General features: G+C 41.1%; 1 protein-coding gene and 3 long non-coding RNA genes across 4 annotated transcripts; 2 read left to right on the forward strand and 2 right to left on the reverse strand.

Moving 5' to 3' along the window:
• Positions 1-31660: 31660 nt before the first annotated feature.
• LOC122659821 lies at positions 31661-56420 on the reverse strand. Its single transcript, XR_006332557.1, has 3 exons — positions 56410-56420; positions 54592-54602; positions 31661-31762 (listed from the first exon to the last, which is right to left on the reverse strand). It is a non-coding gene; the product is annotated as an uncharacterized LOC122659821 (long non-coding RNA).
• LOC122659822 lies at positions 44464-56506 on the forward strand. The gene is made up of 3 exons (XR_006332558.1): positions 44464-44710; positions 46948-46957; positions 56496-56506. It is a non-coding gene; the product is annotated as an uncharacterized LOC122659822 (long non-coding RNA).
• A 2233-nt stretch (positions 56507-58739) lies between these two features.
• Positions 58740-83814, reverse strand: LOC122657654. The gene is made up of 3 exons (XR_006332333.1): positions 83651-83814; positions 60971-60975; positions 58740-58754 (listed from the first exon to the last, which is right to left on the reverse strand). It is a non-coding gene; the product is annotated as an uncharacterized LOC122657654 (long non-coding RNA).
• A 32722-nt stretch (positions 83815-116536) lies between these two features.
• Positions 116537-117710, forward strand: LOC122660425 (F-box protein AFR). The gene has a single exon (XM_043855730.1). The coding sequence runs from the start codon at positions 116590-116592 to the stop codon at positions 117703-117705; it is 1116 nt and encodes a 371-aa protein (XP_043711665.1). The 5' UTR covers positions 116537-116589; the 3' UTR covers positions 117706-117710.
• Positions 117711-144179: the final 26469 nt, after the last annotated feature.

Genomic DNA, 144179 nt, shown 5'->3' on the forward strand with positions numbered 1-144179 from the left:
CCCTCCTCAACATGAGAGTGTATTTATAGTTGTAGGTGATGTCTCAAATTCATCCATGACCAAAGAATCGATCCCTATCATTGGTGGAATATCTTGTGGTGTGATTTTGCATCAATGGTAGGTATTTTTCCCACAAACTTAGCCAATGGGGTGTGAGCATGTGTTTTGTTGCAAAAAGGAAAGTTTTTTGGGGTCTATGGAAGCCAAAATACGGATCCAAGTTGCCAAAATGGAGCTTGGTCACATAAGAAACCAAAATCTCAACCATTCATGATCAATTTTGGATGTCTTGGCTTACAATAAAATCGACTTTGATATGGGGGGACATCAACATGATATTGATGAACAAGCCCCGATGTCTGCTCAGGCTTGTTCACTATCGGTGAATGATTTTATAATGTTAGATCAATGTCGGCATTCAGAAAGCACTTAGATAGTATCAAAAGGGATAATTGATGTCGACTCCGATTCAACTTAATGTCGGTTTGGGCCTTTTAATTGTCGACCACAGTTTGGGTATCGATGGTGCATTTTGAGTTGCTTGGGCCAGTTCTGTGTTGGACCAGGCTGGTTCCAAATTGAACTAGGTTGGGTATAGACCTTCCAAGGGTGGTTTGGAATGTCTAGACTCATATTTCGTATTCAAGTGAAGGGTCATGTGAAGGGGTTTCAGGATTTTTTCCTCTTAGGGGTATTTTTGGGTGAACAATTTGTGGACGAATTCAGGGAAGTGGACACTTGCTCTACATCTGCAGATACCTAGACTTTACACCTTGAAGGATGCTCATCATTATCATCACGGGGGCCTCCGGTGGGTGATAAGATGAGGTGTCTACAAATACCAGGCCATAGATTTTGGTTAGTCATAGCTAGACAACTCACTATCTTGAGTGTTCTTCTAACAGGGCAATGGAAACCATATTGAGCATCACCCCCATTCACATTCACACTCTACATTCTGAGCAAATCGATATATAGTCAGTCCTTTCAGTAGACATCAACCATTGACACACAATAGACACACAATGCATTAATACAACAATAAGTGTCTCTTAGGTTAGGGAAAAGACAACTACCAAAGATTCATATTGCCAAACACAACTGGTGCTAAACTATTTAAGAATCTCAACAGTATCAATGTTCAAGACACATATGTGCCCACCTCTATATTTCCATATAATCCTTATTGGGGAAATATACAATGCAACAACCATAGAATAGACTGCCCAAATCTATCCATTTAAGAATCGCAACAGAATGCCCAACTGGTGCTAAAGCATTTAAGAATCTCAATAGATCAATGTTCAACACACATGTGCGCCCACATCTATATTTCCATACAAATCCTTATTGGCTAAATATACAATGCGGTAACCATAGAATAGACTGCTCAAATTTGTCCATAGTTGTAAATCAATTAATAGTAATTTTTTGACTGTTGCACATAAGATGATAATAAACTATAATTAATTAATTTAACTAAATTCAATTGGGTTTGATAAACATACATCATATGTCATAAAATCCAATAATCTCTCACTTGTATATTAAAACTAACATCCATGTTCTCAATATGCTTATTAAATAGAACCGTTGTGAGTCCCTTCATCATAGGGTCAAACAAATTATTTGTAGAATCAATTTTGGCAATGATGACATCATTTTTGTTGTATGATCTCATGAATGAGATGATATTTGCACTCCACGTGCTTATTCCTTTGATGAGCTCTAGGCTCCGAGCTCTAGGTTCCTTAGCTTAAGCAATTATTCCTCTGTTATCACATAATAGGGATATGTGGTGTTCTACGAGGTTAGATAAAAACATTATCAACCACATCCCCTCCTTGGTTGCTTCACAATTATGGCTTCAACCTTTATTGGATAAAGCTATTCATGTCATGTTCAATCTCCTGAGTTTTCTATTTTATTGAATGACTCTCCTCTCACTTTTTTCACTCCTTCCCGTGGACTCTGTCAAGGAGATCACCTTTCATCCTACCTTTTCATCCTATGTGATGAAGTTCTATCTTCTCATCTATCCATTACTAATTCAAAAAGGTATTCATGAGATCAAAATCTCTCAGAATTGCAAAGCTATTTCCAGTATGGCTTTCGTTGATGATTTATTCATTTTCGAAGAGCATCCATTTGTAGAAACCTATGTTTTTCAAGCTATTCTAGAAAAATATTATCACTTTTTTGGTCAATCCATCAATGCTGCTAAATCTAGTGTCTATTTTTTCTCCAAATGTCCCGTCCGATCTTAAAAATTATATCAAAACTCGTTTTGTGCTCTCTCCCATTAACTCACTAGATTCTTACTTGGGAATTCTTTTAGTATCTGGTCATTTGAATAAGATTCAATCTAGAGTTAATTCTAAATTGAGTGGTTGAAAATCTAAGTTATTGAGCATAACCAGTAAACACCCTCTTATTCAATCCACTTTGGCTACTTTACCTCAATACTTTATGTCATGTTTCTAATAGCTCCACTCTATTCTCAAGGATCTTGATTCCTACATTAGAAAAGGTTTTGGAGTAATGGTAATAAATCTTTAGTCCCTATAGTGAAGTGGTCAATCATCTATCTTTCTGTTGAGGGTGAAAACCTTTGATGCTCGGTTCGTCCACGGATGAGCCTGCAAAAATCAAGCGATGAGCACAAGAGAGCCGGTGTGGCTCCGGCCAAGGACTCTCCGACGCTCAAGTCAGGTCTCCAATGCAACAGCGTAACTGCGTAGTGAAAGCGAGATGGGGAATGATACTCCATACCTGGGTATTTATAGAGTGAGGATGAGATGAGGCGGTTGGGAGAACCCTAGTATGGTAGGAGTCCTTCTTTCGGAAGATTTTCTCATGTAGGGCAGAGTGGAGAGCTATTTTCGGGGCCGGGCTCTTATTAAGGTAAGAGTCCATGTAGAGTGTGACTTCGTATCGCGCTCGGATCGTGACTCGATTCTTATCCCGTGATTCTCGAGATGCGCTGATGTGGCCCCGCGATCCCCGGTGGGGCGCTATGGTAGCTTCCGTGTAGGAGGGCTAGGCCTGGGAGGTCGGCCTTGGCAGTCACCTCAGCCTGGGAGGTCGGCCCGAGAGGTTGGTCTCAGCAGTCAGCTTGGCCAGGAGTTTATGGCTGACCTGTGTGAGCTCGGCCTCAGCCACCGGCTAACTTGTGTGAGTTCGGCTTTGTTAGGTGACTTATCAGAGATAGGGTCGGCCCGGTCTCCACCTCAGCTCAATTCAGTTCTCGAACTGAGGTCAGGTCGGCCACGTGGTAGCCTCTGATTGGTGGGGTGTTTTACGCCTCATCATAGGCCCCCCACTCATCAGGGGTCGGCTTGGCACTGATGAGTGAAGTTTCTAGGTCTGCTTGTCTGAAAGATTTTTACGATCGAGCCGAGCTTATTTTTGTCATGGATTTGACGTTGCACGGTCTGACGGTTGGGCGTCAGTGCCACATCAGCAGAGTCATTATGGCAGGCTCGGGAATTCGAAACGTCCTTTGATCTGGGCCATTGAATTATACTGAGCTCTGCTCGGCCGTTGGATCAGTTCAACCCAAGAGTTATAAATAGGCGACTCCTAACTATTCATTCTTCACTGCTCCAAGTTATTGACTTCTCGGCAAGCTCGGATTCTTCAGCTCTGTAGTGCTCGGTGCTTTCTGGTTCGTGATCAGCTCAGCCTTTGCTTTGTTCGCGCTCAGCTCATCCTTAGCTCTTCTTCAACCAGTAAGTCTTCTCCTCCCAGTATGTCAGTTGGTAGTAGTCCCATGGGTGAGCTATTCGTCGGGGCGACAGAGGGCGCGAGTCCAAGCCGAGAGCTCCCCGCTCGTTCTCCCACCATAGACTTGTTGGGCTTGACTTTGGATGAGCCCGATGTAGTGGAGCCTCGTCAGGCCAAGGTGGCCGAGCCTCCGTTGCTCCTGGAGTTTGACCATGCGGTCCAACCAATTGCCACGGACAGGGCCGAGAACTCTGGGTCATCCTCATCCGATGAGGAGTCAAGTGAGGGAGATTCTTCCAAAGTGGGGGTTGGTTCGGTCAGCTCGTCCGCTGACGCCCCTGAGCTCAAAGAAGGGAGTATCGGCACCTTTTCAAGCACGATCATGGATGCCGACCTCGACTATCTGAGGATGACTTTTGCCATCCCCGAGGACATTCAGCTCCGAGCTCCTAACCCCGGGGAGATGGCCTACTTCATCAGGCCCGGTGAGGTGGCTTTGTACGAGACGCCTTTGAAGTACGCGTTCAGGCTCCTCGTCCTCGGGTTGGTCGACCAGATCTTGGACCACTTCCACCTATCCCTTGGTCAGCTGGTGCCGAACTCTTGGCTGGACGTGTATGGCTTCTACGCCTTATTTTGTGAGATGGGCCGAGGTGCAAGTGTGGCCCTTTTCTCTCGGCCCTTTTTCTTGAAGAAGTCTCCAGAGAAGGGGTGGTACTATTTCAATCGTCGATCTGGGAAGAGTGCGACCCTGGGCAGCCACAAATTTTTGGTCGGCACGCCGACCTTCAATAAGTATTGGAAGCCTCATTTTTTCTTTGCTTCCATTCCAAATAGCCCTCTCTGAACCGAGTGGAAGGAGATGAACTTGAACTACGTCAATAGGATACTGCCCCTAACCGAGAATGAGCTGACCTCGCTTGACTTAATCCCCCAGCGTCCGCCCTTTGACGTCGTTCGGCTTCAGGACGAGGGGTTTCTTCAAAGGTGGTACATGACCCCTGGTAGGAGCCCGAGCCGAGCCCGTTTCTGTTCTCGAGCTGACCTCTTTATTTAGGCTTCGTTTCTTTTTTAATTTGTTTTTGACGTTTGGTTTCTCTTGCAGTGGTCGGCCATATTCCCCCTATGGATACAGCTCTGCTAAGGGCCGAGACCCTTACGGACCGAAGCAAGAAAAATTCTAAGAAGAAGTCCCGGGGCGAGTCCTCCAAGGCCCCCAAGGGCAAGGCCGTGTTGCCGAGCCCACCAGACGCTGTGGTCGGCCTTGAAGTCGAGAAGAGTACGGGCCCAATGGGGTCTCCGAGGAAAGGGAAGGGCCGAAAAGGCGAGAGGAGCCTGCCGAAAGATACCAAGCGTCAGAAGCTCTCGGTCAATCTGACGAGTGGTGGCCTTCCGCCCGTGGCTTCTCCCCCCAACATTTCTCGATATGTCTTGGGGAGGGCCTCGGCCAGCAACGTTTCGGTGAGGCAGACCTGGCGCCTCTTCCCAGGGGACTCGATATTGATGCCAACTGCGCATGCCAATGAATGGCTGGATGCAGGTCGGCTCCCGGTCGACAGGGAGAAACTCGAGGCGCTGTCTGACCCCGAGCTCCTCTCCACCCTGTTTCAGGATTTCAACATGGTAAGTTTTATGCTTGGGTCTTATGCTTAGGTCTGACCTATGTAATCCGTCTTGACTTTTGTTCTCATGCTTTTTTGCAGGGCTTCGCCAAGGCAGTGGAGACTATGCTTCGCTTTGAGCGGCTCTTGACCGAGAACCACTCCTTGGGCGTCCAGTGCAAGAAAGCCTACCAAGATGCCCAGGATGCCGTTCAGAGGCGTCGGGAGACCCAAGAGAAGCTTACTGCGGCCGAGGCCGAAGTGGAGAGCTCTAATGCCGAGGTGATTAGGCAGAAAGAGAAGGTCCGGGCTCTGCAGGCTCAGCTCGCCGAGGCGAGGGAGAAGGCCAAGGAAGATCTGGCCCTGGCTAGGGATGAGGCGATCAGCGACTATCTCCAATCGAAGGAGTACGCTGATGTGTGCCATGAGATCAGGAAGCCTCCCTATGCCAAAGGTTTTGAGGCAGGCCGGGCTGATCTCTTGGCCGAGATCAAGGCGGTCTATCCTGATCTCAATCTCTCTCGTTTTGACGACGACGTGACTACTTTTACCGGGGAGTTGGGAGATGAGGAGGGAGCCGAGGTCACCCAGGCTCTGCCCATTGAGGAACCTACGCAGGCCGACCTCTTCACCCTTGACGCTGAACCCCAAGACCCCCTTGCCGAGCCTACCACCGCGGATGTTGCCGAGGTCGCCTCCAAGTCCACCATTGAGGAGATTAAGATGTAAACATTTCTTTATTTGTTTTTTTTGTTTTTTTGTTTTTTGGGGTCGAACGGCCCTCATTGTAACCATGCCGAGCGGTCGGCCTGTACTGAATAAAAAATCTATTTTTGCCAGAATTTGTCCAAGTGTTTTAGCTTGGCATTCTTAGCCTTCTTTTCCTTGTGTATGTTGTTCCATTTGAGGTTGTGGCCGAACTAACGAACCATTCCGCCAGCCGAGCTTAGGGACTTGTCTGTTTTTTACCCATGCTTCACGTGGTCGTCGGTTCGGCCATGCCATGCCCGAGGTTAAGGTGACTTTTGCTTTGGTTAGTTACTTCGCCATTCCCATCTGTCTGATCGGATCGGCTATCATATAAGCGGACACATGGCCGAGCAGCCTTCCTGGCCGAGCGTAATGCCTTAACTTAGTTTCAAACTTTGTTAGGCTCGGCCAAGGGGGGAGTTTGCTCTTGAGAGGTCAGCCAGGTCTATGAGGACCGGTGTTACAATTTGGTTGTCGACCTATGAGGGTTGGTCTTCGAGGCCAGCCAGGTCTATGAGGACTGGTCTTATAACTTGGTTGCCGACCTATGAGGGTCGATTTTTGAGGTCGGCCAGGTCTATGAGGACCAGTCTTACTACTTGGTTGCTGACCTATGAGGGTCGGTCTTCGAGGTCGGCCAGGTCTATGAGGACCGGTCTTACGACTTGGTTGCCGACCTATGAGGGCCGGTCTTTGAGGTCGGCTAGGTCTATGAGGACCGGTCTTACGACTTGGTTATCGACCTATGAGGATCGGTCTTCAAGGTCGGCCAGGTCTATGAGGACCGGTCTTACGACTTTGATTTAGGAGCTTGCCAATACGTTAAGAGGTGGAGAAAGACTTTATTTAATTGAATCAAACGTCGGGGCTGAAGCCGAATACAAGCATGCTCAGTTATTGAAAAAATTTCTTCAAATTTTTTGAGTTCCAAGGTCTCGATACCTTTTTGCCCCCGGAGTCTGCAAGCGATACGTCCCGGGGGGAATTTGCTTGGAGACTATGTACGAGCCTTCCCAGTTTGGTACTAACTTTCCTTGCTGCCTTGGCTGGGATGCACTAAGCTTTCTGAGGACAAGGTCCCCTTGACGGAAGTGCCGCTCTTTTACTCTTGAGTTATAGTACTTTGCCGTCCTCTGTTGGTATGCCGTGTTTCGGAGTAGGGCATTTTCTCGAACTTCGTCGAGGAATTCAAGGTTGGCTCTCAGCCCATCTTCATAGGTCTTCTCATTGAAGTTGAGCACTCGGTACGACAATGCCATAATTTCAACCGGGGCGAGGGCTTCGATCCCATAAGCGAGGCGAAAAGGGCTCTCCCCGGTTGGTGTTCTTACTGTTGTCCTATATGCCCATAGGACACTTGGGAGCTCTTCCACCCATCTTCCTTTGGCCTCATCTAACCTTCTCTTAATGCCGGCGAGTAATGTTCGGTTGGACACTTCTACTTGTCCATTTGCTTGTGGATGAGCTACTAAGATGGGTCGAAAGTCAATTTAGAAGTGTTCGCAGAACTCTCGGAAGGCCGGGTTGTTGAATTGCGTGCCATTATCTGTGATGAGCACTTTCGGTAGCCCGAACCGGTAGATGACCTTATCTCGAAAGAATTTATCCATGTTCTTCTTGGTGATGGTTGCAAGGGGCTCGACCTCGACCCATTTGGTGAAGTAATCAATCGCCACTACCACGTACTTCCTGTTTCCCAATGCCGGGGTGAAATCTTCGAGAATATCCATTCCCCACATAGCGAAAGGGATTGGGCTCAGCATTGAGGTCAGCTTTGTTGCTGGTCGGCTCGGGATTGGTGCAAACAGCTAGCACTTCTCGCACAACTTCACATACCTCATGGCCTCTTCTTACATTCTTGGCCAATAGAATCCTTGTCGAAGTATCTTGTATGCAAGAGCTCGGCCACCCATGTGACTCCCGCATATTCCCTCATGCACCTCGGCCAAGGCATACTCGGCTCCCTTCGGTCCAAGGCATCGGAGAAGAGGAGTCGAGATTCCTCTTTTGTAGAGCACTCCGTCTATCATGGTGTACTTGGTAGCTCAGATCTTGACCTTTCTTGCTTCATCTCGGTTCTCCGGGAGCAGGTTATTCTCCAAGTAGTTGACAATGGGGTCCAACCAGGTCGGCCCGTCCTCTTCAATGTGTTTTACGCTTTCTTCTTGTAAGGAGGGCTTCTCCAAGATTTCTATGTACACTGATCGGCTCAGATATTGGAGGTCGGCCATGGCCAACTTTGACAAGGAGTCAGCCACGGCATTCTCTTTTCTCGATATTCAAGTCATCTCAAAGTGCTTGAGTTCAAAAATCAGATCTCGTGCTTGGCTCAGGTAAGCTATCATCCTTTCGTCTTTCGCCTCATAGTCTCCATTGACCTGGTCGACCATGAGTTGGGAGTCTCCTCGCACCTTCAACCGCTTTACGCCCATTACCTTGCTGACTCGAAGTCCGGCTAGGAGGGCTTCATACTTGGCCTCATTGTTCGAGGCGGGAAACTTGAACCTCAGGGCATATTGGATCAGAAACCCCTCAGGGCTCACCAAGATTAGGCCGGCCCCGCTTCCTCCAGAGTTGCTTGAGCCATCGACATTCATGGTCCAAGTAGGGTCGGCCGTAGCCCCAACCTCTTCTACTGTCTTTTCTTCCTCGACTTCAAGGTCGGGCCCTGTGCATTCGGCGATGAAGTCGGCAAGGGCTTGTCCTTTTATCGCCATCCTCGGACGATAGCTTATATCGTATTCACTCAGCTCAACCGCCCAGGTGATCAGCCGTCCTGAAACGTCGGGTTTGTGCAATATCTTCTTGAGTGGCTTGGAAGTACCGCCTTAGTTTCCTTGCAGCCTTAACAAGAGCGAATGCTACTTTCTTGAACCCAGAATATCTTATCTCGGCATCGACAAGAACGTGGCTGATGTAGTATATGGGTCTTTGAGTTCGACTTTCTTCCCTAATCAACACCGGGCTGACCGCTACAGGGGTAGCGGCTAAGTAAACTTGAAGCTCCTCTTTTGGCTCGGGTCGGCTGAGAAGAGGCGGGTTCTCCAAATATTTCTTTAGCTTTTCAAAAGCTTGCTGGCATTCGTCCGACCAGATAAAGTCCTTCGGGTTCTGGATATTCTTGAGGGCCTTAAAGAATGGTAGGCACTTGTCGCCCGATCTCGACATGAATCGTGCCAACGCCGCCTCTAGTCCGTTTAGCCTCTATACTTCTCGGATCGTCCTTGGAGGGCTCATCTCTTGGATGGCCCTGATTTTTACCGGATTGGCTTTGATGCCTCTGACAGAGACCATGAAGCCGGGGAACTTTCCCGAGGGCACGCCGAATGCACACTTGGCGGGGTTCACCTTCATTTGATTCTTCCTCAATACGCCAAAGGCTTCTTCCAGGTCGGCCAAGTGGTGTTTGGTTTTTAAGCTCTTCACTAACATGTCATCCACGTAGACTTCCATGTTTCTTCCGATCTGCTCACGAAACATATAGTTCACGAGCCACTGGTACGTCGCTCCGACGTTTTTCAATCTGAACGGCATGACCTTGTAGCAAAAGTTTTCTTGGTCAGTTCAGAATGCCGTGTATGGCTCGTCCTCCTCATGCATCATGATTTGGTTGTAACCAGAATATACGTCCATGAAACTCAGCATCTCGTGACCTACCGTGGCGTCGATCAAGAGGTCGATCCGAGGTAGCGGGTACTCATCTTTTGGACAAGCCTTGTTGAGGTCGGTGTAGTCGACACACATTCTCCACTTCCTGTTCGGCTTGGGGACCATGACAACGTTAGCCAACCAGGTCAGGAATTTTTCTTCTCGGATGAACCCTGATCGGAGGAGCTTCTCTACCTCTTCTTTGATCGCAGTTTGTCGATCAAGTACGTAGTTCCTTCTCTTTTGCCGAATTGGTTTTTGACCTGGATCTACGTGGAGCTGGTGTTCAGCTATATGCCTGGGTATGCCCATCATGTCGGTAGCCGACCAGGCAAAGACATCGGCGTTCGCCCTTAAGAAAATTCTGAGCTGATTCCTCTGATCTTCATTCAGCAATGATCTGAGCTGGACCACCTTTGCTGGGTCCTCATCGCTGAGGGGGAACGGGGTCAGGTCTTCCACAGGTCGTCCTCTCCTCTCGATGAGCTCATCCCGCTGATCCTCGGGGAGGTGTTTGACGCACATTGCCATTCCTCAGACATTGCCTTTGTTTTGCTTGACAAAAGTAGCATAGCACTCCTGTGCCTTCTTCTGGTCGCCTCGGACTTCGTCAATTCCGTTCTCGGTAGGGAACTTCATCTTCATGTGCATTGGGGAGATGAGGGCTTGGAGAGCGGTCAGTGAAGGGCGGCCTAGTATGGCGTTGAAAGCCACTATCGATCGTACTACCATGAATTTGACCTGGATTATCGCCTGGCATGGAGCTTGCCCGATCGTGACCAGCAGGTCGATTGAACCCTTAATGGTCGCGGCAGCTCCCGAGAACCCATGAAGTGAGGTGCCCTCCGGCTTGCGGGTGAAAACCTCTGATGCTCGGTTCGCCCACAGATGAGCCTGCAAAAACCAAGCGATGAGCACAAGAGAGCCGGTGTGGCTCTGGCCAAGGACTCTCCGACGCTCAAGTCAGGTCTCCAATGCAATAGCGTAACTGCGTAGTGAAAGCGAGATGGGGAATGATACTCCATACCTGGGTATTTATAGAGTGAGGATGAGATGAGGCGGTTGGGAGAGCCCTAGTATGGTAGGAGTCCTTCTTTCGAAAGATTTTCTCGTGTAGGGCGGAGTGGAGAGCTATTTTTGGGGCCGAGCTCTTATTAAGGTAAGAGTCCATGTAGAGTGTGACTTCGTATCGTGCTGGGATCGTGACTTGATTCTTATCCTGTGATTCTCGAGATGCGCTGACGTGGCCCCGAGATCCCCGGTGGGGCTCTATGGTAGCTTCCGTGTAGGAGGGCTCATCCTGGGAGGTCGGCCTAGTCGGTGGGCCTTGGCAGTCACCTCGGCCTGGGAGGTTGGCCCGAGAGGTTGGTCTCGGCAGTCAGCTCGGCCAGGAGTTTACGGCTGACCTGTGTGAGCTCGGCCTCAGCCACCGGCTAACTTGTGTGAGTCCGGCTCTGTTAGGTGACTTATCGGAGATAGGGTCGGCCCGGTCTCCAGCTCGGCTCAATTCGGTTCTCGGACTGTGGTCAGGTCAGCCACGTGGCAACCTCTGATTGGTGGGGTGTTTTATGCCTCATCACGTTCCAAAAAATCTAGTTGACTCAATATCAAATTACTTACTCCTATGAATGAAGCTTTACTATGTAAGAAGGCGTGAGAACTCCTCTCTCCTAAAAATATCTCTATGGAGCAGGTTAACGAAATCTAAGTACTTCCCCAACACTGACTTTCTTCATACCCCTTGCCCATCTTCTATTTCATGGGGGTTGGAAATTCATCTTCAATTCAAGAAACATTCTCTTAAAGGGCTTGTTTATTCATGTTGGCCATGGTCGAAGTATCAATCCGTGGATCGACCCATGGATCCCCCATTTCTCTCCTTTAGAAGCCGCTTTCTCTTTTTCTATTGATGCTCCACATACAATAGTTGAGTTAATTAATGCTAATCCTCAATGCTGGAAAGCTGATCTAGTGCATCTCTGGCAGCCTCAAGAAGTAGCTAAGGCTATATTATTAATTCTAATTCTTTTGTATCCCCTCTAATGACAAATATATATGGGCTCCTATCGCCAATGGCCTCTTCACTGTCTCATTAGCATATCACCTTGCTCTCCCGAATTACCCTACTACCATAAATCCATTATGGCAATGTATTGGCATATAAAGACAACACCAAAAGTTAGATTCTTTCTATGGCAACTGATGTGGGACAAAGTTCTTCATGTTGGGCTTCTAATCAGCATGAGTTTTAATCTTAATAGCTTATGCCCTTTGTGCTCTTCCTCTAATCATCACTTCCTATACTGTGCTCTGGCTCGAGCTTTATGGATGACCAAAGGATTAAATCCTAATGCAACAAGCAATATCTTTATCAGGATTGGGTGGAAAATGTATATGGTGTTCAAGGTAATCTCATATTTAAAGACAAAATCATCAGTCTTATGGCTAGCACTCTTTAGCATATTTGGCTCGCATATATTGATGCATCTTTTCATCAGGATTCCCCTAATGCATTGTCGTTGTTGAGATGTCTCTCCTCATTTGTAGATTCATATTTACTTGTACAGACTCAATTTGGTTCATCTTGCACCGATATTCACATTTCTTGGCAACCTCCTCCACATAATTATCTTAAAGTCAATGGGGATGGCTCATGACTTGGAGCTCTTGGGCCTGTAAGTATTGGTGGCACTTTCAGGGATCACTAAGAGTGATTCATCTCAGCTTTTGTGGAACATGTTGGCATCACCTTTGCATATGTAGTTAAAGCTTTAGCGATTAGACAAGCTCATTTTTTGGCGGTTTCTCACAACTATCAAAATCTTATTATAGAAGTGATAACCTAAGAGTTATTTTTCACTTGAAATCTTATTCTTATTCCCCCTTTGGCGAATAGTTCATATCATCACTGACTGCCATAAATTGGTCTCTCAATTGTCTGTAGTTAGTTTTAAACATGTCTATTGACAAGGGAATGGTGTAGCGGATGCTCTTGCCTCCTTTGGTTAGAGACTTTTTTTTTATTTGTGATCACATCTCACCCCCTTCTTTGTCTCTTTTATTATATACTGATGCTAGCGGAACTTCTATTCCACATTTTGTATCTAATCTTTCTTTAATACAAGTATATATCTTATACAAAAAAAAGACCGAGTTTCCCTCCACCCACGGTGAATGGGATCCCATTCACCGAGGGGTGGGAGAGGGCGGGAATGGGTATTGGGAGGGTATTTTGGAACATACTGAAACCCTAGAAGGGGTTTGTGAACCCTAGGATGGTGGATGAACCATCCTCTATGGATAGAGGAAAACTTTGTCAAAAAAAATTGAATATACAACATTATCACATATTTCAAATGATTACCACTTAATGCCCCACATGTCATGAGGTCAATGTTAGACATTTTCCAATGACGATGTGTGGACTTGATTAATTATCGGGTCGATCATTGATGGGAATCAAGAAATACAAGGGCTGACGTGGCTTGCTACTTATTTTATTGAGATGGACTGGACCGGCCTGATCCATTATGGAAGTGGGTTAGGGTTTGGGGAGTATTATAAATACTAATGATGAGGGATCCCTGTAGTTACTATTCACTTTTCTCTTTTCTCCACAAGAAAGATAGCTCTGTGGGAGTCTAGGAGACTGTGGAAGATTCCCATCACGGTTATCCAGGATTATTCGAGGATTCGCAACCACTCTTCATCGGATCATTATTGTTCTTCGAGGTATTCTTATCTATTCTTCGCCAACATACGTGGGTGCCAGGTACAATTTATTTCTCTGTTCTTTTATTCAATCGTGTTCTAGATCTCTGTATGGGGATGGATTCGGGTTTGAAAAAATCCAAGGATTTTCTAACAAGTGGTATCAGAGACATCCATACAGACCTAGAATCGATTGGTTACTTGTTTAAGAGCTTGAATCGATTTTTCAAAGGAGAAGAACGGATTTTTGGTTGGATTTATGGTGAACCCGTACTGTTTTTGGCCACTGCCGGATTTTTTCATTGGAGAAAAGTTAATATTTTTATACTGGGTTGAAGTGCTCCAAGAGATAAGCGTTTCGGTGGGTGGATCGCCACCGTCGACGGCCGGACGCGCCACCACACGCCTGCCAAAGTGGCAAGTGAAATCCACTCGCCGATAAGGTTTTAAAAAAAAAAAAAATGAAACAATTATGACATCATAGGGCTGACATCATCATGACGTCAGCGGACTTACTTGTGGGTCATGTTTGACCCTGTCAGAGATGGACCCGACCCAGTCAAATGGGACCAGTCAAAGATTCTTGACCCGGCCAACTAACCCGACTTGAGACCCTTTTTTTTGACCCGAGAGCCTGATTGGGGTGGACCGGAGGTTTGGTTCGGGTGAACCGGATCAAGTCGGTTTGGTTTGTTCACTCCGGTTCGGCTTGAATTGGTTCGGTTCTTTCTTAAACAAAAAACAAGGGGACAAAAGACTAGAAACTTCCAATGGCCCGTGTGGGTTCGTTTGGATGAATTTTGAGGTGCGGTTTTTTCTGGTGTGTCTGTTTTTTCGTGCTCTTCGATTTGATATGCAATTCAACATATCTTGGGTAAACAGAGACCATGGTTTTGGTGGTTTTTAAGTTTTCTAATAATCTTGGGAACTGAATCAACTATTTCCGTTCCGGAACTGTTCTGGGATTGTGGTTTTTGTTCCCAAAATTGTTTTGGAATGCTTTTATTGTTCCAGAAGCTGTTTTTCTTGTTCTTGAATGCTGTTTTAGTTCAGATTTTGCTCTAGAATGCTATTTTTTTTATTGGATTTTGTCCTGGGATGCCCCATTTTGCTTGTATTTTTCAAAGCCGACGTTTTGGGTACCATATTTGAATAATTTTGATGAACTTGTGGAACCCATTAATGACGATTATGTCACCTTCGGGTGGTGCGTGGGGCGCATGGAGCATCAGATTGGGCTCTGGTTGGTATTGTTTTATTCGTAATTTCAAGATCTATCTGTTGGTACTTGGTTTTAGCGCGTCTAATACTTCTAGGGACCTGTTTTTGGACGATTATACAACTTTGAGCATATTTGGACTATTTTGAGTTGACCACTGCCACTTTTGATGATGAATGTGCATGTCCCAACACATTATGGATGTTTAATGTGTTTATTTCCACTTATATTGCTGCAAATCAGGTTGAGGAATTATGAGAGGGTAAAATGGTGATCCACCAAAGTGGCCCATTGAATCCTTTTATGATTCTATCAAAGCAGCAGAATAGGTAACATTAGCCCAAAGGCAATGTTGCCAAAGATTGACGAGGTGATATGCACATAGATTAGAAAGGATAGTAATCTAAGGGTTCCAGATGCCCAAAGGTGATGGAATTTTTGAAAACTACTGATCTTTTCACGAAAAGGCATACTCAAAGAATTTGGGATGCATGACCTAGGGGTTTTTCTTATCACCCAAAGGTGGAGAAAAATTTTTGAAATTCATCGACATCTCGTGGTATTTGTAGTGCGATAAAATTATTATAATTGAGGTGCACAACCTTGGAGTTTTCTTATCACCCAAAGGTGGAGGGAAATTTTTGAAAGTTGTTATCATCTCGCGGTACTTATAGTGCGATAAAGATGTGTGCATTTGACCCAAAAGGACAAGAATGTAATATTGTAAAGAAGTATTGTTGATTGTTTTTTATCATCTGGAATGCGTACATATATGTATCTGGTGTGTTGTTGATGATAAAAGGTATGGAACAACTAATTTTATGGTAATGTGTTGATACATGCTTAAATGATAAATGGATATGCAATGGTGAAAGAACATGTTGATTATATTGTATGATATAGAAACCTTGATATTATGATGTTGTGTTTCTATATGTTGAGGGAGAATTATGGTAATTAACGGTTAACTAACGTAGATAATAAGCCATGAACAAGATGTTCCATCAATAAGGACTGAAATGATGAAAAATTATATTAAAAATCAATATGTGAATCTGTGGCGTATAATACGTCTTGAGCCATTTAACGGAAGCCACTTTGGAGGTATGGGCTGAAAGTATACCGATTGTATGGAATGATGAGGCTAAACACTGAAATAAAATAAGAAATAATAAAGAGGAACGAATGAGAGGATGAACATATTAAAGAAAAATTGATGTACTTAACAAACTATGATTATATCCTTAAAGGAGTTGATATCTATTTATACACAAGAAGGAAAAGAAGAACATTGAGAGTGATGATTTAACTGGGAACAAGGAAGTAATCAGTTCGAGTAGTTTGATGGTTTAGATTACTTTATGCATAATTTATGGTTTGAATCTTTACCTTCAAACTTAGTTGATTTGGTTCATTCGTTTATTTTGATCAGTAGGAGTTCTTCTTTACATGATTGATATGTTTGTTGAATGGGAGTTCTTCTTTACTTGATTGATATGCTTGTTAAGTGGGAGAACTTAGAAGATATATGTTTCATTTTAATCATTACGCTTTTTCTTGATGTGATGAATAGCATTTGTATGCATGTATATGTTGTTTGATGTGTTGAAGGTTATTTTAGCTAAGGATGTTCGATTGGTGATGAGCCAAGTCGTTCGACTATTTCTAGCCATGGATGTTCGATTACCTGTGAATATGATGATGTTCAAAGGTAATCTATGAGTATGATGATGCTCATGGTACATTCGAGGACCCACAAGGAATGATGACGATATTTATGTGATCACAGGCGTGTGCGACATTCCTTGTACAAAATTATCTCAAGGCGATTTATGTTAGTAAGTAAATCTTTGTTTGTAGTTGACAGAAAATGGTATGGCGTATGTTGAGGTGTATTTTTTTTGTTGCTCGACATTGATATATTTGCTAACTGGATCAAGGTTTAATAGCATTATAGTTGTATTGAGATTCCATGGCCACATTTGATAATGATGACTTTATAATTAATCTAGCCCAAGTGGGAGATTGTTAGACATTTTTCAATGACGATGTGTGGGCTTGATTAATTATCGGGTCGATCATTAATGAGAATCAAGAAATACAAGGGCTGACGTGGCTTGCTACTTATTTTATTGAGATGGACTGGACCGGCCTGGCCCATTGTGGAAGTGGGTTAGGGTTTGGAGAATATTATAAATACTAATGATGAGGGGTCCCTGCTTGTTATTCTCTTTTCTCTTTTTTCCACAAGAAAGGGAGCTCTGTGGGAGTCTAGGAGACTGTGGAAGATCCCCATCGCGGTTATCCAAGATTATTCGAGGATTCGCAACCATTCTTCATCGGATCATTATTGTTCTTCAAGGTATTCTTATTTGTTCTTCGCCAACATACGTGGGTGCCAGGTATACTTTATTTCCCTGTTCTTTAATTTATTCAATCGTGTTCTAGATCTCTGTATGGGGATGGATTCGGGTTTGACAAAACCCAAGGATTTTCTAACAGTCAAATGTAGCCTGGTGAGAGTCTTTGACCTTGATGCATTGGGGGGGGGGGAGCGGCTTTGGTGTGGTGGAGGTAGCTAGACACAATAGAGCACTGGCCTAAGTCTTACAGAGGTCGCTAGTTTAGCTCTTGACCACACTACTCGGTTGTCACCTAGATATTCCCCCTATCCCACCCCTATCTATGGGATCCCACTAATAGTGGTGGTTAGTCGTGATTAAAAAATAATAATTCAAAAAAGTGCACCCCTGGTGTTTGAAACAGTAATAGAACCCCCCCAGTTTCAACATTTACGTATTTCCCCTGATGGCTGACGGTGTTAGTGAGGTGTTAGTTTTGAAAGGTAAAAGACAGTTTTACCCTTTTTACATCAGTGACTAAAATGAAATACCATTTTTACCCTTATTACATCTTCTCCAAACCCAAAATTCCCAAATCTATTTTCAAGTAGGGTTTGCTACATACCATCTCCGGTTAGGTGAAGAAAATAGAAATTTTCGGGTGACTTCCCCTTGCCCAGCAACCCTCCGACAAAGATTAATCTCTCCACCGCCCCTCTTTCCCAATTGTTTTTTGTGAAATAAAATCACAAATTTCAAACACCCCCACCTACGATTCCAGCGACTCATGGTTGGCTACACTGTTGAGCTTCTTAGCTTTGCAATCTTTGTGAAATCAAACTTGGCATTTGCCGCATATAAAATAAAGTATTGGAATTCTGGCCACATGCGTTTCTGAAACTGTAGATTATGTTTACACCCCATTTTCGGTCATTAATCGAAGGACCACGCATACTTCAAGGCCGTGCATTGCACGTGCCATGAAATGAGTTCCTTTTTGAAACTTGAACAACAAAGTGGGAGGGTGGTGAAGGAGGTTATGGCAGTTACGTAACCACCTAAAGATGTTCAAATTCAAATTCAAATTCAAAATGAGAAGGCAACAACTATATAAGCCTGGAACTATATCTTTAATAGTTTCCTCATCCAACAATGGTCATTAGACCGAAGAAGAAATTTTGAGGGAAACAGATTTTTGGTTAGTGGCCTGTTTATTTTTGCTCATTCCTTCACTACTTTTTTTTTTTTATAAGGCTCATTCCTTCACTACGTCTTCACCTTCTTAGGAACAAAGTAGTGGCCGGAGAAAGAATTTTCATTGCTTTTAAAATTTTTGGGAAAACAAGAGCATTGTTGCAGACCTGATTTCCTGTGTGTGCATGAGTTTTTTACACCTGTGTAATGGCTTGTTATTTAGCCATTAGAAACTGTTTGACTTGGCTGTACTAGCTAGTATCTGCATCTGTATTTGAATACTCTTCTTTTCCATTGCAGATCAAACTTTAATCGTCTAAAAAGAGCATTTGACTTTGAGATTCTTGGGAGACAGGAATTGAAATTTTGTGAATCTCTAAACCTTCAAAGATGGAATAGACCAGAACTGCTGAGGATGTACTCTTAAAAACTGGGCAGTCATTGGGTTGAAGACGATGTCTGTTGACTCTGTTCCCAATTTGGATAGGCGAACCATGGTGGCTTCTTGATCGTCATTTTTTGTCTCTTGAATGTTGGAGTTGAGAGTGGAGCTCCTCCCTCGCAGATCGTCGAAGAGGACAATGGAGGTTTGTAGATCACCGGCAATGAAAGAGGTGATAGAGGGAGATGGAGGTTGGAACGATGGTTGAGGAGATGGGTTTGGGTTATGTAACATAAGGGTAAAAGGGTCAACGTACATTATTAAAGGGTAATATGGCCATTTATGAATGTTTAGTATCAACTAATGGTTTCAACTTAACGGACATGGCTTACTTGTAAGCTTCATAATAGCGTAAAATGTAAATGTTCAAACAACGGGGGACGTTCTGTTATTGTTTCAAACACTAAGGGGATGCATGTAATTTGCTCTAAAAAAAAACTTGATGCATGGTAGATTGAATTTTATTCCTCTCCTATCCGCCGCCCGGATAGGACCGTGCTGTCCCCTCACATGGGGGCATAAAATGACGACTTAACCTCGCCCGAGCAGTGTGTTTGGGCAGGGGGCTAGGTCATCATTTCGCGGCCCAATGTGAGGGGACAACACGGTCTTGTCTGGGCAGTGGACAGGAGAGGATAATGATTCTGGTAGACTTGGTAGTCCCGGAGTCCAGATCTACATCCCATGGATGGTGTGAGATCGACTCTGGTGATTAACATCATTGGAGAAGAACTATTTTCGGTAATCCTTTTTTTTTTCATTCATTTTTCTAACCACATGTTAATAGATCAAACCTGGTCGGGCCCTTTTTTCAGTTTTACATGGTCCAGTGTTTTTTAGAACTACAATACTCACTCACGAGTCACGACTCACGAGGGACCAGATCCAGATCCTCTACTGCTGAGCTGCCCGGCAGGACCGTTCTGCCTAGACACGACGAGGCGTGCAATGACCGCCTCACCCCTGCCCGAACGCCTTGCCCGAGTGGGGGTAAGGCAGTCATTGCATGCCCCACCATATCTAGGCAGCACGGTCCTGCCGGGCAGCTAGGATCCAAATTGCTCACGAGGACCATTCGTGTTAGAAAACTTTTTCTTACAGCCCGTAACTATGGACTACAATACTCGGACAGTATATCATGCAAAATATGAATCCAGGGCCGTCTCTCTAGAGGGTTGGTTACTTTGGTTACAACCTCATGTCCTCATCATTGTAAGAGCCAAGACCGAAATATCATTGTATCACAGACACAGGTAAGTCTGTAATTACAGTTGTGTTACTTTTCTCATTCGATCTATTTGATTCTGATCATGCTCATCATGGTTCTGTGATCTCTCTTCGATCTCCTCATTTTTGTTATTCTATCCTTTGTAACCTTTTCTTCATTTCTTTCTTCCTTTGCTTCTCTTTTGTGGTGGTGTCTGCAGAGCAGTTAGGGTTTCAGTTTCGTGTATTCATTCGGTAAGACGTTGAGATTTTATACACTAATTCCATCATTAGTTCATGTTTCGATTAATTTGTAGAGTTAGGGATGGGAAGTACTGGTGTTTGGGAAGCCTGCATCAATGGCCTCTTCCTTCCCCCTGTATGTATGTTGGATTTTATAAAAATTTAGAACTATAATTATGAACAACATGGAAGAGGTTTACAGTTACCCATTTTGTTCTCTACTGAATGGAACAACCCGTTACAGCTGAAAGGGAGGGGAGAGAGGGAAAAAATTTATATTTTTTTATTTTCTATTATTATTATTATTATATAATTTTTTTTTAAATTTTGAGCAAGTGCTACCTTTTATATTAACTACGGCAATACTATCTCAGAATATCATATCCTCAATCAATTTGCTTATTTAAGGGGTTGAGGTCAGGGGAGGAAGAGTGTGGTCGACTGTGTAGGTCTTAACTATACCTTTTAATCTTTTTTATGGTTTTGGTGTGTAATTGGTACTGTTAAGATTGATGATAGGTAGATACCCAAACACCCAAGGTGATACTTTTCAATATTTAATTTCTATCATAAATAAAGAAGGGGAAATCAGCAAAGATGTTGCTTATAGAATTAAAGCACAGTGGATGAAATAGATAGATAGATAGATATAGTTTTAGTTATGCTTTTTCTCCCATTTTTTTTTTTTCAATTTTGAAACCATGAATTTTAATTAAAAACAAACATAAAAATGAACATTTTTAAATTTAAATAATAATAAATATTATTAATTAAAAATAATTATTAATACTAAGGGTACCCAAGATTAAGAAATTATAAAAAGGAATGACCTATAGATTAAGAATAGAAATTGGAATTTTAGATAAGAATGAAGGATAAAAGTGGTAATTGAAAGATTTGCTTTAAATAATAATAAATATTATTAATATTAATTAAAAACAGTAATTAATACTAAGGGTACCTAAGATTATGAAATTATAAGAAAGAATGACATAAAGATTAAGATTTGAAGAATGGAATTTTAGATAAGAATGAAGGGTAGAATAGGTAACTGAAAGATTTGCCACCAATTAAAAATAATAATTAATACTAAGGGTACCTAAGATTATGAAATTATAAGAAAGAATGACAAAGATTAAGATTTGAATAATGGAATTTTAGATAAAAATGAAGGATAAAAGAGATAATTGAAAGATTTGCTTTAAATAATAATTATTAATATTAATATTAATTAAAAACCAGAGTTTGAGGTTGAAAGTGAAGGCTAGGAGAGAAATTACCACCAGCCTTGGGAGACTGTAGCACCAATAGGGAAGAACCAGGAAAAAAGATGAAACCGAAAAACAAAGACGGCGGTGGAGATGGCGGTCTTCCGAATCTATATGCAAACAATGATTAATACTAAGGGTACCTAAGATTATGAAATTGTAAGAAAGAATGACATAAAGATTAAGATTTGAAGGATGGAATTTTAGATAAGAATGAAGGGTAGAATAGGTAACCGAAAGATTTACCACTAATTAAAAACAATAATTAATACTAAGGGTACCTAAGATTATGAAATTATAAGAAAGAATGATATAAAGATTAAGATTTGAAGAATGGAATTTTAGATAAGAATGAAGGATAAAAGAGGTAATTGAAAGATTTGCTTTAAATACTAATAAGTATTATTAATATTAATATTAATTAAAAACCAAAGTTTGAGGCTGAAAGTGAAGGCTAGGAGAGAAATTAGCACCAGCCTTGGGAGACTGTAGCACCAATAGGGAAGAACCAGGGAAGAAGATGAAACAGAAAAACAAAGACGGCGGAGGAGATGGCGGTCTTCCTAATCTATATGCAAACAATAATTAATACTATGGGTACCTAAGATTATGAAATTATAAGAAAAAATGACAAAAAGATTAAGATTTGAAAAATGGAATTTTAGATAAGAATGAAGGGTAGAATAGATAACTGAAAGATTTGCCACTAATTAAAAATAATAATTAATACTAAGGGTACCTCAGATTATGAAATTATAAGAAAGAATGGCATAAAGATTAAGATTTGAAGAATGGAATTTTATGTAAGAATGAAGGATAAAAGAGGTAATTGAAAGATTTGCTTTAAATAATAATAAATATTATTAATATTAATATTAATTAAAAACATTAATTAATACTAAGGGTACCTAAGATTATGAAATTATAAGAAAGAATGACATAAAGATTAAGATTTGAAGAATGGATTTTTAGATAAGAATGAAGGGTAGAATAGGTAACTGAAAGATTTGCCACAACGTGCTTTTATGTAATAGTATGATATGATATATATATATATATATATATTTGGAAGATCAACAATGTTGTACAGAACCGAATATTGGGAAACAAAGAAACAACATATTATTTATAAAGGAAAAAGAAAAGCATGCTTAAATGTGTTGCTGGGATGGAGATGTTGAGGTGGCTGAGTTGCAAACCAGAGGTAAGATAAGAAACAAATGCACTAGAAGTGATTTAGAAGTTGTTTGAAGTGGTTAGGGCATGTACAGTTGGGGCCATTGAATGCACTGGTAAGGAGAGATAGTTTGCAGATTAGAGGAGTTAAAAGAACCAGGGCTAGGCCAAAGGTTAATAGGATGTAGTGAGGAAAAAATGGGTTGCTTAGGTTTTAACAATAAATATAACTTTAAACAGGGTCAATTGGAAAAATAGGATTCATTTTTTTTTGTATGGATAAATAGAATTCATGTTGCTGGTCCATTTAGTTGGTTGAGTTGAGTTGTATAGTTTTAAGATACATTTTCAATATTGAAATAGTTTTCTAGTGATGAATTTTTAGGTATTTAGCTTCTATCTTGATCTGATTATATATGTCATTATCAAGATGTTCTAGGTTGCTTCATTTCTTTAGTTCAGTGTAAGCTCTCTTAACTATACCTTTTATTTTTCTTAATTCTTTTTATTTTTAGAGGTATGCTTTTGGAAATTTGAGACACCTATTTTATGTTAGATGGCGCACATTTTTGTGTTTATGTTAAAATGCATAGTGAACTCCATATATTTTTTGCACAATAACAATTTTGTTTTTGAATCCAAAGTCTAATCCAATAACAAATTTGTAATGTATTTCAAATTATCTTTGACAATGCTTCTGATACAGAATCAGGGTAGCTGATTCTCTCCTTTGTCCAGGCGATACTAATATAGGGTTCAATTTGTAGAAACCTTAATAACTGGGAAATAGTTAAGTTCACTTCTTTTTTTGGGTCTTCTTGAGATAGTTCAGTGTTCTTAAATTAGGGTAGGATAATCTTGTAATGGGAAAGCTTGGGATCTTAGACGACTAAGTCTCAGCTCTATGCATCATTGATTGATACTGGTTATCTCCCAAGGTGCCTTTTTTTTGTTGTTGTTTGTGTAGGAGGATGGTGTCCCGACTATTGATCACCTGATCTCCAGTGACCATGTGCTTCCGAATGTGTATATGCCATGTTGACGACGCTGCTGCAACTATATCTCACTTGTTATATACTCTTGAACTTTTTTTCTGAGATCTGGACAGTGTTGTTGAAAGCTACAGGGGTTTTGGTGGAGCAGCTGGAGCTGGGTAGCAAATTCAGATTTTTTGTTTTCATTCAAACCTCAGTATTCGACTATTCTCAATCTTTGCAGAGAAGAGGTAAAAGGCTGTGGCTCTTGATTCAGGCATATTATTGGGAGCAGTTGAAAGGCTAGAAATAAGGGATTGTTTGAAAGCTATTCTGCCTTGTTGCAAATGGTCATGAGAAGGCAAAGGAGAAACCTTTCTCGTGACTCCTACTTTTGAATTCTGAGATCTTCAGATATCTGATATCAAGGATCAAATTTGATGGAGATTGAAAGTTTTGGAAAAAGCAAGGAAAAAGAATTGGAGTTAAATTCATAAGCCCCGCATAAAATATTGCAGGCCAAATTTTTTTTTTTGGGTTGGTTTGGTCCTTAGGATGATGTATGTATCACTAAGTAGGGTTCATAGAGTAGGTTGGCTCGTTTGGAGGTTATTTCCTTTAGTAGTATAGAAGTTACATCAGGTCGAAGTTTGTTTCTTTGTATAAAGAGTATTATATAATTATCCTCTAGGAAGGATAAAGTGAGGAATGAACGCATTAGAGCTGATGTGGGAGTTGCTCCGATCAGCGACAAGCTCTGAGAATGTGCAATGGAGGCCTGGTGATGTCCCAGTAAGGAGGAGTGATCTGATCCCAATTGAAGGAGCTAAAAGAGTTAGAGGCAGGCCTAAAATGACCACAGGTGAGGTTGTGAAGAATGACATGCATTACCTGGGGCTTGTGCCAAGTATGACCTCAGATAAAGCCTATTGGTGGGCAAGGATCCACGTTGTCGACACCATGTAGCTAAGATTTTCCTAATTTCTTATGCTATCCTTTTTTCTCCTACTTTCATTTTTCATTTTCTATTTCTCACTTTACTTATCTCATTTCTTCATTTTTATTCGTCATTTCTCTTACTTCCCTTTCCCTTTGTGAGGATCTCAATTTTCCATACTTTGTCTTGAAAGGATACATGTAGCCGACCCCATTTAGTTGGGATAAGCCTGAGTTGTTGTTGGTGGTGGTTTCATAAAAAAAAAAAAAATAGTGGGTTTATTGGCCCTGTGCTCAATAGATTTTTGGGTTCTACGAGCTTAATATTTTATAGGCTTTTAGTTGGCTGAATAGAGTTATGTTGTAGCTTTTAATCTTTCTACAAGTGCTATAGATATTCTTGGTTAGTGTCTTTAGTAAGTTCTTTCTATTTTGTGACTTTGCTAACGAGTTGATGCAGATACATCACCAAAAGACGCTTATTTTGATGGGAATAAGTTTAGGGTTAGGTTATATACATGTTGGGCCTTTTGGTCCCATGGGTTTTCAATATAATAGGTCACTTTTATGGACCTAAAGTAGGGGTAAATAGGTTGTATACGGGAGGCCCCTATAAATAAAGGATTCGGTGGGGGGGGGGGTTATTCTCACCTTTGAATTTTTGAAAATCTGGTATTGTTGCTCGGCAACTATGTTTCTTCTTTGAAGAGTTGCTTTGTGTTTGATCAAATCCGGTGGGATTGGTGTTTGATCCGATCGGCACCTTACGGTGTGAAGCCTCGGTGGTTTTATTGAAGCTTTATTCAAGTTTTCTGTCCAAGATCTGGTTTTTGTTCATGTTTCAGTTCTAGATTCAATTTTTTTTCAAGTTTTTCTAGCCAACAAGTTGCTGCCTAGACAATTCTGCAACTACAAGTAAGTTGGAAGCATCCCTAGGACCCCATCCCCATCCTTCTTCTCCTAATCCTCTACAACCTCAACCTAGCTATCCCACTTTTTAATTTTTCACTTTTACTACACCAACCATCGAACCAGACCTATCTACTAATCCACGAAACCCCAAATTCAGACCACATACTCCTCCACCAACAAGCTCCACTCGATCCTAAGCCTACCCACCATCTCCGATTAAAACCTTAACATCCCACCTTCAATTCTCAAATCAAAACCCAAAACCCTAATTTTTGCCCAGCCCAAATCAACCGTCAGAACAGTCTACAAATCTGATCGATTATCCCTCATACCTTCCTAAGAAAACCATTCAAGTTTAGTTAACTTCTGTCCATCCAAACCCTAGGAATCCATCTTTTCCTTTTTTCCAAAACCCGAAACCCTAACGCTAACTGGTTGCCCATTCAAGTTTACACACTTCCATCCATATTTACATCTCAGGACTTCACTGTTAGACTCCCCTACCTCAACTTGACATAACCCATACATCAAACCCTAACCTTAACCAAACCCTAACCTAATTTCACCAAAAAAAAACCTTATTTTGACCTAGCCGATTCACCTGTTCATAACATATCCTGGTTGATTGGCTCTTAGTTGGTCCTTTGCCAATCTAGGGCTACATTATGAGTATATACATTAGTACTGTATTTGAATAATCAAAACAGTACCAAAATAGGACCTTTTCTCAGAGAATAGAATCTAGATTAGGAGAATAATAAATAGAAGCAAATCAGATGGTCAGATGATCACCAATCTCAAATCGAGTTCAACAAGTATAGGAACTCAACGAACACTTACTGCAAATCTTAGGTCGATCCAAGGGCTGGATCAAAAGATATGAAGCAATCCTATTTGGACTAGGGGAGGGGTAGAACAGTAATTTCACCACTCAAACAGAATTTCAGAAGAGAGGAATATGTAGAGTAAACAATTCTGATTATATACTATAAATCTAGAGAATCCAGTAAATCGAATCAGTACTTAAAGGACAGAGTTCCAGTCAGAGTATCAGTTTTTAAAAAATGGAAGTAGCTTATCACCTTTCCATTGTGAACACCTTCTTCAAAAATAGAGAAGAACATATAGTTACCTACAAAAGCGGGTATCATACCAGCCAAATAGATTTCTTCTTAACAAGAAGACACGATAGGCTGATCTGTAAAGACTATTATTCCTGGAGAGCCTAGTCACTCAACATAGAATGGTGGTCTTGGACATGTGCCTCACCTCTTAGAAAAGTAGAAAAGGTGAGCATATTTGCCCTAAGATAAAGTGGGGGAGATTAAAAGGAGAGTCCTTGATTACATTTTCGGATAAAGTGGTCAAACAAGAAAAGTGGGACCTTGAGGGAGACCGCAATACCATGTGAGACAAGATGACGACCTGTATAAAGAAGGTTGCTAAAGAGGTTCTAGGGGAAATAAAAGGTATACAACATGCCCCAAGAGAGACCTAGTGGTGGGATGTTGAAGTCCAAACAACCATTTTGACCAAGAAAGCTTGTTTTAAAACATGGCAAAGGTCTAAAGAGGTAGAACATCTAACAAGATACAAGCTTGCCAGAAATGAAGCGAAGATGATTGTGGGGAAAGCAAGGGCGAAGAAATATGATGACCTCTATAATAACTTGAATTCAAAAGATGGAGAAACATCTATTTATAAGATAGCTAAAGTGAGAGAAAGGATGAGCAGAGATTTAAACCATGTTCGATGTATCAAAACTCAAAAGTATGGATGGCTGAGTATTTATAAAGGACGAGGACATTTAAGAGAGATGGAAGGATTACTTTTACGGGCTTTTTAATGAAGACTCCACTAGCGGCAGAAGGCGACATTATTCAGAGGGACAGCTCTTTGCATAGATATATACGTAAAATTAGGACTCCAAAAGTGAAAGAAGTGATAAGAAAGATGACAATAGGCAAAACTCCAAGCCTAGATGACATCCCAATTGAGGTGTGGAAGAACGTAGGTTTTGTGGTCTATCTTGGCTAACCAAGTTGTTTGACAAGATTATGACCACTAGGAAAATGCCTAATGAATGAAGAAGAAGCATTGTGGTGCCGATTTATAAAAAAGGAGTGAGAGAAGAAGGTCTCCACCTCTATTTGAGCGAGCCTTGAGCTCACATCTCTTCCCCAACCATCCCTTCACTCACCAATGGAGTAGGAGTCCATGGAAAGGTTGTCTTGGGGCCCAAGCTCAGCTTAGGAACTCCTTCTCTTGCTACTCTTGGCTGGAACTCATTGTAAGCCATCACTCCCACCTAGGTCTTATGCTAATTTATGTAGATTTCATGTATTGATGTCCAATCTATACTCCAACCAAGGGGCTTTTCATTTCTAAGGACCTAGCCCACTGATTAAGGCTTGATTGCACCAATTAATGCCTAAGACGGGACCAATCCCTCAGTTCTTAGCTTAGATAGCTTGGAAACCCCAAATGGAACACCATTTCCAGGGTTGTTGGGTGCTTGGGTCAAGTTCCAGCCCATTGGGTACTAATTGGAGTCATATCCGGTGACCTAATGGCTCCATTAGGGACCCTTGACACCCCCCATGCTGTCCCTGAAGAACCCTTGGCCATTGGCCTCAGCTTGGATGCCATCCGAGTTGAATACAACTCTCTCGGAGTCTGGCGGACGATTTAATTGACAAACGATGCATGATCCGCCAGGTTATACAGGGCATCGTCCGCCAAGGCAAAATTGCTCTGTTTTGGTGGTTCTAGCCTTGGGGCTTCAGTTGAGCCACCTCCCACTTGTTGCACACTCATTTTATGACATGTTAGGCTGACATGCGCGTGTGGGAGGGACGTACATTGCACATAACCCTTATCACCTAAGCATGGACTTCTGTGAGTGGATCGAACACTTGAACTATTTTACGGCATGTTTCTCATTAGGCATTAAGCTAGACGTGAAGGAGATATTTAGAACTGTAATAACTATTGGGGAATAAAGTTAAATGAGTTATACGATGAAGCTATGGGAGAGGGTTATTGAAACTCGCTTGAGAAAGGAAACTATTTTGGAAAACCAATTCGGATTTATGCCAAGAAGATCCTCGATGGAGGCAATTTACTTACTGAGGAGACTAATGGAAAGATTTAGAGTGGCCAAGAAAGAACTATATATGGTCTTTATAGATAAAAAAAAAGCCTACGATAGAGTCCTAAGATGAAATCACCATACATAGAAGGAAAGCAAGTGATCTTGGGAGAAAATCATAAAAAATGAATTTTATGGTTTTCATGCTACTAACAAACTTGCAGAAGATAGCAGTTCTAATTTAACTAAAATTAAGCTTAACAATCTCCTCTAGTTTGAAGCTTTTGCAAAAAAATATATGAGCCTTTACCACATGTTAGATTCCTCAAAATCTGCATATTGGAAAGATCAGTTTTTTCCTAAGTTACCACCACCATGGGACGAACTATGCCATACTACTTATCCAGCTTTTATCAACGACTCCAAAAGTGCTGATACACTTGGAAACAGAATCAATTTTGTTTTTCAACATATTCTGGACCATTGCCTTAAAGCCCGAGCAGCCAAAGCTCTTAAACACAAGATCTCCCCTGGTTTGTGTAAAGATCTGCTCAACAACGAATTTGAATTTGGTACAAAGCCAATTCATCATCGTTCTAGGCACTCTAAACCTAAGCCTAAACATACCAAACGGTATCGATGGAAATCTTACAATCCCAAAGATTTTCCCTCTAAACCTAGAAAGTCATTTACCCACAAACGATTTATCAGGAAAAAACCCTCTTACACAAAACAAAAACAGAATAAGGCTGATTGCACTTGTTATTTGTGTAATGGGAAAGGACATTTTGCCAATGAATGTCCAAACAAAACCAAGAATGCCGGTAAAATGATTCAATTCTTAGACGAATTTAATTATGAAGTATTATTATTTTCTGAAGTTTCGGACCCAACTGAACTTCTTTATGAGTTAGTCTCTGAATCTGACGACCAAACGTTCGATGACGACTCAGAATTTGTTTTCATGGAAAATGAGACAACGGAACCCCCTCCTTCAGCCTCATCTACCCATATCGAGATTATGCCCATTTCGGCCTCTGAACTCGACTCTGTCGCTTTCAATGATCTTGTGAGAGAAGACGTCTCTTTTGACCCTAATCTCTTTAACAAACTTAAAGAGGTTACTCATGACAAGGTTTACATGCTATCCAAGCTTAGTAATCTCTGGTCTCGACGTTATTTTGACCAAGCTTGTGGTAATACCACCGCCCAGTTTACAGATAACGCTAGTCTTGAAATTTATTTGTTTAACCCTGACCAAATCAAGCGATTGGTTAAGAAACACCCCAAGTTGAGATACATACACATTGGTCTCATCCAGGTTGAACTTACTACTATTTTTCGACAAGGTATTGACACCCTTGTTGTCGTTGTAATTTTCGATAAGAGATTCCTTCAAGAGCCACTCAACGCTCTTATTGGTGGAATCGAATCCAACCTAGTTAATGGTTGGGTTTGGTTCAAGCTCAAACCCAATTTCTTTATCTCTATTCATGACCCTAATCTTTGTGATTCAGTGATTTTAAAGATAAAAACCCAATGGACCGGCATGAAAGCTGACTGTCATAATCTCGTAATTAGTTAGAAATGTTTACATGAGTTAACCAACGTTACCTCTACTAAACTTTTGCCACCTCCTGATAAAAAATTCGTGAAACTTTTTGAATTGCGACCCTATGAGCACGAGATACAACCTCGAGTGCTTAACTGGCATGACATTAAGTTACCTAATGAATGGTTAATTACTGACACTACAAAAAAAAAGGGTATTAGCGACGCTTTTTAGAGACGGAAAAATATTTTTGTTATTATGCGAGATTTTGTTGAGATTTGCATATATAATTTTCTCAAACTATGACTAAGACTTGTATGTGTTTGTTTCAAATATGTTAGGCCATGTGTACGCGTAATAAAGATAATAGGTCCAAACTTAAAATGGGCCACACTGCAGGAAAGAGGAGTTTTGCACAAATACGAGAGAGGAAGTTAATATAGAAGAGGGTTATTCACAAGTATATAATATATTTAGTCAAATATCAAACTTTTAATGTTGAATATATATACCTTTTGTTCAGCGTAAAGAGAACCCAGATGGTGTGCCTCCCTCTCGGTTGGAGCTTTTCATGGAGACACATACTAGAAAGGATGGATCTCCTGTAGACAGCGCATCACAGGAGAAAATGGTATGATTATTCAACCCGCATTTCAGTTATGATGTGCTAAGTTCATATTTGTCATATTTGTAGGATCACAACTGCTTTCATTTCATATTTGTAGGGTCTTTGTTTAGGGGGGGTTTGAAATTGTCTCAGTCCTAGCCTTTAACATTTTTGCATGAAGTGGCTGCTCCTCAAACTTGAACCTGCATCTTCATGCTAGGCTGAAATTCTTTGTGGTACAGGGTAGGGCAGGGGATAAACACAAAGAAAAATTAAAGGGTGGAGGTGGGGGGAAGGATGGTTTTGTAGAGGAGGAAGCAAGGAAGGTTTTGCAAAGTGGGAGAAGGGGTTGGGGCAGGGATTGAGTGGCAATCTGAAGGTACATATGGTCATGTACCCCTTACATTATGAGATCGGTTACTTTAACACCCTATTATATATATATTTTTTAATGTAATAACCAAGTCTACAAAAGCACATATGTGCTAATTCAGTAAAAAAGGGGGATGCAAACTATTTTTTATTTGTTATGTTGTGTGCTCCCAATTCTTAACCCACCGAAGCCCAAAATATAGCCTTATGTCTGAGAGAGAGAGAGAGAGAGAGACAGCTACCGGGTTGTATCGAGATACAAAGAGAAGTTTAAGAAATATCCTTGCCCTACTTAATTTGAATATCTTGTTTACTTTGAATGTGTCATTGAAGTTGACATATTTTGATATATGGTGCTTGAATTTTGAAATTTGATATGGGTTGTGGAATTTGGAATAACATGTGGAATTTGAAATAGATGCTTGATAATATAGTTGCTTTGAACTTTGGATACGAGCATTTAGATAATAAATCCTCCATTTATGGGTCTATATTGCCTAATATAGTTGCTTTGAACTTTGGATACGGGCATTTAGATAATAAATCCTCCATTTATGGGTCTACATTGCCTTTTTTTTGTCTCCCGTACTTGAAAAATCTTAACCTTAAAAGTAACTTTTTTAAGGCTTTGATTTTATTAGTAGATGGGATAATAGTAGAGATAACAAAATTACATATAGTTAGTCAGTTTATGATGCTCTATTCGATGCCTATCTTAAAACCTCTATGGCTGGAAACACATTTGCAGCCATTTGCTGTAAAAATTCTCTCGTTGCTAGCTTAGATGGACTCCTCAAGGGTTAGTTGACTTGAATAAACCTTGGCTCCATCTAATGGTTCAACTGGAATGTAAGGAGAGTTCCAATCTGCATCAAAGATTTCTGAAGCGTGAGACTATGGCAAGATTGTATGTCCCAAAGCTCACACCTGCTGTCGTATAGAAGTAATCCCAAACAAGATTGCTGGTTCCAATGTGTATTAGGAATGTAAGTTAGTACAGTAAGTTAAGGGATACAATTGATAACAAATTTAAGATAAAAAGTAACATTCAAGTAGGACTATGTTGAGCTAGCTTATAGGCAAAAGACACACAGCAGCATAAAAAAGAGTGTCTAGCTCTGTCCATACATGAATTGTTTTTTAAATTAGTAGAATGGAATGTTTCTTGAATTAGTAGAATGGACCTCAAAATAAGCTTAAAAAAATGAATGAATGGAGCCTATTCCACATGTTTACTTGGATCACAAGGCTGTTATAGGGAGTAGCATGATGGAATCCATCGAGCCTTAACCCAACTATATGGGGTTGGTTTCACAAATCCTACCCTGCCACCACTCTATTTGAAGCATTATGGTATATTCGTATTGTCAAAACACACAACTTTCTATATTGTTACTATAGGTTTCAAAAGTCATAACACAGAGCAAACCTAGACTATCACATTGATAAGGGAACCTCTAGATTTACCTGAGCAAAATGGAGATTCGTTCTCCTCATAAAGATACTCAACCAAAATTTCAGGCCAATAAGACAACTCTTGCCCCATGCAATTTCACAGCCTTACTTCTTTGTGATTTGGGTATTTTCTGCTTCAATCTGTGATTTGTGTGGTTTGTTCTTCTACCCTGCAGCTTCTGGTTATGGCTTGTGTTGACTCTAAGTTGATTTTCAATATAGCTGCTACCTCTGGCTGGTTATTGTTGCTGTTTATGGTCACAGATATGGTCATGTCTGTTTACAATCTGCGAATGGGATCTATCTGCTATTTTCTTGGTCTGCCTTGTGGTTTGACCTTATTCTGATCTATGCTTGATGCTAAACCTACTTTGCTTTGCTATAATGGATGATTCTAAACCCCCTATAGAGTCTATTAATGCCTGAATTACTGCTCTATCTCCCTTGCTTTCTCTCTTTCTCTCTTCCTTTCTTTCCCTTTTTCCTCTCCCTTCATGGTTTCGCACCTTATTATTTACCGGGGTGTTCAAGTAATTGTTTCAAACTTTGGGGAGTCTAAGCAAAATGGCTATAGTATAGGGGGTGTCCAAGTAATTTTCCCTTTTATTTTCAGTTATCACCATCAACTAGGTCTTGTCGCTTCCATAATGAATTTTGTATGCATGCTTGAGATGTATTGGTAATTGTATGCTATTTTTTCTTTGAGACAATTGAAGAAATTATATTTTGTTTTCCACAAAAGCATGGGGAGATCAAGAACGCAGCACTTTCCATTCATATCTTGGTCTACATGCAATTTTAGTGGTGGCAGTCCAATTCATGAATGAAGTTATTTCTCTTCTTTATCGAAAATCAGCTGATTTTGATTTAATATGTTCAGAAAAATATATTTGAATGGCAATTTGCCATTAGGGGCCCTTGTGACACTGAATTTGAATGAGGAATTTATCATGGACGGATCTAGTTAATGTATTGTATTGAACTTGTGAGATTTAGTCTTGATTGCTAACAAAAAATTTCTTAGGGATAAATTTCTCATGGTTGCTTTCTGAAATACAAGCTAGAAAATTGCTTATGTTACCTCTCAAATGATTCTCTCATTTATGTCTCATTCACTTTTTATTACTTAATATGATTTACAGAAACGGATGTCAGACAAACTCAAGGAGAAACCTGAGGAAGAACAAAGGGATATGGCAGTGCATGAGGAGATCTTCAGCGATGAAATGGGAGATGATATACATGGTCGAGAGCGCTTAGCTGGAGTTGTAATTCGTCCAAAAGGGACATCAAATAAAAACATTGCTGCCTTTATGCAGGAAAATGCCGAGTTGCGGAGTGAGGTGAGAGATTTGAAAGAGAGGCTTGCAAAACAAGGTGAAGAAATCTCTTCGATGCGGTCCGATTTTAATGAGTTAATGCAATTTGTGAGAGGAAACACTTCAGCAAGCATGCAGTCCACAGAGGTTTGTGTTTTCATACTGATTCTCTACATCTTATGAAATCTTTAATAGAATCAATTTATAAATAAAATCTTGATAGAATTTTATTTTTTTAGGCTTCAAATCATGGAGATGGTCCATCACAGTTGTAGTAATCATGCGATCATGTTGATCCAAAGCTTAAGGTGTGTGCATTTTATTTATTTACTTAAGAGTATTTAATTATAATTACTTAAGTCCCAAATATTTATAGTATATTGTACTAATGTTTATCCCATATAACTTGTTCAGGTTCATATTGCTACTGAATGTCAAGGAAAGAAGTCAGTTTGTCTTTGTAGAAGGAAAGAAGCCGGTTTGTTTTGGTAAAAGGAAAGAAGAACCCAGTTTGTTTTGGTAGAAGGAAAGAAACAAGTTTTTTTTGGTAGAATGAAAGAAGCTAGTAGGGTGGGATGGGGTAGAGAAGAACAATATATAGTTGGACAAAATGCTACACTTTTTGGGATGTAAATATAAAAATTGGATAGAATCATCTTTTGTTCAGAATAGTTTATGTTAATATTAATTTTGTGTATTTTTATTTAATTTTATTTCTATTTATCTTTCTTAAATAGATAAATATTAATGTACAATATATATAAAAGTGTGTTTTAGGGATGGATATTTTTGTCCCTACCAAAAGGTAAATAGATTTTGTACCTGTAATCAACATAGAGACAGTAAATAATTGTCCCAATCATGGATCTTTAGAGACAGAGAAAAACCGTCTCTAAGTTTTAACGACAGAAAATATCCATCCCTAAAATTGTATTATTGTCCCAACATATAACCTTAGTGACGGAGGGAATTGTCCCATAATGTAATATAGAGATAGAAATGTTCCGTCTCTAAAAAGTACAAGAATACTGAGCGATAATAATTGTTCCTAAATTGTTATTTTTTGAGACGGCAAAACCGTCCCCACATACAAGGGTAGAGACGGATCGTATTCGTCTCTAAAAACTTTTACGCGACAGAAACTTACCGTCCCAATAGAAAATATATTTAGGGACAGTAGATTTCCGTCTCTAAAATCATTATATTGGAGACAGAAACAATCCGTCCCAATTGAGTTTTATTTAGCGATGGAAAGATTACTGTCGCTAATAAGGTAATATAGAGACGGATATTTATTGCCGTCGCTAGCATATGCGATGCCTCTTATAGCGACGGGATAGGGACGGATATTTGTTTTGTCCCAAGATGGTTTTAGCGACGGAAAATACATTTTTGGGACAGTATTTTTCCGTCTCTAAAAACCCAGTTTGTTGTAGTGTGATATTTTGGATACCCCTCAAAATATTAGAGAAGTGCAAACACAAACGTTTGAACTCCAATCTTCAGATAACAATCTTTACTTTAAAAGACCGATAGATCTCTCTTCCCCGCTCCCCTCTCCCTTATCTTCTCCCTTGTCTTTCTAGTCTTTCTATCTCTTTAAGAAGTTGCTTTTAATTTTGTCTATCTCTTTAAGAAGTTGCTTTTAATTTTGTTTAATTTTGTCTATCTCTTTAAGAAGTTGCTTTTAATTTTGGTATCAGAGCTTTAGTACGCTCTTGATCATTTGTAATCTTACTCTAACCCAGAGTAATAGAATTTGCTAATGAACATTGAATACCACCGAAGATCTGCCCCTGATCGTCGTTTATATTCTCCGGTCTACAGCAGAGTGAAAGAGGAGAACTCATCTCCGACTGCTTGTACTTCAAGGTATTCATGGTTATATGAATTTTCTTTTTATTATGTTCTTTTCCTGATTTAGACCTTATCGTTAGCGGCAACTACATATCTCACAGCAGAAGACTACCTGCAAATTGGTAGATCACTGAGGATTACCCCCTCTGAGTGTGAAAACGGATCCTTTTCGAATCAACAACACCTGCTCTGCATACACATCTTCTGGTACTATCCCTCAAGGACGGATTATCCGCTAACGAGTGGTAAAGTACGAAGTTTTAATTTTAAGATTGTTCATATCAATTGTGATTTCCAAGGCCATATATTCTGTAGTGGCGGTGATGTCTTGAGAAGCATTGGTTTGAAGAACCGAGAGTGTTTGGACCCTTGTCCCCACGATACTATAGAACGGGTTTAGCCCCCGAAAAGTATCTTTTTTATTAACAATCACTATTATGACTTACCCTCCCCCTTGTTATGGTGATCCATCTCTTCCATATCTACATGGCACACACACATTACCAAACGATATTAGTGGTGCTTTAAATTATTTAATTGATATGTCTTTAGATAATCAAGAAAAACTCTCAAAAAAATTAGATGATACTATCACTCTTCTATCTGATCTTGTTGATGATCGACCGATCACACCTCCTGACCTCCCTCCCCGGGCGATGTTCTTATGTATTAGCACCCTTACTGAAAACCTAGTTTCAGATGATAATTTTCTTTACCTCAAAGAAATTATGGACCATTGGAAGGACCGTTATAAAACTACTACGGACCCAAAGGACCAAGACCGACTCTTGGGTATGATGCAACAATTCTATGTTGACAACCAACAGAGTTTTGTAGCACATAACTTTGTTCTCTTTTCTGATGACGAAGATGTGATTCACAAAGAATCATCTTCCTCTTCTGACTCTTCCACAGACTCAGAATTAGAAGCCCTTCCCCACAGTACCCCCACTGTCGGTGAAAGTTCCAAGCGTAAGATGGACACAGATGACCATCTGGATACTGATGAGGATTTCCAACCTCAGATAGGCCAACACGAATCTTTTGGTCACGACACTGTTTTTTCCACAGAAACAGAGGGTTTCTATACCCGCAAAGATGACCTTCACAAGTATGGGTTAGCATCTGGCGGAACATACCTCGATCTTACCCATATACCTATAAAGGACTATGATAAGGCCATTAATGAATGGGCACAAACCTTTATCAAACTGGCATGACATTAAGTTACCTAGTGAATGGTTAATTACTGATATTTTGGATACCCCTCAAAATATTAGAGAAGTGCAAACACAACCTCGAGTGCTTAACTGGCATGACATTAAGTTACCTAGTGAATGGTTAATTACTGATATTTTGGATACCCCTCAAAATATTAGAGAAGTGCAAACACCAACGTTTGAACTCCAATCTTCAGGTAACAATCTTTACTTTAAAAGACGAACACCTGCTCCTAGCATGCTATCGGCTAATAGACATTCCACGTCTAGCCAAGGTTCAACATCATCTCGAACCTCAGTAGCTACTTACCCTTCATACTCCTCAAACCCTAGGCCCCCTTTGCCTAATTATTTTCCTGCCTATATTCCTCCACGGTTTTTTAAAGGACCTCAAAATCAGGATTACCCTCCTTCTGATAGAGACACTGATTCAGTTGGTGTCGTAACTATCTTCCACCATTACATTTCTGATGGTTCTGATATAATTTTTGCGACTAATCAAAGTCCAAAAAATGATACTTATGTCCAAGGACATTTTTCTTTTCCTGGATTCAAGCCATATACCCTTGATATCCTTATGGATACAGGCACCACTGGCTGTAGTTACAAACACAATGCAATACCTGGCCATTACTGGCAAAAGATGGATGCTCCCATCTTTGTTAGTGGCATCTCTGGACCCTCCACTACTTTAGAGTATAAAGCTCTAAATGTCCCTATTATCTTAGGAAGCAAAGAATTTCTTATTCCCAAGATCACTTGCTTTCCTTCTATGCATGGTGATTTCATCTTAGGCACTAATTTTCTTTTTAATTACATTCCAATCACCATTCTCCCTCGTATCTTTCAGATCCAGCGCCCTACTGGCCCTGTTGAGTTAAAATTACTCACCTCTCATTCTTCTCAATGTGATAAAGGTTTGTGCCCATTCATTAATGGTCTTATCATAGTCCTTTATAGGTATATGGGTAAGATTGAGGTATGTTCCGCCAGAAGCGTCTCGGTTCTTCAAACTAGTGCTTCTCAGGACATCACAGCCACTACAGAATATATGGCCTTCGAAATCACAACTGATATGAACAATCTTAAAATTAAAACTTCGTACTTCACCACTCGTTAGTGGATAATCTGTCCTTGAGGGATAGTACCAGAAGATGTGTGTGCAAAGCAGATGTTGTGCTTCCATCATACGTTTCCATGTTATCAGTATTTCTTTTCGAGGCCGGATGGTTAATTAATGTTTATTTTATTCTTTCAATCATATTTGTTTGGTGTAAAATATTTTTACATTATATATGTACCATACTAAACTGGGGTTTTGATTTTCTGGCCGTTGTGTTTGGTAGGTTTGCTTATCAATTTCTGCTGGTGAAGCATTCAAAAATGAGGCAATCAATTGGGCATTATGGCGATTCTGGGGTCAATGCATATGTTTTTGCACAGATGCATCACATGGCTGCACAGAGAATATTGCAGCACAACATACTCTACAATGAACCATTTTCCTGGACGTCCGGACGCTTTACCTTCTGATCGAAGAAGAGCATAATTATATGTCTTCGAAAACAGAGGGACAATGGCAGTGGGATAGAGATAGATGAACCAAAAACATCAAATTCAATGTCATCTAATGTATACAGTGAAGGCAATTAAGTGCAGAAATTTTCATCATGGCACTTTGACAGTCCACTTCTCTGTTGTGTGAGCTGGAGAATGTTAAGTTGCATTGTAGTTGAGATACATCAATTAATTAGGTGAACAGATTTTCAAATTTGTCTAGTAATCCACCAATCCTCCTTCACCAAAAATGATGGTATCATCCTCAATGCAGTTGAGATACCTCAATTAGGTCTCTACGATCCTACCAACCAATGAATCCTCTGTCAAATTGCGATCCAAAGCTTTAGAAAATAATCTACCTAAAACATTCATAACTACCCAGTCATGAATCTGTGGCTAATCTCCAGCTTTCCTCCTCTGAAATTCAATTTTACCTCTGATTTTCATATCCTACGCTATCAACCTGTACCTTAATCTCTATCAGATACCTTCCTTATGTTCACACTGATGCTCCCATTTATCCCCTCCCTTCCTGGCCTGATTTCCTTGAAAATGCACCTCCCAAGTGTTCGATGAAATCATGAAATTACTTGCCACCTTCCCCTTGACCCTTCTTGTGTTTTTAACATGTATTATCACGAATTCATGATGAAGACTAAGAAAATCGAGGTCTTATGATGTGACTGAATGCTAATGATGCAAATGTCATATTGAAATTTTAGTGTTGCGATGAAATGTGAACGAGGCAAGGGTTAAAATTGACAATGATCATGATTATTAACCTAACCTGTTGTAGTCAAATTTTTCTTAACCAGTATTGGATTGTGAATTTGATATTAATGCCTTAAGCTTTGAGATTACAATAGTTGTACATATATATAGGAGAGGTGAGAGGAATCCACAAGATTGGAAACTCAATCACCTTTACCATATAGAGAGAGATGTGATTGAAAGAATAATGGGATTGAGAGAGATTACATACAATAATAGAAAGGTAAATAATGGTAAGATAGGATTGCATGGGATTGCATGTAAAGATAGTAAGTGTAGGATTGCATGTAATAATGGTAGGTGCAAGAGAGGAAAGTTGTTATGACTGATACACCCCCTCAAGATGAAGATTTGAGAGATCTAATCTTTAGCTTGTCCTGAAGGAAAGAAAACCGTGTCATACCGAGCCCTTTGGTCATAATGTCCCCAATCTGGTCTTTTGTGGAAATAAATTGGACTTGGAGTTCCTTTTTGACAACCTTATCACGCACAAAATGGAAGTCGATCTCTATGTGCTTGGTGCGGGCATGAAAGATCGGATTGGCGGAGAGATAAGTGGCCCCAATGTTGTTGCACCATAACACTGGGGCCTAGGTCGTGGACAGACCGAGCTCGCCAAACAGAGACTGGAGCCAGGTCAACTTGGCACAGGCATCGGCAAGAGCCTTATATTCTGATTCAGTGGAGGATCGGGCAACTGTCTTCTGTTTCTTCGAAGCCTAAGAGATCAAATTCGGGCCCATATAGATTGCATATCCACAGTAGATTTCCGATCATCACCATCACCCACCCAGTCAGCATTAGTGAATGCCTGAAGATCCTGAGAAGAGGATTTTGTGATGCGTAGACTATATTTAATAGTGTGCTTAAGATACTGTAGAATCCTTTTCACCATGGACCAATGGTCTTTAGTTGGGTTGTGCATAAACTGGCACACCCAGTTCACTGAGAAGGCTACATCAGGATGTGTGAGGGTAATATACTGAAGTGCACCAACGATAGACCTGTACTAAGTTGCATCTGAGAGTGCAACACCCCCTGCAGAGGAGGCTTTAATGGTGGTGGCCATCGGTGTGAGAACTGGTTTGCAATCAGTTATGCCAGCTCGGTGTAGGAGATCGATAATGTAACAACTTTGAGACAGAATAACCCCATCTGGCTGATATGTGGCCTCAATACCCAGAAAGAAATTCAAGCGACCAAGATCCTTGATGGAGAACTCCGAAGCAAGCTGTTGGAGTAAAGTAGTGATGTGGGTAGGCTGGTTCCCTATAACTAATATGTCATCTACATAGACCAGAACATAAGTTACCATGTGGCCCTGTTTATATATGAACAAAGATGGATCAGTCTGTGATGCCCGAAAATCAGTCCCAAGTAAAAATTGTGAGAGATGGCTAAACCAAGCCGGGGGGGCCTGTTTGAGCCCATATAAGGACTTGTGCAATTTACAGACATGGCTAGGCCGATTGGGATCTTCAAAACCTTGAGGCTGGGTCATGTATACTTCTTCATTAAGAATGCCACATAGGAAGGCATTTTGAACATCAAGCTGACTAACGGCCCAACCATTGGATATGGCCATGGTGAGTACAGTCCAAATTGTCGTGGGCTTTATAACCAGGCAAAAAGTTTCATCATAATCAAGGCCTTGCTGCTAGTGAAACCCTTTAGCAATAAGGCGGGCCTTATAATGCTTGATCGTGCCATCTGCTTTCCGCTTAATCCTGTACACCCATTTACAATCAACCACATTGACATTAGTAGGATGAGGTACTAAAGACCAAGTGCTATTCCGTAATAGGGCTGCAAATTCTTCAGACATGGCCAATCTTCACCCAGGGTCCTTAGCAGCCTGAGTGTAACAAGTGGCATCTATTGGGTGAGGTGATGTGGTTGGGGAAGGGGAAATAAGGGTATGTAAGGCAGTGGAGGGGTCATCATAAAGATCACTTAGAAGGCGTGTACGGAGTGGGGGGTGGTTGGAGGGGTTGAAGATGGTGTGGGGGACGGCCTAGGTAAGGGAGATGTGGAGTCCACGTTGGATGGGGGGGGAGGGGTAAGAGGAGGTGGTGGCGTGGGTGTGGGAGGGGGTGGGTCTGGATAAATGGTGAGGGGTAGGGAAAGCCAAGATGGGGGTGAATATGGGGAGGGGGGCGGTGTGTTGGCTGCTTCCCAAAAAGGAAAGTACGATTCATCAAACCTAACATGGCGAGCTATGTAAATTCGCCTAGACTCAAGATGCATACAATGGTAACCATGGTGATGGTAACTATACCCTAAGAAGAAGGAGGAGACCTTGGATCCATTTTATGACTGTTGTAGGGTCTAAGAAAGGGAAAACAAAGACACCCAAAAACTTTAAGAAAATTGTAATCAGGTGCATAATTTGTGACTAGTTGAAAAGGAAAAACATTGCCAATGGTAGGAGAGGGCATCCGATTGATGAGGTACACTGCCGTTTCAAAGGCATAATCCCAATAAGCCTGTGGGACAGAACTATGGGCCAAGAGAGTGAGCCCAGTTTCAGCAATGTGGTGATTATGTCTTTCGACAGTGCCCTGTTGTTCATGGGTATGAGGGCATGATATACGATGATGGATGCCAAGAGTGGCAAACTAGGAGGTGAGGGAGCGGTACTCCCCTCCCCAATCGGTTTGGACATTTTTTATTTTTCTAAAAAATTGCTTTTCAACAAGGGCTTGGAATTGCTTGAAATTGCTTGAAAGTGGTAAATGCATTAGATTTAACTTTTAATGGATAAAACCAAATAAACCTTGTAAAATCATCTATAAAAATAATAAAATAGCGATGTCCAAGAGAGGAAACAGTAGGGGCTGGTCCCCAAATGTCACTAAATATCAAATCAAGAGGAAAATTGCTATGATTATTGGTTTCACAAAGACTTAAACGGCAAGATTTGCCAATCTGGCAGGCGGAGCACAAGTGAGGCAATGAAGGAGGCTTGATGTCACGAAGCATGAGTCGAAGAGAACAATCATTGGGATGGCCAAGCCGTTGATGCCAATGATCATAAGATGTGAGATGTGCAAGGTGGGTTGATGGAGAAGATGGCTGGATCGACGGCAGGTAGTAGAGACCATTGTGACTAGGCCTCGTAAGAAAATTTTGATTGGAAGTCGGATCCTTCACATGGAAATGAGAGGCATGAAATATAAAGAACACGTTATTGTCAGAAGCAAATTTATTGACAGAAAGAAAGAAATGGTGAGAGATGGAACATGCAATATATTAAAAAGAACTAAAGGACGAGAGGGGGAAGGGAGAGAAGAAGACCCAACATGTGAAATAGGGACATAATAACCATCACCAACCATAAGACTGTTCTTACCATTGTACGGAGCATAAGAGGACAAAGATTGCAGATCAGGCATTGCATGATGTGTAACGCCAGTATCGAGAAGCCAATGGTGAAGGGTGGATGGTGTAGGTGGTAGTGGGGGTTGGGTGTAATGGGGCTGATTCGGTGGAGGGTAATGGGGCTGATTCGGTTGGTGAGGGTATTGCATGGGTGGATTGGGCAGCAATGGTGGTTGATTCGCAGTTAGATAGGTGGAAGGTTGTGTATATGATGGATTGGTAGAGGGAAACGCAGGTTGGGTGGGTTGGCCAAGTTGTTTGTTGTGATAATAGCACGTTGGGGCTTGGTGGTTGGTCCGACCACAGATTGTACAAGGACTGTGAGCATAAGCATTAGAACGCCCAAAACCACTAGGGCCATTTGGAGCACCACGGCCTCCCCTACCACGACCACGACCAGTGGAAGAGCCACGGCCGTAAGGGTGAGAGGGAGGGCCACAAGACTGTTGAGATGCAATGTTGGCAGTAGCAGTAGTAGTCGGATCGGGCACGGCTTGGCGAGATGCAATCAGATACTCACGGCTAAGGAGCAGCCCATTAAGTTCAGTGTAGGAGATTGGTTCTCTGCGATCCATCACTGCAGAGACCACAGATTCGAACTCAGGATGTGGGGAGGGGTTTTCCTGCTGCACTGAGCTCATCAAAAAGGGCCTTGGTCCGATGGAGAAATTGAGTGATATTCTCCTTGGGTTTTTGTACAAGGTTCTGGAGGGCCACATTGAGGGAGAGCATGCGTGTGGTAGAGGCAAAATCGAAGGCTGCATGAAGGGCATCCCATATTTATTTGCTTGTGTCACGCCCAACGGCGAAAGGCATTGCATCATCGGAGAGGGAGGAGATGATAATACTCATGATTGAGGCACCCTTTTTATGCCAGGCATCAACTTTGGTTGCATCAGTAGGGCATGGGTTAGAGCCATCAACATGGCCATAGAGCCTTTGGCCTTTGAGGTATGGAACTATTTGAGTCTTCCAATAGACATAATTTTTAGGTGTTAACTTATGAGATAGGATTTGACTCAGGGAGGGCTTATGAGATGGAGAGGAGGGAGGAGAGGCCATGGCCAAAGAAATTCGTTGGGGAGGGAGGGAGGATCGAATTTTGCTCTTTGGAGCTTAGGTGCTCATGATACCATATTGGATTGTGAATTTGATATTATTGCCTTAAGCTTTGAGATTACAATAGTTGTACATATATATAGGAGAGGTGAGAGGAATCCACAAGATTGGAAACTCAATCACCTTTACCATATAGAGAGAGATGTGATTGAAAAAATAATGGGATTGAGAGAGATTACATACAATAATAGAAAGGTATATAATGGTAAGATAGGATTGCATGGGATTGCATGTAAAGATGGTAAGTGTAGGATTGCATGTAATAATGGTAGGTGCAAGAGAGGAAGGTTGTTATGACTTATGACTGACAACCAGGAACATTTTTTGCAGCTCAATCTGTAGTTCAAGGAAGAAGAAATGGTTAGGAAGTGAGATGTAGCAGCCAGTAAATCTTGGTTGCTGTGAGGCAGGGAATGACAAATTATGTTCTATGCCCCCGCAACCATGGTCCATTTTTTTTGGGTAATGAGTTTATTGTTGAAATCAAAAGAAAAGAAGCAAAGAATGGTTAATAAAACAAAAAGCCTGTAGGAAGGCATTGACACCATGACAACTCCCTATTAGCCTATAGGCTCTTGTACATTGGCATTAAGTAGGCATTTTACTGTAAGAACTATCATTCTTTTTTTCCTAAATTAGTGAAATGTTATTTGCCATGGAAACTATCCTATAATCACGAGGAAAACATGACTTGATTTCCACTAACTTTTTCATTTTATATTTTGATAAAAGTCAAATTTTGCGATAACATTGATATTTCTTGAATCTCTTGGACCTTTTGTTCTTAAGTGGACCACACATGTTATGTAGGTCAAGGAGGTGATCCGTCTAGATCTTATTACCAGGGTGAGAGATCAGATGCTAAACTAGGTTTAGAGAAACAATCCAACAAGGATCCTAGAAGCCAAGACCATGAGGAAGATATGGAAATTGGGTACGAGGACACCACTTTGCCACAAGCATTTGAAGGTCTTGAGCAGAAATTCCTAGATGAGATCATGAAACTGACCAAGGAATAGAATGATGCTGAAAATGCAGAAAATTCTAGGCATAGGGAGGTGAGTTTAATATGGGATTATATCATCTTCGACTCTTCGGTTGTTCACATTTTCATTTCAATGGTTGCTTGATGAGAGAAACTCTAGCAACATGAAATGTTAGAAAAGTGTTTCGCTTGAGTTGTAACTTGAGTTACTTGAGGAGAAGAGGATTAACTTGTGGTATTGTCTATCTATCCTCTATTTGGAGATGTAAGTCAGCTATTGCATAAAATGAGCTTATTGCTGCTATAATTTTCTATAGTGATTTTGGTTTCTTGAGTGCAAAAGAATGTTAACTTTTCATGTTTCTATTTTTTTCTAGATCTTCTACAGACATTCAGCAGTGTGGGAAGTATTAACTGTAGCATGAAATGATTTGGATCAGGATCTTTCCATGCAATCCTAATTCGGACTTGGTTTTGCATTAGCATATGTTAGCCAGACAATTCATGTAATGTCAGAGAACCATGTCAACATGACATGACATGGAGTTAGGGATTTATGTCTCGCATACACTCAGCAGTCGGTCATGTGCAACAGATGCAGTGACGGTGGAGCTAAATGTTGGACAATGAAGAAACAACATATAAACAAACTGAGTGTAGCTGAATTGAGGATGTTGAGATGGATGAGTGGTAAAACTAGAAAGATAAATTAATGAATGAACAAATTAGAGCTAATTGAGGAGTAGCTCCATTGCATGATAAGTTGAGAAAATTGTTTGAGGTTGTACGGACAAGTGCGACGGAGGCCTTTGAATGGTCCAATAAAGAAGGGTGAAATGATTCAAATTGGAGGAACTAAAAAAAGGCAGGATCAAGCCTTAAATAGCTCTAGGAAAAGTTGTGAGGAAGGACGTACTTAGGATTAATAACAAGTTTGGCTTTGAATAGAGATGATTGGAGAAAGAAGATCCATGTATGGATCATCAGAGTTGGATAGCAGCGTCTGGAGGCGACAATCTAGATAGAGGTAGGTGATCATCCTCTAGTTGATTCCGCCGCAATGAATGATTGAATGTTATCATGTGGTATCAGAGCCAACTTTGGATGTTTTGTTCATTCTAGTTAAATTTTCTGGCCTCAAATTTTGTTAAAAAAAAAAAAAATGGAGATCATGTTGTTGTATTGATGGCCTTAAAAATAAAATAAATAACAAAAAACATTTCAAATCGAGAATCTAAAAAACAATGTCTTTGTGGGTCGCTGGAGTAAGGAACTTCGACATTTGGACCCAAGATCAAGATCTTCGGGTGGTTTTGCCGGCAGCGGTCATCACTGGGAGCCAACGCCGCCGAACAAAGGCTACACTATAATTGAGAATGGTTTTTGTACTGTAGGGTCACTAGTGTTCGTCCTTGTGTCTCCGGCCTTAGTACCCACACCTAAGGGTCGCTGGAGGTTGTATAGACAATGGAAGTCTTCGACGGTCTATGGTTTGGCCAGTGGCTGGCAACTGCTGAAATGATTGCCAAGGGCGGTTTTATATTAATAGATCAGGGTCTCTATAGATAAGCATACATATCCTTTTTCGACTAATTGATGCTCCACTACCCATCTCTCATTACTAGATACCACATCCCAAAGCCTTTTAACCCTAGGCTAGACAGAAGAGGATTTATAGCAGATCTTTAACGATCCGTCATTATTCAAGAATCTAGCTTTTATGAAACGGCCTAAGCTTGATTGCCCATGCTTAATTTTCCAAACAAGCTTGCAAAGAAGGGCCTTATTCACATCTCTCATACGTTGAATTTTCAAGCCTCCCTCCGATTTGGGTTTACACACCAATTCCCATTTAACCATAATTTTTTTCATGGAGTCTGCATCCCCTGCCCAAATAAAATTCCACATCCACCTCCCAAGGGTCTTCACTAAAGATTCAGGCCACCAATAGATGGAGAAATTATGAACTGGGATACTTGAAATCACTGATTTGACAAGCTACACATGCCCAACCATAGAAAGTAATATTCTTTTCCAACCCGATAGCCGCGCCTTGATCTTGTCCATAAGAGGTAAAATATGCTCACGCTTGACACGACCTTTGAAATTTCCACACCCAAGTACCTTGTAGACAGCGAAAAAATAGGGATGCCAAGATCATTGGAAATCCTATTACGCCTTTGAATAGGGACTTTACCAAAGAACAACTTGTTTTTTTCCAAGTTCACCCTCTGCTCCAAAAACTCCCTGTACTTTACAAGGAAAGCCTTCAGGTTATGAATACTAGAAGCATTCATAAAATATGACCAGCAAATAAAAGGTGGGTAGGAGTGAGCACCCCTCTTGGACCCGGAAGAGCCTTTATCTTTTTGGAAGATAATAAAGATTGTAGCCCTCTACAAAGCACTTCTTCCGCCAAAATAAAGAGCATAGGAGAAATAGGGTCACCCTAACGAAGATCCTTTTCGACTCCAAAGATGCCAATCGGACCACCATTCAATAAAATAGAGATTCTAGAGGAAAGAAGAAGCTGATGGATCCACCCCACCCAAACCTCAGGGAACCCCATTTTTCTGAGAACACCAAACAAAAAATCCCAAGACAAGATGTCATACGCCTTCTAGATGTCCACTTTAATATCCATTCCACCTCTTTAGTAGTAGAAAACAAGGTTCACCAACTCCGAAGCCAAGATGATATTATCAGAAGTAATCTTCTCCTTTTGAAAAGCTCCTTGTTCTTCAGACACCAACTTGGGGAGTTTCACCGCCAGTCTCATGGCCATGACTTTAGAGATCGTTTTATTGAGAAAGTTACCCATACAAATAGGCCTCAACTTAACCAAGGATTGAGCCCCTTCAATTTTTGGAATCAGAGTAATAAAGCAATTATTGACACCCTTTGGCATCCTGCTAGAAGAGAAAAAGAATTTTATAGCAGCACAAAAATCATCAGCCACCACCTCCCAACACTTCCTAAAAAGGTCCCTAGAAAACCATCTGGACCTGGGGAGCTATCCGGGTCAAGGTGCCATGCCACATTTTTTATTTCCTCCGAAGAGGGAACCATCTCCAAACACATTATCCACATCATCGACCTCACATGGTATATAATGAAGGAGATCATAGTGAGCAATGAGGGGATTTTTTTTTATGAAAAGACTCATAAAAACTACCACATAATCAACAATAGCAGCCTGGTTAGAAACTACCTCACCATTCTCCTTTTTTAGAGACCGAATGAGACTTTTTTCTCTACAGATTTGGGTCGAAAGGTGGAAAAACTTTGAATTTCTGTCCCCTTCTTTAAGCCACCGAATTCTCGACTTCTCCGCCCATAATTTCTCATGCAGCTCCGTGGCTTTAATCAACGCCGTGTTTGCATCAACTTCTTGATTAAAAAGACTGTCGGTCATGCCATGAACCTCAATGCTCGCCTGCACTTCCTTCAACTTTGCTTCAACAGCATCAAGAGCGAGGATAATATTAGGAAAAACAAACCTGGATCAGGAAAGAAGAGCTTGCTTGAGCCCTTTAAGATTTTTGCAAAAGCCAAGCATGGGATTTCCAACAACAGCTCCATACCAGTACTCAGACACCACCCTCAAAAAATCTTCATGCTCTGACCAGAACTTGTGAGATCTAAACGGGAAATTCAGAGGGCAAGGATTACACTCAGAAAAAATCAAAATAGGGGAAACATCCAAAGCAATCCGAGGCAACATCCTCTGGGCACAATCTTGGAATAACGCTAGCTATCTTTGAGAGTAGAACCCTCTATCCAGGACCGCTGCAACATTACCCCTCCTCTTATTGTTCGACCAAAACAAAAAATTACCCTGAGATGGAGCTTTGATAAAAGAACAATAGTCAATCATGGCTTGGAACTCAGCCGCCGACCCCTGATTAAAGCGACTTGGGCCTCTCTTTTCATTAGAAAACAAAGTTGCATTAAAGTCCCCCACCACACACGAAGGAATTGGAACAGAAGTGAGGTTCACAAGATCTAACCAAAGCTCCCTCTAATTGGCCGGAAAGCAATTTGCATGGATAAAAGAAATGAGAACCCTCTGCCCCAACCTATCCAACTCAACAGAGAGTTGTTGATCAGAAGAGGAAAAAACTGAGGGGCATTGAAAATGAGCTTTCCAAATGATCCATAGATTAGGACAACCTGCACTTCTAGGATTAGCAATAACATCTACTGCACAGAGAGGGGAATTTACCCACATTAATCTTCGGCTCCGCCAAACAGACCAAATCCGGAGAAGAATGCTTCAACAATTTACTTAAGGCCCTTCTACCAACAACCTTCTTAACCCCCTGATGTTTCAGAAGAGAATCTTCATCAACACCTAGAAGAGGTAGCTTTGTCAGTCCTTTTATACTGACCTTTGTTCTTAGATTTCTTAGGCATGGCCTCCCCACCTTCCTTTGCATTAGGAATACCCCTTGCCGGAGCATCAATAGCTTGAATTTCATAGTACGAACTTTGGGTTCTAACCGTATGCGCATACTCAACGGCCATAGCCAAACCACCACGCGACACTGCACCTCTACCACCACGGCTAGGGGCAGCCATAGCCCTACCCCCACCATGCCCTCTAAAATCATTCACCTCATCTGAATCACCAAGGAAAGACCAAGTCCTCATCACCAGACACCAACGGATCATCCATAGCCTGGTCGCACCTCTGGTCCCTGCCCACCAACGAGCCAGCTTTCGAATCTAAGCCGTCCTCCTCATCACCACACACACCCAGATTCTCACCTGCCCCAGATCCACTCAAATTACCATCCAGAACAAAAGAGTCGGGTCACCCAGATGCACAACCAGATTAAACCGCCCCAGATCCTTAGAAGATTCAAGATTTGAATTTTGGATATTTGAAGATTTAGAATTACCCACATCCTCCACGTGATTGAGAGCAACATGGGAAATTTCCTACCCGAGAGGGAATTCAGTTGTCATATTCCTGAGATCGCAATCTCCATTGGGCAGATTTGATGCATGATCTCTCTCCAAAACAACATGAAGAGGATTTTCCAAACCTTCCTGTTTATACCCTATTTTTCGGTCTATTTCGGTCAATAAAAATAGACCGAAATCTATTTCAATCAATAGTGAGTTGTTAGTCAGTGACCGAATATGATTAGTGACAAAAAAGGGTCAACGATTGATAGATTGGCAATGACCGGTAAACAGTCACCAGGGTGGTTAAACCTAATTTCAAATAAGTGGGAGTTGTGATAGCTATAGAAACCACCAAAACTGTCAAGGATGTCTATAAATAGAGAAATTCAAATCAAAGGAGGGGATCCAACAAATCAATCAAACAAGTCTTTATCTTTTTTAGGAGTAGTGTAATGCAGATTTTCATCCATCTATATATCTTTTGGCTTGCTTCAAAAGACATTCATTATCATCAAGTTGCAAGCTTCAACAGTTCGTGGCTAGGAGAGTTGTGAAGACTTCAACAAATTCGTTTCTATATTGTTAGTAATTTGGTCGTAAGGCAGTGGTAGTGTAAATACCAAGTTGTAAGCCTCATCAGTTTCGGATTTGTCAAGTTGTAATGACTTCAACAAATATGTCATGTTAAAGTAAGTAATTTGATTTGTTCTTCACCTTCTTGGCATTGCAATCTTTGCATTTTTTAAAAGTCCTTGGATTACCAAGGCACTAGTAGAATCCATCTTCGCCTGGAACACGATCTTTATTATTTTCCTCAGTCTGTAACGGTCTCTAGACCGGAAGGAATTTTGAGGGAAATATTTCCAAAATAGAAACTTCACCACGTGGGGCATTTCCACCATGAGGGACCAGAACTGGCGGAGCACCACCCAGAACTGCCTGAGCACCACCACGGGATCCAGCACCTCGACGAGCACCTCCTCCCCTCGCTGCCTGAGAACCACCGGTCTGAGGAGCTTGAGCACCACCATGATAACCACCATTATGAGAGCCACTCCCACGAGGAACACCATCCTCTTAGGCCACAGCTGGACGTCATCTCTCCTCCTCCATAAGCACTTCCACTGCTTGTTTTGGGGCTGAAACTTGACCAGCAGCCATCCACATTCATCCAAATCTGTCATGTGGCAATAAGAAATGATCTTATTGCAAAGTCAATTCATGGTTCACTCCAAAGAATGTGGACTAATGATCCAAATCAATGGCCCATAACTTTTCTAAGAATGTGGACTAAGTTGGCATCTTTTCTTTTCTTGTCCATGCTCTAAAAGGATTTGGGCAGCAGGTTCTCTTGGTCTGCGAACTGAATTCCTTCAAGGGAATGATTAGGTTGATGCTATAGTCAAACTCATTTCAGATCCTAGTCTTTCTAAATCTGATGGAAATAGAATCCTTTGTTCCATGGCTATAACCATGTACTTCATCTGGTTGAACAAGAATAAAGCTGTTTTCCTAAAAGACAGTTTGAAACCTTTTGCAATTCTGCAAATTATCCTTCAATGGGAAAAGGATCTTTCAATCCATGATCCGATTTCTCCCTCCCATTCACCCCCTACTCTACACAAATCCAACCCTTACCCTCTTATTTTTTCTTGAACTTGGACTCAAAAGAAGTTGCAATATTCATTTCTGAGGGTATCTGTGATTCAGGAACAAAGAGTGGAGGTTGGGGTTCAATTATAATTTCTAATAATACTTTTATTGCAGCCTCAAAGAACTTTGGCCCTGCAGGAACAGCGCAGGAAACAGAACTCTGGGGACTCTTTCTTATAAGGAATCAAAGAAGCACTCCTTGTGGGATGCCGAATATTAGAAATTTGGACTGATTCGTTGGAGATTTCATAGTGGTTATCGGATCCGGATGAACACCCTTGGCCATGGACACTTTTTCATTTTTTGTTTGATGTAAAATCTAATTTAACTCTGTTCTCTTTTGTGGCTGTTCTTAAACAACCGAGGTTCCATATCCAGCCAGCCCATAATCTCTCTTATTATGCTAAACTTAGGAGTTTATTATCCTCAGAACTATCTGGTACTATTCCTATTATTTTTAATTAATAGAGGTTTTTTATCATCCAAAAAAAAAAAAAAAAAAAAAAAGGCCCATGTCTTTGGTGGTGGTGGTGGGTTTCCTATATAGTCATTGTGGTCTAGTTATGCATCAAATAGCAATCCATTCTCCGAATGGATTGGAGGCCTTACTCCTTGGCAATTCTCCTTGTAAAAACCGTTTGTTTTGGTGTAAAATTTTACGCGACAAATTTTGCTTCGTAAATATAAAATTTTCATGATGAAAAATTTTCTAATGTTTTTTTTCATAAAAAAACACACATTGGAACACTTTTCAACATTTGAAATTTTAGATCTAAAATTTGTTGAAGTGAATTTTCTAAGGAAACAAATAGAGCCTTTTAATAGCAAATGAATAAGAATATAAGATCGGAAAGAAGAAAAGTAAAAAATCCCAATAAAGTCAGAGAAGGTGGGCTTAATCGCTAACAGATATATAAGAAAAAGAAAAAGAAAAAAAGTAAGGGGAAAGGTTGGGAAACGGATTAGTCTCTGTTTTGTTGGACCCATCTTAGCAAATGCTCACTACTCAGCCAGTCCTTATCAATTGCATGTGGTCTTTCAGAAAAAATAGAATTTATTCTAACATTTTTTCTGTCCAATGTACAAAAAAAAAGGGCAAAAGGGACCATGCATGGTGCACAACCGTTAGATAGGAATGAGAGGCCGTGTATTATACACAATCATGTCTATCCAGTAATTGTAAACACGATCATGCATCATGCACAGCCATGTATAAAACCTTTTTCTTTAAAATTTTATTTTTATTATTTTTCACTGTAACCTTCGCACCAACAACTTATTTTGGTATAGAAACATGACATCAAATTAATGTTGGATTTAGGAGTTCGGTTGCATATGTAAGTGTTAGATCATACACATAATCTGTAATTCTTGACTTACTTTTCCTACACTCTAGAATCCATCCAGTAGGAATACTTTCATTTTGACTATGAAATGCCATCTGGCAGTTCAATTAAGACTTAAATTCTGTAAAAATGTTGTCCACCCTATTTTATCATTCAGAAAAAATTTGACAATTCAAAGCTATCCACATGATCGATCACTATAGTGTTTGAATCATGCAAATTGGAAAAGTTGAATTTATGTTTGAAGGGTTTGAAGGACAAAAGCCCTACAAATGGGTGGGTCATATAGTTAGTTATTACCCTCCACCAAATTTTGTAGGTGGGGCTATCTAACAAACAGACTAAGATATACATAAGCTATAGTATATCTTACATGTTTTGCATACTCCAGTCTAAAACTTTGACCATTGCCATGCCTTATAACATGTGATATGACTAGCCACCACCCGCCCCGGCATCACCCACTAGCAATATGGACAACCTTGGCAAATAAAGTAGCTGGGGAACTTGACTCAATTATTGTAAGTCACTATCTTTGTCACATTTGATAAGATATCTTCTTATTATTTTTTGGCAAAAGGTTTCATACACGATGCACGATGCACGATGCACGATCATATCAGTAACCGTCAGATGAGGATGAGGAATCGTATATTATTTACGATCATACTCATTTAGTAGTTGAAAGCACAATCATACACAACGTGCACGGTCATGTACAAAAATATATCTTCTCTTTATTTGGAACTTCCTCGATCATATACTTTCATTCGTTGTTGATAAGGTGTCTCTGAAATCTTGTTGGTTTGTATTCTACAGTTGATGGTTTAAATTAGCCTGCTTTATCATATGTTAAATAGTTTCTATACTAGGAAACTTTACCCATCTATTTCGGAAAAAATAAGACCCAAAAGTTTTCCACTTGAAAACACATTCCGTGGAGCACACCAAGTGTGAGAGAGAGTCTAGCAGCCTATGTTTGGCTCAAGATTGACAAATTGTCTTGGTAGCAATATTTCGGGTGCAATTAAATATTAATAAAGGAGACTTTAGAAAGTCATGATGTTCCCACAGCTGATGGAAAAGGAATTTTACCTTGTTTGCTTTCAATCTTGTTTTTAAGGGGAAGGGCAAAAGGATCCTCTGCTCAAACCCATTACTGCTCATGCCTTCAGAAGGCCTGAATAATATATGCAAGGGTAGGCTTGAATCCATCAAGGGGGGGGGGGGGGGGGAGGAAACATCTAATTAATGTAAATAACAGTAAATTATAGAATGCTTTTTTTAAACTCTCTTTGTTTGGATTTCTGTTTAAATTTTAGATTGATTTCTTACAATAAGTCACCATAAAAAAGTTTTTGGTCAAGAAATTTAAATTGTTTGGTTGCATCAATTTAAAATATTTCAAGAATAAGAAATCCCTTTGGTAGTTCAATTCTAAGAATAGGACAAAGTTTTTCTCCTCCCATACAGGATGATTCACCTACCATCATAGGGTTCACAAACCCCTCCTAGGGTTTTAGTGAGATCCAGACAAGGTTCAAAATCTAGGAATCAGACTCGAAATCGATCATGGCCGAAACCTTTCCGGATCGGGATTGGATCGGTCCAAATCGGTCAAGATCAGTCAAAAAACCCCCGAAAATCATTTTTTTATGGATTGGGTCGTGTATCGGCCAGAGTTGGTGGGTGTTGTGATCTCGAGATCAGATCGGCCGATATTATCTGGATCGGATCGGTCAAAATTGGTTGGTATCGGTCGGTATCGGTCTAGATAATATAAAAAACTAAAAAAAAAACTTAAAAACTTTGAAAAAATATTCAATTGGATTGGTCAAGGATCGGATCGGATCGGTCTGTCATGCCCCAAACCACCCCTTGGGAGGATTTAGGCAAGTGACCCGGATACCCTACGACATCCGTCAATCCCCAAAGCAGTTAATATAACTCACAAACACACACACCCATAACAATCGATAAAAGAGATACAGAGTGTTGCGGAAGCTAAAGCTTATCATTAATCATTCAAAATAAATAGTACATTGTTTATTGCTCTATTTCACCAATTGATTATGCAGTCAATACTTTTCTAACCAATAGCTTTATAAAATACAAAAGAGGGCTACACATCAAGTGCCCAAGCAAGCTATACAAGATAAAGGGGGGGGTTAGTATATCCTATCTACCCAAAGAGAGTCCCCAAAAGGTTAGATTAGTATGCTGCCCATCCCTTAAGGGTTGTCCTCAAGTGCCACCCTAGTCATCCGCACAAGAGGGATAACCTCCCTCGAGGTCCAAACCCAAAAGGTCATAATTACCATCATCCTCGTCAGCGAAATGAGTCTCCCAGCTATCGATAAGTCCACCTGCAATATTATTTAAAAAGAAATATACAAGAGTGTGAGCTCCACCGAGCCCCTGAATGAAACATAACCATGCATGCACATGCAAACACAACCAAATGAATCCTTTATGAAATGAGGTTCTTTATTATTATTAAGCCACCTAGCATGCAAAACTAAGCCACCTAGCATGCAAAACTAAGGCAGGTAAAAGTGCTACTACAATCCCCAATACATGTATCCCTGGTGCAGGCTTTTAACCCCTTCCCGCGATATACCCATTGAGTTGTCTAAGAAAACCAGTCGGCTCCAGCATCCCTTCCCAAGGTCAGCCCGACCAGCCCTCTAGGTTACCACTGTGCTACCACTAGCCCTATTGACTGGTGGGCCTACTGACCGAGCAATGTCTCCTTGAGACATTGGCCTCACACATTTCTGTACTACCACCACGTCCTAATGATCATGATGGGTCAACTGACCGAGCAATGCCTTTCAGGACATTGGCCTCACACTTTTGTGGTATCCAACACCTAAACCCCTGTTGGCAAGGGTTCGTAGCACGGGTGATGATTTCCTAGTCATATGCATTCTATATGACATAGTATGAGTCGGGTGGTGTCAATCGTATCCCATTCTACGGGCTACCATAGACCTCATTTCCAAGCCGGTTAGGGCATCTAATCTAGCATTTTCACATATAAGCATTATCATCCACTTCCAATGTCCATCAGACAAGATTCAAAATTTAAATAAGAATATAAAGCAATTTAAAGTAATTAAAGATAATAAATATTGTTGTTGTTGTTGTCATGACCCATCGGTCATGTTACACCCACACTCATGGTGTAATTCCACTTACCTTGTAGTGCTCTTGCTCGCTCTTCTGTCGGCTCGGTCCTCGTCGGTATCTAACACTACGTCACGTGCTCGAGGTTATAACCTATGTTAACCGGGCCATTAAAATATATCAAACATGGTTTAGAATAGGTTAATGTCCTAGGGTTGGTCTAGGTTTGATTGGATTCAGATTTGAGTACTTAAACATTAAGTTATAATTCCCTGGGACTTGCACTGGGCCTTTAGGTCAAATTCCCAGGGCAACACCCATAGATACAGAACCCATGTTCTAATAAATTTTAGGGAAAGATTAACTTAATCACAGCCCCACCAAGCATGCAAAATAGGGCCAAAGGTTTCAGCTCATGTTTGGCTCAGTCTGGGTGTGTGTACCTAGCTCTATGGGGCCCACTTATACACCAAAAGTGTGGATGACAGCAAGGGCAGTGGGGGTAGGGTATTTAGGTTATTTATGGGTTGTACACACTGTTCTAGGCTTAAGAGTGATGGTCCCAAAAGGCTGATTTCAATTCTAGCCAAAACAGCATCACTGGGCCTTGCACTGGGCATTTGGGTCAATCGCCCAGTGCCTGTAGAACACAGGTTTTCAGGCTCTAAATCTGATTTTGGGTGCTAGGTTGGCCCCAAATCGATCAGGGATGATCTCAAGGGGTTGTAACACTTGAATAAAACTGAATGGGATGGAATTAAAGGATTCAAGGTTTGGTTAACCATTTAGGTGTTGGTTTAGGTTCAGACATCATAGAGATCAATCAAGCATGGCTGAAATTAAGCATGCAACTACTCGGATTGCTATAATTCATATGGGAACAGATCATAATACCTATTACAGTAGCTACCCTAAGCTATTACATCCTAAATTTAGCATGCATGTAAGGATCCAAGTCTCTAGCTCACCATTTACATGGTATACATACATATTGAGTATGAAACATCTATCTAACATGACTGAAAGATAAAATAATGGTCTAACCGATTTATATTTAGCCTAGATAATGAACAAAACATGAATTATAGAACATGCATGGATGATCCATGGCTATACAAAGCTTCTACATGCTAAATCCTAAGCAAACACACAGAGACAAGGCCACAGAGATCAAGTTTCAGAGGTAAAACACAAAATACAGAAGTGAAATAGGCTGAGAGGACTGTTCAAACCCAGATACCTAAGTTGTGGAGAATTCAATCCCAAGCTCCAAGCTCACGATCCCTTCTTCTTTCCTCTTCCTTCTCTTCCTTCTCCTTCTTCTTCTCCTTCCTTCTCGCTCTCTGTCTTTCTTTCTCTTTTTCCTCTCTAATGCTAGGAACAGTAGGGAAAATGAAATTAGGGCTGGGCCCTCCTATTTATAGGCTAGGCTTCACTAAGGCCTATTTGGCCCTGCTGTCCCAAGCTCAAAATACATTTTTAAGCTAATTCTCCTTCATTCTAGCTATCTAGGTGGGGTCCACATGATTCCAAAGGTAGGGAATGGTTCCTAAAATCCCAAGGCACATGTATGAGGTGGTTACATACTAAGGAACTGGTTCCCAAAGTCCCAGAATGAAAAACACATGCTTTAGCAACTCTAGGCTTTACACTGGGCGTTTGGGTGCATCGCCCAGAGAATTCATTTGCAGAAATGAAGCTCTATGAATCTAGTTTCTAGAAAAATTGGAATCAAAGAAAATTAAGATTGGATTATGAAGTTATGTTATTTTTATTATACAAAGGTCAATCTGTCAAAACAGCAGGATCCGATTTTGACAGCAACTTGAAATGAACTTTTAACTAACTTAGAGACATAATTAGGTAATGGTGTCTTCTAACAAAATGCAGCCCTATAAGTCTAGTTTCTAACAAAATTGGAACCAAGACAAATGGATTCGGGTGGTGGAGTTATGTCATTTTAACTGAGAGAAGGTCAATCTGCAAAGTAGCAGAATTTGGTATTTATGTTGGGATTTAATATGTATGTATGGAATTGGGTTCTCATCATCAAATCAATCATGAAAATTGATGTTTGGGTCTAAAAATGATTTATCTAAAACATTCAAGGTGATGAGGGTCATCATTAGTTTAACCCAGAACTAGGATTAAGTCTAAGGGCCCTAGAATCAAGGGATGGTACCTTCCTTAGGCTGTACATTTGGTGGTGAGCTGTACAGTTGGAAGGAGTTGGCGTTTGCCTTCTTAAGGGTATGTAGGTCCTCACCAACGGGGCTATCTCATTAAGTTCAACCACGGGTTCAATACACCACAGTGTACTGGTAGCTTTGACCTCGGGTTCCAGACTTTCAACAAAAATTCAAATTAGCCCGTATTTTTGGGCACAAGTTTAACACAGCCAATCCAACCAAGTTGGGCGATCCAATAAACTAACACAGTCAAACCTTATTGTATCGGTCAAATCTCGGGATCGGCCTTGATCGATACCGATCCAATCCGGCCAATATCAGCCGATCTGATCTGATACCTCAAACCATGGTTCCAGAATACTCTAATAATTATTGGACCTAAAAGGTTGCATTTATATGTTATGAGTTTTGGATATAAAATCCTTGTGTGATGTGTGTTGCATGTACTTGTGTGTGTGTCAATGTGATAAATATTTGATGTAACCCAAGCTGATGAAAAGATACCATTGATGAAAGAAGAAGGCATGTTGAGTGAATGAAGAACTGTTGAAGACAATCTTCTACATACAAGGGATGGTCTTTCGTGTCTTGAAAAATCAAGGAGTTGAAAGCTACATCAAGTTATAGGATTCTATTAAGGGACATTATTAGGATTGGATTATAGTTGGAATATCTTTGTAATCCTAATGTAATTGATCAACAAGATGTAAAAAGCCCAATGAATAGCATTAAAACGAACCTAAATGAAAAAGCCAAAAAATTAGGTGGTTTGACTTAGAAAGATGTCTAATTTTGTTATCCATAGTCTTCTGTGAGCAAAGACGGACAATCAACCTTAATTGGCACACCAAAAATATTCTATATTTGAACTCATAGACAACTGAAGCTTAAAGGTTAATGTCCGCAGATGACCATTGCAATCTTCCATGCGATTTTTCGTGAATGTCCGAGAGTTATGAGATTAAGTCTTCTCAAACAAATGATGCCACGATCTTTCGTACATGTTCGACAGTGACTATCTCGAGTCCCTACAGCCACAGTCTTCTATGATTGTCATATAGTCTTCCGTGCGATAGTGTTTAGTGTTGCGTGGTTAAGAAGTTAAAAAGTCTTTGACTGATTATTAAAAACCATTTGGACTCTAACAACTTAGTGGAACTCTTAAATATTTTCACTGATGTTGAGGAGCACCAACAACTAATTTTTCTTGAAAATTATAAGCTCAATATTGGAAACTAAATGATTTAATGGTTTCAACTATTTTGAAGTTTAAGTAGTTCTTCTACGTGTAGTTTCCTTTGGAATGAAAGTGGGATTCAAATGTTCAAAGGAGAAGAGCTTGGTTCTAATGGCTAGTTCATTTTACCTATAAAAAGGTGCAGTTACTTGATGTCATGAATCAATAAAAAAATTAATAAAAAATAGCATGTGCAAAACTTCATTCGAGAATCATTTTGAGAAAGTGCTATTGTGCTTTATCGTGTATATGTTCTTCAGAAAGTAGTTCTTGTGACTGTTCCCAAGTGTTATATCATCGTGAGAAGGGCTGAAGAACAAATGCTTGAACATGCAAAATGTAAAATACGAAAATCATATTGTGCTGATAAAAAAATGTGCTTAAAAGTGTTACAATATCAGGCTTGAAAAAGAAGCCATCTTTACTGTTAAAGTAAGAATGTGTAGCTTTGAAAAGAAAATCCTTGGCTTAGGTGGCCTAGGTGGAAATCCTTTACTAAGGTAGTCCGGGTGCTCAATTTGAAATAATGATTGAGCTGGTGTAAGGGTTTGATTATTGCCTGGAAAAAGAATCAGATAGTGTAAAAATCCTCAATCAGTGATCAAGTTAGTGGACGTAGGACAATTGGGTCCAAACCACTCTAAATCCTTGTGTGCATTGTTGTTTCATTCTCTATTAGTCTCCCTCTTGCACTTAGTCTACATCCAGCTACTGATAATATCTTTCATGGCACTTTCCTTGTTTGTTTCTTATTTGTTTTCTATGATTTGTTATTTTGTGATGTTGATAGGATTAGTTTTGAGTTTAAGTTTTATTTGTTATATTTTGTTTAATTTGATTACAACCCAATTCACCCCCTCTTGGATTGCATTTGATCCTGCAAGTGGTATCAAAGTAACGTTTTTTCATAAAGTATTTAACAACTCGAAAGAGTAGATTGCAACCATCTGTTGGATAATAGACCAATTTGTAATGAAATGATACATGTTGTTGATTTTTTAGTAAACAATACATCAATGCCTATTTTAGATGAATCCTTGTTTGATTTTGCAAATGATGACATTCCCTCTGATGTTTTAAATAATGATGTTGATTTAATTCATGAAGACTTAGAAAATGAAAGTCTCTCTGTGTTTGGTGTTAATGTTGCTATTGAAGTAGATAAAATGTTTAAATTTGTATTTCTATTTAGATTTAAGTAATGCTTATTATAATGATTGTTGTGTTAAATCACATACTGCATCTGGTTTGAATGATGAATGTTGTCATGATTGTGATTATGAGATAAATAGATTATTAGATGATAATGATAGTTTGTCATATAATGAGTTATATATGTTTAACAAATTTTTTTATATAAAATCTTTAAGAATGTGCATTTAAGAATATGATTCAAATGCATACTTTGAATGATTTGTTTAAAACTATTTGCACTCTTAAAGAATCAATGTAAGTTAAATATTTATCTTGATAGTATGACCATGAGTACCATGTTTGATGACGGAATACTTGAGGAGTTGAACACAATCATGTATTCTAGTATTAGACTTAGAATATTTTTGGTCTGTCAATTAAGCTTGGTTGTCCGTCCTTGTTCACGGAAGACCGTGGATAGTAGACTTAGACATCTTTCTAAATCAAACTACCTAATTTCTTTGTTTTTCCCATTTACGTCTTTTTTTATATAACTCTATGGGCTTTTTACATCTTGTTGATCATTTACATTAGGATTATAAAGATATGATAATAATAATCTAATCCTAATCTTGTTCTTTGAAAGATGCTTTCAACTTGATGTAACTTTCATCTCATTGATCTTTCAAATCACAAAACATCGTTCCCTGTACATCAAAGACCGTCTTAACAAGTTCTTCATTCAATCAACATGTCGTGTTCTTCCTTCAACTATACCTCTTTAGCAGCTTGGGTAACATCAAATACTTAATCACATCAGTACACATGTTAGTACACCTAAATATAACTCACACAATGGTTTTCATAACCAAAACACATAATATATGAATAGAATCTTCCAACCATATTACATCATGCAAGAAAAAGCATTGGTTAGGGTAAAAAACAAAAAACCCTAACCCGGGTATGCAATTAGACACAAATGATTACATATCCTTGATCTAAACAAAAAATGAGTAAATGCATGTAAAAATGAAGGAGAGAAAATACATTATTGGCCCAAAATGGGCTTACTAGGTGATTTCTGGAGAATTCTTGAACTTTTCTAGCAATTAGGAGTGTCAACCGATCAGGCTTGATTGGACTTGATCGGGCCTAACCGGGCTTAACCAAGTTCAAGCCTTGCACCGTGACCACTCGTTTAGCTAATTGGCTCGGGCTTAGACGGGTTCAGTTGGGCTCAGTCGGTCTTGAACTATAATTGGGTGCTATTTAACTCTAAAAGGTCTTTAAACAAGCTCTAAACAGTGAAGCCTTGAAGTCTTGGGCTAGCCCCAGAAAAAAAATTATTGGAAAATTAGGAAAAAAAAAAGAAGATAAGTTCATTCTTCCATAATTTTTTCCTTTCTTTCTATCCATTAATCCATTTCTCAAACAAAAAAAAAAAAAAAAAACAACTTTATGGGGTTGGGCTAGCCCCAGAAAAATTGACATAGCCACACAAGAGAGAGGGAAGGGAAGGGGGAAGAGAAGTTTAAAAGAGGAATAACGTTTTGTTGTTTTGAAACTTGAAAGGTAGTGGGCCCTACTATATGAAGATTAAAGAGGAAGAAATCACGGTAGAAAATGTCAAACCTGTCCCTAACTGGCTGGGAATTTTGAATGAAGGACAGGGACCTCTGGTCAATCATCCAAACACCCTGTGGAGCATCACCCCAGTAGCTAAACCATTGAGGATGACCTCCTACATACCTGCCAGAAGGTGGATTGCAGCTCCATGCTGCTGTACTGCACACTGCATAATGTACAGCTTGGATCCCAAATATTCTCTCTCCTCTCCATAAATGTGGGGCCCACACCTGGAAAGATGTGTATTGGACCCTGGATGAGATATAGGTGCAAAGCCTAAGCCCTGGGCTAAGCCCTTGTGCAAGCACAGTGAGATTACAACCTTGTTGTATTCTCTGGGTGATGCACTGGGCGATCCACCTATCACCTAGTGAATCGCGCAGAGTGGTTAAATTGATTATTTTAAACTCCAGATAAGTGGGGACCACCCATACAGACCATGGACATCCTCTAGGGGTACATGGGAGTCTTGGGAACCATTACCTACCCTTAGACCCCTGTGGACCCCACCTGAGTGGCCAGAATCTGATTTGAGAATGCACTCTGAGGGGGGGGGGGTTGGCTGCCAAATAGGCCCTAAGTTGGGCTAGTTTATAAATAGGCAAACCCAGCCCAACATAAGATCCTTACACTGTTTAAACTATGGAGGGGGAGAAAAGAGAGAAAAGAGAAGGAAAGGAGAGAGAAAGGAAGGAGAAGGAAGGGAGAAGAAGAGAAAGGAAGGAGGATCAGCTAGGCAGCCTTGCATCCAGCATACCTAGACCATCTCAGGTATAAATCCATGCCCGTATATGCTGCTACTACTGTTCTCTGTTCTCTCCTATGGATCTCTGCCTTTTGGAATGAAACTGGTCAAGGATAGCCCAGAACACCTGGGGGCTGCCTTGCAGTGCCTCAGATCTAACATGCAAACCTATTGCATGGAAGATCTAAGTATTTTTCATGTATTTAATATGCTGTTTCATACCTGAGACTGAGATCAGTCTCTGTGCCAGACTGCATTGCCTTATTGCACACAGAACAGGTAGTCTGGGCTTGGATCTGTGCACACATGCTGCTCTTGCCTAGCCCTGTGTTGTAATAGCTTCCCACCACCATATTTCATGTGGAATCATCCTTGCATATAGCCCAAACCGTGGCCTTAAGCTGGAACACAGCTGGGCTGCTGTTCTCTGAGCTGGCTGGACAACTCCTAGGTGCTAAATGGTGGGCCCAGGCCATGATCCATGTGGACCACTGAAATCCACTCCTCATGGGGTCCACAACAACCCTACATGTATTGTGGATCGACCTAGGCACTGCCCATGCAGAAAAATCCCAGTTTTGGAGCCTGTTCACGCTTCAAACAGGCTCTGGGCGATGGCCCTATCGCCCAGAGAATTGCCCAGGGAATGGAAATGGGCTGATTTGGTGTCCTGACTCTGTGGGCCTTCATTAGTGGGCCATGAACAGTGTAAGGAGGTGGTAAATGACCAAAATACCCCTCCTCACATCTGTCCATTAATATTTATACCTTGGGTACCCAAGTAGGCCCCACAGAGCCGGGCAACCCTACCAGTAATGGTCCAGCTACGCTGCTGACCTGAGGACTGATTTGTGAGACTATCGGGACCATGTATAATTTATTACACTGGTAAAATACCAGACTTGACCCTGATCCACATCTTCAGATGATGCACTGGGACATGGGACCCAAAGGCCTAGTGTAAGACCCGGAGAATTCTAAGTGATACTAGGCTAAGCACCGAGTCAGACCAGTGAGCCTAGATCAGTACTAGGACCTCCAAAACAGTTTGATTAGTTAAATAATACGTTTCTGATTTATTACTTTAGGGTTTGATCCCGCGCTCGAGGTGCACTGCCAGGCTCCGATCGGAACTGAACCAGCAACAGAACCTATAGGACAAGACCAAGGTGAGTGGAATGTCATCGTGTGTGTAGATGTAACATAATTAATATGCTGAATTGAATATTATCTTAATTATACTGTGTTACATATTTAATTCATGAATCTTGAAAACTCAAAACAACATTGTGTTGACTGCTAGAAATTATGGTTGAACACTGTATGCTGAATGTGAACGCTAGATTAGATGCCATCGTCGGCTTGGAAATGAGGCCTGTGGTAGCCTGTAGAATGGGATATGGTTGACACTGCCCGACTCATATGATGCCATATAGACATGGGGTTAGAGTTTCATCACCCGTGCTACGCGCCCTTGCCAGCACGGGTTAAGGTGTTAGATGCCTGTGGGAGTGACCATATATATGAGAAAAGAAAATAAACGAAAAGAAATATGATTGCACCGGAAAGGTGAATATGGGCTATATGCCAGGCTATAAGCCAGAAAATAAAAGAAAAGAAAAGAAAAAGGGATGGATGCCTCACAGGTTAATCACAGAGGGTTGGTCGGGCTGACCTTGGTGACCAAATGCAGAATTTACTTGTCCTCTCTGACAACTCAATGGGTGTATCGCTGGAAGAGGTTAAAGCCCGTACCAGGGATACATGTATTGGGGATTGTAGTAGCACTAACCTGCCTTAGTTGTGATGTTTGGTGGCTAATAAATAATTAGACTGCACTTAATGTAGGATCCATATAGTTGTGATTGCATATGCATGCATGATGATATGTTTCATTCACGGGCTCGGTGGAGCTCACACTCTATTATACATGTTTTCTGTTAAATGATTCTGCAGGTAGATGTCACTGTGGCGGGGAGGCTTATTACACGGAGGAGAGCCATGGTGGTTATGACCATATTGGTGTGGACCCCAACGGAGGTCGTACCGATGATACGAGTGTTCTCCGTGACTACTGATGATGACCCGTGAAGGGTGTTGCTATTGATGCTTTTTATCTTGGGGACTCCTTTTTGTTTTTGACAGGAGTTTATCCCCGTTTCTGCTTTTAGTTTTCTTTTCTTCTTTTTGGGGCTCAAGTTATCTTGCCCTGTATATATATTTTCTTTTATTTTAGAAGTTGTATATGGTAGTTTCTACTATTCTTTCTGTGGCAGGGAGCGAGGGAATGATCAGACACATTAATGTATATGTATTACCATTTCCTGTACTACTACGCTTCTTTTATATTTTAATGTAAATATAGATTTCTGCAGCACTTTGAGTTTTACATGTTGTATTACGGTGGATGTGTGTTTGTGAATGGATTAACTGCTTCTAAATCTGTGGGATTTGGCGGATTGCTGGCATGCAATTCGGATCACCTACCTAATCCTCCCAGGGGGTGGTTTGGGGTGTGACAGAAAAGACAATGGATTCCATGAGTGGGTTCCACCTGTGAATTCACCTAGGGGGTGAATAGGTAAATGTAGTGGAATATAACAAAAAATGCGAAATTAAAAAGTTATCAATGAGAGACAAGCAAATGATAAAGATAGCACACAAAATTTATAGTGGTTCTGCCAAAACTTGCCTACGTCCACTCCTCTCATCTTAGAGAGAATTATACTAAAACGAATCTTGAGTATGGGTAAGAGAACTCGTACAAATCTTGATTAAGAGCAAGAGAACTCAACTAACCAGCTAATCTTGATTTTTGAGCAAGAGGACTCAAACTACTCTTGATTTCGAGCAGGAGGACTCAAACAACCATATAGAATAAAGAGTACTAAAGATTAGAGTTGCCTTAACTTTAGTAGTATTTGCTATCTTTCAACTTTGAAGCTTAATGCTAAGTGTAATGAAGGAGCTTGAGTGAGATTGTGCTTTGAATAAATGCTTGAATTCTCACTTGAAGCTATTGCAATGATCTTGTATTGAAGGCTTTTAATTGTGATTAGTAATGGTGATTAGAGCCTTAAACAATAGTCTATTTATAGGCTAGGTGGCTTAATCTAATTAGGAATCTATTTTAAGATCGGATTTCAGAAGATAGAGCTAATCCGATATGATGGATCCCAATCCGGTATGCCAGATTACCAAATTACCTAATTAAAGCCTTTGCCTCAACGGTCAAAACAAATGGTTATAATTGGATTCGGTATGCTGGATTCAATCTGGAGCATGTCGTTTGCTCTCTGTGACCTTACATCTGAAAGTTAATATGATCCGGTATGCCGGATTCGGATTCGGTATATCGAATCAGCAGATTTGTGTGATTTCTGTAGGTCCTTTAAAGAATTAATATGGGATGATGTCCAATTGGCATGGGCACATAGGATTGGATTATTTTTCACCTCCTAAGGTCCTTCTTCATGCATGCATGTGTGCGTGTGCGTGCGATTCATTGATTTAAACCTTAATACATCTTTTTACAATATGAATACAATTTCAACACTTCTTCAAGTCTTAAAGTCTTGAGTGCTTCATGTCTTGAATATGTCATATCTTAGTTTGAATTCCTTCCAAGCATGAATTGAAGTGCTTGTGTTGCTTGTAAGTACGTACTCTCGAGCTTAGTCTCTCCCCCTCACTTGTTGCCATGCTCATGTAGAGGGCTTCTTAATCATCTAGACTTATTAAGCATCTAAAGCAAGAGTTAGTACATAAGGTTTTATTTGTTATCATCAAAACCACAAAGGAGTGTGTGAGGTCCTTTCCTCAACAATCTCCCCCTTTTTGATGATGACAAATACCATATCAAAGTAAGGAAAATATAAAATAATCCTGCACACAATCACAATTTTAAATCCAAAATGCATATCTTGATTGAAATTCATAAATAAGAGATGATTGCATAGATAGTAAAAACTTTCAAGATTACATTTACATTACTACAATTATTTTCCACTTTTTCTCCCCCTTTTGACATTATCAAAAGTGTTAACAAAAGAAAACTATTAGTTAAAGGGATTACAAAGCCCTAGTTCTCTTCTTAGCATACAAAATCTCTCCTCACTTAGGGGTTTTGTAAAAATATCTGCGAGTTGCTTCTCGGTCTCAATAAAGTCAAGTCTGATGTCACCTCTTTGAGCAGTATCGCGCAAAAAGTGGTGGCGAATATCAATATGTGTTGCTCTTGAATGTAAAATCGGGTTTTTACTTAAGTTAATTGCACTGGTATTATCACACTGGATTGAGGAAGTGTCAAACGTAACTTCGTAATCTTGGAGAGTTTGCCTCATCTATAATACTTGTGCACAACACCGTCCAGTTGCAATATATTCGGCCTCGGTGGTAGACAAAGCAATTGGGTTTTACTTTTTACTAAACCATGAAACCAAATATGATCCTAGGAAGTGACAAGTTCCACTTGTACTCTTTCGATCAACATGACACCCGGCATAGTCGGCATCGGAGAAGCTAATAAGGTCAAAGTCATTGTCTATAGGGTACCAGAGGCCAATGCTTGGAGTTCCTTTTAAGTACTTAAAGATTCTCTTTAGAGTACTCAAATGGGATTGCATAGGTTAGGTTTGAAACCTAGCACAAGCACAGACACTAAACATTATGTCAGGTCTACTAGTTGTTAGGTAAAGTAAACTATCTATCATGCCTCTATATTTGGTAGGATCAACAGGAGTTCCATCTTCATCTTTGGACAAGGTTACTGATGTACTCATTAGAGTACTAGAAGATTTTTGTCCATTGATGTCAAACTTCTTTAAAAGTTCCTTAAGGTACTTAGTTTAACTGATGAAAATCCCATTAGGGGTCTATTTTATTTGAAGTCTTAGAAAGAAATTTAATTCTCCCATTAGACTCATTTCAAATTCATTACTCCTGGATTTACTAAAATCATGACAAAAAGATTCATTGGTAGAACAAAAAATTATATCATCAACATAAATTTGAACTATAATTAAATCATTTTTCTTATGCTTAACAGACAAAGTAGTATCTTACCCATTGACAAGCCATTATCAACAAGAAACTTACTTAACCTGTCGTACCAAGCTCTTGGGGCTTGTTTCAAGCCATATAGGGCCTTCTTCAGCTTGTAGACATGGTTAGGGTACTTTGAGTCTTTAAATCCAGGGGGTTGAATGACATACACTTCTTCATTGATGAAACCATTTAAGAATGCATTTTTCAAGTCCATTTGATATAGCCTGAAATTCTTATGACAAGCAAAAACAAGCAACATTCTAATAGATTCAAGTCTAGCTACAGGTGCATATGATTCATCAAAGTCTATGCCTTCCTGTTGGTTGTAGCCTTGAGCAACCAATCTAGCCTTGTTGCTAGTTATGTTACCATCTTCATCAAGTTTATTCCTAAATACCCATCTAATCCCAATAATTTTGATGTTCGAGGGTTTTGGCACTAAGTCCCAAATTTGGTTTCTTTCAAACTGATTAAGCTCTTCTTGCATAACAATTATCCAATTACTATCTAAAAGGGCTTCCTTTATGTTCTTGGGTTCAATTGTAGAGATGAAGGCTATATTAGAACAAACATTTTGAACTTTAGTTCTAGTTTATATGCCTTTCTCTATGTTACCAATGACAAGGTCAAGAGGGTGATCTTTAACCATCCTTATCTCTTTTGGAAGTTGATGTACTTGATCATTAGGTTCTTCTAAAGAAACATTTTCAACTCTTTTCCTAATCTCAAGTACTTCATCTTCATCATCTTCTTCTAAGTCTTTGTACTTATCATTGGCCATAGATTCATCAAACTTAACGTTCATAGACTCTTCCACAACTGGAGTTCTTTTATTGAATACTCTATAAGTTCTACTATTTGTAGAGTAGCCTAAAAATATACCATCATCGACCTTTTCTTCAAACTTTCCTAGGTTGTCCTTAGTATTAAGAATAAAGCATGCACAATCAAAAACTTTAAAATAATCAACTTTAGGAAGCTTATTATGAAAGAATTCACAAGGAGTTTTCAAAAGTATAGGTTTTATCAAAACTCGGTTTAACACATAACATGTCGTATGAACAGCTTCGACTCAAAAGTACTTTGACAAAGAATACTCATTGAGCATTGTCCTTACAGTTTATTGGATGGTTCTATTTTTCCTTTCAACCACACCATTTGATTGTGGTGTTCTAGGAACCGAAAAGTTATGGGTAATACCTTATTTTTTACAAAGATCTTCAAATTCTTCTATTTTATCAAATTCACCACCATTGTCACTTTTGATAGAAGTGATCAAGTAACTCTTTTGATTTTGTATTCTCTTACAAAAAGTCACAAATTCCTCAGATGCATCATTTTTATGCTTGAGAAAGAGAGTCCAAGTGAATCGGGAGTAGTCATGAAGGTATACTTCTTTCCTCCTAGGCTTGTGGTTTGGATAAGTCCAAACAAGTCAAGATGGAGTAGTTACAAGGGTCTAGAAGTAGCAACAGAATTAATGGCCTTGTGAGAAGCCTTAGTAAGTTTGCTTCTTTGACATGCTCCACAAGTGTGTTGCTTATCAAATTTCAACTTAGGTAGATTTCTCACCAAATTCTTTGAGGATAGAGATCTAATTGTTTTAGAATTAATATGTCCCAATTTTCTATGCCACAAGATAGCATCATCAAATTTTAAAATAAGGCATGCATCATATGAGTTTACACTAAATATGAGTATAAACATTATTTCTTCTACATCTTTCAAGAATCATATTATCATTAGAATCTTTAATTACACACTTCGAGGCATTGAAGTAAACAAAGTATCCATTATTGCATAATTGACTTACGCTAAGTAGATTATACTTAAGGTTATCAACTAGGCTAATGTTGAAAATTACTGTACCTCTAAATTTTATAGATCCGTTTTCAATGATTCTTCCTTTGCTGTTGTCTCCAAAGGATACCCATCCTCCTTTTTGCTTCTTGAGTTCTGAAAACAACTTTGGATTGGATGTCATGTGCTTTGAGCAGCCACTATCGATGAACCATTCCATGTTGCTCATGTGCACCTACAAAACAAAGATACTTAATAAAATTTTGGTCCCCATTGTATGTTGGGTCCGTCATTGTTAGTATCATACCTTTCTTTTGGTCTCCAAACCATTTGGTTACCATTTGTCTTTTGATTTTCATACCAATTTGGGTATGATTGGGGCTTCCAAGGTCTTTGGTTTTGGGATACTCTATATGATCCTTGGTTTTTTGGTGGTCTTTGCACCTTAGGTGGAGTTCTAGTTGGTCTTTGCATCTTTGGATGACTCCTCCTATTTTGACCATTGTAAGGTCTTCTAAGATGATGGAAAGATAGGTTCATGTGATAACATTCTTAAATTGTATGTCCCTTTTTATTGCAATTATTGCATACAACAATTTGAGGGGCATAAGGAATCTTCCCTTTGGAATTGGGTTTATGAACTTGAGAACTTTTCTTCTTGGAATAGCATTCCTCAATAGAATGTCCTTTCTTTCTACATTAGTTACAGTACTTGTTCTTCTTTACTTTATTACTTGTCATTTTACTTGTACTTGGCTCTTTGGTTTGATTTAAACTTTTGTTCACATCATAGCCTACTCCTTCCTTGTTGAAAGGTGCTTTGGATGCAGTTCCAAGTAAAATGTCAAGAGTTTTTTTTACCATTAGTAAAAGATTCTAAAGCTTTATACAACTTCTCTTTTTCTTCTTCCAAGTTATTAACTTGAGAAGTTAAAGTCATGTTTTGGTCTTTGAGGGTATTTATCTCCTTTAAGAGATTCTTTTTTGGTAGTAGCTAATTCCATGTTACTTTGATAAAGGTCTTCAAAGGCTTCTTCTATTTCTAGAAAATCCTTATCCTTATGAGATGGAGATGTGGGGGTTACCTCATTTTGACTTTCTTCATCTCCAAGAGCCATAAGTGCGAGGTTAGTTTGCTCTTCTTCTTGAGATTCTTCGTCTTCCTCTTCTTCATCACTTGAGTCAAAAGAGTGTTTGACTTTGTATGCCTTTTTGTATTTCTTTATCTTCGGACAGTCTCACCTGTAGTGTCCTGGTTTCCTGTACTCATAGCACACAATGTCTTTTGAAGAAGAGTCATTATTTTCTTTAAGAGCATTCTTACATTTTTGGTCTCTTGAAAATCTCTTCTTGTTGAATAAGGTTTTGCCTTTGTTTTTCAAGAATTTTGAAAACTTCTTGGAGAGATAAGCGATCTCGTCATCAGAAAGTTCTTCTTCATCATCACTGATTTCATATGATTTGAACGCTACGACCTTCTTCTTAGGTTCTTTTGATTCATCTTCCTTGATGTCCAGTTTGAGTTCTATCTCGTGGGTTTGGAGTGATCCCAACAGCTCATCTAGGCTTAACTTGTCAATATCTTTGGATTCTTTGATTGCTATAGTTTTGGGTCTCAATTCTTTTGAAAGTGATCTCAAGATCTTTCGAATATTTTCTCCGTTCGAATATATCTTACCTAAGCCTTTCAACTTGTTTACAATGTTAGTGAAACGTGTAAACATAGAATATATATCCTCATCATTTTTCATCTTAAATAATTCATATTCATTAACAAGCATGTCTATCTTAGATTGTTTGATCTCCAAAGTACCTTCATAAGTTACAACAAGTTTATCAAACATCTCCTTAATGGAGTCACACATATAAGTTGTATTGTACTCCTTTTCTCCCAAGGCACATTGAATGTAATTTATTACTACATAATAGAGTTGGACTTTTGCTTTATCAGCTGGAGTCCATTCTTCTTTGGGTTTATCTATTGTGTTTGGTCCATTTTCAATAACTTCCCACGGATCAATGTTATTTGCACAAACAAAGTTCTTGAAGCGATTTTTACAATAGAAAAATCCTTCACCTTCAAAGAAGGGTGGTCGAGTAATGTTGTATCCTTCAATCATACGATTGGCAGAGGATCCCATGGTCTTTAATTGTTAATTAGATTGAAAACAATCAAGGTCTTAAGCTCCCGCTCTGATACCAAATGTGAATTCACCTAGAGGGGGGGGTGAATAGGTGAATGTAGTGGAATATAACAAAAAATGCGAAATTAAAAAATTATCAATGAGAGACAAGCAAATGATAAAGGTAATACACAAAATTTATAGTGGTTCGACCAAAACTTGCCTACGTCCACTCCTCTCATCTTAGAGAGAATTCCACTAAAATGAATCTTAAGTATGAGTAAGAGAACTCGTACAAATCTTGGTTAAGAGCAAGAGGACTCAACCAACCAGCTAATCTTGATTTTTGAGCAAGAGGACTCAAACTACTCTTGATTCTGAGTAAGAGGACTCAAACTACCATATAAAATAAAGAGTACTAAAGATTAGAGTTACCTCAACTTTAGTAGTGTTTGCTACCTTTCAACTTTGAAGCTTAATGCTAAGTGTAATGAAGGAGCTTGTGCGAGATTGTGCTTTGAATGAATGCTTGAATTCTCACTTGAAGCTATTGCAATGATCTTGTATTGAAGGCTCTTAATTGTGATTAGTAATAGTGATTAGAGCCTTAAACAATAGTCTATTTATAGGCTAGGTGGCTTAATCTAATTAGGAATCTATTTTAAGATCGGATTTCAGAAGATAGAGCTAATCCGGTATGCCGGATTACCAAATTACCTAATTAAAGACTTTGCCTCAATGGTCATAATTGGATTCGGTATGCTGGATCATGATTCGGTATGCCGGATCATGATTCAGTATGCTAGATTCAATCCAGAGCATGCCGTTTGCTCTCTGTGACCTTACATCTGAAAGTTAATATGATCCGGTATGCCCGATTCAGATTCGGTATACTAAATCAGCAGATTTGTGTGATTTATGCAAGTCCTTTAAAGGACTAATATGGGGTGATGTCCAATTGGCATGGGCACATAGGATTGGGTTATTTTTCACCTCCTAAGGTCCTTCTTCATACATGCATGTGTGTGTGTGTGTTCGATTCATTGATTTAAACCTTAATACATCTTTTTACAATATGAATACAATTTCAACACTTCTTCAAGTCTTAAAGTCTTGAGTGCTTCATCTCTTGAATATGTCATATCTTAGTTTGAATTCCTTCCAAGCATGAATTGAAGTGCTTGTGTTGCTTATAAGTACGTACTCTCGAGCTTAGTCTCTCCCCCTCGCTTGTTGTCATGCTCTTGTAGAGGACTTCTTAATCATCTAGACTTATTAAGCATCTAGAGCAAGAGTTAGTACACAAGGTTTTATTTGTTATCATCAAAACCACAAAGGAGTGCGTGAGGTCCTTTCCTCAACACCACCTATTTCACTACTTTACCGATTTTTTATTTTTTATGCATTATACACTTCTTTATCGATTTTTTTCAAGTGTTGCTGATTTTGGGTGTGAAAGTAGTGGTCCCAACATTAGTGTATTTCCATTTGTACCCTTACTAAAGCAATTACCTTAAACATGGGTAGGCCCCACAATATTAAAGGGTCAGACTAGGTCGGTTTATAACTGGGCGGGCTAGGTCAGGCCTGGAGTCAGTTAGTCTGATTGGGCGCCCAATGAGCTAGGACCCCACACCGGGAACGACCGATTATAAATTTTTTCAACCCCCAATAATAATGACAACATGAAACGGACAAATGGCATCTCTCTCGAGTTACCATAAACCCATAAAATACACCCAAAAATGAGAAAAAAATACTAGTTTTGCCAAACGGAGCCACGGGGGGTCAGTGGCACCACCAAATGCTTGGTATCGCTACCCATCTACTCGGTAGCACCGCCCAACCCCTTGGCGGTGCCGCCGAGATGGGGAAGTTTTTCAACGGAATCCTACAGCTGAATTTTATCAAATGTAGGTCTAGAAAGGAGGAGAAATCCTACAGTTGGCTTTTCCCAACTGGAATGATACAAAGGAAAGGATCCTCAGTTGGATTTTACCAAATGTAGGTCTGTAAAGGAGGAATCCTACACTTGATTTTTCCCAACTGGATGGATTTAAAGGAAATGATCCTACAGTTAAATTTTACCAAACGTACATCTATATAGGAAAAGAATGATCCTACAGTTGGATTTTAGTAAATGTAGGTCTGCAAAAGAGGAATTGATCCCACAATTGTGTTCTACCAAAAGTAGGTCTATAAAAGAAGAATGAATCCTACAGTTCGATTTTACCAAACGTAGGTCTACAAAAGAGGATTGAATCCTACAGTTAGATGTCTTCAATCGAAGGTCTAATGAAAGGATTCTACGAATGGATTGCTCCATTGAAAATTTATTGAGAGGGGATCCTACGGCTGGATTTCTTCAATCGGAGGCCTAATGAAATGGTGAATCCCATAGTTGAACTTAGCCAAATGTAGGTCTATAATGGGAATATACACTTTTTTTTAACCCGAATATTCTCTAGGACCTGGATTGGCACTTAGGAATTTATCAAAAACATAATCAATCAAAAAGAACAAATACAACAGGGGGGGGGGGGGGAGGACATTCCGGCCTTACCCCAATCCGAATAGGGAAACAATCACAATCACACACTTGAATAAGGACCTCTCTCCCATACAAATCCCTAAAAGGCACCTACTGCTTTCTCAAAATTGGAATACCAGCCACATCCTTACACATTATCCACCCGAGATCCAAAAGAATATTTAAATCAGAACAAAATAAAGTGTTAGCTGCCGAATCACATGCATAATTTGCCAACTAGTCCGCCGCCCTGCTGCCTTGTCTAAAAGAAAAAGAAATTGTCAGACGAAGTGCATCAATCAAGACCAAAATTTTCGTGGAACCAATACCAAACTTTCCAAATATTGCACCATTTCTTGGGAATACAATGAACAACCATGGAAGAGTCTGAATTCATATGAAAAACTGAGAATCCCATCTCCGCACAAAGTTTGAGACCATCCCTCATCGCTCTAAACTCCACTATAGAGTTAGTACACTCCCCATAGAAGTTGGCAAATGCAGCCAAGACTTGCCCATCCTTATCTGTTATAATGCCCCCTCCTCCTCCCATTCCAGGATTCCCCTTCCACGCCCCATCCACATTGAGCTTAACCGCATTAAAGGGAGGGCACCAATACAGTAGAATAGGCAGCTTGTGAATAATTGGTGGATGAGAAAGGTTAAGAACTTGAAGGATAAGAGCCTCCTTCAACGATGAGGGTTTTGAGAAAGAGGTAAAGTAGGGGAGCTCCTTAACCCAATTTTTAATAGCCTCTACAATGAAACTAGCTGAACGGGCCCTCTCATCATGTCTCCTATTGTTTCTCTCCCTATGAAGCTCCCATATGATAAGCAAAGGAATAAACCCTGTAATCAGCCCACATAGGTTCCTTCCATTAGCGTGAATTTTCCAGAACAAAATTCTGTTTTTGACACCTTGTGAAGGAACCACTTCCATCTCAAAAAGTCTAGAAAAGAAGCCCCACACCTTTGAAGTTGTACTACCCTCCACCAAACAATGGGATGCCGACTCACCTCTAGGGTCAGCACAACAGTAGCATTTGGATGCAAGAGGCACACCCAAATCCTTCAAGGCATCGTCGGTGGGAATGTCTCCACACATTACTTGCCATGAGAAGAAGCCAATTTTTGAAGGAATCGTCCGGTCCCAAAACCATTTTGAAAAAGTTTTTTCTCCTTTGCAAATCTGATTTCATTCCAGAGAGATTTGGTAGAGAGTTTCCCATCATTCGCAGGCGTCCAAATTAATCTATCTTCTTTATTGGTTAAACAATAATTGATACCAAGGATGCTGTCGTGCACTTCCCGAGAGTCAATTTGCATAAGAAAGTCCTGGTTCTGAATCCCTTCTACATTAAGAACACTTCGTTAATGCAATCTTAGATCAAGACAGAGTTCTCCATCAACATGATCCATAAGAGGACCCCAACCCGACCAATTATCAAGCCAAAAATTGACCTCCCTCGATCCAACTACTTGATCTTGAAAGTAGTACATCTCTAGGTATTAAAAATCTTCTCCATGAAATCAAGCCTACAACCCTCAAATCAGCCAAAGTGATGTGCTCGTTTTTAATATGGATTGACATATATGCAAGGATGTACTTGGGAGAATGACTCTTCTGCCTGTAGATAATAATTTTCCTTTCCATAGAGCCACTTTCTTTTGCATTTTAGCCAAAAACTCATCAAAGAAGCTGATTCGGAGGTGCCCTGCATAAAGATGAGCACCAAGATATGTAATCGGCAGATTTTTCCTGGTAAAACCTATAACAATCTCAACCATATGACGTTTTTTGTCATCAGCTTTATTCCCCAAAACAAAGCATCTTTTTTGCTTGTTTACTAGCTTCCCTGAGAAGCCTTCATACCTATTAATAAGCCCAATAATTTGTTTAAGGGAATATTTTAGGCACTTTGAAAAAATTATTGTGTCATCCGCAAAGAGGCTATGGGATATTCCTAGACAACCCCACGACAGCTGATAATATTCCACCCTTCCACAAAAAGAGTTCTTAATCCTCTACTAAGGACTTCTTCCGCTATAATAAAGAGAGAAGATGAGAGGGGATCTCCCTGGTTCACTCCCCTTGATGACTTGAAGAAACCAGTAGGAGCCCCGTTCTACACAATCGAGAACCAACAATTTTCCACCATTTTTTTGATCAAATTAATCCACCCCTCAGCAAAACAAATCTGGCCAAAACTTGATACAAAATTTCCCATTCTAGACAATCATATATTGTAGCCATGTCCAACTTTAGGACCACATTATCATCACGAGATTTCCTATTTTGAACTAAGGCGATGTTATAATGAATTCAACGACCTTGAACAAAACTACCCATCTCCTCCAATATAATGGATGGAAGAATTGAAGCCAGTTTAGATTATATAAATTTTGCAATAATTTATAAGAAAAATTATACAAGCTAATAGGGCGAGACATTACCTCAGTGCTTTCTTTTTTGGGTATTAGCACCAGGTGAGCTGACGTGTAACTCCTTGGCATGAAACTACTTGCAAAAAAAATCCTTGACCACCTCTCGTACATCATTGCCAACAATCTCCCAGCATGCCATGAAGAAATAGCATGAGAAGCCATCAGGATTAGGAGCACTATCCATGGATAACTCAAAAACCGCTTTCTTGACCTCCTCTAATGACGGTGAAGTCAAGAAAAGTATTAGCTTCTTCTGTAATCAAACAAGGTATCATTTGTAACAAATCATTGTCTCTTTGAATGCTTTGAGAAGAGAACATATCAGAGAAATATCTATTTGTCTCTACCGACACCCTTGCTTCACCCGAAATCTAATCACCATTGCTATCTTTTATTTTTTCCGGGCCTTTTTTTCTTCTTCGAACATCAATCATAGCATGGAAAAATTTAGTGTTTCTTTCCTCCTCTTTGAGCCACCGGACTCTAGATTTTTGCTTCCAAAAAATTTCTTCTTGCAGAAGAATATCGTGAAGACCTTTTCTCGCCTCCGCTAGCGCATCACGAATCACATCACAGGGGTTTTGATCAAACTCAATCTTTGCACTACTCACCCTATCTTCTGCATTCCTGGAATTTTGTTGAACATTACCAAAGACTGATTTATTCCATGATTGAAGGTGAGTTCGAAGCAACTTCAACTTCAATGAAACAGTATAAAGTGGCGATCCAAGCACAGGCGTAGACCAACACTACCTAATACAATCCATAAAACCAGGATGTCCACATTTGTTGAAATTTGAACGAAAAAAATTTTGAAGCAGCGTGTAACATGCACTCTAGCTGAATGGGAGCATGATCAGAACAAATTCTATTTAGGTGCAACACCTATTCAAAGCAAAGGTGTTTGCCCAAAGCCCATTAAACAAGAACTGATGCAAATGAGCTAAATTTTCCCACCTCCCTCTTTGTTGTTAGACCAAGTAAAAGAATTTCCTTCAAAACCTCCATCAATCAAAGCAACATCATTCACAAACTTACCAAAATCCTCCAAAGAAGTGGAATAAGCTGGCCTTCCTCCAGCCTTCTCGTCTAGATTCAAAATGGCATTAAAATCTCCCCCAGTAGACCAAGGTAGCAAGGTTGAGATGGCTTCTTCCCGCAGCTTTGCCTAAAGATCCCTACGCTCACCGTTCGAATATAAAGCATGAACAAAGGTAATAATAATTTTGGTTGAAGAATGAGTGAGGCATTCCAAAGAGATAAACTGCATGTGCTCTTTGACCACTGTAACTTGGATCTTGCTTTTCCAGAAAACCCAAATCCTCTCTCCATTATTCACTCCATTAGAACAAACAACATCCATCCCAATTTTCCTCAAAATGCGTAACGCATTCACAAATTGGATTTTAGGTTCTGTTAATACTACTGTGAGGATCCGTTCTAGGAACCGCGCAGTGAGGGGGTTTTGGCTTTCCCCTGCACTTGGCTCGATGGGTTTGGGGTTATGCTCCTTGGTTGGAGAGAGAGAAGAAATGTGTCTTCTCAAATGGTTATGATTTATCAAGGGATGGGGGTCATACAATTAAATGAAATGGAATTGCCACCTAGGATTAGGGCTAGGACCCATTGGTGTAGCCTTGTGAATGGTTATGGGACTTCGTTTGGTCTGGTCAGAGATTCGGGATAAGTGGTCAGGTTACGAGAGTGGGAAGGTGTTAGGTATCCACTTCGCCCAGTAAAACCGGTCTTTCTACTAGATGTTGGTTTTTGAATATTGTTCCTTCATAATGTCCTATTTCCACATGTACAGCTAAAATGATGTGCAAACTGCTTAATTAAATTAACTACTGTACACTATACGGTCATAATTTAAAAGTCTACATTGCTACAAAATTAAAGTGCGATGAAAGAATTAAATACATGTATACATTTAAACTAATGCAGTTATATGGGACGAATAGCGTCCCCTAGCTCAGGTGGAGGCAAAAGACTGGTTTTTTCCTTCATCAGACAGAGTAACGGCATTGGAAAGTAATTACCTAGATATCAGGCAAAATAACGGCATCGAAAAAATATTTGGGGAGTACTTACCCGGATGTCGGGCAGCGTAACAGCGTACGGGTGTCGGGTGCTGAGACCTCCAACCGAACAATGGCGTCTGAGAGCTTCGAAAACTAGGCTTCTTCAAATATCGGGCAGAGTAACGACGCACGGGTGTCAGATACTAGGACCTCGGATAGAATAACGGCATTGAAAAACGCTTTAGAAACTAGGGATTAGGACATTGAGCAAGGTGACTAGGCCATGGGAGGCTTCAGGGTTTTGGACAGAACCGGGTTAAGAAAGGCGGGTCCAGAGGACTCGGACTCCAGACAGAGGGACTAGGCTCGAAGGCTCGAAATCGGACAGGGGCAAGACCTTGAAACTAGGAAAAAATGAAAAAACTAAAAAACTGGACCTTTGGGGTCCCCCCTCTCCTCAACTTGAGACTTATTGAAATGAGAGGTGGGGGGCTATTTATAGGTAAAAATCCATCTGGCGGCTCCGCTGGATAAAAAAAATTACACTTGGGGTACCCGGCGGTGCCGCTGAGGGGGAAAATTTCTTGGCTGCGTCGGTGCCGCGGTCGAGCGCGGTGCTGCCGGGTGGTGTCGCTATCAGGCTCCACGGTGCCGTAGCCGGGCGCGGTGCTAGTGGGTAGTGCTGAGCGCGATGCCACTGAGTCAGGGCTTCAAGCGAGGGCATCGTGGGGGGTCATTCCGGGGATGCGGGGGACCATGGGTGGAAACAAGATGGAACAGGGGGTGTTCGAGTCACCCTGAAGGAAAGGATTTAAAGGGCATTGCCAGTCTTTCGCGTCTAGTTGTCGTCATCGCTGGGGGGTGGCAAAATCCAACGTCTACAACCACCATATCCACCTGAGAGGTTTTAATAATTGATTTCAAATGCCTAATAGATGGCTTATTTCCCAATTCACGAATGTTCCAAAAAAGAACAATCATCAAAACTATAAAGTAATGGGGAAAATGGGTCCCACGGACCTAGTGACCATATGTTGCACCATTGTCTCTTGAGCATCAGACTACTTAGCCTTTTTACCAATATTATAACCAGGAAGAGGGAGAGAAAGATCTTTGGAGACATGCAATTCCCTTTCTTCCTTTAATCGAGCCATGAAAGCGCTAAAGCATCTGTTAAGTTCAGAACTCAATTGACGAAGATCCTACAAAGCTAACTTCCAATCAAGAATCCATTTCACACTGCTAACATTAGAATCATCTTTCATAAATAGATTTCTGCACGTAGAAGTTTGAGGATCCTTATCGTCACCATAAGACTAGAATCCCTTCTCTGTCATTCTAAATACTTTTATTCAACAAGCACATGTTTCTCTAGTGTTATTGATAGGTAAGAATGTTGGAAATAAACAATCGGGTTACCCACATGCACAACGGAATCGGATCAGGTATAAACCTTTGCATCCAAGTTTGAGATCTCTTCTTATAACAACAACAAATAAATGGGAAACATAGGTTACCTTCAAACTACAAGTGTAGTTCCTCCTCTAGATAATAATTCTTCCACACTTAAGTAACGAAGGGGATTGGTGATCACCAACTCTTGATGCTTCAATCCAATGCAAAATAAACACAAGCTATTTAGCAATGAATTAGGGTTTCACAAACCCAAACCTCACGCCACAAATCTCAAAGAGAGAGAAAGAGAGAGTTCGGGTAAGGAAGGGTGCAATTTGAGCTAGAAAAGCTGCCCCTCGTCCCTTCTGGTGTGTATTTATAATCTTCAATCCATTAGGGTTGAGGTGGATTCCAATTCCCACTTTCCTAAAGTGATTGGGAGACTTGTTGGTGAAATAACTTGATTTGCAATCCATCTTGCTTCTAAGGAGGGAAGAGGTAGAATCTAAAATGGATTTTGTGATCTCTATAACTATAGTTGATAATTTTATCAAAGAATATACTATACTTAAAATATCATCAACCTATTTTAATTTCCCAATTAAATGTCATGTATTGTTAAACTCTTTAATTTTTGTATAGGACCCTCCACTAAACAATATCTCATGATGGACAATACGACATGTAATTAAATACTGCCAAACTCCAATCCATTGTACATGTCCTTAATTAGAGATTTTGCTATCATAATCGGATGCACAAAAACATGATCAAACATCATTGAAATAATATAATAATATATTTTCTAATATAAAAATAACTTTTGTAAACAAGTTACAAAAACACCACTAGATCTAGATTCCAATCCGATTGATCATAGACTTTTTCTCTACTTGATATTTTTCAATCAAGGGTAGTGGATTTCATGTTGAGCAACTCTTTCATTCACGATGCGTAATTACGAATCCAATACACTGATATATAGCTCACATGGCATCAACAATTGGTGTACCAAAACTCGGAACGTAACACCGTAACAATAAGGATCTTTCATGTCAAAGGGTCAACTAGTGACAGGTAAATATCTCTCCTTAATACGACAGACAGTAACACATGAGAATTTGTACCTATTTACACCCTAGTTTTCCTCCATCTATAAAATTGGGCCAAATATGGTGCAGCCTAAAGAGGGGAATAAAATTGCTTGGTTTGTCTCATACGTGGCTAGGCGGTTATTGTTTATTTCTACATTATGACAATCATATCCAAAGTAGGTAGTTATGATCAGACAATTGGTTATAACCAAATTTGAAACCGATCAAAAGAGAAACTGCTCCAATTAAAATAAATGAACAGAAGGAAGAGAAAGACCTTTCATCAAATCAAACAAACCTGCATTCTTATCTTTCTTATGAGTAGGAGTAATTTAGACTAGATTAGTCCATTCAGTGTAAACTTCCCCTTTAAGGGATCTTGTTATGTATTTTCTATTGTTCGACAGGACTATTAGTTACAATTTTAGTCGTCTCCAATCATTGCTATGCATTCTTTCATTTCTACCTGTTCTCTAAACATTGAAAAGTCCTAGGAGCAACCGAGCTAGGAGTGCAATGCATTAACTCCTAAGAAAAGTTGAAACAGAGTCCTCGATCAAGGCATATCTCTGAGTCATAAAGACTTTGGTACACTTGCGCATCAACAATGGTCTTGAGACCGAGAAAGTGGCAAACACTTTTTTGGTATGCCCGGTGGAACACTCCAAGTAAGTGTAAATGGTGGTGAACATAAGGAAAATTGTACATAATGTTGATGGACTTGAAGTTTTTGATTCAGAAGATGAAGATGACGACCAACAAGGGGCAACGTCGCCTAGTAGTGGATTAGCAAATGGCGTCACGCACTAGTTTGTTACAGCATTGCAAGGATGTCTTTGTCCCATGACAGATGACATACGAAAATTAGTTGCCGTAGTAACACAATCTTACAATGGAAAACAAGCCCATTTGAACAGTAATACCTTTGTTTGCGGCTCAAATTCAACTGCAATATTGGAGCCAGCTTCACATAAGTCAGGTTCTTGTTGTCCAAACTTCCAGCATTGTAGAGGAGAGTAGTGGTCCACCTAGTAATCAGGCAGACCATATTGGCATATCCAGCCAGCCAAATGGAAGTAATTGATTAACCTGGGGCACGACGCACCAAGATCCATACGTTGCGCCAGTGTCACTAACAACAAGTGCTCATGGTACGAAAGGGCAATTTGTTTCCCAAACCATTAACCCTACTCCCTCAGGGTCAAACATGGTCTTAGTTGGAGGATACCCAAATTCAAGTTGAAACGTCGATGGACGAAGGAATAACAGTTTTTATCAAAGACCAAATGTTCCGTGACCAAATCTACCTGAACAAGAATGGCCTTACTTGGGCTAGAACCCTCCTCCAGTAGATCAGACCAATGTGTGAAAGAAACCCAGCTTCTGGTCAGGCAAATCCAGTCAATTAGAAAGCAATAAATGATGAACGATTGAAGTTCCCTAACAAGGATAAATGGATTATGACTGTTGACAAGGACTCTTTCCCATCGGTCAACATGGTCGATGCCGACTTATCAGAGTTGCAACAGTTAAAGATTGGTAATCCAGTTGTTACCTTGAAGCACCTTCAACAGTATGTAGAAGGAAAGATAACAGTCAGCAAGACCAAAATTGAATCAAGAGAAAATTTTCCAATGGGTCATTTGCAACCATTGCAAATGACTTTATAAAGATCAGAAGTCGTGGGAGAATATGGTTCATGATCCATGATCCAACCAAGGGCCAAAAAGAGTACAAGACCAAGGTGCAGGATAACATGACTTTTGATCCAAGTTAGGCCTAACATAGAGAGCGATCGGATCAAAGGTCACCTGTTTGGCCTCGTGATCAACAAAGAAGACAATCATAGAGATGGTCTCTAAAGAAGTTGGAGTCCTTTGATCGAGTGTATCGGCACCAGAGGCCATTAGAAAATAGAGCCTCTCATTTGCTGATAAGAGAACGTATGGATAAACTGACGATTCAACCATCAGTTAAGGATCTCATGGCAAGGCCATCGGCCAGGTCTTCTGATCGTTTAAAGTTGGTTATAACTATACTAAAAGGGGTTCAATTAGAGAATGCCCTGAAAGACAAGATTGGTATAACTGGCGTCATATGATACAACCCAGAATTAAAGAGTCCAGAGGGGGGCGTTGGAATGTTATGAGGCACCCAAGTTTCCTTTTGACAGAGGAGTTACCATGACGAAAAATCAAAAGAGAAGGTGGTAAAGACAGTAAGCTGCCGCTCAACGTTAAAGAGGAAATCAAGCACAAGAAAGAGAGCAGAGCCAAACTCAAAAGGAGGCTCAGTAATCACAGGTTGAACCCTAATTAACTGATGAAAAGGCCAAATTCTAAAGGAATATAATGATAGGAGTAGCACCAACCAAGATGAAGGGAAGTCTAAAGAAAGGAGTTTCGAGGTTGAGTAGAAGATTAATCCTGAGTCGTCGCCTTTCAGAGATACATCTGTTGGGTAATTGTATTACAATTCCTTACAAATAATTGAATAGATTAAGCAGTAGAAACTAGGCTTGACCTTTGGCTGAAATGAGGAGACCAAAGCTTGGATTTGATGTAGAACCACACCCGTAACAACTTGAACAAGCTTGAGGTTGAGTTACACTTGTGGTGCTACCTTTAAGGTAATTAATGCCTCCTACTGCCAAGGAGTGTTCTGCACCACTACCCCAAGATAAAACAGCCTCCAACTAGAAGATGAAACAGTCCTTCTAATCCCTGGAAGGAGCCAAGAGCTTCAACACAACAACCCTCTAACACACTTAGAAGAAAAGAGAGAGAGAGACCAATCCTTGCACTCCCTTGGAATTCCCAAGAATAACCATCCACTTATGACCAAATTGAAGAATTAGATTTATGGACATGAATATGAACATGAATTGGAGGTTAATTCCAAATTCATGGTCATTCCCCACTAAGGGTCATGAATGGCCTTAAAATTCATTCATTCTCCACTAAGACCATGAAGACCTTAAAACCCCATAAAGGGTCATTCTCCACTAAGGACCATAAAGGCCTTAATACCCCATAAAGGGAGAGACATCACCTATGGCCATGAATTGAGAAATTAATCTCATTCAATATCCTTGACCCACCTTCCCACTCATGATAGTGACCATGAATAGACTTTAGGGTACCCATAGAATGTTACAACCTTTGGAATTACTTCTTTGATCACATGGGTCCCACACCATAACAAAGCAATCAAAACATTTTGAAACTTAAAATAAAATAAAATATATTTTAAATCTAACAACATCTGATTATTGACAGCAACAATATACTGATGATACTGAGTTCAACCAATATGTGCAAATGTTAATTGGGAAAGTTCCAATTGACATCCCAATCAACATAGTCTATGTTCTTCTTAAGATTTTCCCGTCAGAACCGGGGTAGGTTTATGAGTTGGATGGGGAAATAGAGGAAGAAATGGATGGACCAGAAATCATGGGGGTTAAAGTCGACCAGATGACCGAAGAACAGCTTAAAGGCGTTTGGTCAGAGATCCTACATAGTTGTGAACAAGTGATGTCAGCGGATGTAGTTCATCCAGTTAGTACACAACAATGAGAAGAAAGCGATTTTTCTGCAAAGGGTCAACCAAGAATCATTTTGAAAAGCCCACAAGGGAAATGACTCAACACTTGAAATCTTTGTACATCAACTCTCAAATGGACTGAAAACCTGTGTCTTGAGTGTTAGTTGACAATGGGGCAGTTGTCAATATTTTGCTAGTACAAATGCTAAGAAAGATAAACAAGGATGAAAGCGATTTAGTCATAGCAGATGTCATGGTCGTAAACTTCTTGGGTGGAGTAAGTAGACTGAAAGGAATTTTACCAATGGAATTGAAAGTAGGAGGCCACGTTTCTATGACTGTATTCTTCATTATGGATGCCATGGCCAATTACAATGCTTTGTTAGGACGGGACTGATTACATGCAAATAGTTGTATCCCATCATCTCTTCATTAGATTTTAGTGTTTTTGGACTGATGGAGGAAAATTTGACTGGGTAACCACTGCTAATAGACCTTTTTGGTAAATTCTAGCCATACGGAAGCCAAATTCTATGAAGGAAAGATCGATCCAATCAAGTTTACTAGGAATGTTGGATATAGTAGACCGACGTCTATGAGCATAGTCACAACTATCATTGAGGGTGTTCAATAATTGGGGTATCCAATGAGTGAATTGTTTAGGCCGTCTTGTGTAGACAAGCCTTGTGTTGAGACCAAGAGTTTGTATGATTAAGTAGACTCTGAAGAATAAGACCGTAGAGAGTATTGTAAGAAGACTTTCCCTATTTGATCTAGATCAGAAGATGATCTAAGTTTTGACTTCTATGGCCGAATGTGCTGCTAAATGTAATGTGGCTTGGAGGAGCATCAGAATGAAGGATTTACATCCTACCCTACTTAAAATGAAAAAGATGTTGGCTGAACTTCAAGATCCTTTAGAAGAGATTGAGTTTGGAACTCAAGGTAAAAAGAGGCCGACCTGTGTAAGTGGCTTGTTAAGCCCAGAATTCCGTGCAAAACTTATTGAATTATTGATCAAATTTAAAGATTATTTTACTTGGGATTATCCTGAGATGCTTGATCTTGACCGAAATCTAGTTGAACACCACTTAACTATTAAAGATGGTTTTTTATCGTTCAAAAAATTCTCAAGGCTATGGCCTCTGAGGTAGTTATTAAGGTTAAAGACGAAATAGAACGGTTGTTATGGGCAAGATTCATTAGAACCACCCATTACATAGGTTGTCCTATATTGTAGTGCCAATCAATAAAAAGAATGGTAAACTCATAGTTTGCATTGACTTTAGGGATCGGAATTCTGCCACAACAAAAGATGAGTACCCTATGCCAATGGCGTACATCTTAATAGATTCGGCCTCCAAATACTGAATCCTATCTTTCATTGATGGTCATTCAGAATATAATCAGATCTTCATAGCAGAAGAGGACATTCCTAAAACTGCACTCAGATGCCCAGGGTCATTGGGGACATACGAATGGGTAGTCATGTCATTCGGTCTAAAGAATGCAAGAGCAACGTATCAACACGTTATGGATACGATTTTCCACGATATAATAGGGAACTTCATGGAGTTGTAAATAGACGATGTAGTGATCAAATCGTTTTAGGAGACCGAACATCTCGGTCATCTGTGTAAATCATTTAAGAGAATGAGGCACCATGGATTTAAAATGAACCCGCTTAAATGTGCCTTTGGTGTGTTTGCTGGGAATGTTCTGGGATTCCTAGTTCACCAAAAAGGTATCAAAGTGGATAAAAACAAGACTAAAGAGACAATCCAAGTTTCAGCACCAAGGAACAAGAAAGAACTACAAAAGTTCTTAGGATAGGTTAATTTTCTAAGAAGGTTCTAATCTTGCTGGTCGTGTCAAAGCTTTTTCAGCATTATTAAGTTATGGTCAGAGGATTAGTTCTATTGCAATGAAGTTCAGAAAAAAGATTTTGTTCAAATCATGGATTATCTGACTAGGCCACCTGTTCTGTTGCCACCAAGAAAAGGTGTTCCTCATAATTATATGTTTCTGATACATCCAATATTCACCGGGCCAATCAACGGCCGCCACGTGTCACAGGGCGACCCGCTCCAGAACCAAGGGGAACGAACCGGGGTCCCAGCACCCAGGCGCTACCTCACCCAGACGCGGCCTCCACTCGGGCGCGACCTCACCTAGGCGCGGCCACACCCAGGCGGCCTCTCACCCAGGCGCAGCCCCACCCAGGCGCGGCCACACCCAGGCGCGGCCTCACCCAGGCGTGGCCTGCACCCAGGCGCGGCCACCATTCAGGCTCGGCCTCACCAAGGCGTGGCCACACCCAGGCGCGGCCTCTCGCCCAGGCGCGGCCTACACCCAGGCACGGCATCATGGGCATAGACGTGAGGTGTATGAACATTGAGGCTACTCACCTATGACCCGATCATATCGCTACAGACTCGTGTCACCACCAGGACTCTAGGCCACCGCTTAGAAGTCACGTCACCCAGACGGATTCAAGCACCAATGATGTTATCACCACACGCGAGTATCTATCCACCAAGGATCTTGATACCACCAGGACACTCCCTCCCACAAGGAGATGGTCAATCAGGATAGAGCCCCGTTACCCAGGGCCTCTATCCACTCAACGGCACAATCGCCATCAAACTGGGACTCTCCACACTGCCATACACTACTATAAAAGGCAAGGTACACAACCCCATCAGAGGACATCTAAACTCATACTAAATAATCACTATTCATCTATTTGCGCCAGAAGATCTAACTTTGGCATCGGAGAGCCCTAGGCCGAAACCACACATGTTCTCTCTGTTGACCCCTTGGTCCACTTGCAGGTGACAGCATTCGCAGGACCGCTCGATGATTTCTTAATGCAACAGATTGGCACCGTCTGTGGGAACGACGCTAGCCATTACATCTACTAGCTCGCTTCCATATTCATTCAATGGCACGAAGGAAGACTACCACCACCAACAACGGAGCAAGGAATGGATCACCACCCCCAGAGTGCTCTCGCCGTTGAGCCAATGACCAGGACCATGTCCCTCTGGAGGAAGAGATCCCCCGTAATGACCAGTTTGTGGTCGACGAGCCCGACAACGATGAGGCAGACAATGTGGTGGTGGAGGTGATACCTGACCCCAATGCTCCAGCCACTGTGGGTCAGATCAACGACCTGCAACGATAGATCCTCGATGAACAACGACTCTTTCGAGAATACTTGACACAGCGTGCGACGTCTCACCGTCGAAAGACTTCACCATCAGCAAGGGTGGAGTCCATACCTCGACAAGAGTCGAACCCTAGGAGATCATCTCCCAGGGGCATGAGATCAGAGAGACTTGCACAACGGGCAACCCCCACTCCGCAGCGGGGGGAGCATTCCCAGCATCCCAGGAGAACAAGAGACCTCTCGCCACGGTCAGAATGTGGGAGGACGCCAACGCCCAGGGCGAGAGTGTCAAGCCCGCAGAGATCGGTCCGGAGATCTGTGTTCGACGGACGACTTGAAGAAGGTCACATACCACGATGAAGCCAGACCTACAGAGAAGAAAGCCCCTCACCTTCACGACAGGGTTCATCACGGCGTGACCATTCACCATCCCGCCAACACTCAAGGCGGGAGGGGACATCCAGGAGAGATCGTGAATGGGGTCGCAACGAACGTCCAGCTAGGCGTGAGGGACAATCACGGGACAAGGAGCTCGATCAAAGACTCCGCGACCTGGATGAGAAACTGGAAGGGTTGAAGAAGCAGACCAAAGGCGAGACACATTCTATACCCGTACAATACCCATTCTCGATGGAGATCATGTCAGCCACGCTACCTTCTAGGTTTTGACTACCCACCTTTGAACTTTACAGCGGTACCACTGACCCTAATGACCACATCAATTACTTTAATGGCATGATGACGCTGTATGGTGGGTCGGACGTGGTCTCCTGTCGGGCATTCCCTGCATCCCTCAAGGGAGCAGCCACATCATGGTTCTCCAGGCTACGACCGAGATCTATATGCTCGTTCGTAGAGCTATGCAAATAGTTCGTCACCCGCTTCCAAAGCAGTGTCAAGCAGAAGAAGACCACCATCAATCTACTGAACGTGGTACAAAACCCTGGGGAATCTCTCAGGCAATACGTTAGTAGGTTCACCAAGGAGTCCCTGGAGGTTCGAGACTTGGATGACCAGACACAACATGCAGCCCTAGCAGGAGGCATTAGGGATCTGGACCTGATCAAGGACCTGGCACGTCATGAGACCAGGACTATGAAAGAGCTCCTGGAGCGGTGTAACGAGTTTGCAAATATGGCCGAGGTACTACAAGCTAGAACGAAAATAATTGAGGTCAAGCCACAGGACAACAAGAGGTCAGCACCTGATGACCGTAAAGAGGGTAAGAGGTCGAGGACAGAGCGTCGACAAGAGAAGAGCGACAGCCCATCTAGGAGGACAGACCGCCGCCCAGAGAGAAGTGAGAGGGCAAGCACCCCTGAGTTCACACCACTGAACACCACCAGGTCCCAGATACTCATGCAGATCCAGGACCGTGACCTACTCCATTGGCCATGACCCATGCTAGCAGGACCAGAGAAGCGAAACCCTAACAAATATTATCTCTTCCACAAAGAGAATGGGCACAACACAGAGGAGTGCTATCAATTGAAGAGAGAGATAGAATAACTGGTAAGAGCAGAAAGCTTGAACAAGTATGTGAAGGGGAGTCATGACAATCGCTCAGGCCAAGGAGATAGAGGTCGCGATGGAGATAGAGTGGAACCGAGACGAGAAGAAAGAAGAACAGATCGAGAGAGAGACCGCCCAGAAGAGCGGAGAGAGGCAACAAAACCTAGTGGCACCAAGGGACCTCCTATCCTCACCATACTTGGAGGACCGGGGCAAGAGTCCACCAGAAAAGCTAAAGCTCATGCCAGGTTCATGGGAGTAGCAGAGAAGCCAAGCAAGATAGCTAGGACCGAGGCGGTGATCTCCTTCTCGGATGAAGACCTGGAAGGACTAAACTTCCCGCATGAAGATGCCCTGGTAGTACAGGTGGAGGTAGCCAACCGACCTGTACACAGGGTACTGATAGACACAGGGGCGTCTATTAACATACTCTCCTTGGACGCCTATCGACAGTTTGGGTTCGGGGACGACCAGCTCAAACCAGAGCCCACTTATCTTCGTGGATTCTCAGGTGCCACCACCTCCATCAGAGGTACCATAGAGCTACCCGTCACCTTCGGGGTACACCCTCAACAAGTAACCATCATGGTGAATTTCATGATAGTCAAGTCTGTGGTGTCCTTCAATGGCCTCTTAGGGCGACCATCACTGACAGCCCTTAGAGGAGTCATATCGCCACTTCACCTGAAGATGAAGTTCCCCACCGAGAATTGGGTTGGCGAAGTCCGAGGAGATCAGAAGAAAGCAAGGGAGTGCTACGCCACCTTCATGAAAAAGAACAATGGTAACACCTGTGGAATGGCACTCTGCCTAGAGAGCATGGTCAGTGACCAGAGAGATGAACTGATAGAGAGAAGGGGAAGGCCAGTGGAAGACCTCATCCCATGGCCCCTCAGCCGGGATGACCCCTCCAAGGTCATTCAGGTCGGCTCGCTGCTAAGCAAGGAACAGAAAGAAGGGCTTGGACACCTCCTCCAAGCGAACATGGATGTCTTCTCATGGTCGACCTCCGACATGCCAGGAATACCACGTTCCATAGCGGAACACTGACTACATGTCTACCCAACCAGGAAGCCCGTTCAACAGAAGCGGCGTAACTTCACCCTCGACTGACAAGCAGCAATCAAGGAGGAGGTCGACAAGTTAAGCCAATCAGGGTTCATCAGAAAGGAGAAGTTCCCAACCTGGCTCGCCAACGTGGTCATGGTACCAAAGCCAAGTGGGAAGTGGAGGATGTGTGTCGACTACACCGACCTGAACAAGGCATGCCCAAAAGATGAGTACCCACTGCCCAGGATCGACCTACTGATCGACGCCACCGTCGGCCATGAGATGCTGAGTTTCATGGATGCCTACTCCGGATACAACCAGATCCTCATGTATGAGGATGATGAGTCTTACACCGCATTCCGGACGGACAAAGAGAACTACTGCTACAACGTCATGCCATTCGGGTTAAAGAATGCAGGGGCCACCTATCAGAGGATGGTCAACAAGGTGTTCGAGGAGCAGATCGGGTGCAACATGGAGGTATATATGGATGACATGCTCGTGAAAAGCATCCACGCCAACCAACACCTGACCAACCTAGGGGAAGCATTCACAGTACTGAGGAGGAACCAGATGAAGCTAAACCCTGCAAAGGGCGCCTTCGATGTAACGTCCGAAAAATTCCTGGGGTTCATGGTCTCAGTCCGTGGAATAGAAGCCAACCCATCCAAGATCAAGGCCATCCAAGAGATGGCACCTCCTCGGACGGTCAGGGAAGTGCAGAGGTTGAATGGAAGGGTCGCCGCCCTTTCCAGGTTCGTGTCACGATCAAGTGATAAGTGCTTACCGTTCTTCAAAACGTTGAAGAACCTCCGAAGCCCTAAAGATTTCACATGGACGGAAGATTGCCAGAAGGCGTTCGGAGAATTGAAGGGGTACCTAGAGAGCCCACCACTGCTTGGGCGACCAGAACCTAACGAAGAGTTGTAGCTCTACCTAGCCGCCACCCCTGTCGCAGTCAGCGCATTACTGCTGAAGGAAGAAGACAAAGTCCAGAGGCCCATCTACTACGTCAGCCATGTTCTGATCGATGCAGAGGCCAGGTACATTAGGATCGAGAAGGTAGCCTATGCATTGGTAATAGCCTCCAGGAAGCTACGACCATACTTCCAAGCCCATACCATCATAGTCCTCACAGACCTACCTCTGAAGAAGATACTGCACAAGCCAGACGTCTCCGGGCGATTGATAGCATGGGCGGTGGAGTTAAGCGAGCATGACATCAAGTTCCAACCAAGGACAGCCATTAAAGGCCAGGCTCTTGCAGATTTCATTGTAGAGTGTACCCTATCTGAGATCGAATAAAAAACAGGGGAGCCCGAAGAGAAGGATCATGGACCGTGGAACATGTTCGTGGACGGGTCGAGTAATGTGGCGTGAAGCGGCGCTGGTCTCATATTAACCAGCCCCGAAGGATTTCGTATCCAATATGCTCTCCGATTCACCTTCCAAGCATCCAATAATGAAGCAAAATACGAGGTATTACTAGCTAGACTCCGGGTGGCCAGAGCCATCCAAGTCACACACCTATCCACCCGGAGCGACTCCCAGCTCGTGGTGAATCAGGTGAATGGAGAGTATGAGGCAAAAGATGATAAGATGGCATCATACCTAGCACGTGCTCAAGCATTGATCGAGGGTTCCGTAAAGTTCAAGATGGTTCGAGTTCCTAGGGATGAGAACACCGCCGCCGATGCCTTATCCAGGCTAGCCAATGAGGAACTCCAAAATTTGGCTAGCGCAGTCTATATTGAGATCCTGCATGAGCCAACGTATAAAGAAAAGCAGGTTAACGAAATCGAGGAGGGACCTAGCTGGATGGACCCTCTACTCAACTACCTCCAGAACGATGTCTTACCAGAAGACAAGGCCGAGGCAAGGAAGATCAGGATGAGAGCTACAAAGTACACCGTCCTAGATGGGGTACTGTATAAGCGGGGGGCAACAGCACCACTACTCCGGTGCCTAGGACCCAAGGGGGCAGAGTACGCCCTAGCCGAAGTCCATGAGGGGATATGTGGAAGCCACATGGGGGGACGAGCCCTAGCCTACAAAATCCTCCGCCAAGGACTATACTGGCCACGAATGCAAGAGGAGGCCATCCAATATGCCAAGAAGTGCGAGCAATGTCAATTGTTCGCCCCAGTACCCCATCTATCTGCCACCAAGCTAACATCAATCCTCAACCCCATACCTTTTGCCATGTGGGGACTAGACATCCTAGGCAACTTCACCGCAGCACCGGGAAACAGAAAGTACTTGGTCGTCGCGATTGACTACTTCACCAAGTGGGTCGAAGCTAAACCCTTGGCCAAGATAACAGAGACAGAGATGGAGAAGTTTGTCCGCGACGACGTCATCTACAGTTTCGGGGTACCACAGATCCTCGTCTCAGACAATGGTAGACAATTCAACAACCCCAAATTCCAAGCATTCTGTCACAGCTACAACATCGACTATCGGCCTATGTCGGTAGCATACCCACATGCCAATGGTCAGGTGGAGGTCACCAACAGAACACTATTGGAAGGAGTCAAGAAAAGGCTAGAGGGAGCCAAAGGAAAATGGGTCGAAGAGCTACCAAGCGTCTTGTGGGCATACCGAACTATAGTACGGACACCCACAGGAGAGAGCCCATTCCGCCTAGCATATGGCACTGAAGCATTGGCGCCAGTAGAGGTCTGCGCCATGTCCCATAGGGTTATGTACTTCAATGAACGTACCTATATCGACGGACTACGGGCGAACCTAGACTTTATAGATGAGGTCCATGAGAGAGCACTACTAAGGAACGTCGCCTACCAGCAACGTACTGCCAGGTACTATAATGCCAAGGTCAAGGAAAGGCTATTCCACCAGGGAGATTTAGTCCTACGGAGGGCAAGTGCATCACAGCCACAGAAGGCAGGGAAGCTGTCAGGCAACTGGGAAGGACCCTACATAGTCTCCAAGCAGATTCGTCCAGGGACCTACCACTTGAAGACTCCAAGGGGCAAGAAGGTAGACCATACCTGAAACTTAGAACATCTGAAGAAGTATTACCAATAGAAGCAAATAGCTCCATCAAGGGTAGCAGTCAAGTAGTAGCAGTAGTGGTAGTGGTAACAGCAGCAGTAGCAGTAGCAGTTGCAGTAGACGACATCACTGTTCCAAGGTCAATTTGAATTTTATTCAAAATAAAGAGATGTTTCAGGAATACTTGTCTTCTTCTACCACTCAATCGAATCACTACCACTACATCAAGGCGTCACGCCACCCAGGAGGCTTTATGCCTAAGGCAACATGCCACCACTGAGGCTTCATGCCTAAGGCGTCATGCCACCAACTGAGGCTTTATGCCTAAGGCAACATGCCACCACTGAGGCTTCATGCCTAAGGCGACATGCCACCACTGAGGCTTTATGCCTAAGGCAACATGCCACCACTGAGGCTTCATGCCTAAGGCGACATGCCACCACTGAGGCTTCAGGCCTAAGGCGTCATGCCACCACTGAGGCTTTATGCCTAAGGCAACATGCCAACACTGAGGCTTTATGCCTAAGGCAACATGCCACCACTGAGGCTTCATGCCTAAGGCGTCATGCCACCAACTGAGGCTTCATGCCTAAGGCATCATGCCACCACTGAGGCTTCATGCCTAAGGCGTCATGCCACCAACTGACTGAGGCTTCATGCCTAAGGCGTGATGCCACCACTGAGGCTTCAGGCCTAAGGCGTCATCCCACCACTGAGGCTTTATGCCAAAGGCAACATACCACCACTGAGGCTTTATGCCTAAGGCAACATGCCACCACTGAGGCTTCATGCCTAAGGCGTCATGCCACCAACTGAGGCTTCATGCCTAAGGCGTCATGCCACCACTGAGGCTTCATGCCTAAGGCGTCATGCCACCACTGAGGCTTCAAACCTAAGGCATCATGCCACCACTGACGCTTCATGCCTAAGGCGTCATGCCACCACTGAGGCTTCATGCCTAAGGCATCATGCCACCACTGAAGCTTCATGCCTAAGGCGTCATGCCACCACTGAGACTTCAGGCCTAAGGCGTTATGCCACCACTGAGGCTTCATGCCTAAGGCATCATGCCACCACTGAGGCTGTATGCCTAAGGCGTCATGCCAACACTGAGGCTCTACGCCTAAGGCGTTAAGCCACCAAGGTCCGAGGATCACCAAGGCACAACGCCACTACCAAAATCCCATGACTATCAAGGGTCAGAGAGCATCAACGCGCAAACAATCACCAGGAGACAATGCAATCAAAGAGAAGCAAAAGCGATCACATAGAAAAGTCATAATAGTTACAACTCAAGTTCAAAAAAGGAAAAAGGTTGAGACGTCTACAGGATCGGTACGGCCGTAGGGTCAAGGGACCACAGAGTGGTGGGTCACCTCCGACCCAGTAGGAGACATCATGTCCACCTCATGAAGACGTGCAGTAGCACCCCCCTCAGGCAGGGCAGCCTCCACCTCTGACACTGGAACACTCTCCACCATAGCTACACCCGAAAGCGCCGCAGCAAACTCAGAGAACCCCAAGACAGAGAAGTCATAATCGGGGGTCACCTCCAGTACACAAGCGGCTAAGTCCCGAACCCCTCCCTCATAGGCGGGCTGAAGCTGCGCCTGATACAGCGACAAGAACGCAGAGGACGCCTGGAACTCAGCCACGGCTCGTTCACCTGCAGATGCCAGCTCCGCCTCATGCCTTCCCCTCAACTAATGAAGCTCCTCCTCCAAGGCAAGAACCCTAGCCGAGCTCTCGGCCTCACCAGCAGAGGTCACACGCAGCTCCTCAGACACCTCCAGGAGCTTCTCGGACACCACCGTGAGCTCCCTCGATGCCCTCTGCGCATCGGCCTCGGCCCTCTCACGGGCATCAATCTGTCCCTGGAGCTCCCTCTCCATGTCACGCAGGGTGCGCTGTATCTGCACCTCACGAGAACCGTGACCCTCCAATCGAAGCACCGCCTCAGCAACACGGTGATGGACCTACAATCAACATGGCAAGCGATAAAACAATCTAAGAATAATTGGAGCAATGAACATGATGAGACAAAAAAGGGCTAACTCACCGAAGCCATATCATGGTAGAGAGTCTGGGCCAGACAAGCATCGCTAAGCCTCTACAAGGCCACCCTCGCGGTAGGGAGCCTGCCCCTGTCCATCCACTCCCGTGACACGTCGGCTCCGGCCAAGGTCGAGCCCTCCGGCACGCCCAAGGTGATCACCAGGGACTCATCCAGTGTGGGAAGATCAGTGGCAGTACCACCAGAGGAACTCACACCTTTCCCCTTGGAGAGGGGCAATACAGAAGACTCGAAAGGAGCGACAGAGGGAGGCAGAGGCACAGAGCCCGAAATGCCATCATCATCAAGAGAAGTACGGGGAAGGAGGACACGCACACCAGAGCTCGTCACGTGGGCATGTCCTGGTCCACCCTTCCACTTCGCTCCAACTACCACAGGCGCAGAAGCACCACCAACATTGGTCACTCCAGCAGATGGACCACCCTGAGAAGCGGCCTTCCTCCGCAGATTGCCACGGAGCAAACTGAAGTTCGGACGCGTATCCACTGCATAGACCTCCCAACCAATCAAATGACATATACATTCAAATACCAACATGCCAATCAAGTACAAAAGACAGTGCTCTTACCAGGACTCAGCTTCCAAAGAGACAGGAAGGCCTCCGAGTCCAACTCCTGGACGTGGAACGGATCGCGACCCAGGCACAGCTTGAGGGAGTCACCCTCAAAATCACTCAGCTCAAGCCCCTGATTGACCCTCTTGAGGTCAATAACTTCCCTAACAGTCCGTAGTGGGCATCGGGGGACCGTGGCAAAAAAGAAGCTATCCCTCCAATACTTCACGTGGCTAGTGATCCCCGTGAGAAGCTCCACAGAGGCATAGGGCCCCTTGAGCACGCGGCGAGCAAAGTGATAACATCCATGGTTCCCCTTCTTCAACAGATAAAAGTGGGAGAACAGGGGAACAGTGGCGGCACGCCCCAGGCGGGCGAAGAAGACATAGAAACCCAAGATCACCCTCCAAGAGTTGGGCAACACCTGCCCAGGGATAGGAAGGCGAAGGCCCTGGAGAAAAAATGAACGGTAGAGACAGATCTCATCCGCACGGTGAGAGAAGGCATACTCGCCAGGCCCAGGAGTACACAACATGACCTCAGCGGGAATATGGAACTCCTCACAGAGGGAGACCAAGTCAGAAGGTGACAAGATGCTAGTAACAAGGCCCAACCTATCAACAGGACCGGCGGCTGAGGATGCCGCCCCAGAGGATCGACGATCCCTACTAGGACCGGAGACACTAGAAGGTCCCACACCTCCATCAATAGCACTAGGGGAGGGTATAGAGGATGGAGTACCCACAGAAGAAGGCGATCCTAGGGAACGCTCCTCTGAAGATCCAACCCCGACTGATGCAGGGCCAAGGTCACCCAGGAACGACATGAAGGATAAGAGAAGAATGAACTACTTACTCGAGAAAGCGATCTCCCAGAAGCTAGCAAGAAAAAATGAAATGAAGGCTACCTGCAAAATATAAACAGCAGATCCATCACATATAAGAAGAAGAAAAGTGAAGAAGCGTGAGGGTCCATCACACCCACGCCGCGGCCACCATAGGCGCGGCCTCACACCCACAGACGGCGGCCACCCGGGCGCGACAACCAGGCGGCCTCACGCCCCACAAGAGCCGCGACCCCGGCCTCGCGCCCGCAGTCGCGGCCACCTTCAGGCGCGGCCACACCCGCATGGAGTGACCACCCCAGGAGCGGCCACCCTAGGCGCGGCCACCTAGGGGCGGCCTCACCTAGGCGCCGCCCTACAAAAAAAAAAAAAAAAAAAAAAAAAAAAAAAAAAGAAAAGAAAAGAAAGAAAAGGGATCGAACTTACCTTAGGGGGAAGGCGATCGCACGAGGAGGCAGGCACACGACGAGGCCACACCACTAGCATGATCAAGTGAGAGAGACCACCAGAGGCAAAGCACTCAAGCCAAGCACCACTCAAGCCCTCCCAACAAACAAGACACCAAGTGAGCACAAAGCAAACACAAGGACCCAAAATCAAGCAAAAATGGATACTAGTCTAAGTGAGCCCAAAGACAAACACATGGTGGGCACCAAAAAGAGGACAAAAGGCAAAAAGTGGAATGCAAAGGAAAAGTTAAAGAAGTGCAAAATGGGGGACAAAAAGCAAGAAAGTGGAATGAGAAGTGAAAGAAGAGAAAGTGAAGGAGAGGGACATATGTCTACAAAAAACAAAAAATGAAAAAGTGCAGGAGGAAAGGTTTGAACCCCCAACCTCTCCTACCTCATTACTAGATTTACAGGTAAGCCCCGCAAGGAAAGTCTATTTGCAGCGGACCCCTCACTATGTAAAGGCATCTACTCTCTTGGACATCCTATCCCAAGAGAGTGGGGGGCAAATGATACATCCAATATTCACCGGGCCAATCAGCGGCCGCCACGTGTCACAGGGCGATCCGCTCTAGAACCAAGGGGAATGAACCGGGGTCCCAGCACCTAGGCGCGGCCAGCACCCAGGCGTGGCCTCACCCAGGCACAGCCTGCACCAGGCACGGCCTCACCCAGGGGCGGCCTCCACTTGGGCGCGGCCACACCCAGGCGGCCTCTCACCCAGGAGCGGCCCCACCTAGGCGCGGCCACACCCAGGCGTGGCCTCACCCAAGCGTGGCCTGTACCCAGGCACGGCCTGCACCAAGGCGCGGCCACCACTCAGGCGCGGCCTCACCAAGGCGTGGCCACACCCAGGCGCAACCTCTCACCCAGGCGCGGCCTGCACCCAGGCACAGCATCATGGGCACAGATGTGAGGTGCATGAACATCGAGGCTACTCACCTATGACCCGATCGTATCGCTACAGACTCGTGTCACCACCAGGACTCTAGGCCACCACTTAGAAGTCACGTCACCTAGATGGATTCAAGCACCAATGACGTTATCACCACACACAGGTATCTATCCACCAAGGATCTTGATACCACCAGGACACTCCCTCCCGCGGGGAGATGGTCAATCAGGATAGAGCCCCGTTATCCAGGGCCTCTAACCACTCAACGGCACAATCGCCATCAAAATGGGACTCTCCACACCGCCATACACTACTATAAAAGGCAAGGTACACAACCCCATCAGAGGACATCTAAACTCATACTGAATAATCACTATTCATCTATTTGCGCCAGGAGATCTAACTTTGGCATCGGAGAGCCCTAGGCCGGAACCACACCGGTTCTCTCTGTTGACCCCTTAGTCCACTTACAGGTGACGGCACTCGTAGGACCGCTCGACGATTTCTTGACGCAACAGTTTCTACGGCCGAAGACTCTATAGGAAGTTTATTGGCTCAAGATAATGAAGTAGGATTCAAACAAGTGGGCTAATATTATGCAAAACTTTTATCGATATCAAACAAAAGTTATAGACTATGATTGGTCTGTAAAAAGGATAGTATGAATTACAATAGGGGTAGAAACTGATTTGCTAGGACATGAAATGGAAAGCCTAGAAAGGTAGCCTTATCGGTCTCATCATTCTGCTTGCTCTAAATACTTTTGGAGCGGGGCGATTAATAGTTGAACTTGTAGATGATTTCTTTGATCTTTTAGTGGCATGTAATTCGGACTCACCACTTTTGGAAGGATTCGTATCATCGTTCTGATCATGTCTTTTGCTTTTGGAATGAGGCCGATTAGTGGCAGGGTTAGTTGATGATCACTTTGACTTCTTGGTGACGTGAGAATCAGATTCCTCACTCACCTATATGGATTGTTTCCCAGTGGCTTGCTCTCTAGAAAGATGTTTGAATTCTTTAACCTCAGAGAAGGGTTTCTTTGGTGGCAATGCATCTGGAAGAGAGAAAGGAAGATTAAGGATTAGACTGATATAAAGTGATTGAATTTCTACAAGGAATACCTAAGTATTGATGATATCTAACTATAGAATGGAATATATTCTTGGCATTTTCAAAATCTTCACGATAGGGCACGCCAGAAATGGCAAAAGGGGCAGTTGGTTACGAAGAGCAGAGGCAATTCATACAAGAATACTTTTGGAAAAATGAAAAGGAATGAAAGATTTGCTAGAAAGGTCTTCAGGAAGTTGGAAGAAAAATAGAAAAAAAATCATTCAAGGACTGATTAACCAGGGCTCAAAGCACTTTTAAGCGAGCAACTGGGTAGTGCTTTCATCTGGAGGAGGACTAAATTCAGGAAAGTACGCACTTAACCATAATTGAAGAACCCAGAAAGGACCTCCTCTATGGGAAAAATTAGACTGAACCAACTCATTACAACCACGGTATAAGGTAAATAAAATAAAAGATGCTAAATCAATTTGTCTGTCGTAGGCCAGAGCGTTAGCTAATTTGGGATAAGCTTTGGTGATTTTATCTGCTCAAATACAGATGAGGTAATGACGAATCCAAGACAAAAGAAAGGCTATGTATTCTTGTTTTGTAACTAGATGAAATAGTCCAGGTAAGATGTATAGCTTGAGCATTTTGAGAAATCTAGGCTCCAATCTTCTCTGGAGCCTTTGGACCCTCCTTTTGAATTCCTCACCATCAAGATTAAGACCTAGAAGGGCACAAATATCTTGGCGAGTGGGACTCATCAGTCATCATCCCACAACTGAAATGAAATGAGTTGGTGATTCGAGACCTAAAATGGAGGATACTATGAAGAAGATTGGTATTGCAAGGAAGAAAGATTGTTGACATTAAAATGGCATCGTAGATACCAAGCTCTTTCCAAGTTTCACCATTTACAGATGAAACCCTATTAACCCAGGCATTACATTCATCATACCGAGAGGGCCATAATCGATTGAATGCCTTGAGTTTGATTTTAGGAGAGGAAGGATTTTCTTTCCGAAAAAGAACAGACTCGCGAGGGTGGATTGGAAAGTTTGGGATAGAATCAACTACAGAAGAGTCTTATAAATTTGGGACTACTGTAAAATGATCGTAGTGAGGATCAAGTACCTCTATATTCATTGAAGAAGGAATTGTAAGTCAAACTACGGTCCATGGGATCATCTTGCCATGGAAACTAATGACATATGTTTTATTTGAGTTCCCAACTTTTGGGATCTCCAGGGTTGTTCCCAGGGCACCCCAGGGTTGCCCTAGGGCACCCTATTTAATTTTTAAGGATTCGTGTGGTCTCCCATGAGAACCCTAATGGTATTTGGTATAAAAATTCTTTACCAAATCCTTCTCTTTCTTGTCCCATAAAATTATGGGATCCCCAAGAGAGAGAAATTCCATCTCTTTTCCATCCCTTGGAAAGAGGGATCCATCCCATACCCGAATGCGCAATGGAAAGAGATCGATTTGGGTTTCTTTCGCATCCCATGAATAATTACATAACCAAAACAAGAGGAATTACTAGAAATTTGCTAACCTAATGAGCCTCAAGTGTTGCTCCTCCAATAGAAAGTGGTTCTTCCTCCAATGAGCACACCAGGTAAACAGATCTGAACCTCCAATGCGCAGCCAAGGTTCTCCAAGCCAATCCAAGAGTCTCTTCAATTCTTCAAGCACAGATCTGGGTTTCCAAAATCCTAACTCTAAAATACCTAGAGAGCAAGAAGGAGAGAGAAGAGATCACAAGAGAGAGAGGAGGAGAGCCAAAATCATGGAAGGGGGGACCACTGCCCTAGGTAACACATGGAGCAGCCCCCCTCTACGTTTTTGGTGTTTATAAAGATAGGGTTTCTAAAACCCTGATTGGAAAATCCTAGTGAGAGTCAGACACTCTCTCTCCTCATTGGCTTGATCCTGTTTAATCCTGAAGTGCTTCTAATTGGTGAAGAAGCATAATCTAATGGGGAATAATATAATTAATTTATTATTTTAATTTGTGGATAATTACAATTAGCATCATATCCATTAATTAAATAAATAACCAATTATATTAGCAAATTTCAAACAAACCCCTACATGATAATAAATCATTATGTACCAACCCTCCACTAATCAACACCATCGTTATGGAATTTAGGGCATATAAACTAGTACTGCCAAACCCCATTCCATAGAACATGTCCATATAAGAGTGTCTGTGTATATGATCGGGTCCCGCAAAACTCGATAAAATATTTTAATTAAATAACTACATATAATCTATCATTTCATGTAAAATAGGTTTTGCAAAAACCATTTTCAAAACGGCACTGGATCCTAATTCTGATCCGACCATTTACAGACAACCTCAATCTTGGTGTTCTCCAATCGAGCAGTGGAGACCATGTTGAGTAACTCCTTCACTTATAAAATGTTTGTACATTCCTAGAACACCGGCTTTGACTCACTTGAGTCTCAATCATTGATGAACCAAAGAATGCGGTCACATTTTGTAGTGACAGGGTCCTCTCAGGTACAGGGTCTCGGTGACACATGTCTATCCCATCCTACATCTGGCAGTAATACATGAGGGAATCGACAAAGTAGATTCTTCGCCAATACACACATAAAAAATACGAGTACTCGCAATCATACCGTAACATCACATGTCTAGGAATACCCAATGCGACGACCATATGATAAGGATGCCCAGCCCAAACCCTAGTCGTGCTTACCATTTTAAGTAAAACTTACGGACACATAATGCTCAAAAAGTTTATATCGCGTGTGATAATATTAAACCAAAATGAATAAAAGATTCAATACAAATAACCGAACCGAATCGGACCGAACTGGGTTTGATGGACACATAAATCCAATAGGAATGATCGTGTGTCTCTCATGCATACACTCTACTATCAATTTTGAACCTCCAGGAGTTTCAATTGGTTGACTCATACTTGATTCACCAAGGAAGAACAAGGGAGCTTGAGAGGCAATGGTTTAGATGTTTGGAACGAAGTCAGAAGGAATGAAGAAGATGAAGAGATTGAGCAGAGGAAGGGTTTTAACGCAAGAGTTTAGGCTTTTTGACAGTGGGGACCATAATTGAGCCTATGGAAGCGGTGAAAAAGATGTCAAGGAGCATAGATGGAAAAAAGGAAGAAGAAATGTGGCACTAGCGATGCGTTTATATTAGATACGTCGTTTCAACTACGAAAACTCTTTTTCGGGGACATATTTTCTACTGGCTTCATGACAGAGTTATACACAATCCCCATGAACTTTATGACTTCGTTCATGAAGATTGTGAGGGGCATTGTTTACACCCTAGTTTTCCTCGGTCTATAAAATTGGGCCAAATATGGTGCGACCTAAAGAAGGGAATAAAATTGTCTGGTTCATCTCAAACATGCCTAGGCATTTATTGTTTGTTTCTGGATTATGACAATCATATCTAGAGTAGCTAGTTATGATCGGACAATTGGTTGTAACCAATTTTGAAACCGATCGAAAGAGAAACTGCTACAGTTTAAATAGAAGAATAGAAGGAAGAGAGACCTTTCATCAAATCAAACAAACTTGCATTTTTATTTTTCTTAGGAGTAGGAGTAATTTAGAATTGATCAATCCATTCAGTGTAAACTTTTCCTTTGAAGGATCTTGTTATGTGTTTTCCATAATTCGACAGGACGGTCACATACAATTTCAGTCATCTCCAATCATTTGCTTTGTGTTCTTTCCTTTCCTTGTTCTCTGAAGATTGAAAAGTCCTTGGAACAACCGAGGTAGGAGTGCAACACATATCGCTTGAGAAAAGTTGAAGCGGAATCTTCGATCAAGGCATATCTTTGAGTCACAAAGACCCACGCTTGCGCATCAACAACTGTCTTGAGACCGAGAAAGTGGTAAACCAGTATCAGATTCTTTCTATAGACATACAAGATTTGTAACTACATTTATGCCCAAACATCATCATTTCTAGTGACATAAATGTAACGACCATATGAACAGAATGTCCAGTCTTATCCCTAATCGAGAACAGTTTTAGGTATAAAGATCTCTCTCTCTCTCTCTCTCTCTCTCTCTCTCTCGTAGAATATTAAGTTTCCTATTAAAGTCTCAATATTATAATCCTAATCAGATTTGCACAATGCTTGTGTATTGTTAGCTGCAGTTACCATACTTTATAGATACGATCTTGTCACCTATCAACCTAACATCTTGATACAATGTATATAATGTTCAATCCAAAAAAAAAATCATTGAGTATCCATAATACTAAATTCTTATAGGATAACAAGTAAGCAGCATCACCAATAATTTGGTTTGAAACAGGATTATTGTCGGCCGTGATTCTCTACCCACATTTTATGCTCATTCATGCCAGCCCCTGTGTTGGTCGCCATACAAAGCTGCGGGGAAAAAGAAATAATCCTGATAAGCTTAACCTTGTTAGCTAGACCAGTGACAAAGTCACAAAGCACTTCCATTTCCAACCTTTTGCATTAAACAAACTTATCTCACATTATTTCAATGTAGAATAAGTGTGGCTCCTTCCCAAGGGAGAGACAGAGAGGTTATCCCTTTTATTAGTTTATTATATTTAGAGGTGTCAATCAGTCGATTTGGGCCAGTTTCAATTTGGGTTGAATCGGTTTCAAGTTGGGAATGGTGAATCCAAAATCAAATCAATAGGAAAAATACGGTTTTAGTTAGTTTTGATTTTGGGTTTATATCGATTTGTTATTGTGTTGGCTTCAGTTTCGACCCGATTTAGGTTCGATTTAATATACATATTTATACAAAACTATAGAAAAATCTGATTTTTTAATAAGTTTCAATTAATTATCAGGGTAGATTGATTTCGATCCGCATTTTGAGCCGATTTTGTTGTCAGGTTCTTTCGGTTTCTGGTGTGGTTTGGTTTGATTTTGGGATTGTAATATCTCAATCTAAAACCTGTCCAATAAAACCTTAATTCGGTTCAATCCAAGCCATTTCGATTTGGTTCAGATCGATTTACCTGATTCGATCCCAATTTTGACACCCCTAATTTATATTCAATTTTTGTACTTCTAAGACTCTTTGCAGCAGCTTTTGGAACTTGAAAAAGCTTATAGACTCCATCCCTACCCTACCACTACTTCACTACCCAATAAATTGAAACTGTATGAATATATATACTTGTATTCACTCGAGGTTCATTGCATCCACACATTGAACTCTGAAGCCTGGATTTAACTATAAATCCCAAAAGTACTTAATAGAACTCTTATTATATAAAATCTTTTTTTTTTTTTTTTTTTTTTTTTTGTGTGTGTGTGCTTGCCCTATAAAAAACTGCATATTAATAGAACAAAGTAATAATCAGTTTGATGAGATAGACTCACACTTGATGCAATCGATATAAAAGATCCAATTTTAATTCTTTGGAGAGGTGGCTACATGCTGCCTATTGGCTATATGCATTGTTAAAGATTGTGAGTCCCTATGTATCAATTTAACAAACAAAAAAAGTCCTTATGTATCAGAAGACAGAAGGGGCTTTCGTTAAATTAAATAGGGTGTTTTACCTTAAAAAACAAAAACTCAACTATGATCTGAACACCGATCCTTTTGAGGAATTTTTATCTTATGCAATTACTGTACGATGTAGTGCTGCATTATCGTGCAGCAGTTGCAGAGGCCATGTGCATCATGTGGGGCTCATTATGCCATATGGCCTCTGCTGTGCCGCATGATGTAGTACTGCACCGTGCCGTAACAGAAGAGGATAACAATTCCTTTTTTGAGAGCCCGTGAAACTTGAGGGTAGTTTGTGGATGGGTTCCAAAATTTCGTAGGTTCATTGGATTTGGCGAGGGTCTTGGCTCTGAATCTTCAATCTTGCTAAGGGAAGGGTAGACCGTAGAAGAACTTGAAGATTTGCAAAGATTTCAATCTTGCCATATTCGATGTTGAGGAATGGGTTGTTGATTGAATAAGCCATAGACCTTTTTGCGTGTGTGTAAAAAAGCTCACCCACCATATTTGTGTGTGTAAAAAGGCTTTTTATTTATCCAAAGTATTGTAATGAGTAATCAGGTTTCAAGCACCAGAAGCATGTCCTTGATCCCAAATATCAAAATGGAGATATCAAGCTACTCAAGAAACTTTTATCATAGAGTGGTGGAGTACAACTTGAGCAACTTGAGCCATAACTTGAAGACATTTTAAGTTTTTTTGAATGTGTTCCTAGGATAAGTATTTTGTGATTATATAGATAATTCTAGGATGTAATGACCTGTGTACTCAAAGCTAGGGCTGCAACAGGGTCAGGTTGAGCGGGGCTTTATAGAACCCTGGCCCAACCCTAAGTCCCCTTAGCTGGGCTTAGATCCGACCCAACCCTGAGTCAGGGCCTTAAAAATCCAACCCTGACCCACCCTCAGGGTCGAGCCTGGCTGACCCTGATTGGCCCTGATCATGGGGAGGGGAATGGAAATTCATGGGCTGTGGAAAAAATTATCAATTTTTCGTAAAATAACACTATAATTAAATGTGTTATATCACTTATTATCTTCATATATAATATATTTTACAACAAAATGTGGGTGATAAAGTTTATAATATATATATTATATCAATATATCTTTTATAGTATAACTTAAAATGAGGATGGTCCGGGCCAGACTTAGCCCGAGGCCTCAACCCTGGTCCGACCTGACCCTGACTCAAGGTCAGAAATTTCCAGCCCTAACCCGCCCTCAGGACCAAATATCTCAGCCCAGACCCTGTTTGGGCTTGGGTTCTGGCCGACAAGGCCAAACTTAAACCCCTACTCGAGGTTCATTTAATTACCTAAAGACCTAAATTGGAATACCTAAGATAGGTGATTAATAATGTAGATTCACCAAATCAAAATGGACCTAATGGTTGATATTCATTAGGTCATGCAATAAATGTACAATGAGTTCATTTTATTATTCTCCACCTAACAATTAGAATGCCTAAGTCTTTGGGGGGTAAAGTGCTACTACAATACCCTAGGTTGTATCCCCGGCGTCCAGAGTCAAAACATAATGATTATCTGGCAATAGCAAGCCCGAGTTGCGATTAGAAGCCTGTAGTACCGGACCCCTCCATGGGTTGTCCGCAAACCCCCGATATAACCCTAGCTCTCACCTGGTTCCAATACCCACTCAGGGACCGCCAGACACACATCTGTTGAGAATGGCACCCCAATTCGTCAGAAGTCACCACCAATTACCCAATACTTTATCCCTGTTGGTAAGGGGTGTAGCACTGGGGAGGTATGATCCTAACCATATGCATCTAAATAAATAAATGAAGGTGCATGCATACGTATAGGTCAGAGGTCGAGTCCATAGTATTGAAATAACAGTCGGCCCAACTTTTTTCTCGCCCCCTCTAGCTTACATGTACACATACAAGGGTACGGTGGATGTGATACCAAAATCACAGTTGGTCAGTCACAAACCCGTTAATTAACCCATGGTGATCCCAAGTCCGATGCCCACTCATGGCACTTGGATTCCAATTCTCACACTCATCACAAACATCGCATATCCGACACATACCCATGATTCACATCCACATCTCATCGTATAACCATCATAAAACCACATCTCATATTCATGTCTCACAACACATATCTAATATCCACATTCTTGATTTCATCATAACAGTTCAACATATAATATCTCTTAAATCTCTAGCATTCAACATGATAGCATCCTATCATTGCTAACCTTAGACTAACATTCATGACAAGAAATAATCTGAGTAAACATTCATGTTGAATATAGCATCAAGGCATGTTATCATAGCAATGCATGAATGGACTATATCATTCATCAATGAGAAACATTCCCAAATTAAAGTCAAGTATCTAATCCACTCACCTGGTTCTTCGAACCGGTGATTCTAATCAAAATCTGATTCCCACGTGCACCCATACGACTTCCTCGGATAGTTGTAGTTGCCTAATTTAATATGTTTAGAAGTTGTTAATATCTGTAGACAATCCTCATTAAAATCCCTCACAACCCCTACTTAAATATCCTTGAAGTAGGCATCACTGGAGTATTTTTAATTCTACTAAAGCTATCAATAGACAATAGCCAGCTTTGGACTCACTTTTGAGAGCCTTCCCCTGTGGTTGGGTCAAAGATTTATTCATAATAAATGTAGTCCTTTAAGTCTAGTTTACAACGCATTTTGAATTGTATAATTTTCTTAGGTATCGACCGAGTTATGGTCAAAATAGTGGGCAGAGGTCGAACCCTGAAACAACAACATTTTAGTCCCTACAGACTGTGTCTATGGATGATGTCTGCATAGTTCGCTCAGGCCATTTTTGCAGTATTCCAGCAATGGCTTGAGCTGTTGATGATCCTACCTTAGGAAAACTCAAGGGGGGTTGTATGGGAGGTCTTCCTACACTCCTATGGTCACTTAGAACCTTGGGATTCAATTCCAAACATGGTCCTTCACCTACATTGGGTTTTAAATCCAAATTTGGGTGAATTAATGGTAGATTGGCCAAGGGTCTAAGAATGGATCAATTGGTGCTTGCAATGGATGCTTCCAACACTCAATTAAAAGAATAAAGCAATTAGGATAAGAAGCCCTATGGTCTGGGATCTAATTAAGCAATCTACCTTAAGAAATCTAGGAGAAATCAAATAGAATCAAGAAGAGATAGCTTACAATGGGGTTAGCCTAGGATAGTAGGAGATGGAGTCTTCTAAGCTGGAAATGGATCAAAATTCCTTCATTTCCATGAGCTCCAAGTTAGGGGATGGGTTCCCAATCGGGTGGAGTGAAGGATGAGCTCGAGAGCAGCTCCAATGGAGGTTGGGGCAACTATGAAGTCTCCTTCTTCTTCTTCTTCTTCTTCTTCCTCCTCCTTCTTTCCCTTCTTGCTCTCCACGTTTTCTCCCCTCTTCTTAGGCTGAAGCATGTGAGAAATTAAGTGGAGGCTAGGGTTTTACCAATTAGGGAAAAGGATGCTAAGGGCTATTAAGCTAGGATGGGGTTTGATGCCTAAAAAGTGTTTAAAACTCATCCATGGCCAAATGGGTATTAATCTAAGTGTATGAATGGCTAAAATAGGTTAGTAAGATCTAAATCCACATAGGAGTGTGATGTGTCGGTCCTCAAGTCAAAGGCATGAGGTGTCCTTGGTAAAAAATCTGATTTTTGGGCAAAAATACTTTGTGCAGACTGTCTGTGCGGATGATGTATTTGATCATCTGCAGGGTCATCAACATCATCCGCAAAAGCCAAAACTTGTTGAATTTGACCCCGAATGAAATGGGGTTTTCTCCGAGGTCTTCGTATATGCAAGGAGATTTTGTCTAAAAGGTTTATATGACCTAAATACATATGTTGTAAAGTATAATTCATTTAAATAAGCCATGGACAGATTTCCCAATTTTATTTCTTGAGGAGGATGGACGACTGGTGGACCCATCCACTGCTCACTCGAGGAGGGTCCTCAAGTATCCAAGATATGGTACTCAAGGACTCATTCCAACTCCGATTGACCCAAGATTTTCTCCAGTACACTCGTACATACACTTAGGTATGAATGCTATGCATCACATGTCATTACTTAACGTGAAGGGTTAGGTGAAGTTGCTTACCATCGCTCATCCGAAAGGGGCTTCAGATATTTCATATTGTCTCCTTCGCACAATGGCACGTACATGAGGAAATGTCTTTACTTCCAATTGACTTCTTGACTGTAACATCTCACGAATCAATGGTGTCAATAGTCACCAGGGCAACACCCACTATGAAAGTTTAAATTAGCCCCGGATTTTGGGCACGAGTGTAGCAGTAGGAACTAATATGCAATGAAAGTAAAATATGCTTATCCAATTATATTTACATTGCGATATATCATCCTTGATGCAAAGTATATTGTTTATCAGCTCCCACTTATTTAGAAAAAATAATGTACACATTAGCAAGGTGTAATGACATCTTACATATCAACATTTTATTGACTGTTGAATAAGATGAAGACATCTCAACCATTTATTCCCACTATCATTCCATCACTTTTGCCCATCACAGCTGCCTCTCTCTCTCTCTCTCTCTCTCTCTCTCTCTCTCTCTCTCACACACACACACACACACACATACACACACACACCAAAACCTAACCAGGGCCTACAACCACCGGTGTAACACACTCATTAATACCTACAAAGGAAAACATGAAACTAAAATTAAATCATCCAAAAGTTCCCAAGATCAATGTAACCCATTTAGGGCAGGTTTAATTCATACAATCATACATAATGCATACGAATTAAAGTACCTTCAAAATATACACAAAAGAATGTTGTCCAAAATATCTAGAACATCTTTGCGCCTATCTCCAAAATATCACTCCCAAATTAAATCTCCCAAATGCTTCAACCCGAAGGCTTAACCACACCCTGGAACTATAGTTAATCAATCTGAAAATTTGCTAATACTAGGGGTGAGTGAACTAGCTCAGTATGTAGCTAATCACATTCCTTGGAAGAATAAAATCAATAGTGTATTACAAAATCAGAATGGAAGATTTTAACTTGGAATTCCAATAAGGGACAAATCTGAAACCTGCTCACATATATGCATATTTTAAAGATTCATTCATTATACAAATATATACTTCATTCACACAAGAGAAACAATTCAAAACAAAATCACATAAATTTAATAATTTACATTATTAACAAATGCCCAATTCCAAAAAAGGGAAAAGGTTCCAATAACAAACATATATTTCAAAAGGATCCATACCATTTTCTAAATACCAACTCTAATAAGGGGAAATATTCAATTACAAATATGCATTTTCATTCATTCCCAAAGGATTCACATTATTTATGTTTCTTTCCATAGATTTCAGTCCATTTGAAATACTCAATGTGGTCCAATCAATAATCCCTATTGATAAGTCAAATGAGGGCCCAAGACCCTTTTTGGGGCTCACCCGTTGCAGTCGTTGACCCGAGTCCCTTGCTCACCCCACCGACAAGTTAGACAAGGTTAAATAACAACATTTGCTTGGATGCACAAAACATACCCACAAACTATGTCTCATGTGTGGCTCAATCAATCATACCCGCAATCGACATCTCGAGTGAGATTTAATATCAATCTGTATATGTGTATACCCATAACCAACATCTCGGATGTGGCTCAGTAAATATACCCACAACCGACGTCTCGAGTGTGGCTCTGTTGATCAAACAACGGTCGAGGGATCAAACCATGGTTCCCTAGGAAAACCAATTAACTGAAAATTAGGGTTTTGCACACCCTGGGTTATCCCATGGTGTCCCATGGGTGCCCCATTTTAATTTTAGGGTTTCCCATGGTTGCCCATGGGAACCCTGGTGCATCCCTATTAGTGTTTCTCCTTCCCTCATGTGTCCCATGCAATTTTAGAACATATTAGGGACAGAGAAAAATACATCTCTAGTCATCACATGGCAAGAGGGATCCATCCCATACTCGAATGCGCTGCAAAAATAAATCGATTTGAGTTTCTTTCGCATCCCATAAATATTAATAATCAATAAACTGAAGGAATTAATAAAGAACTGCTAACCTGGTGAGCCTCAAGTGTTGCTCCTCCAATAGACAGTGGTTCTTCCTCCATTCAGCGCTCCAAGCAAACAGATCTAAACCTCCAATGGTGCTACCAAGGTTCTTCAAACCAAACGCAGATGCTCTCAAATTCTCTAGCACAGATCTAGGGTTTCACAAGCCCTAACTCTCAATCGCAGCAGAGAGAAAAATAGAAGAAGAAGAAGAGAGATCCCAAGAGGGAGAGAGTGACCAAAACTCAGGAGAGAGGGGGCCAGGCTGAAACGTGGAGCACTGCCCCCCTCCTATGTTTTTTGATCCTTTTATAGATCTAGGGTTTAATTAAAGCCTGGATGGATTACTTTAATCCCAGTGAGAGTCTGTCTCTCTCTCTCTCAGTTTGGCAGTTCTGTTTAAACTCAAAGTGCTTCTAAAAGGGAAAGAAGCAGAATCTAATAGGGAAAGTATTAATTAACTACTTTATTTAATTATTAATGGATAATTACAATTAGCACCAATTCCATTAATTAAATAAAGAGCCAATTAAATTAGCAAATTCTAAATAACTCCCTATATGATAACTATTATCATATACAACCCCCCCCACTAATCAACAGCATCATCATGGAATCTAGGGCACGTACACATGTACTGCCAAACCCCAATCCATAGTGCAAGTCCATATACGAGCGTCTGTGCATCTGATCGGGTCCCGTAAAACTCGATAAAATACTTTGTTCAAATAATTATAAATAATGTATCATTTTATGTAAAATAGATTTTTGCAAAACCATTTCCAAAACGGCACTGGATCCAGATTTTGATCCGACCATGCACAAATAGTCTCTATCTTGGTGTTCCCCAATCGGGCAGTGGTGACCGTGTTGGATAACTCCTTCACTCACAAAGTGTTCACGCATTCCCAGAACACTGGCTTTGACTCGCTTGAGTCTCAGTCATTGAAGAACCAAAGAATGCAATCACACTTTGCAGTGACAGGGTTCCCTCAAGTACAGGGTGTCGGTGACACATGTCTATCCCTTTCTACATCTGGCAGTAATACATGAGGGAATCGACAAAGTAAATTCTTCGCCAATGCACACATGAAACATGTGAGCATTTGCATTCGTACCCTGACATCACATGTCTAGGCATACCCAATGCGACGACCATATGATAAGGGTGCCCAACCCAAACCCTAGTCGCGACTACCATTTTAAGTATAACTTACGGACACATAATGCTCAAAAAGTTTATATCGCATGTGACAATATTAAACTAAAATGTATAAATGTTCAATACAAAGGTGAACCGGGTTGAACCAAACCAAACCGGGTTTGATGGACACACACTTGTCCAACAGTCTCCCACTTGTACATCAAAGCCAATTCCCCATACATTTTAAACCCATGCCCTCCATGTGTTTCTCAAACACTCCTAGTAACAAACCCTTTGTCATGGCATTAGACACATTTTCAATTGTGTCCACTTTAGAGATACTCATGTCGCCCTGCTGGATAATCTCTCTGATGAGGTGATACTTCCGCTGCACGTGTTTGTTCCTCTGATGATCCCTAGGCTCTTTAGCTTGTGCAATGACCCCTCTGTTGTCACATAACAAGGGAATAGGGCCCTTGACAAGGTCAGGGACTACCTCCAAATCTGATAGGAATTTCCTCAGCCAAACACCTTCTTTTGTTGCATCACAAGCTGCAAGGTATTCTGCTTCGGTAGTAGAATCGGCTGTAGACTTTTGTTTCGCACTCCGCCATACAATGGCACCCCCACCCATTAGATATACCATCCTGGACATGGATTTTTTGTCATCCTTGTCAGTTTGAAAATTCGAATCTGTGTACCCCAATACTGACAACTGATTAGATCCAAAAACCAAGAAATATTCCTTAGTCCTTCTCAGGTACTTAAGGATATTCTTGACAGCACTCTAATGCTCACGTCCAGGGTTAGATTGATAATGACTTACCATACCTACTGCATAGTAAATGGTTGGCCTCGTACACAACATAGCGTATATAAGACTCCCTACTACTGAGGTAAAGGGAATCCTCTTCATCTCTTCAATGTCTGTCTGAGACTGAGGACATTGAGATCTAGAAAGACTAACTCAACTGCTAACCTGGTGAGCCTCAAGTGTTGCTCCTCCAATAGACAGTGGTTCTTCCTCCAGTGAGCGCTCCAAGCAAACAGATCTGAACCTCCAATGATGCTACCAAGGTTCTTCAAGCCAAATGCAGATGCTCTCAAATTCTCCAGCACAGATCTAGGGTTTTATAAACCCTAACTCTCAATTGTAGTAGGGAGAAAAATAGAAGAAGAAGAAGAGAGATCACAAGAGGGAGAGAGTGACCAAAACTTAGGAGAGAGGGGGCCAGGCTGAAACGTGGAGCACTGCCCCCCTCCAGCGTTTTTTGGTCCTTTTATAGATCTAGGGTTTTAATTAACCCCTGGATGGATTACTTTAATCCCAATGAGAGTCTGTCTCTCTCTCTCTCTCTCTCTCAGTTTGGCAGTTCTGTTTAAACTCAAAGTGCTTCTAAAAGAGGAAGAAGCAGAATCTAATAGGGAAATTATTAATTAGCTACTTCATTTAATTATTAATGGATAATTATAATTAGCACCAATTCCATTAATTAAATAAAGAGCCAATTAAATTAGTAAATTTCAAATAACTCCCTATATGATAACTATTATCATATACAACCCCCTCACTAATCAACACCATCATTATGGAATCTAGGGGATGTACACATGTACTGCCAAACCCCAATCCATAGTACAAGTCCATATACGAGCGTCTGTGCATCTGATCGGGTCCCGCAAAACTCGATAAAATACTTTGTTCAAATAGTTATAAATAATGTATCATTTTATGTAAAATAGATTTTTGCAAAACCATTTTCAAAACGGCATTGGATCCAGATTCTGATCCGACCATGCACAGACAGTCTCTATCTTGGTGTTCCCCAATCGGACAGTGGTGACCGTGTTGGATAACTCCTTCACTCACAAAGTGTTCACGCATTCCCAGAACATCGGCTTTGACTCGCTTGAGTCTCAGTCATTGATGAACCAAAGAATGCGATCACACTTTGCAGTGATAAGGTTCCTTTAGGTACAGGGTGGCGGTGACATATGTCTATCCCTTCCTACATCTCGCAGTAATACATAAGGGAATCGACAAAGTAGATTCTTCGCCAATGCACACATCAAACATGTGAGCATTCGCATTCGTACCCTGACATCACATGTCTAGGCATACCCAATGCGACGACCATATGATAAGGGTGCCCAGCCCAAACCCTAGTCGCGACTACCATTTTAAGTATAACTTACGGACACATAATGCTTAAAAAATTTATATCGCATGTGACAATATTAAACTAAAATGTATAAATGTTCAATACGAAGGTGAACCGGGTTGAACCGGACCGAATCGGATTTGATGGACACATACTTGTCCAACAGGCTCAACATATTCCCATTATCGGAGTCTCGGATGGGGCTTAGTATACCCACAACCAACGTCTCGGATGGGGCTCAACATATAACCATAACCGACATCTCAATATAGTCCAAATCCCACTAGCCACAAACCTTCATTGAGCTTTTCCAAATTCAAAGTAAACAGGTTCATGATTCTAAAGCTATTATAGTAAACAGTTTTATGATCCAATCATTCATAGTATACCAATTTATGAACATACGTTAATCTAGTACTGATTAAATTTGGAAAGATAATAAAGTCTCAAAACTTGAATTCAAGAGAGTGATTTAGGGCAATGAAAACTATTAAATGCATCACTTTGGAGGAATGATATAATGCAGATTAATTAGAGGAACTAAAAGACCTAAGAGTAGATAAAAATTACTTGTGAAGAAATGATAGATAAAGAATATGAATACTTTTGGGTTGACCACAAACATAACTTTAAACATAGTGGAATGATAAAATAAGATTCATAATTGCATTATCCTATTAAGTCAAGTTGAGTTGTATGGTAGTTAATTAACATTTCTTAGAAGACTGAAATAGATCAAGTCTAACTTCACAGTTCTACTCTTACCTAACATTTAATCTTATTTTCTTAATTAAAGGAATCCTTAAACATGATGGCAAAGCTATTTTTGTGCAAATGCATTTAATAGCACTTTCTAGCTTATTGTGAGATTCTGATTGTTGGCATGAACTGGATCCGATCACACCGAATCTGATGTTCAATTCTTTATTCCTTATTACACCTACATCTTGATCCACATAGATACGCTTTAGGTCCGTCTAAAGCTGCTTTCTTTTTTTCTTGGGTGGGATTTCTGCTTTTCCATGGGACAGTGCGATATTTTTGCATGTTTCTGTGTTTAGCACAGGACACAAGAACAATGCAAATCACATGACCAAATTCTATTCTTTTCTCCATATTTTATTTTTATTTTTTATGTGGGCTCATATGAACATGTAAATTCTTTTTCATGCTGGCAATGTAGGAAACCCTTTTTAAGACAAGCTATTTGTGCAACATGTAAATTCTTTTCTATGCTGGCAATGTAGGAAACCCTTTCCCCATAAAGATATGAGAAAATTTGTTGTGCGAGGATTGCATGCCACAACGAAACCCAGCAGGAATCGAAATAACCACTCCACTACTCATAAAAAGCAGAAATCCCAACCCCTAAGATATCACTGCGCTATCTCATTGGCTGCTGCACGCGGCCCTGCACTCCCCCACAAAAACGCTCCCACAAGATATTATGCAGCTAAAATCCAATATTCATGTCCACATTGGATTTCTCAACACTTTGGGACACGTGGCTCTCATATTATTCTTAGTCTATCAAATTAACTCTCTAAAATGAACGCTCTTCCATTTAAAAAATAAATAAACAAAGGGAAAAGATCTATCTCCCCAATGTGAATGTAGTACCAAATTAACTGTTCTACACAAAAAAGGTAATTTTAACATTTGGATTTTAGACACAGACGTCTTCCCAAGGGTAGATGAGTCAGTCGACTACATGGTGTTGACACATGGCAGTGCCTCTTTTCAAGTGGGTCCCTAATCGCATTAAGCTCCTAAGTCTTGACCCACCGTAATAGCGTGTCTTTGCCGGTCACAAATCAAATAAGATTGGGAAGAGAAGACTTATCTCACAAAATTGCCCTCCAGATCCCTTACAAGGCCTGCTACGACCACTATCATTTCCCAGATAGCTGTGCCGGAATCTGATCTGACAGCTGACATGACCCCCCCTCTCTCTCTCTCTCTTCGCTTATAAGTTCTATAAATTCCTGTTGGGTTGTTGACGGAACAATGAAAGAATGGGTTTGGAAGCCTGAAAGCTGAGGCGATTGGTCGGAGAGAAGAGCTCGACTCTGTAGCAGTTGGCTATTTGGAGGCCGCGGCCATGAAAGATTTTTCAGATCCAAATTAAGTTTCGGATCTGCCAACGTCAGCCTCGCCTGATTCTAAGGCAGTTTTTTAGCATTTCTTTAATCTGATAGATGGGTCTCTGTTCTTCAGATTTGGCGGTTCTTTGCTGATTTCCCTCCATTAGATCCGTCTTCTAGAATACCCAAATCCTTAAACTACTCGACAAACTCAATCAATCAACAAGTACTCCAATCTCTCTCTCTCTCGATCTCTCTGTATATATATATATATGTTCAGATATTTGAAACTGTTCTTGATTCTCTTTACTTCATCTCAGTCTCTCTGATGAATTTGCAGAGACAGGCTCAAAGATGATGATCAAAGAAGAGAACCCAGATGAGAAAACCCAGAATTCGGAGCCGTTGATCCCTGGTTTACCGGATGAAATCGCCGAGCACTGCCTTCTCCACCTGCCTTACCCGAATCAGGTTCTTGTCCGGTCCGTATCGTCGTCTTGGAATCGAGCCATCACTGATCCAAGCTTCTTTCTCTCCAAGAAAACCCTCTCTCTGTCTCTCCCATACATCTTCGTCTTCGCCTTCCACAGATCAACAGCAAAGCTCCAGTGGCAAGCATTGGACCCACGATCGGGCCGGTGGTTTGTTCTCCCACCCATGCCTTGCGCGAGCCCGGTCTGCCCGGCAGGTTTCGCCTGCGCATCACTTGCCCGGCAAGGTTCGCTGTTCGTCCTCGGTGGCATGAGGTCCGATACGGAAAACTCCATGACGACACTTCTTACGTATCGGACCGGCACAAACCGGTGGTCCATAGCGTGTCCGATGCAGTACCCGAGGTCTTTCTTCGCCGCAGGGAGTATCAGCGGCAAAATAATTGCTGCGGGTGGGAGCGGTTCGAGCGTATCGGAAATGGTGTCTACGGTGGAGTGTTACGATCCGGTGAAGGACACGTGGGAATCGGTTGCGAAGATGCGGTACGGGATGGCACGGTACGATGCGGCAGTTGTTGGTGACAAGATGTATGTCACGGAGGGGTGGACATGGCCGTTCAGCTTTTCGCCGAGAGGTGGGGTTTACGATGCGGAGAGTGACACGTGGGAGGAGATGAGCGTTGGGATGAAGGAAGGGTGGACGGGAATTAGTGTTGTGTTGGGTGATAAGTTGTTTGTGATAACAGAGCATGGAAGTTGTAGGATGAAGGTGTATGTTCCTGAGAGGGACACGTGGCAGTATGTGGACGGTGAGTTTCCATGTGAGACAGAGACACTGAAGAGGCCATTTACTGCGTGTGGTGCTGAAGGGAAGATATATGTGGTTTCTAGTGGATTAGATGTGGCTCTTGGTAGTGTTTTTGAAAGAGGAGGAGAAGGTGAGGAAGAGAAGCAATGGGTGGTGGAATGGAAAGTGATGAGGGCTCCCAAGGCATTCAATGATTTTGTTCCTTCAAATACTCAGGTTCTTTATGCTTGATTTTTTTGGGGCAAATTTCAGATGGGTTTTTTTTTTTTTTTTTTTTTATGATAATTAAACTACATATAATCTCATGTTTAAAAAGTGATAATTAATATGATTATTTATTAATCATATCGGATATACATTAGAGAAAGAGAAGAAGATCTTATTTTGAGTTTTGAAGATCCCTGAGATCATATAGCTCACAGTAATCTTTATTTAAAGAAGTAGATTCAATGAAATTGGGTAGGAATTGTTGTATTGGAATTGAATTAGTTTAGTAAGGCTAGTGGTTTAGGGGCATTTAATACATGGATTTGGGTGTCAATGTATCTGAAGTTTGGCATATTTTGTAGTGACTTATATATGGTTTGGAAATTAAAATGGTTTCTGTGTTGGTATTTTTGTTTATGATACATTGAATTAATTATTCCTTGAAATTCACTTTTAAACAACACATGCCTTTATGATATTTAAATGAAGGGAAGGCATTCTTTGTCCAGGAGTGTGGTCCCTGAGTCAGCATGGGGTCAATAGGAACGCTCAGAAGTATCAAGTGTGGCCGGATTTTTACCTTTCATGGAGGTGAGGTGGTCATTTCCCCCCATATTGTATCTGGCAGAGGAGCTATATATGCTCTCGAAAAGAATCATTTTTCCCTTAAACTAATTTAATCTCATCTCTGGATGTTGATGAATGATAATAATTCTTGTAAGCATAGTTTTAGTATATGGTATTGGTGGTGACCAATACCAATACCAATACCAATACCACTACGTATCATCGGTTTCAATCCATATTGGTCTGATTTGGGATCAAATTTCATTTTTTTCACCTAAAATCTAAGGTTCATAACCATTTCACCAATATCATGATAATAATTCTTATAAGCATGGTTTTAGTATACGGTATTGGTCACCACCAATACCAATACCAATACCACTACGTGTCATCGGTTTCAATCCATATTGGTCTGATTTGGGATCAAAATTTCATTTTTTTCACCTAAAATCTAAGGTTCATAGCCATTTCACCAATATCATGTCAGTATAGTATTGATATCAATCATGACCGATAATAGCATGAGCCTCGTGCACTGAGGTTTTATTTTTATTTTTAATCGATGTGACCAACATTGGTACTAATAGTATCGGCAGATGCAATGCCGATAGCTAAAATCATTCTTGTAAGGATAGGATACATTAGACATATGAGAGAGAGAGAGAGAGAGATCCCTTGAGAACATTGTTATCATATTCCCCATGCATCTAGATACAGCCTTCATCTGATTTAATATGATTTTGGAAATAGATTACGCGCCACAATGAGTCAACTTAGTTTCCTAAGGATTGTTGGTAAAGGGCATTTAATATACATGTCTGGGCAATAATTTGAGTAATGAGAGAGGGTTCTCTAAGTAAGTGGAATAGACTATAGACTTCACAAAAAAAAAAAAAAAAAGAAGAATAGACTATAGAGGAACTCATCAATGAGGTGAAGCAAAACAATAACGTATATTTGAGGGCAATGAGATCATTTAATGTGGAGTAAGAGAGAGATAGACACAGAGGTGTTAGGGTACTCTGCCCAAGTGGCTTAGAGAATCTTTTCCGTAATTAATATTACCAGACTATATAGATCCATTGTGGAGTAAAAAACGGTGTTCAAATTGGTGTTTTACTTATACAATCTAAATAAAGGCTCCTTCAAAACATAAAAGTTGTCTTTATGATCCTCATCTAAATGAGAGAACGTCACCACCTAAACAAGGGTATAAGACTCACAAAAACAATTGACTCTAGATCAGTTGGTCTGATCAAGAGATCACTCTGTGTTAGGTTGTAGACATACAAAGCCACAAAGGTATTAGGCACCTCAATTCATCTGATTGAACCAATCTTTTATATTCACTTGGTATATTATTAAATAATAATATTTCTAGAAAAACAAACACAACATACTATGATACTAGCAAATCCTGAATTAAGAAATAAAAGAAATCTATATTTGAAAATTAAAAAAGAAAGTAGGGAAGATACGCACCTGATGCGAATGAGCTACACGCTAAAAGTAAAGTTAGTATAATGCAATGCTATACAATAGCATCTAATATTCTGATGTCAGAAATAGAAAACAATTATCATGAAACTACCAACATTTTTTAAAGAATGCCATTGTTCCTATTTATGAAATCCTAAAGCATGAAAATGTGTGGAATAAATGTAAAATAAACCTAATCAACATGATCCTATACTATGAGCACGAGAAAAAATAAATACATTTTTTTCAAAATTTGAATTAAAGTTTATAAAAAAACAAAGGGGTGCTGTTTTCTGGGTGGGACACAGGGGCCATGCCGCATGTGCCAGCCAATAAGAGTGCACACGATGGCACAAAAGGGACGGAATTTTCGCCTTACATGGGGAGCATGGCAGTCATTCCGGCCCTTGTTGTGCGTGGGCGTGGCCCCTGCGTCCCACGTAGAAAACATTCTCCCAAAAACAAAATACCCCACATGTTCGTCTAACCCAGGATGCAAGATAAAATAAAAAAAATAAATTATTTTAAGGAATTGAATAATAACCTATTCTAGCATGATTGATATCAAAACATCGAAAAACAAAATCTAATATTACTTTACATGAAATAATACCCTCAATTTCGAAGATGCCATGATGCATGAATTAGTGCACAAGAAAACCTAGAATAATATAGAAAAATAGACTACAGATCTAAGAAAGATGGAAATCTTATTATGAAGATTCAATGGAGTGCAAGGCTCCATGTAGCTGATCTCAATTAGTTGGGATAAGGCTAAGTTATTGTTATTATCATGAAAATTCAAGTGAAAGAAAACAAAATCATGGAAAACATGCTACTCAAATTTACGTAAGTTCTTATGTGAGAGGTTTTGAAAACTACTCCTTATATCCTTAACCATGTAGCTACAGAACCCAGTTTAAACCATCTTAGAGTTTGGGGGTGCCCTGCAGAAGTAAAACTATTATCCGACTTTGAACAAGTTGGATCCCAAGACTACTCGTTACTATTTTGTTAGCTGCCCAGATCATTAGAAGGGATATAAATTTTATAATCCCTGCGGAGACACTAGGATTATGGACTTATAGACAGCGAAGTTTCTGAAATTTGATGTGGCCAAAAGAAGTGATTGTTCTCAGACTGTTCAAGATAGTGACATGGTTGGTACATCAGTACCTGTTCTTATATCTATTCAGACGGATGTGGGGCATACTACGCCATTAGTTACACCTGCTGGAGTTCAGGAGCCTGATATTGATACGGTCCTTGATATTCATGTAGCACCTGATGAGATTCCTCTTAGTTAGGATGCGATTGAGAATCCTATCATTGATGCAGTTCCAGCTGAGATTTCTCAGATCCAGGGTGAGGCAGTGGTAGCACCATTATGGAAATCCATCAGGGAGAGAAATTCAGAAATACCATCTATCTATGAGGTCTATCTGGGAGAACATGACTACGACATTGGTTGTGTGGTTGATCCAATTACTTATTCGGGCGTTGTTTCTAGTTCTTAGTTAGATTTGTGGTTAGATGTGATGAGAGATGAGGTGCAATTGATGAGACATAATGTTGTTTGGGAGCTTGTTGATTTAAACTTGAGGGTTTTGCGGTGGATGGTTTAGACCATCTTGTGTAGACTCAAGAAGTTTATTTACGGTCTTAAGCAAGCTTCCAAGTAGTGGTATTTGAAGTTCGATAGTGTCATGACTTCATTCGATTTAGTGGAAAACAAAGTGGATCAGTGTATATATCACAAGGTCAGTGGGAGCAAATTCTGCCTCCTCATATTTTATGTGGATGATATCCTGCTTGCTAGCAGTGATCTAGGGATGTTGCATAACTGAAAGCAACTATTATCTAAGGAATTTGACATAAAGGACCTTGGTGAGGTTTCTTTTGTCCTTGACATTGAGATCCATAGGGATCGTTCTCGTTGTTTACTAAATTTTTCTCAGAGGGCTTATGTTGATCGTATTCAGGAGAGGTTCAGTATGCTGGATTACAAACCTAGGAATGTTCTTGTTCTCAGGGGTGGCAAACTGAGCTCGACACAGTGCCCAAAAAATGAAGCTGAGAAGGATGAAATAATGAGGTGCCTTATGCTAGCACACTAGGTAGTATCATGGATGCTCAGGTCTGTACCAGACCGGATATTGCCTTTGTGACGGGTCTTCTTGACAGATATCAGTAAGATCCTTAGCTACTGGGTTGCTGCCAAGAAAGTATTGAGGTACTTGAAGGGGACAAAAGATTATTTACAATATAAGGACACGTTCCTGAACTCAAGCTAGTGGGTCATACAGATTCTGATCTTGCTGGCTGTGAGGATGATAGGAGGTCCACATCTAGTTATGTTTTCCTGATGGCAGGAAGGGCAGTATCATGGAACAGTTCAAAACAGACATTGGTAACCATTTTGACTATACAGGTAAAGTTTGTAGCATGCCATGGGACCACTACTCAGGTTATTTGACTCAGGAATCTCATAAAGTAGTTGACTATTTTAGATTTTGTGGATAGACCCATCTAGATATATAGTGGTAGCAGATTTGCTGTGTCGTTTATAAACAACAATAAAGGACTTAGAGGGTTGTTTGAGTTAAAATAAAACCGCAAGCGTACGGGTCAATAGTAGCTACGGGTCGAACACGAGGAGAGATACGTCACTCTATTTAACTAACTTAAAAATAATGCAAAGTGAACCAAATCAACCGAATCAATTAAAGTACTAAATTAAACTAACGGATCCTACTCATAAGCATCTAACCAATAAATTAAAGCGAATTGAGAGGAATAAAGGAATAAAAGAAACCAAACAAACTAATGCAAATTAGAAGTAATAAAAATGCAGCCACATATCCACATCCACATAAACAAAATAACCACATAAAAGAAAAATAAAAGAAATAGAGGGAGAAGAAGAAGAAGAGAGAGAGAATGAGATAGAGGAGAGGGAGAATGAAATTGAGAGTTTAGAGAATGCGAACCTAGATGTGCTTGAACCGGATTGAACTTGCTTGCATGAATACTTGGATAAACTTACCATGGCTTCCTCTTCTAAATCTCCAAGTCTTGTCATCAACATAGGAACTTAGACTATGAAGCTTTAAACTAAAACTATTACAACCATATTGAAGATATTTAAGCAAAACCTATTACAACCATTAAACTAGACTTACGAAATCAAAACTAAGAACTTGAAAGAACTAATCTTATGAAATCAAAACTAAAAACTAGAAAGAACTAATCTTATGAAATCAAAACTAAAAAATAGAAAGCCAAAAATCATAATTTAGAAGGAAAAGAAGAAAAGAAATTTCACTAAGTGAATGAACGAATTTTGCAAGAGAGGTAGGGGTATTTATAGGGGGAAGAGAGGAGAAGAGAGAAGAGGGAAGTGTAGGAGAAATATTCCCTAAGAAAAGAGAATATTCTTTTCTCCTTCCTCTTTTACAATGCCTTGGCTCCTAAGAAAAAGAAAAAAAATAGAAAGAGGGAGAGAAGAGAATATTGTTTACATAAGCCTTCTATTTCTAGAAAAGTAAACTTCCAATTCTAACAAGTGCTTCCTTTTCTTTGTAGATATCTTCTCCAAGCAATAAAATCAAAGCATCTTCAACCTTCCATAGATGAGAAAATATCTTTCAAAATAAATCCTTCCCAAGTGAAATTCCAGGAATGCCCTTGAAAAGTTGGAGGGGAGAGAGAGAGTGATGATTAGGATTTTCACTCAACAAATGATAAAATCCCCAATGTGTCCTTTAAAATTCGTGGGGCATTAAATGCAGCCTAATAAAAATCATGGACACCTTATAGGCCTTAAAAAATGTGGAATCTAGTGGCAGTGAGGGTCCCTCCATCTGGGTAGCAGTCCTTCTCTCTCTTCAAGAATGCAAAATTGCCAAAACGGCTATATACTTGCAGTAGATCTCCACCATTGCTTAGAAATATCTTCTACAACGTCAAAAATATCCTTGGGCAGTGGTAGAATGACTATGGGCTTGCACTACAGCTCCATTCTGACCCATTATCCTTTCCTAGACTGAAAAGAATAATCAACTGTACGGTGGGCTAGACGAATGCGTACTTGCGTTCCATCACATCCAACTAGCTCCAAATTTAATCCTCTTTACAGCCATGGAAAGAAAAATGGCAACTTTACGTGTAACTTGGGACATGCAGCTCCTGATAGTCCAGAATAGCCCAAAACCTGAAAAACATAAGAAAGCACCAAAGTAACTCCGTCCAATGTGGTAAAATGTATGCTTTATGCCCTAAGATTTCACACATAAATGTGCTCATCAGATTCTCCCACACTTGAACGTTACTTGACCTCATGTAAAGCAAAAGAAATACTAACCTATAATGCAAAAAATCCTAACTCACTTTTGTAGGAATCACGGTTGCACTTAGCATGTGCAACAAGCCTTTCAACTCCTAGGTTATCCCTAGTGGACGAGTTGTGTCTCGTGGGAGTTTGCAGTGAATATACATCCAAAATTCAATAAATAAAAAAGAATGACGTAAATTTTTCTCATGGCATAAGTAAGATAGTGCACACAATCTTAAAGAAATACTCAACTAAAGATTAAGGAGCCAAAGGTTCCCCCACACTTGAATTTTATCACCCACATCAATTCAAGTAACAAGCATGCATCAAGGTCGAGGGATCTCCTCATATTTTTTGAACACTACTCACCTTCAAGTAAACCACTCATAGCACCAATGGAACCAAAGACTTAGGCATTGAGTATTTTTTACCATACTTTCTTTTCCAGGTATTAAGGCAAAAGCTTTTTTTTTTCTTTCTCAACAACATACTCTTTTTCTACTCCACTGCTATTCTTTGAATGACATGGTGGAGCATACACCAGACACCCAAATACTTGGTAGCTTCGCTTTTTGCATGTATCCATAAGACATTGAGACATTGATGCAAGAGTTTTTTTTTTGAGTTTTCTTCCAAGGAATTTCAATCAAGTCACCCTGCTTCATGAGGCACAGTGCCCTGTCTAGTCCTAAGGAATTCCACTTTTCTTTCTGTTTCTCTCTTTTTTTTTTTCATTCACTTTCACTTTCATGCCTTGCCATAAACAAATTGGTCTCAACTACTAGCCAAAAAATCAAAGGGGTCCATAAACACATAGAGGAATCTAACCATCAAATGAAGTAACACTAATATTTTCAAACTCAATCCCCATCTCCGGATACAAATCAACTACCATCCTTGAAAAGGGATTTTTTTATTATTTCGCATGCTAGGACACCTAATTCCCTCTCACTCTTGCTTTACAAATCGAAGAGACTTATACACATAACAAAAAACTATCGCCACAATCAAAATTCATAAAATTCACAATTAAAGTCCAACACACCCCCCCATACTTAATTCATGCAGTGTCCTCAATGCATGCAGAAAAGAAAGAATAAGGACAAGGCAGGTGATACATACCAGGATATCAGGGGTCAAGGTAAATAGGCTCATGGAGATCCATGACCTCTTCATCAACTGGAGTAGGCATCACTATGTACGGCTTCAATCTTTGGCCATTGACCTTGAAAGTAGCTTCTGTACTTGGAGTGAGGACTTCAACAGCCCCATGAGGATAAACTTTTTGAACAATGTAGGGGCCATCCCATCTAGAACGCAGCTTACCTGGAAAGATATGCAAATGAGAATTGTACAACAAAACTTTCAGGTCTACCTATCATGGAAAGCCTTGGTTTTACCTTATAAATCCGGGCATTCTCATATACCTCATTCCTAAGCTCTTCCAACTCAGATAGTTGGAGTTTCCTATGGGCACCTGCAGTGGGTAGGTCAAAGTTAAGCTTCTTGATAGCCCAAAAGGCCTTGTGCTCAATCTCTATAGGTAAATGACATGCCTTTCCATACACTAGATGGTACGAAGATTGACTAAGATCGATTTTGAAGGCTGTCCTATGGGCCCACAACGCATCTACCAACCGGTTAGACCAATCCTTGCGGTTCGGGTTGATGGTTTTCTCAAGAATTTGCTTGATCTGCCTATTTGAAACCTCAACCTGGCCATTGGTCTGGGGATGGTAGGGTGTGGCTAACTTATGGACGACACCATACTTTCTCATGAGGGCCTCAAAATGTCTATTATAAAAATGCTTGTCCCGACCCCTAATGATAGCCCGGGGAGTACCAAAACGGGAGAAGATGTTCTCCTTCAGAATTTTCACAACCACTTTGTGGTCATTGGTCTTACAAGCAACTGCCTCAATCCATTTGGACACATAGTCCATAGCAAGTAATGTGTACAAGTTACCAAAAAAGTTAGGGTAAGGCCCCATGCAATCAATACCCCATACATCAAACACCTCAACCACCAGAATTGGGTTGAGGGGCATCATATTCCTCTTAGTGAGACGCCCTAAGGATTGGCATGAAGGACATGCCTTGCAATAAGTAAAAGCGTCTTTAAACAGACTAAGCTAATAAAATCCACACTATAAAACCTTGGCCACCGTCTTATTGGGCCCAAAATGGCCTCCACAAGCCTGATCATGGTAAAAAGATAAGACAGATTATTGCTCATGATCAGGAACACATCTCTGGATTACCTGATCCTGACAAGTCTTAAAAAGATAAGGATCATCTCAAAAGAAATATTTAATCGATGAAAAAAAATGATTCTTATCTTGGGTGGACCAATGTGCAGGTGTCACATCCGTAACCAGATAATTAACAATGTCAGCAAACCAAGGTTCACTAGACACTGCCATCAGATACTCATCAGGAAAGTTCTTGTTGACTGGAGAGTCGACAGTCAAAGAATTAGGCAGCCGAGATAGATGGTCTGCAACCAAATTTTTACACCCTTTCTTATCCCTAATTTTAAGATCAAATTCTTGCAACAAAAGGACACACCTAATGAGGCTAGCCTTAGCATCTTTCTTCTGCACAAGATATTTGATAGCTGCATGGTTAGTATAAACAATCACATGTGATCCAACCAAGTAGGGCCTAAACTTGTTTAAAGTAAACACAACAGCTAAAAATTCTTTCTCAGTGGTGGTATAATTAAGCTGTGCATCATTAAAAGTCCTACTTGCATAATAAATCACATGGGGCAATTTGTTGTTTCTTTGCCTAAGAACAGCCCCTATCGCAAAATCAGAGGCATCACACATAAGCTCAAATGAAACTGTCCAAATTGGAGCTTGAATAATGGGGGCTGAAGTCAACGCTCTTTTCAATTGCTCAAAACTATCATGACACTCAGAAGAGAAATCAAATGGGCAGTCCTTTGCCAAAAGAGAGGTGAGAGGTCTAGCTATCTGGCTAAAATCCTTGATGAATTTTCTATAAAAACCTGCATGGCCAAGAAAAGATCTAATGTCCTTTACACTCTTGGGTGGTGGTAAATTGGCAATAAGGTCCACCTTAGATCTATCAACCTTTATCCCTTCTTTGAACACAATGTGACCAAGAACTATGCCTTGCTTCACCATAAAGTGGCACTTCTCCCAATTCAGGACCAAGTTCTTTTCTATGCATCTTTTAAGAATTAAAGAGAGATGATGCAACCGATGAGAAAAGGTTGAGCTGTGAATAGAGAAATCATCCATAAACACCTCTAGGAAGTGCTCTACCATATCAGAAAAGATACTCATCATGCACCTTTAGAATATAGCAGGGGTATTGTAAAGCCCAAAAGGCATACGCCGGTAAGCAAAGGTTTCATAAAGGCATGTGAAAGTGGTCTTGTGTTGGTCCTCTAGAACAATAGGGATTTGGTTATAGCCTGCATAACCATCAAGAAAATAGTCTCTCTAACATCTGATTAATAAAAGGCAAGGGGAAGTGGTCCTTCCAAGTTGTTGCATTCAATTTTCTGTAGTCAATGCACACTCTCCATCCCTTTTGGATACGGATTGGAATCAATTCATTATTGGCATTCTCAACTACAGTAACTCCTCCTTTCTTAGGCACAACCTGCACAGGACTCACCCATTGGCTATCAGAAATAGGATAAATGATGCCATGATCCAAGCATTGTAGGATCTCTTTCTTGATTGCCTCTTTCATCACAGAATTAGCCCTCCTTTGGGGTTCCCTAGAAGGTGTGGAACTCTCCATCAGATGTATATGATGTTGAACAATGGAGGGGCTAATACCTTTGATGTCAGACATGGTCCAACCTATGGCTTCCTTGTTGTCCTTTAGAAGCTTAATCAACTCTTCTTCCTGAATAGAAGTCAAATCAGAAGCAATAATAACAGGAAGGGTATGATCATGTCCTAGGAAGGCATACTTAAGGTTGGAGGGCAATGCATTCAACTCTAATGTGGAGGGCTTAGTAATAGAGGGTTTGGGAATGGAAGTGGATAGGGGTCTAAGGGGCTCCAAAGGTGGTTGGATGCTCTAGACCTCAGATAAGGGAGTATCATCAACACCCTCCAATTCCTGCATACATTCTTGAAATCCTGAATCAAAATAAATCTCAAAGAACGTATCAATATCATCGAAAAATCCTTAAAGCATATGCACCTCTTCATCCATGTCAGGCTGCTTGCCCAACCTAAACACATTGAAGTGAATAGAAGTATTGCCAAAAGATAATTTCATAAGACCATTCCTGCAATTGATTAAAGCATTACTGGTAGCTAGGAATGGTCTACCCAATATGATTGGGATTTGGTCCTTGAAGTTGGCAGTGGATTGGGTATCTAAAACAATAAAATTCATAGGAAAAATAAATTCCCCAACCTTCAACAGGGCATCCTCAATCATTCCTTTAGGAACTTTAACCGATCGATCTGCAAGTTAAAGAGTAATTTTAGTCGGTTTCAGTTCTTCCAATCCTAGTTGTTGGTAGACATGAAAGGGTAACAGGTTCACACTTGCACCAAGGTCTAATAAGGCATGATCAATAGTGGTATGGCCTATAGTGTGGGGCTTCCAAGATCCTTATGCTTGGCTGCTACTGGCTGTGAGATTAGAGAACTAATGTTAGCAGCTAAGAATGCCTTTTTGGGCACATTGGTGGTCCGCTTTTGAGTGCATAAGTCTTTGAGGACTTTAGCATAAGTGGGGATCTGGGCAATGACATCCAACAAGGGGATATTTACCTAAACCTGTTTGAACACATCCAATATCTTCTCCACAGAAGGAGACTTCTTGCTAACCAACCTATTTAGGAAAGAGGCAGGTGGGGTATAAATTCTTTCAGGGTTGGTCTTTTTAACTTCCTCAATAGAATCTTCTTTAGTTTCCTCAACCAAATCATCTGGAATATCTTTAGGTTCATCAGACGAACTAGGAACAGTAGGCACTTTAATGGCCTCTTCAGAAGAGGGAGAGTTAACAGGATTATGAGATGGTAAAGACTGAGGTGCAGTAGCATGTTGACACTCACGGCCACTCCTTAAAGCATAAATAACATTTACTTGTTTGGAGGGCCCTTGGTGCTGTTGGCCTTGTGCAACATTGGTTGGAGGAGCTTGGGTACCTGCTGAATATGAACCTGATGCCTTAAGATTTGGCTCAGGTTGGCTAGGTAACTTCCCTATTTTTCTCTTATGCAGGATTGTGACAAGCTGGGTGAGTTATTTTTCCATGTTATTATGGCTTGTCATGAGAAGAGCTATCTTGTTGTCCATCTCATTCAGTCTTGTTACCTCTCCTATATTGGTAAACCCTGGGGGCTGCTGATAAGGTGCAAGGAGAGGAGGCCTAGCAGAATTAATAGAAGATCCTGGATGAGGATAAGGGGGAAAGGGGTTAGGAGACATTCCTTGGCCTTGTGGTGCATAGTTGGGCCTTTGGGCACCAAGCTGGCCTTGATGGTTAAAGTTGGATGGGCCTGCTTGGTACCCTTGATTCTAGGAGAAATTGGGGTGATTTTTCCATCCTGGATTGTAAGTATTGCTATATGGGTTATTTTGGTAGAGAGCACTTACATTCTCAGTGCTGAAATTACCCACCAAGGTATTGGGGCATTCCTCAGAAAGGTGTCCAGGGGTTTGGCACCAATTACATACCAACACATGGTTGACCTGGTTGATCGGATTAACTGGTATAGACTCTTTAAGAACTATGGACTCCAACCGTTTTATGAGGCTGTCAAGTTTGGCCTCTTTGGCTGGCATACCCTTAATGAGATACCCCTTAGTGGTCCTTTCAGCCTCTTGGGAGGATTCCCATTCCCTAGTCTTATCAGCCAAGTTGGTTAAGAATGTTCATGCATCATTTTCCTCAGAAAAAGAAGTAAAGCTTGCAGGACACATGGACTCTACAAGTTGCTTGGTCTGCTAATCAATACCCTCATAAATAATTTGGCATAGCTGCCACAAGTCGAAACCATGGTGAGGGCATTCTAAGAGGAGGTCCTTGAATCTTTCCATGAACTTAGAAAAGGACTGATGTGGTTTCTGCCTGAACTGGAGGATGTCACTTTTAAGCTTATTGGTCTTGTGAAGAGGGAAGAATTTTCTCAAAAAGACAATGGTGAACTCATCCCATGTATTAATGGAGTTTGTTGGCAGTCCATAGAGCCACTTCTTGGGCTGGTCTTTCAGGGCAAAGGGTATAAACCTAAGCCTAACTGCATCATTAGTCAAATTTTGGACCTTAATTAGAACACAGACCTCCTCAAATTCCCTAAGGAAGAGATATGCATCCTCATTAGCTATCCCATGGAAATGGGGTAGCATGCTGATGAAGTTGGTCTTGAGTTCATAGTTATTCCCTGTAACAACAGGCAGACTGATGCATGAGGGCTATGCAGTCCTGGTAGGGTAAAACCTATCCTTAAGAGTCTTGGGTTATTGGTCACCCATGGTCAAATGTGGGGTTAAGGGTAGTGAGAAGGTGGTATTCTAATAAGACGATTAGATGAATCACGAGTCCACATCGTAGCCACCTAAACAAATATGAGGTCTTCTTTGAAAAATTAAAGAAAAAAATAAAAGACTTAAGGCAAAAAAATACTAAAAATATGAGGGAGCCCAAAGTAGATAGTGCATCTATGCCTCAAAAATCGAAATAATGGTTCCAAAGCTGTAAGGATGCCATATAGGTTGACAGCAAGAGAACCCGTATAGTCTTCTATAGCCACCTACAAGCGACTCCAAATGCATTCTGATGTAGAGTGGAGGACTACTATACGTTTATGTTTCCAATGCTCTCACTATGTCGCTTTCCTGTTATTAAGAGTGGTCACTTTCAAAGATAAGTCACATGCCAATCCACCCAATTAAGTCAAGATGTAGCGTCATAGGTAACTTAATCCTATGAGGGACACCAAAAGATGGAGGGTTGAAGCATATAAAGGACTTTAGATTGGGCACACACTCTTTGAAACAGAAGAGAAACAAGAAGAGGTTTTCAAAAACTGAATTTTTAAAAAAAATTTTTTTTTTTTTAGAAAAAGAAGAGAAAATAATAAACTAAAACACTTCGAACTACTTAAAAATCAGATAAATAAAATGGACAATAATCTCCCCGGCACCGGCACCAAAAACTTGTTTGAGTTAAAATAAAACCGCAAGCGTACAAGTCAATCGTAGCTACGGGTCAAACACGAGGAGATATACGCCACTCTATTTAACTAACTTAAAAATAATGCAAAGTGAACCAAATCAACTGAATCAGTTAAAGTACTAAATTAAACTAACGGATCCTACTCATAAGGATCTAACCTATTAAACTAAAGCGAATTGAGAGGAACAAAGGAATAAAAGAAACCAATCAAACTAATGCCAATTAGAAGTAATAAAAATGCAGCCACATATCCACATCCACATAAACAAAATAACCACATAAAAGAAAAATAAAAGAAATAGAGGGAGAAGAAGAAGAAGAGAGAGAATGAGATAGAGGAGAGGGAGAATGTGATTGAGAGTTTAGAGAATGCGAACCTAGATGTGCTTGAACCGGATTGAACTTGCTTGCATGAATACTTGAATAAACTTACCATGGCTTCCTCTTCTAAATCTCCAAGTCTTGTCATCAACATAGGAACTTAGACTAGAAAGCTTTAAACTAAAACTATTGCAACCATATTGAAGATATTTAAGCAAAACCTATTACAACCATTAAACTAGACTTATGAAATCAAAACTAAGAACTTGAAAGAACTAATCTTATGAAATCAAAAATAAAAACTAGAAAGAACTAATCTTATGAAATCAAAACTAAAAACCAGAAAGCCAAAAATCACAATTTAGAAGGAAAAGAAGAGAAGAAATTTCACCAAGTGAATGAACAAATTGTGTAAGAGTGGTAGGGGTATTTATAGGGGGAAGAGAGGAGGAGAGAGAAGAGGGAAGTGTAGGGGAAATATTCCCTAAGAAAAGAGAATATTATATTCTCCTTCCTCTTTTACAATGCCTTGGCTCCTAAGAAAAAGAAAAAAAATAGAAAGAGGGAGAGAAGAGAATATTGTTTACATAAGCCTTCTATTTCTAGAAAAGTAAACTTCCAATTCTAACAAGTGCTTCCTTTTCTTTGTAGATATCTTCTCCAAGCAATAAAATCAAAGCATCTTCAACCTTCCATAGATGAGAAAATATCTTTTAAAATAAATCCTTCCCAAGTGAAATTCCAGGAATACCCTTGAAAAGTTGGAGGGGAGAGAGAGAGTGATGACTAGGATTTCCACTCAACAAATGATAAAATCCCCAATGTGTCCTTTAAAATTTGTGGGGCATTAAATGCAACCCAATAAAAATCGTGGACACCTTGTGGGCCTTAAAAAATGTGGAATCTAGTGGCAGTGTGGGTCCTTCCATGTGGGTAGCAGTCATTCTCTCTCTTTAAGAATGCAAAATTGCCAAAACGGCCCTGTACTTGTAGTAGATCTCCACCACTGCTTAGAAATATCTTCTACAACGTCAAAAATGTCCTTGGGCAGTGGTAGAATGACTATGAACTTGCACTATAGCTCCATTCTGACCCATTATCCTTTCTTGGACTGAAAAGAATAATCAACTGTACGGTGGGCTAGACGAATGCGTACTTGCGTTCCATCAGGTCCAACTTGCTCCAAATTTAATCCTCTTTATAGTCATGGAAAGAAAAACGGCAACTTTACGTGTAACTTGGGACATGTAGCTCCTGATAGTCCAGAATAGCCCAAAATTGTCCAAAACCTGAAAAACACAAGAAATCACCAAAGTAACTCCGTCCAATGTCGTAAAATGTGTGCTTTCTGCCCTAAGATTTCACACATAAATGTGCTCATCAAGGGTCTAAGCACATGAAGGTCAAGTATTTGACCGTAAATGAGACAGTAAAGAAAGGTGACATTGCAGTGGAGCATATTAGTACAGATGATATGGTTGCAGATCCCCTAACCAAAGGTCTTCGCCCTTGTGTGTTTGAGAGACATGTCATTAGCATGGGCTTAGTTGCATCATGGGATGCGGTTAATTAGTGGGAGTTTGTTTTATTTTGCTTCATTGTAATTTAAAGTTCCTTTTCATCTGTATTTTTACCTTATGATAAACTTTAGTTTTATATATATATATATATATATATATATATATATCAGTTATCATTGCATGCAGTTTCTTTTAAACACATGGGTGTTTTATTTATTGACATGATGTATATATTTCTGTTTTTTAAGTCTTAAGGAAGGTGTTAACCTTAAGCAAGGCTGGGGCATTAAGTTATCAGCCTAAAGGTATGTCTTGTGACACATAAATTAAAACTCGAGTTATTCAAGATGAGACATATAGATTCGTTGGAATCATAAAGATTATTTCTCTAGTGCGTCTGAGTCATATAAAAAGAGAAATTTTGGACTGACAAATGAATAATACATAAGAAATCACTATGTGAGTATTATCACGTTGCCACACTACCACATTGCATCCGTGTTAGTAGAGTTGAGGGCTCTCGTGACCATGGAAGGCTATGTGTTGCTTGATCATAGATGCAGTTACAACCATGATTCGGTGTCTAAAACTCTATGGGACAAGATTGATTTTCTAATACGACCTCTAGACCAATTTGTTTTTTAAAAATGTGTCCATAAAGTTTTCATGAAGGGTTGTTAGCCTATGATTTGTTTTGGTGAAAATTATTTTTTAAATCTCTTTAAAAATGAGTGATTTAATATAAGTCTAAGTGGGAGAATGTTAGAATTATATTTGGAATATAATTCTATATTCCCTAACATGGACTAATATTAAATAAAGTAAAACTCAGGCTAATTATGGTATTGGTCTAATTAAAACTAGAAACTAGTGATAAAATGATATCTCCCACGAACTCTACGTCACCATATCCTTCGTTCCCTACAACAAGCCTTGATTCATCCTACTTTGGCCTCCTCCGATTTATGAATCCCTGTATTGTAAAAGCAACATAGTTAGTTGTCTCGCCATCTAGCCTCCAAGAATTGGATGAGGCTTCTGGTAGATTGGATTCACAAACAAAAACCAAAGAATCAATACCTGATGGCTTGGGTTTTGATAACCAAGTCTAGTATTTATTGCAGTCCTTCTTTATGTGATCCTTCTTCTTCCAAAAGAAGCAGTGATCACTCTCTTTCTTGAAAGAGTCTTTCTTGAGTCCCAAATTGTTAATCCGATCACACTCTTTATTGGCAAACTTATGAGTATGATTTTTAGACTTTTCCCTCATATGGGATTTGGAAGTAACAAGGGTAGTGTGGGGTTTATCTTTCTTTAGTTTCTCTTCCTTAGATGCAACCCTAGAAATAAGATCATTAATACTCCAGACACCATCCTGGGAAAAGTAGTTGGTTTTGATGATGTCAAACTCAGAAGGTAGGGTATTAAGAACTTGATGAACAATCAAGGCATCAGGAAGATCAACATTCAAGGTTTTGATTTTGGTTTGATAGTCAACCATCCAAACAATATAATCCCTAACACCCCCAAAACTATGATATTCCATATTAAATAACCCTTGTAGAAGTCTCCCAATCTCAGCATTCGATGAAACTTGGTATCTCTTGGAAATTGCATCCAGCAACTCTCTAGCAGTACATTTATCAGGCAGACCACTCTTAAGGTGTTCTGGTATTGACCTCTTTATAGACAGTACAGCTAAGCGATTACTCTTTTTCCATGTAGAATGCATAGATTTTTCATCCTTAGTACTATCAGCTGTTAGGTCCATTGGTTTATCTATAACAAGGAACGTATACAAAGTCCTCTTTCTATTTCTTAAAATTTGACCCAGTAAGAATCTCAATAGTGGCCATATGATTGTTGATAGAAAAGGTGACTGAAAAATTAGATAATGAATAGTATAATAATCAGCATGATGCAAGTATGGCTTGAAACCTTATAAGCTAATGAGACTTTTACATACATTATTGTGAAAACACATTTGGGCTGAATTCCCAACATGCAATTGTAAAAATCCCTACATACCAGTGGCCATGGGAATATAACTCAACTTTCAAAATCCACCACCTTTGGGTGTGTAGAATTCTAGGGTCAGCCTATTCACATGCATACTGTATATGTACCCCTTCAAGTACCAATACATGATCACCACCTTTGAGTGTATGATCACATATCAGAGTTGAAGGACATCCCATAACTGTATGAGACCGGTGTTTCACAAATCTAACAAGGAAGGTCGCTTTGGCGGCTGTATCCTGTCGAACCCATGAAACCCTCTCTTGGGATTTTCCAAAATTACTTACATCCTTAAATAATTTGTGTTATTTTATAATTTATGACAAGGGGCTTAAATGTCTTAAACCTAATATAAAAAACCAATGATTCTGTTCATCAAGGTAGATATTCTAGAAAGTTAGAAATTGGTTCGGTTCCCAATGGAACAAACCGATAAATTATAGAAAAGGGCATGCATTAATAGAATACCAAAAATATTTAAAATATACATATCTAATCAAAACAAAGGGCACCACTGTGTAGAGCACAGAAAAATAGAGCCAACGCAAAAAACGGGACCCTAAACGGAGTCTCGTAGCCCTCAGAAAGCCCAGTCAAAGTTCAAGCCCAAATACCTCAAGCTGGTCCAAAAGGTCAAACCAAACCCAATTTAATTTGGTTCAACCCGGTTCAATTCCGGTCCAACTGGGTCCTGGTCAACCCTAATTGGGTCAAAAATTTGGGTTGTCGAGTCAGGAAATGGGTCGACCCGACCCGATAGGTGCATGTTAGCAGACTTCTACTTTTACTAGGGGTGCACGTTAGCAAATCCCCAAAACTCCTTTTTTTTTTTTTTTTTTTTTTTTTTTTAAAAGCCCAATCGGAGAGTGAGATCCACCGCAACTACTGCCGGCGCGTGAGGGCGTGTTTGATGGCCACCAGTGACGATCCACCCATCTAGATGTTCAGCTCTCCGAGCTATACACCTCTATGTGATCAGTTTCACCTTTCGTCGAAGAAAAATTCCGGCAGTGGGCCAGTGTCCGTACGGATTTTTCAAAAATTTGAAAAAACCCTAAAAACCTTGATTCAAACCGAAAATTTTTCGATTCCCTTAGCATGTTCTATTATTTTGAATCCATATAGGTTTAAGAACGGATCTATGGAGGCTTTGATACCACATATTAGATTAAATCGATCCGAATAGGGACAAAATCCCAAAAGCCAGGATCTCTATAGGGCGTTCAAGAACACAATCAATTAAATAATAGAAAACAGGGATAGAACCACCAACCTTGTTTCGCATCCATGATGATGATGATTGCAGTAAAAAATAAAGAACAAAGATCCAGATGCTCCCCCTCTATTCCCAAAGTAACTGGCCTGATGAGAATACCGAATGCAAGGGATGATGAACATTGAATGTCTCCCTCTCTGACTAGAATGCACTCCTCAATAGCAATTGAGAATAATAAGTTGTGATGGGTAGAGGGGGGACCTAGCTCTCTTTATATAGTAATCCCTATAGGGTCTGACTCATCACAATCCCAATAGGAATTTATCTGCCCACACTAAAGTCAGTCCACATAGGATTCTTAATATAACTCAATGACCCCCTTAATTAGACCAATACCATAATTAGCCTGAGTTTTACTTTATTTAATATTAGTCCATATTAGGGAATATAGAATTATGTTCCAAATATAATTCTGACAAAATAAACCAAATAAAATAAAAAAATATAAGAAAATAAGAAACACGAAATCAAACCTAAATGCTGGAAATATCTAAAGAATTTCAAAATAAATTACCTAATATCAAGATCAAAATGAAATCTTTGGCATATCATTGGTGCCTAGTTGAGACAACAACAATACACATACGATGTCAATGTAATAACTTTAAGAAAACTCAATCAAATTTGAAGAAGAAAAAGAACCCACTATAAGAAAAGTGATTTTCGGTGACGGTAGAAAACTGTTGCCAAAAATGCAATTACTATCACTAAAAAAAGGGATGATGGTAAATAAGTCCGTTACATTTCCGTGGGCATTAATCCCATAGTCGAAAATTAGCGACGACAAAAGGACATCTGACGGAGAATATATTTTCCATGATATGTACTATATTACCGTCACCTTATATATTTTTTTCCACAGTAAGTATTACCGTCGTTATATTTTAATATTCTGTGACGGATACTATTTTGCCATCACCCTATTATTTATGGCAACGTTAATATTACCATCATAATATTTCAGTTTTGGGGACAAATAATATCTTACCAAAGAAGATGGAGGATATTCACAGCTCAGGAGAGAAGCATAACAAGTCACCTCTATCGCAGAACTTTGGTTTAAGAAAAGTGGAGTGTGTTCTCACTTCTCTTAGTGTAGACACTGCATTTTGTCACCCTGGAGAGAATGTTGGCGATGATGGAATGAGTCCTTTGGAGTCTCATCAGAAATCTCAGTCATTGGCAGCTTTGGAAAGTCAAGGTTTTGCCGGGGGAAAATTATCATTATACTCCTATCCACTTTTTAACCAAATTACCTTGGAATGGGCTAAAATTTATAAGATAGGTATGTTTAATATAATTATCTTAAATATAAAATTTTGTGTGAAAGGTGACATAATTTCACCATTATATCATATAAATTGTTGTTTTGCAACTAGACAAATTGTCGATTCTTGGGACTGCTAATTAATTGATCAAACCTTTCCAAAATGGTCCCAAATTTCGTGCAAAGGTGATGTAATTTCACCTTTATCTAGGAGGTGACTACCGTAGACAAAAAAGAGAGTATCCTAATCCCACTCTCCCCCCCGAGATTCGAATCTAGATGGAAACGTTTGAATGAAAGGCTGGAGAATATAACCCAAAAAAAAAAAAGAGGACGGGAGGTGCTATAAAATCCACACCCTCAATGCACCTACAAATAACCTTAGAGTCTGTGTTTTATGTGGATCTTAGACCCTAATCTAGTTGGCGACTCTTAATTTTATTCATCCTTCTCTCTTACTCCAAAGAAGATGTGAAGTGGAGGACACGTGGTGATCCCGCGTTCCCACATGATTCTGACAGTAGGAAACCCGGGAATTGATCATTATGTCCTCGGTGAGGGTCAATCGACATCAACTAGCCCTCAGTCAATGGACAATCTACATAGACTAGCCATCAGTGAAGGTTGACATGTTATAATTCCATGTCAACTCCCACTATCTTGGCCCGTTGACGTGATTTTCGATCATATACAACCCAGGTCAAGTCTAGACCAAGTTACTTGCCACACATTTTAAATAAAAAATAATTAATTTAAAGTATGAAAAACATGGACCTTGATCCTCTACTGCCAAGCTGCCCGGCAAGACCCTACTACCAAGACACAGCAAGGCAGTAAATTACTGCCTTACCCCTGCTCAAGCGCCTTGCTCGAGTGGGGGTAAGGCGGTCATTTATCGCCTTACTGTGTCTTAGCAGTAGGGTCCTACCGGGCAGCTCGACAATAGAGGATCCAAATTTTGAAAAACATACGAGAATGACTAATTAACTCAACTTAGACCTGGTGAAACCCTGCAGAGAGCATTTCTAGCCATTGATGTCATACGATCAAAAAATGTTCCTAACTGAAACAAGTCATGGGAGAGTTCAAAATTACTCCAAAGGCCTAAATCACGACCATGGGGATTCGCTCATCATAGCCATGCACACCCTCTAGGGTGACAAAAATGAGGTGTCTACAATCCTTAATTAAATATATTCCATAAAAACCCAAAGCCAATCATAAATAAGAAGAATCAAAGAGGGAATATTCCCTCTCCTTCTTCCTCATGACTCACCCCCTAAGAACCCTAGCACTATATAGGGGCGATGGCTGTGAGAATGGCAACCAACTCCAATTGTTGCTACCCTGCCTGACCTAGAAAGACCCATCAGAGACGCCTAAAGAATCTGGGTCTGTCAATAGTAGAAAGACCCTTGAGTCATCATTTAAATAAAGAGTATATTATTTGTACACACCCCCAAAGTTTGAAACTATTACTTGAAGCCCCCTGCATTTTAAGATTTTTTACAATTAACCCCTGTCTGCTAGCCAGTCACCATTTAGTGATGCCGTCATGTGTTAGAAAAATTTTAAATGCCCAAACTACCCTTTAAGAGTAATGATAAAATGTAGCATTGTGACCCTAAACTCAACTCTTAAACGCACCACCCTTAATCTAGCCGTTGATCTATTATATTAAATCCTAACCGTTCATTTATTTTACTGTCTAACTGGCTAAGTCGGTGAAGTCCGACAGCCAAACCCTAATTGTCTTCTACAAGGACGGCCGTTGTTGGAACTCTTTGTCTTTGTGCGAGCTTCGGCTGCTCCGACTACCAGCTTCCCCTTGCATCAATGGTTTTGCCAACTGTTGGTTTTTTCGGAGCCCTTTTTCTTGGTGTCCTCTCCCAAGTCTCAAATGAGTTTCTGTGATGGTCATTAAAGGACAGAACCCTGGCTTAAGTACTTGTAATAGCTTTTCTAAGATCATGATGCCCTAAAACAGGAAATGTCCAAGAGTCCGGCCACCATCGACCATCATTCATTAATTAAATTAAAGTATGTTAGCTTATAGGATCGTATCACATCCAAAGAAGGACTCTTACCAAACATAGAGTCATTCTCTGAATATAACTCCACTGATGAGATCTCCTACCTAAAGCAGACTCCTCCCATACGAGGACTCTTGCCACAACCACCTAGAACTTCTCTATAAATACGTAGGTATGCTCCCTATGAGAGGATCCAGCTTTTTTCATTAAGCTGAACTACTGCTATTTTGGAGACTTGACTTTGGCATCAAAGAGTCCTCGGCTGGAGTCACACCAACTCTCTTGTACTAACTTGGTTTTTACCGGCTCATCTGTGGGCGGACTGGACAATGAAGGTTTCCAGATGCAACAGAATTGGCGCCATCTGTGGGAACAACATCAACTAAGCATTGTCGTTTCTACCAATAGTAAGAGCAAGAACAATGGTGAACATAAGATTAAGGTCAGCCCATCGCAGTGCTGCTTCTCATGACAAAGAGACACAATCCAACGAGAGTACAAGAAACTTGCTTCCACCCGAGACTTCGCGCCAAGGAGCCAGCTGACCTTCCCGAGGAGTTCGTAACGGTGAAAACACGTTGAACGCACCTCTACCAGTGGGAGGCACTACCGCAGCGGTGGTAGCACAGGAGGGTTGACAGGTGAGCATGCCGACCATAGATAGAGTGAACCTGTGCCGCCACCATCATCATTGCCAGAGAATCTAGACCTGAAAGCTTTGGCAAACAACCGACAAGTCCAAGATCTGTAGCTATAAGTGCTCCAACAATAATGAGCTACTTTGGAACCTCATAGTTCAGTTGGCCCAGGGGGGAAACTTGGGTCAGCTACTGGTATCACCCTCGTTAGCCCCTGTGCCAAATCAACTTGGAGCAGACAGGACTGGAAGGGATGCGAGTCAAGCAACGTCATCCCGACTGCCTCGCCAAACTCCCCCACCCCTACCGAATAGAAACGCGAACCCCAGGGTACAAGAGCATCGAGCAACATCCAAGACGCGAGTGTAGCATGACCCTATAAAGTCAGTGGCCAGAAGATTGGTGTTTTCAGGCCGACTATGTGAGAATTGTTTGTAGAGGGGCCACCGAGCCAACCAGGAAGATGCCTGAAGGAGTAGTACGCGCCTAGAAAAATCTCACCGTAATCCTCGGCGCTAAAGCCCCACGCATTGAGAAGATCATCCGTAGAGTCCCCAAGGAACAAATGACCAGGGGAATGGACGAGAATGGGCCAGCCGAGCTGACCATATCGAGCATAATAGCCGACCTTAGAATAATGAGCGTAACGGTTGATCCCATGTTGACGAGCAAATTGGCCGATCCTAGGAGTCAGAAGTTAAACGACGACTGCGAGAGCTTGATGAGGAGCTTGAAGGTCTGAAGAAGCAAATGACCAAGAGTACATACTTGCTACTTGGGCAACACCCGTATCCTACTGAGATCAAGAATGCACCTCTCCTACTGGGGTTCAAGCTTCCTCCCTTTGACAGATATGATGGGACCGCCGACCTTATCGACCACATCAATTACTTCAATTCCATGATGACAATGTACGGAGGGTCGGAGGTAGTCTCTTGTCGTGCTTTCCTGGCATCCTTTAAAGGCGCGACTACCTCCTGGTTCTCGTGGTTGAAACCAAACTCCATCACCAGCTTCTCGGAGCTTTGCAAGACATTCGTCACATGCTTTTAGAGTAGTATGAAGCACAAGAAGACTATGGTCAACCTCTTGAGTATAAAACAGAGACCGGATGAGTCCATTCGAGCATTTGTCAACTGATTCAACAAGGAGTCCCTTGACATAAAGGACTTGGAAGAAGCTACAACCCATACAGCCATGAGCAATGACCTCTTAAACATGGAACTCATCAAGGTTCTAGCTAGGAAACTAGCCAACGAGTTTGCCAATATAGCTGAGATGCTGCAAGCTCGGAAAGAGAGCAAGGGAAAAGAAGAAAAGTAGAAGTCTACTGCAAACCTCAAAGCGTGTGACAAATGTCGAGCAAGATGGCAAGGACAGAGACAGTGGTCTCATTTATCGATGAAGACCTCGAAGGTATAAGTTTACCTCATGATGATGCTTTGGTTGTGCAGGTGGAGATAGCCAAATGACCCGTCCATTGGGTGCTGATAGATATTGGGACATCGATCCACCTGATATCGCTCAAAGCATACTGATAGTTCGGATAAGGAGATGACATGCTTAAACCCAAGGAAACCTCCATTAACAGATTCTTAGGAGCCTCGGCTACAATCAAAGGGTCGATCGAGCTATTGGTTACACTAGGGGAATGGTTGCGACAGGCGACGATAAAAGTTAAGTTCATGGTGGTAAGATTGGTGGTAGTCATCAACGTAATCATTGGGAGACCAACCCTCACTGCTCTCCAAGCGGTTACACTAATCCACCTGAAGATGAAGTTCCCCACAGAGAATGGGTTTGGAGAAGTTAGAGGTGACCAGAAGAAAGCTCGAGAATATTACGCAACATTCATCAAGTAGAACAAAGGGAATGCTTGAGATATAACCCTGACTATGGAAAGTCTCCAGGACGACCAAAGGGATGAGTTAACCTAGCACCGAGAGAAGCCAATAGAAGACCTTATCCCATTCCTACCCAGCAAGGATGACCCTACCAAGACAGTCTAGCTAGGCTCATTATTGAACAAAGAACAAAGGAGTAGGCTCAACAACTTCCTAAGGGAAAATGCAGATGCGTTTGCATTGTCGGACTCGGATATGCCAGGCATACCGAGGCATATAGTCGAGTATAGACTACACATAGATCCGATCCACAAGCTTGTTCAACAGAAGCAGAGGAATTATGACTTGGATTGATAATCGGTGATCAAAGAAGAAGTAGAGAAGCTCCAGCGGTTGGGCTTCATCAAGGAAGAAAAATCCCTAACCTGGCTGGCGAATGTCGTCATGGTTCCAAAGGCCAACGAGAAATGGAGGATGTGCATCGACTACACTGACCTCAATAAGGCATGCCTTAAGGATAGAGTATCCTTGCCTCGGATTGACTTGTTGATCAATGCCATGGCCAGTCTCGAAATGCTTAGCTTCATGGATGCCTATTCGGGCTATAACTAGATACTCATGCATGAGGAGGACGAGTCGTTCATAGCTTTTCAGACCAACTAAGAAAACTTCTTCTACTGAGTCCTGCCATTTAGATTGAAGACCGTTGGGGCCACGTATCAAAGGATGGTCAACCAGATGTCCTGAGAATAGATCGGTCAAAATATAGAGGTGTATGTAGGCAACATGCTGGTCAAGAGCATCAAAGTCGACCACCACCTGGCTGACCTGGATGAGGCATTCCGAGTGTTAAGGAAAAATCAAATGAGCTGAATCCGACCAAGTGTGACTTTGGAGTGACCTCCAAAAAATTCCTCAGTTTCATGGTATCAGTCCGAGGCATCGAGACCAACCCAGCAAATATCCAAGCCATCCAAGAGATGACCCCGCCAAGGATGGTTAGAGAAGTACAAAGACTGAATGGAAGAGTGGCCGCGTTAGCCAGGTTTATGTCACAGGTCAGGGACAAATGTTTGCCTTTCTTCCAGACCTTGAAGAACCTTTGGAATCTTACATGGACGGATGAGTGCTAAAACACTTTTGAAGAGCTAAAGAGGTATTTGGAGAGTCATCCTCTCCTAGGCCGACCCGAGCCTCATGAAGAGCTGCAGTTATACTTAGCCTCAACCCCCGAAGCGGTCAGCGTTGTATTACTAAAGGAAGAGGGCAAACAACAAATGCCAATATACTACGTTAGCCATGTGTTGATCAATGCCGAGCTGCGGTACTCCAAGTTTGAGAAGGTGGCGTGTTGGTCATAGAAGCCAGGAAGCTAAGTCCATACTTCCAAGCTCACCCGATCATAGTACTAACCGACCTACCCCTGAAGAAGATATTTCACAAACCATATGTTTCAGGTCGACTAGTCGCATGGGGGTGGAACTGAGCGAGTACAACGTCGAGTACCGACCTTGCACAATGATCAAAGGACAAGTATTAGCCGACTTTGTGGCTGAGTGTACAATTTTGAAGACGAGGCCACTAAGGCCCAAGAAGAAAACTTCGAGGACGAGCAAGCATGGACAATGAATGTAGATGGCTCAAGCTATTCAGCAAGAAGTGGAGTAGGGCTCATCTTGACAATCCTAGAAGGATTCTGCATCTAGTATGCCTTGAGATTCAAGTTTTCAGCCTCTAACAGTGAGGCCAAGTATGAGGCACTCCTAGCTAGACTTCAGGTTGCTTGAGCCATATGCATCACCCGACTGAAGATAAGAAGTGACTCCCAACTGGTGGTCAACCAGGTTAATGGGGAATATGAGGCAAAGGACGATCGGATGATAGCCTACCTAGATTGAGCCCAAGGCATGATTGTCAAGTTTAAAAAAGTTGAGATGACCCGAGTACCACAAGAAGAAAATGCTGTAACTGATTCTTTGTCAAAGCTTGGTCTACATCGAGATCTTGGAAGTCATC

Source organism: Telopea speciosissima, chromosome 4 (genome assembly GCF_018873765.1).
Source record: "Telopea speciosissima isolate NSW1024214 ecotype Mountain lineage chromosome 4, Tspe_v1, whole genome shotgun sequence".
Classification (NCBI taxonomy): domain Eukaryota; kingdom Viridiplantae; phylum Streptophyta; class Magnoliopsida; order Proteales; family Proteaceae; genus Telopea; species Telopea speciosissima.

Coding starts and splice junctions, on each gene's coding strand:
- LOC122660425 (XM_043855730.1), top strand. CDS start 116,590: ATGATGATCAAAGAAGAGAACCCAGATGAGAAAACCCAGAATTCGGAG.